Source organism: Python bivittatus, unplaced genomic scaffold, assembly GCF_059951505.1.
Source record: "Python bivittatus isolate LINGU-HERP-01145 unplaced genomic scaffold, Pbiv_v1 ctg000020_np1212, whole genome shotgun sequence".
In the NCBI taxonomy this organism is placed as follows: Eukaryota; Metazoa; Chordata; class Lepidosauria; order Squamata; family Pythonidae; genus Python; species Python bivittatus.
Genome location: NW_028277030.1, coordinates 23,247,020 through 23,391,198, shown reverse-complemented (window position 1 = coordinate 23,391,198; position 144,179 = coordinate 23,247,020). Strand labels below are relative to the sequence as shown.

At 38.8% G+C, this 144,179-nt stretch overlaps 1 protein-coding gene and 3 long non-coding RNA genes across 16 annotated transcripts in view; 2 read left to right on the top strand and 2 right to left on the bottom strand.

The window, feature by feature from the left end:
* LOC112541865 (uncharacterized) overlaps positions 1–15,537 on the top strand; it is a 25,860-nt gene extending 10,323 nt beyond the window's left edge. Inside the window, exons 2-4 of one of the 2 annotated variants that reach the window (XR_015797826.1) lie at positions 9,247–9,399; positions 12,365–12,582; positions 15,038–15,537. This is a non-coding gene — a long non-coding RNA (uncharacterized LOC112541865). Of the gene's footprint in view, positions 1–9,246; positions 9,530–12,364; positions 12,583–15,037 lie in introns of those variants that run through there. The other variant, XR_015797825.1, reaches the window with a different exon arrangement.
* Positions 15,538–18,757: 3,220 nt separating this feature from the next.
* On the bottom strand, positions 18,758–32,346 carry LOC148217006 (uncharacterized). Its single transcript, XR_015795249.1, has 3 exons — positions 32,023–32,346; positions 24,476–24,562; positions 18,758–19,938 (listed from the first exon to the last, which is right to left on the bottom strand). It is a non-coding gene; the product is annotated as an uncharacterized LOC148217006 (long non-coding RNA).
* Positions 29,471–35,259, top strand: LOC148217005 (uncharacterized). Its single transcript, XR_015795244.1, has 2 exons — positions 29,471–29,812; positions 34,296–35,259. It is a non-coding gene; the product is annotated as an uncharacterized LOC148217005 (long non-coding RNA).
* A 10,770-nt stretch (positions 35,260–46,029) lies between these two features.
* CYRIA (CYFIP related Rac1 interactor A) lies at positions 46,030–113,692 on the bottom strand. 12 transcript variants are annotated; one of them, XM_088135827.1, is made up of 14 exons: positions 113,558–113,692; positions 89,865–89,915; positions 87,929–87,964; positions 66,203–66,283; positions 65,952–66,031; positions 60,477–60,598; positions 59,268–59,373; positions 57,906–58,042; positions 57,737–57,814; positions 56,653–56,769; positions 56,476–56,555; positions 52,890–53,016; positions 51,211–51,281; positions 46,030–50,060 (listed from the first exon to the last, which is right to left on the bottom strand). In XM_088135827.1, the coding sequence occupies exons 5-14, from the start codon at positions 66,022–66,024 to the stop codon at positions 49,997–49,999; spliced, it is 975 nt and encodes a 324-aa protein (XP_087991953.1). In that variant the 5' UTR covers positions 66,025–66,031; positions 66,203–66,283; positions 87,929–87,964; positions 89,865–89,915; positions 113,558–113,692; the 3' UTR covers positions 46,030–49,996. The 12 variants fall into 12 exon arrangements, with proteins under 12 accessions (XP_087991953.1, XP_087991958.1, XP_007438192.1 ...); XM_088135832.1 differs by lacking the exon at positions 113,558–113,692 and adding an exon at positions 113,106–113,299; XM_007438130.4 differs by lacking the exon at positions 65,952–66,031.
* Positions 113,693–144,179: the final 30,487 nt, after the last annotated feature.

Sequence of the window (144,179 nt, the reverse complement as noted above, 5' to 3'; positions counted from 1 at the left end):
CTCTCTGTCATGACCTGTCCGTCTTGGGTGGCCCTGCACGGTATAGCTCATGGCTTCACTGAGTTACGCAAGCCCCTTCGCCATGACAAGGCAGTGATCCATGAAGGGGTGTGTGTATACTGTATGTATATGTATAATCCATGATCAGAAAACAGGAGCAATGCAATACTTTTCTATAAAATGTTTTCTATAAACATTTTATAGAAAAGTATGACAAAGAAATTGAAAAAATGGCTGAATATATTTTATTAGAAAAATCCTGTTTTGGGGCAGGGGGAGGGGAAGGGGAAGCAACACCTATTGGTTCCTAAGTCGACTTGCATAGCAGAACCTTTTGCTCATCCAGCAGCTGCAGCACCCTTCCAATGTGCTCCAACAAACCACCTAACCTTCTGGAGCAAGTTGGAAGCCATGGGGAAGTGGGTGGCAAGAGAAAAGGCATTTAGAGAGCATGTTGGGGACCGCAGAGGAAGGGGCCTAGTTCCCTCTTGCTTTGGAGGATAGAGGTTCCCATGGCATAATTCACTTCCCCCAGAAAAACTCTTCATTAGATCCTCATCTTTTTGTTGTAGATGAAACTGGAATGTCATAGCAAACATTAAAAATCACTGGCAAAACAAAAGTCATTCCTAAAGCTGTAAAATATTTCATTGTAATAACAATAGAAGAAAATGCTGGAGATTCAAAACTGATTTTAAAAGAGTGTGTATGTGTGTGCGTGTGTCAATTCTAAATTCCTCTTCTCTTGCCACCCACTTCCCCGTGACTTCCAGCTTGCTCCAGAAGGTTAGGTGGGTGAGGAAAACACACACACACACACACACACACACACACAAAGAGAGAGAGAGAGAGAGAGAATAAGAGTACATGTTTATGTGACCCCCAATACAATAGGCTTTTAGGGGGAAATACTGCAGAGATGAGATATAGTTTGAAGTCAGTGTGTTGCCATAACACTTATGATTGCTTAGAACAATGCAAGAGCTTCTTTTAAGACCAAACCCCAGACCCAACTGGCTAGCAAATTAAGTTTTCCTTCAACATGCTGCCCTGGAATCTCCTGGCCCTTTGCAATCTTTGGTCACTACTAAATGTGTACTCTGTCCTACTTTGAAACATTAGTAAGGCCTGTCCTGATCCAGATTTTTCCATTATGAATATCTCAGAGGAAATGCTTAGGCTTTGTTATCAGCTTTGCCATAAATTACTCTGTAGGTGCTATTTCAGTGCTCCAATTCCTTTCATGAAAAATAGGAATAATAAAGTGTGATTGTTGATGTGTCAAAAAACCTTGTCTTCCCCACACTGATTTCACCTGCTATTTTCATTTCTTCTCAGCTTTTCAAAAATAATTTGTACCTCCTATAAAGTTCTCAGGATGGTGCCGGGCCAGCATTCACTTGCAGGAGTGAGATTTCTGTTAAAAGAACAATACGGCGCCTCCTTACTCTGGCATTGTGTTGCATGACTGTCCAAACCTGAGCTTCAGCTGAAATTCTAATAAAGCAGAAAATGCAGTGGTGAGGCTGATATATGAAATTTCTGTTTCATGGTAAATTATAAAGGCCAAACAGATTGAATGCCACATGTCCCGAGGAACCACCAAAAAAGCTAAGATTTTTGTGGGCTTGATCAACAGAAGCAAGTCTGATTTAAGAAACATTTGCTTATTTATAAATAAACTCTAGGCAGCTTACAATCATAGCATTGCAAAAGCATAACAACAATAAGCATATTACAACGGTTGTGAAGGAATGGGACATCCCCATGGCTGAAATCAGAATCAGTTCATGAAACATTGCTACAAGTCAGCACTGAGGACGGTAGCTCTTAGAAGTGATCACGCTTGTCTCCTGCTTATTTAAATGTATTGTTCCCCACCCCTTGTCCCTCAAAATCTTTAGCTTGGTCACCAGCTTTCAGGATACAGCGTAGGAACATTGCTTCACAGGAGGAAGCACTAGCCAGAATCATTTATTTGGTCCCAAGCCTGGAAAAACCACTCAACAAAATATGACTAGGCTTCTCCTTCTTGACAGATGCTTTTGTAAATGCTAATCCCAGATGTAGCCTAGGCTACTGACAGATGTCCCCAATAATTCTATTGTTGCATCTTTACAATATGTAGCCTGATGCTGGCATATGGCAGTGTTGCTACAATACAGGGGCCCTGAGCCAATACTGTCATTCCTTGTTTTACAAAGCAATATGTTTGAGCGCCAGCATTGATTGGAATATTCTGATGAATGCCCTGCCCATTGCCCAATGCTTTCAAATGGGAGTCAAGACACATAAATGTTCAGATTAAGTGCTTCATTTTCATTAATCAATTAATTAATTGAAGACTGAATGAACAGCTGGCAAGATAGGGTTTGAAATGGATGTGATGAGTCAATTCCTTTTTCCTACTTGGGTGACAGCATTCATCATACACAATTTTCTTTTTTTTCCCCTTCCCTTCCCATCCCTTTCCCACTATTTAGCCACACCCTTATCAAACTCCAACTGTTCTTATGTAGGTTCATCGCTTCAGTCCCTGTTGCATCATGTTGACAGTTTGAAACTCAACTTTAACTTCTTACACCTAATAAGCCATAACAGATTCCATCTTTTGATTCATAAATCTCTAAATTTTCCAGATGTGATAAGTCTGCTAGACAAAGCTTTAAATCATTCTTCCTAGTAGAGATTACTGTATGGTGAATGATTTGCATCAGTGGTTTACTATCCAGATTATCCAGTAATGTACATGGTTGCCCTGTTGAAATGAATATTCAAAGCAGTTTTTGGCTTTTTCTAGAACGTGCTGTTCCATGTTGCTCCAGAGGTTGAATGTTGCTTTACCATCTCTGCTAGGCTTAAGAAAGGCTGTTGTCTTAAACTTTGCAAACTCACGGGCTGGTGTAAACTACACCAATAGTGTAACATTGGCAATGATTTTTCTTACATAACCATTGTGGGGACTTCTATCTATTTGAACAATAAGAAATGTTTTTTTGTCGGCGACATTAAGCTACAGCAGTCATTCTTATTTAAAATGGTCCTAAACTGTAGTGTTGAATACAGTCGAACGTATGCAACAATCCTTTGCAAATATTTCATTTGTGTATCTGGTGTCACTGCATTATATTCTGTCCCACTTCTACAGCTAAGTGTCAGGGATGCAAAGCAAGGGTGGAAAAATATTCTTTCCAGTAATAACATCTTGCAGTGTGTTTAATTTGCATTGTGTTTCACCTGCTGAAGAAAGGGGAAGAGATATAAATTAGCAGCAGTTCTGGAAGTTTCACAATGCCTGGTTAAACCTTGGTTTACCATTTAAAAATGAGGGCTCAGAAAATTACAGTTTCTTGTTATCCTGAACAAGAGGGAAACTGTCAGCAATGTCATAGGCTCTTAGTGAGTGCAACCATGAAGATGCCACAGGTAATATGAAGTTGATGTATCAACTTCCATCTGTATAAATAGATTCTGAATTAAAGATGATTCATTTAGTGGACAAACTTTGGCTCTCTAATCCTAAAATGCATTGTGGCAAGGCACGCAAGAGGATTTAATTTCATCAAGTGCCCACCTCAGTCCTTTTCAGACAACTCAATGAACTGAAAGCCATGTCAAGCCATCCTTGCAATGCCTAACCATAATAAAGCAAGAGAAAAGGTCGCAAAAAATCCCTTTCTCCAAGTAAATAGGAAAAGCAAAGAAAAGCAAATGTTGTCAGTTAAAGGCAACAGGCCAATATGTTGAGTGACCTACTTCATCATTGCTGAAGGAGCTCCCTTTAGACTACCATGGTATTGAAGTATGTTGTGTGGCAGAATAAGGAAGTCTTCTTGAGAGGTGTGGAGTCCAGGGGCTAGAAGCTCACAGGTTAAAAAAAAAAGTGGGGGGAGGTCTTTTTGCCAGAGAAGTCCATCAAATCTCAGATGTACAAGCTGAAATGTAACTTTGTAAGAGTTTCTCAGTATTTCAATTTCCCCTTTATCAGTAGTGAGGAATACTGAATGAAGTATACAGGCAGACCTCACATAATGACTGCCTGTTTAGGGACTGCTTGAAATTACAACAGCACTGAAAAAGTAACTTTACAAACAGTTCTTGCATTTATGACTGTCACAGCATCCCACAGTCACGTGATTGCCATTTATGTGCTTCACAGCTGGCTTCTGACAAGCAGAGTCAGTGGAGAAGCCAGCAGTAAAATTGCAAGTTGCGATCATGTGATGTCTCACTTAACGACCCTCAGTGATTCACTTAATGACTGTGGCAGAAGTGAGGTCATAAGCCTGTTGTGGTCATGTGATGTTTCAATTAGCAACCATGTTGCTTAGCGACAGAGTTGCCAGCCCCAATTGGTGGCACTAAGTGAGGACTACCTGTATAGGAGGAAAGCTTAAGCCTCTTAATAAAATGTGTGAGTCTGAAAAGATGCAACCAGTCTCCTTCTGATTTTTGAATAAACTCTATGATAAAAAGGTGTGTGTGTGTACCTCATTAGCCACTGCTCAGGTAAATGACTCCAGCATTATCAGCCTGGAAGGACAATAAGCTTCTATTAATCCCTCATCATCATCTTTGACTGTTGTAATTAGGTCATTCCTAACCTAATTACTTAAACGGTATTATTCTTTTTTCTGCCATTTGTAACAGGAAAGACAAGGAGATATTCTGGCCGCAAATGAAGCTTCCTCCCTCGCTGTCCTGGTTCTCAGAAACAGGCACCAGATACAGCTGCAGCTGTAGGTATGGCTTTGATGCGAGGGGCGTCAAGGCCAAGAGGGATCTTTTCCACACACAGAGGCAGACTTCCACCTGGGCAGAGAGAGGAGGCTTTCTCCGGTAGATGATGTGGGATATCATGAAAGGGTAGCAAATGCTGCCAGGGAGTGGCAGAGATGATCATGGTATTTTCTGCCACAGATCCCTGAATAATCTGACTGCCTTTGTTTATGCTAAATGTTGCCCTTTGTGATTGTGTTTGCATGTGTATATTAATAAAGCAATATTACAGTCCAGGGACATCTGAAAGGGAGGGTTGTCAGAAAAGTCAAGATGGCGGCTGCGGCCACGTGATTGAAGCCCCACCCCTTACACCCCTAAGTAAAAGTGCCATCTGTGACTGAGCTCCTCCTCTTCCTCCTCCTCCTTCCTGAGTTGCAACAGATTTGGATGTCTGGGTGTAGGAAGGGGTACACATAAAGGAGCCCAGCAATGATGGGCAGTCTTTCAGCTAGACCTGCCCCATTCTTGCTGTACCCCATGATTGGTGGATACTTTTTCACTGGCTGGTGATGAGCAGAAGAGGAAGGATAGCAAAGCTGGAGGAATCAACTCCTTATCCAGCGCTGCACAGGAACATCAGCCAGCACCATTCAGCGGGAAATAAGATCAGATGCAACAGAGGCTTGGCAGGGGGGCATCAGATTTGAAGCTGGTACAACTCAAGGTTGTTTTCTGTCAGCTCAAGGATGTGTGGAGGAGAGCGTTTTAAGTCAGACATGATTAACAGATATATTTCTTATTTTTTATATCAGGTTGATGGTCCAAATTGTGGGATACTGAAGATCCACAATGCATGAAATACTTTTACTTGGTTTTGTGCTAAGCCAAATCCCTATATATATATATATTTTGAGAGTAGTTTATATATCCCTATATGGATGTAGAAAGCAGAGAATTCCAAAACTTAGGTTTCAGTATGAAAACACTGGCTTTTTGTGCTTGGCACAGTTAGCTTTTCAATGCTTCCAAAGCTCCTAATCTGTGAAACATTCCAGGGTGTCCCCAACGTATGGGAAGGCCAGCGCAAGGACTTCGTCTGACTTTAATGACGTTTTGTTCGGGTCTTCATTGCATTTCAGTGGTAAAAATCTTTCTTCCTGAGAAGCACTTGAGAAAAATGGAACCAGGGGATGAAGGTCATACTTAGACAAAAGTATATATAAATATGCCAAGAGACTGTTTAGAATGCAAAGAATGGGGGGAGCATAACCATCTCTCACTGTAATCAGTTAGCATGCTCTATAGCAGTGTTTCTCAACCTTGGCAAGTGTAAGATGTGGGGACTTCAACTCCCAGAATTCCCCAGCCAGCATGGAGATGCTGGGGAGATGCTGATTAGGGAATTCTGGGAGTTGAAGTCCACACATCTTACACTTGCCAAGGTTGAGAAACACTGCTATAGAGCATGGGCAGGCTATCTTTTATTATTAAATGATGTAGATTGTAAATTTCAGATTATATAGAGGCAAAATCTTGAAAGTAATCTGATCCCAAGTATTTTAGGGGTTTAGGTACTATCCGCAACCTGGCTCAGCAGCAGAGCTTTTAGCGTAGATGCAATAGGCACGTGGTATGGTTCCTCAGCCCATGATCTAGCTTCCACCTTTGTCAAAACTCCCAAAGCAGTCACAGATGCCTGCAGAAAGGGCACTGCAGTAATCCACATCAGAGGTTACCAGTGCATAAACCAGTGTTGTCCAAACTTGGCCACTTGAAGATGAGTGGACTTCAACTCCCAGAATTTTCCAGCCAGCTGGCTGGGGAATTCTGGGAGTTGAAGTCCACTCATCTTAAAGTGGCCAAGTCTGGACAACACTGGCATAAACTGACGGGGGTTTTCTTTCTCTATGGCTCTTCCCCACTTCACCATTCCAGAAATGGTTCATGGTAGAGGGACTGGGCCGCCATGCCCCCAATACTGAAATATGCAGCCACTAGATGATGGTGACCCAATCATCATGTGTAGGTCAAACCCACTACCATTAGGATGAATAAGGATGCCTGTATGTGTGCCTTTTTCTTGGTGTGCCTGTGTGTGTGTGCCTGTGTGTGTTACAAAGGCATTACAGTAGAGATTTTTTTTTTGTAGTAAAGAATAATTGGTCCACCTGGGGGCAAGTGAAGAAAAAGAAGATATGGTTAGCTATAAAATATTCTATGAGAGGATATGATTTGTTGCAGATTTTGGACCTGACTAATTCGCTTTTTATGGGTTCAGGAGTTCAGTGCATGCCATAATGGCTTCCTCTTTCATTCAAACAGAAGACGCAGATTTATTTATTTGCTCATTATTGGAATGAATTGGGCAAATTGCCTACAGAAAAGATCCATGTGCTCCTTGAACTGACATGAATATTTCTTAGATTGATGTCCCCACTGAACTGATGGGAGTATGCTCAGCTCCATGTTACAGATGTTCCCAATTCAACGTTTATTAGGAAATTTCAGATCCTATTTTTCATGCCACCTTGTAGCTAAGCCTGGATTATGCTATTCCTGGTCTGACAGTCATGTTGCTTTAAACTCTTGCTTCCTCCAAGAAAGTGCGCTGAAAAGGGAGTAATTGCAACCGTTGTCCCAGACGGACCATTTGCACCCCACAGTGATTGGTCCGTGTGACACTGAATCAAAGTGAACGAAGAAAAAAATCCACTTTAAACAGAAGGCATTTTGATCAGTGAGCCTTTAGACCGAACAGAGGGAAGGGTGAATGCGGGAGTAGGTGATGGGATGCAAACTATGAAGATCAGCAATTTATCTAAAACACATTTCCTGCCTTCTAAAGATATTAATATTTAGCCTACACAAGTGACTCCACTGCCTATATACATAGCAGTTCAATTAGTCATTCCCAAGTGAAGCATGCTAATTGATTATTTTGCAGCATCCAGTGGTGATGAATTTAATGGATGTTTTTGTCAAGTAAATTGGCTTGCGGTCTTCATCCAACTTTCTGGCTATTTCTGCTTCCAAATAAGTAGCAGAGCATATTTCTATAAATAGACCAATGCTTGGGGAAAAGAAAAGAGGAAGAAAAAAGGGTCTGCAAGGTAGTACAATGGATTTTAGTTCCTTCTGGTCTCTCCTCAAGCTATCCCTACACACTGCAGGTTGTAAGAAACTGCAGGGGAATGAATAGCCCTTACAGAAATACCACCTCCTATAAAGAACCCAGATGAACATCAGTGATCTTTCATAAGGATGTGGAAATCCTCAAAAGGGTGCTTCGTTTCAACAAAGGCGTGTGAAAAACATGCTCTTAAATTGCTGTGCTTCACTTTGCTGAGGAAGTGGGGCTTCTGTGCATGTGTAGAAGGCCATCCCTGGCTCAGGGAAGCACCAGAAGTGATGTTTCACACTGTGAACACCATATCAAAGAGAAGTGTATTGCCCCTGTGCCTCAGTGTGGCACATTAGCTCTGCTTCATTCTGAGAATGCAAGGCTGTATTCACACAACAAGCCAGGTGAAATCCTAGAGGCTAAATTTGAAAAACATCTGGAGCTTACTAATGTTAGCCTGGGTTAGGGTTTTTTGGTGTCTTTCCAGGTGGCTTAGAGTCATACAAACCTAGGGCATTTATTTAGTGTATGAGTAAATATATTCATGAAGCCAGAAAATGTGATTCAGGATAGCAATACTGTAAAGATGATCTGCTTATGGTTTTTTCCCCATCAGCAAGGCCTTGATAAGGCTATGGGCTGCTGGCCAGAAATCCGTCTAAGAAGTAACAAGCAGCACCAGAATGCCAGAGAACAGTTGTTGTTTCCAACATCTGATGCCCCCGGGAATAATCTCCCCATTGCTCTGAATTGTCCAATTGCCTCCGCTGTATACAAACGGTGTGTGCATATGGGACCCTGCATGAGAAAACGTGCTTTTTCCCTTTTTGCTCACGGTTCAAATGATATGGCTTAAAAGGAATAACTCTAGTACTCAGTTCATTCCATGCCCAACCCCACCCACTTTTTAAATCTTTTTCTGTGACCTTGCTCCCTCTTGCAGTGTGGCCTCTACCCAGCCATTTAAAGGCTGGCACACTTCTTGGCCCAAGGAAAGTCATGTTGTAAGGGTGGGCCTGGGGCCCATCTTCAGTTCCTCTCTCTTCGCTCTGTCCACCTGTGACCAAAATAACATTAATTCTGACCAGCACTTCATCACTTGGACAGCCCTTTTGCTAACAGGCTAAGAGGACTGGCTTTAATAACTATTGCAAAGGAAATGGTCTCTTGTGGAATATTTGCTAATTCGGCAGTCGAGAAGAAGAACACCAGAGGTATTTGTAGAGTTTATGTTTGAGGGAACGGAATGAGCTCCTGGCTTCAGCTACCTGCAGATTATCACCTCTCTTTTTCTCCCCCCAGAACAAAATAGTATGCACTTGAAGAAGCTCCATACTTCCTTAGCTAAATTCAGACAGTGGAGAGAGGAATGGTAACTAATCTGAGGTAACTCTTTTGTTTAGGAAGTTCAGGTGAAGCTGCAGCATTGAGCAGGAAACCAAGCAGCGCACCAGATCGTCCAGAAGACGGATTGGCTCAGTCTAAAAACTGGAACAAACCAACAAAGCAGAATGATTTGCAGAGCAAGCTGGGTGCAAAGACCATTTTTCTATTAAGTGAGCAAAGAGTGGCTGATGTTTCAGTCACTTCTTTTTTTCCCTGTCTTCTTTGCTGAAAAGTTGAAAGCTCCCTTTTTGTTCATTCTTTCAGAAATGTAGAGTGGGTCTAATAAAAGTATTGAATTAATGTGATGTTCTTTTCCTTCTTGGGACCACACAGGTACCTTCATTTTTAATAAGTTACACCAGGATGAAGGACAGGAAGGCCTGGTGCAATATGGTTCATGAGGTCACGAAGAGTCGGACACGACTTAATGACTGAACAACAACAACAACAAAAAGAGTGAATGATAGCTGTTTTCCTATCCAGGGCCTCATTTTGTCAAAGAGAGTTTGTTGGGACCATCTTTTCTCTTCCTCTGACAACTCCCTTTAACTCCCTGTTCTATGTCTCTTTCCAAACAGCTCTCTAAAAGAAGCAAAGATGGTGCTTGGAAGCTCTCTCATGGGTAGGAGTTTTCCAAAAGGACCAAAGGCTCCATCATGTGCCTAAGGCTGCAGGTTGCCCCCTCCAGCATTACATAATCTCCCCTTCTTTTTGGTCCTGAAAATAATACCATGGCTTTAAAGGGGATACATTTATTCCTAGAATTACAAGGTTGGAGCAGTAGGTATTTAGTGCTCTGTTTGTTTTGCTTAATCTAGCTTTTAAAAAAATATCAACTTCTCTCCGAACTAGATTTAAAGCTGTTGAATATAAGAAATTAATCACTTCACTGAGTCGAGCTCTTTGGCTCAGACCCTCTCCCCCTCTCAGGTACATGGCCACTCTTACTGTGTATCATGCCATGATCAGGTGTGTTAAAAAAGTCAAGATAATTGCAATGGTGCGATCAAAGCTCTGCCTGTGCATCGGACATGCCCATGCACTACCCATAAAAAGCAGGCAAAGCTTTGATTGTGCTGCTGTGGTTGCCACCTTGACCTTTTGTACCATTGACTGCAGACACCCCTGGCCATGATGCATTTTCTCTTTATTTGCCTACAGGAAAAGATTTCAGGCATGGAAGCAAAAGGAAACAATGCAGGTTAAGAAAGAAATTAAAGCTTGATTGATTGATTGATTGATTGATTGATTGATTGATTGATTGATTAATGTACTCCTGGCATTGCCTGTCAGTTTACAATACAATGTTAAATATGTATTTATTCATCAAATTTGCATGCCACCGAATCCCAGTGATTCTTGGGAGCATTAAACATCAACAATTAACATCAGTTAATAACAGCATCATATCAAACAGTGAAGCAATAAATCATTGCAATTAAAACACACTAAACTCCCCAAGCCATCGCCCCTAAGTCAAAGAGATAAAGTGCAAAAATTAAAGAGGAAATGTTTGCTTATAGAAATGGGTGCTCAGGTTTCTCATCAAATTAGCCAGTGCTGGTGCCAGCCCTGAAAAGGCCCTGTCCCCTGAGTGGCTCTTGCAGGTAGTTCTTGTTCCTCATCCCTAGAGGAAGTTCAGCATATATGACAAATAACACACTGGAAGTGCTAGCATCAAGCTTCTTCTTTACTAAAGGAACTGCTACTTGGGCTTGCTTACTTCTTTTTTCCCCCTTACAAAAGATAACCCTAATGACCTCATGGAATCAGTGGCTCTAAGTCATTTGTGCACCTGGTCTAGGGAGGTATTGGTGGTTTCATCAGAAAAATAGAATTCAGCATTCTTGTGCACTGGCAAAGGCCTGTACGATCATAGGCCATCCCTTCCCAGTCACTAGTTCTTAATTTACTGTGGTGCCTATGGACCACAGAACACCCCGATGAGACTGCTTTGGGGGCCCAGCAGGCTCCAGTCCCCACCTGATTTTTAAATTTTTTTTTTTTTTTTAAATTAAAACTTATATTAAATTGGTCCCATGGAGTACCCAGAAGCATCCTTAGTAAATAATGTTGCTATCTCTGAATCCCAGGGATTTATTTGGAATTTTATTTGACCTTACCTGGCCAGAAAAATGTCAGAGGTGAGTAACCTAGAGGACTAGAGGAGGAGAAAGGAGGAACCAATCAGTTTGCATCCTGGTCTTCGCATTACTCATGACTAGTCCGCCTTTCCATAGTATCCATGTTGTGGGAGTGCTCATGACATATTCTCAGTGGTGCCCATAGGAGGAGCCAGGAGGATCAGAATGATAAAAGCAGCATCTTGATGCAAACTCCACCTCTTTTCTACATGCCTTATGATGTCATATGTATGCCCCAAAGGGGAAGAGCTTGTGACATGGCATCATTTTGACAAAATGCGATTCTGCAGATGTCACTATCTATTCACAAATATTCGCTGGCCCAAAAAGATTGAGAAGCCTTGGGTGAACATGTCCCTTTTTAACCAACTGATTAGACATTGGAATGCCCAGTGGGAGCAGAAGTCTGGCCTTATCCTGCCCCTTCACCCTGGACATCTATGGAGTTTGAGCCATACAGAAAGGGTAAGCAAATATGCAAAAGTGAGGAGATGGTGAGTCTGCTCTAAGAAATGCAGCAGTGAGGGAATATAATCCAAGAAAATTTAAATCATAGATAGTCCAGGACATTTTTCTGTCTAAGATGGCATCTCCTTCCATTCTGGGCACAAATCTATTGAGAGTGGGAAGTAAATCTTCATTTATGATATAGACAGTTCTTCCTTCTGATTCCAATGCATTGCTGTCACCTTCCCAAGTCTGCTGCCTGAGGTAACTGCCCCTCACTCTACTTTCTCTAATAGTAGCACAAGCCTGGTTTTGAACTCTTTGATGTAGGAGAGAAAAGTGTACTGCAGTGATTTCCATGTTATGTCCAGAGAAACTGCAGTTTTCCTGGTAGTGATGATTGAGATAGATAGATAGATAGATAGATAGATAGATAGATAGATAGATAGATAGATAGATAGATAATGTATAACAACACTCCATAAACACCACACTCAGAATTCTTCATGGAGCTTTCATCCTCTTTCTCTTTGTCAAACTACAGGGCGCGTCATTACTTTGAGGATGTGAACAAAAAGCATAACAGTTCCCTGATGCAACACATGCTATCTCTGATAGCAGAGAAGATGCTCAGAAATGTTGCCATTTCCTGTTATGTGCGCTGGTGGACCATTAGGATACAGTCTTACAGGGTTATCCTTCTTCAGGCTTGAGAAGACACACTGGTTCTTCATTCTAGAAGGCAATTAAGAAACTAAAAATGTAAGTCCCACAAAAGCAGACTTTATGAAATGTTAGGAATAACTTGCCAACATTGAGAGAACCTGGAACCATCAATTGCAGGGGCCATCTTGCCAAATGACCTCTTGCCATCAGTGGACTTATCAGAGGGTCTCCTCTTTTATAGCCACAATAGCTATATATTCATCTGGCAGGGAAATCACTATCTGGAGAAGAGCAAGCAGAGAGCGTGGAGGAAGAAATTAATTTACAGATAGAGTGAACAGTGCTTGCAGCTCGGCTGTGTCTGGATTCTTCAGGCAGCAGTCAGGTTGAAGGAGCAAGCCAGCAGAGAGGGTTGTAGATAGAACTGTCCAACATTCAGACATTCAGAGAGAGATCATGAAGCATCAAGCATGCACTTCAATTGCAAATAACTCTGAGAGGAACACTAAGTCTGATTAAATCTGGTGGGTTGTATGTCTGCTGCTTGATTAATTAGCCAGGGCACTCCTGTTCCTGCCAGCTCTTAGCTTTAGTCACTCACTGCATCTCACAGCCCCTGCAGTGTAAGTAATATTTGCTCTCTAGGACTGGATGGAGGGGAAGAGGTTCTAACCACTCTTAATCTCCATCCGTTTCTGCTTCTGCAAAGCCATTTCCTTTCAGTTTTTCTCAGACAGGTGACTAATTTTCCAGACTCCCAACAATACTCGCCTGAAGCAGTATCACCTTCTCCTCATTGGAAGACTTTTCTGAAGTGGTTTTGATAGAAGCCTATTTATACATTCCATTTAGACTTCTACATCACAGATATCTCAGATTTACCTAAAGCAACATCTGGTATCACTTCAGGGCCCTTCCTCTGGCTTTGCATCCACCCCCTGAGTTTCCATCAAATGATGAGTGTCCTAAGAAGGTCTCCATGACAAGGTGTATATACGTGCATGTATATTTACACAATCTAATCAGAGCCTCATCTATAGGAAGTGCTTCAGATAGCCTCCAATAGATATGGTAGGATCCCTGGAAGAATACTGGACAAAGATCGCACTAATACATCCAAATTAGTCTTGCTTCTATAATAGACACAGTGACCTGAAATTCTTCTTGGCACAAGAACAAAAGGACAAGATATAGAAAGGGTCAGATTCTAGCTTCAGCATGCCGATTGTGAAACTGACAACCATTCAAGACATGACCTTTGGAGACATACAATTGATTCTGTGGGCCTGTTTTCCCTCTCATCAGCACAATGACATCCAGCAAGACATATGCCCAAATGCACGTACTGGTGGAACTAAGTATTCATTACACCAATTAGCTGGAACCCATGAACTTTTCAGAGATTGCCATTCAGGAATCTGGTCAGAATATAGATAAGTATAGATGTCAGCCTGAGAGGCTGGGGAGCCCACCACCAGAATAGATCAGTATAAGGCTCATGGACTCATTATGACACAATAATTCCCGTCAGTGAACTAGAACTGAAGCTGGAAGAACAAGTCAAGAGACATCATATATTGGTGTGCATGGGCTATATCTCAACAACAGCCCATCCAAATTGCCAGGAGGTTCTAAATTTAGGTCACTTCAAAGAAGGCTGCTTGACTTATGCAGTGTATGCATGGTGCTTAGGATATACCCAAAGCACATACTAGAAAATGGTCAGACAGTCTGTTTGTGTCATACAAACCAGGTGTGATGGAATGTGAGGGTGGCCTCAGAAGATGTGGGGAAGAGATGCCACCTAGGGAATGATCAGATAAAAAAGAAAGGAATCCACAACAGGGTAATGGTCAAAGAAAGAAACTTAGGAAGGACCCGCCCTAACTACTCAGGTGGTAAATAGGGAGAGCGGAACTGTACTTTCAGTCTGTACTTTCAGACTTGCAAGATTCTGTTAATGTAGCCTTACAATAAAGTAGAATTAGTTCATCTAGTCTTGTTTACTGTCTGGTTTATCTGGGAGGGCTGACACCAGGAGACCAAGGCAAATAGGTATCTTATTTCACCATTAGCCAGTGGATGAAAGTGTGCATTGCACTGGCTAGTAACAAACAGTTTCCCAAGGGACAACCACAAATTCAGTGGAGTGGATTGTCACATCAGCAGCCCTAGGATCAGGAGTCCCACTGATAGACAACTATAATATAGTCACATGGGTTACCTCTTCCATGTTTGTCAGCCATTACAAGATAAGCAAGTGGGTCTCATCAGATGCAGGTTTGGGCTGCACAATCTTATGGTCAGATTTCATATCTGATGTGGCAATAAATAACCTCTCTCTAGAAACATGATCTCACTTTCAATAGCTAACTACAAAAGCTTCAGAGACATGATATGATCTAGATACATTATTATTATAGATACAAAAGAAGTAACATATGTGCAGAAGATCAGCCAACTGTAGAGCATAGGAATTCAGCCCTATATATGTATATGTCAGATCCAGGATTTATTTCCAAGCCCCTTTTTCATGTTTTTTTTTTTTCAGATTGATTGCTTGTTAGCTGTTCTTTTTCCTGCTCTGAAGCTTAATATCGACTCTGTGTTTACACAACATTTCTGTCCAGCTTTAATTCCTGCCTTGTTAATTTTAGCTCTTAAACTTGTAGAATCCTATAAAGAATATCTAGCCTCCCTCCTAATGAAATAAAGTTGACCAATCTTCTATTGACCAAGAATGGTAGCTGGACTTACCATGAAGTATCCTTCTCATCACTGAGTAGTGGATTCAACAGTCCCACCCAATGAAAGTATAAGAGCATGGAAAAGATATGGAAGACATAAGGAATGACCTTGAAGGACAGGAGGAAGAGCTGCTACCAAGGCAATGGTTAGATAAGTGGGGCTTGAGCCCAGGCCAAGAAACTGACAAGAGAAAATGTCTCAAACAGCTTCTCACTAGTTCACACAAAGATAAAGTGAGGGAGGAGGGAAGCACATTCAGATTTTCAAGATCCTGTTACTATAGCTGATACAATAAAAGCACTGTAGTCCTGACTTATATGTCATTTGTTTCTTAGTCTGGTCTACCTTGTAAGGATGATATCAGATCAGGAGAGACTTGGACTCATTCCTACCCATTCTAACTGGTTATTGGATCATCATGGACAGGTTTTCCTGTTCTATTTAATCCTTGTCTTCCTGAACTCTGGCCTGCTCCTATATCTCAAATTATTCTGTTCTGTCTTAAGTTTCCCTCAGTCTTGACCTCCTCTCTTGTTCTGACTAATGACTTCTTCTAAAGCTACTGGCTTTAGGCTTATTTCCAACTGCAGCTTATGGGGTTGCCCTGACAGAATTCTGGCTGATTAGTTTCCAAAGAACAGAGAACTTAGGGATGATGTGCTTTAGAATATAGAGCTAGAGAAGCATGAAGCTGTTTTTAAAAACCTTATTAGATCAAGTAAGTCAGTGAAAAAGTGAGCCACCCACCCAAGGACTGGGGAGACCAATGGCAAATCCGTATTCAGCCAAGTGGATCACTGGATGATTTGGGCCAGTCACCATCTCTCCGTTTTACCCCCAGGGTGGTTTCAAGGGTAATCCATACAATGGGACCTCAAGGTCCTGGAGAAAGATGGATATAAAACCAAAAATAAATAAATAGATAAACTATATTCTTCAAGCTGAAAGGTGCATTCTTGTATTATAAAATATTTCATTCAAGAAGAACATTTAAAAGGTATTAAGTCACCCTGGTTATACAACTACCTTGTTTCATGTGTTTTTGGAAATGTCCTCATGATCACAGTTAGCAAGATGAATTCAGAATTTCTGCTTAAAATAGATGGGGAAGGATCAGACTCACACAATTTCTTTCCTATAATTCCACCTTTGCAGAACACTAGGACACCAACACAGCAATTAAGAAATAATTTTTGCTAAAAGATGAAATTACTAAATTGGTTTAGCTGTTTAATCCCATGCAAATGTACACTTCAGACTATAAAGACAGGATTAAGGTAAGGCATAGAGAAGTACACAATTGAGTAGTTCAGATTACAGCTTTGTCCAGCATGTAATATCTGAATCTATTATAGTCAGGCATAATTTCATCTAGAAGCTATTAGTGACTCAGAATATAAATTAGATTTGTTATGCAGACAGTATTCATGAGGGCAGTGTTAGCCCCTTATTCTTAATTAAATTATGTTAGAAATTCTGTGATCATGAAATTATGACCTACAAATTCAGCTATTTGTAGAACAGCCCTGGGAAACCTCCAGCCCAGGACCTAATGTGGTTCTCCAGGTCAATCCATTTGATCCTTGGGCCTCAATACAAGTTCCTCCCACAATACACCATCTCTTTCTTCATCTGCAGCAAGTGCTTCTCACAGGTTTGCAAGAATAGCTCTTTTTGGCCACCCCAGAGCTTCCCCAGAGCGGGAAGATGCAGCACAGGCAAGATCTTCAAGAGCAGCGCCTGCAGGCAGCCCAGTTGCAATGTCTGCAAATAGAACTCTGCATTTCCCTATTGGGAAGTGAACAAGAACCACCCTTGTAGGCAGTTCTGCAGCAGCGACTGAATGGGTGATTTTGTTTGGGGCATGCTATTTTTTTCCATAGCTGGAGTACAAGTACAACCCTGTGCTCTGGCATCTTTCCTGCAAAAGGCGGTGAGGGGGCATCATTCCTCATCTCCTCTTGCATGAGAATACAAATAATACTTCCTTCCTGAATGCTCCAGTCCCTTTCCTTTGGGGAGCAGGTAGTAGCTGTGGCTAGGAGGACATTTGGATAGGTTCATCTTGTTCACCAACCACTCCTCTTCCTGGACTGGAAGGTCTTGCTCATGGTGACTCATGCCTTAGTCACCTCCTGTTTGGATTACTATAACACATTGTACATGGGGCTGCTCTTGAAGAGCATTCAGAAGCTGCAGCTGGTCCAGAATGCAGTGGCACGGGTAGTTTTGGGCGTTTCTCATTACGCCTGTATTGGCTCTGTGAGCTGCACTGGCTTCCGGTGGACTTCTAGGTGCGATTCCTACATGGCATAGGGCCAGACTATTTGCAGGACTGCCTGTCCCCCATTGTGTCTGCTCACCCCACTAAATCTAGGGCATGGAGCGCATGCTCCAGGGCTCTTCTATTAAACAATGTCACCTGATTGGATACAAGTTGTGTCTTCTCTAGGGCAGCACTTACCGTATGGAACAGCAGCCCTCCAGAAATTAGGATGGTCTCAGCCCTGTTAGACTTTTGTAAAGCACTAAAGATCTGGCTGTTCCCCAGGCATTTGGGGCCATGAAGTTAGATGAGCTCTGCTGGCTAATGTGGTTATTCTTTATGAGTTGAATTGTGTTATGGCCTTGGGCACTGGGTTTTTGTAAAATTTGTTGTGGTGGCTTTAACCCTTGTATACCATGCAAAGTCACTTTGGGGAGATGGGTGGCCCTAAAAATTATTCAAACAAACAAGCAAGCAAGCAAGCCTGTCAAGGAAATGGGGTTGAATCCAGCCCACAGACTAGATTCAATTCCCCATTGTTCTTACAGAACATTTGCTTTCCTGATTTTCCTGTTAAAAATCTTACTCTTTTTGAAACTCAAGGATGGCTATGATCAAGACCCTGAACAATCTGACTTAAATAATTGTTTGATCTCTGTTTGGCCAACTCTTTTTGTAATTTCTTGCAAACGTTATGGATGCTATTCAGCATCAGAGCTAAACTTGCATGTCTTTATTCCTGGATTTATTCTTGTTGCTCGGTGGGATAGCTTCATTTGGAACAGCTCCCTGCCACAAGTGATGCTGGGCAATATGACAATCCTCAGGAGAAATGAATACAACCTTGGAATGTACTTGTGACAGCATTATGGGTCATAAGAGAATTTTTAGGCCCTTTACCCTAGTCAGATGCTCACCGATAAAGTGTATAAAGTGGGCCAATTCCACATCAAGGTATACTTATCCAGGAAAAGCATGTGGATCATAATCAAGCAAATCCACAGGTAAAATAACTTGTGAGACAAAAAGGAGCACAAATATATTAAAGGAGTTTTTAAAAAAGCTTTTTAATTCCGAAATTTGTGTACACCCTCCATCCTAAGATGGCAAAAGCAAGATCTTTACAACAGCACTGCTTTTAGACATAATATGAACACTTTCTGGGTATGACAAAAAGATGTTTGAAATATTTCAGGTTGCAGATTAATGAAGAACCACCACCACCACCCACCCCCTCCCACCCCCCAAATTGTTTTCTTCTAGGAGGTAGTGCCAACGTATTCTATGCAGGTGCACTAGAACAGATGGAGGAAAGGTTGAAGACATGGGAAGAACCACGCCTGGACTTTTCATTTCTTCCATCACCTTCTTGTGCTGCTTGTACACACTCCCATTTACACATTTGAGTATATAAATAAGGAGTGCAGTGCTATCATTAGCCTTGGGAGGATCCTCTAGATCAGACTAGTTACCTGTTCTTTTTCCAAATGTCCAGGTCTCCTTTCTTAATAGTAAGAGTGAAGTATAATACCATTAGAAAGAAATATAAAGCTATCCTTCTGCATCCTCAATAACTTTTCTCTCTCACCCTTCCTATTTCCTCCCTAAGCCAGTGTAAGGCTTCCACTCAGAAACTGTTCACTCTCGCAGTTCAGGGAGTTATGGGAATATAAACCGTACACCAAGGAGATGTGCCAGGCTGTAACTAAGCAGGAAATACAATATGCCGACAGTGTTCAGTCAGACAGAAATGAATGTGAGTCCTGGTATGCACCCCCCCTCACCCCACTCCCATCTTATCAGCAGAATATAAACTCTCCCATTTTATAACAATAACAACAATGTCCTTTGTTGATGAAAGCAATGCAGACACCACCACCATCTGGCCATTGGAGGAATGGTAGATATATCTTGAAAAAGGTAGCCATATACACCACAGCTTCTTAAATAGACTGGTAGATTTTGAGAAGGTGACGAAATGCCCCCCAAGTAGGGGTATTCATGATGGGGAAAGACTTGTCATTGGAAGAAATGTTTAGAGTGTCAGAACCCACTGGTGCTTAAATAGCTACACCTGAATTTCCACATCGTGCCAAGCCTTTGTAAGTCACAAATGAGGTCACAGTTTTGTGTGTTGAGACACAATGGTAAAGCACAAGTCCTGATTTGGAAGCTACAGTAGCTGGGTTCACACAATGTCCTAACCCAAAATCAAACAAATCACATTATAGCTTAGTGTGAAGCAGGCCGTTGAATGATTAGCATGAGGAATGGATATACTGAAAGAGAAATTATTTTTAGATTCAGGAGCTTTTATTGGCTTGTAATGAATCTCTTCCTTTCATGGATAAGACAGACTTAAAAGCCCCCCTTTCCATTTTGGTACACTGGTCAGGATTTTTAAAAAGGTTTCCCTTCTTCCCAGATAATTCGAGCACCTGAAACATAAGATTGATTTTGAACATTCAACAAAAGGGAATCACAGCTGGATAGTTCAGCATTTTCTATAATAGTGTTTATTGTTTTTACTTTTCAGAACCTCTTCTCCAATTTTATGGTAGGGAAGTTGTGATCCTCCAGCTGTTACTGTGCTATGATTTCCAGAAACTCCAACTGAGAAGAATGGTGAGGGATTCTGGAAGTTGTAGTTCGGTACCAACTGGATGTTCTCCATCCCTGCCCAATTTATAGCTTTGTCCTTTGTGGCTCTCCTGGTGGGGCTTCTCTACCTGTAGGCTCGTAGCTGAAGTAGAAGCTGCAGCAAATGTGCATATGCCGCTTCCATCAAATCAAGGTGGCTAATTTGCAGAGGCAGAGGGTCTCACCTCAGGGAGGAGTTTTGTGGGGATGAAGCTGAGCAATGCATTTCCATGAAGCAAAGTGCCTTATTGAGGCAGATCGATTGCAATCTTCACAGAGTGGGGGTAAGGAGAGGCTTACAGTATATAGCCATGCCTCACTTTCAGCTCTGTTTTGCTTCAATGTCACAAGAAATGTGCTCCTCCACGCATGAACCTTTGGTTTGAGAAGGCATCTCGGAGAAGAATATTTCTTCCTTTCCTCATAATCAACTGCTTGTTGTTTATTAGATCCCCATCTGTTACCTGAGATTATGCTTCTGCTTGTTTTTAAATTACACATTAAATAAAGGCATCTATAAACAACAGAATGTACATTTAATATCTCATGATTTATGCTTTCCTTCACTGTATATCAGAATTATTTTTAAAAGTATCCATTTTTTAAATAATGCTTAAGTGTTAACTCTTCATACTAGGAAAAATTCCCTTAAGTAAAGCTCCTGGTGACTTCATGGCTATGGCCAAACTGAGTTTGGGGGCAACAACATGAAGGTGGTTTGCCATTTCTTGCTGGCTTCCTTCTAGTCCTCTGTTTCATTTGTAGGCCACTGCCAGATCCCTACTAATGACTTAAAAGCATCTTAACAGCATTACCCCAGCATCACTGGTGAGATATAAAACCTATTCTCTTTGCTATTAGAATAGGTACAACCATGGTTGGATGACTCCAAAAGATACTATAAGTCATTAATGGAGATCCTGTCATGGTGCTGTAAAGGCTACCATTCTTCTTGTTAAAAAACTCATTCATCAGAGAGCATCGTTTCCATATGATGAGATTGTACCAGAAACATTTGAGTTGAAGAGATGTAATCCTATGCAGTATCTATAGCTAGTTCACCCATGCATACAACAAATCACGGCTTCCTTTCTCCCCAGCTTTCCTTCTCTACTAACCTTATTCAAGATGAGCTACATCCATGTCATCAGAGTCTATTGCACTTCTATTACCTGCCCCACTCGGTCCAGCAGAAGGGGCAGGTTGCAGACCCCACCAGTCAAGGAATTTCAATTGGTGGGGTCTAGGCAGAGAGGCTTTTCTGCTGCAGCGCCCGCCCTATGGAACATCCTGCCTCCTGAGGTCCGGTGTGCCCCCTCCCTCATGGCCTTCAGGAAAGGGATCAAATCCTGGCTCTGCCAGAAGGCCTGGGGGCCAGAGGGGGGCCCGCACCTGTGGAGATGGCTGGTGGGGTGATGGGTTGTCTCCCCCCCCCAGCATCTTACAGGTTTTTTAGGGCTAAAATCATAGGAGGTTTTTAGGGCATTTTTAATATATGTTTTTTAATTATTTATAGATTGTATCCATGTTTGGAGAGACCTGTGTTTTTTCTTCTTTTTTATTATTGTGAGCCGCCCAGAGTCACCCATTGGGGGAGATGGGCGGCATACAAGTCTGAAAACAAACAAACAAACAAACAAACAAATAAATAAATATTGTCAGGCCCCAGGTAATTTCAGGCCTACATTTTGACCTTTCTGAGAACATAGGAAGTTTGAGGGGGAAAGGAATTGTTTGGATTATTCTGTGTGAAGGAACATCTCTTGGAGATAAAGGGGAAGGATGCCACAGATAGTATAGGCATGGCTGTGGCAGACTTGAATCAAGAGCAGATGGAGAGGAAGAAACAGTCATTGGGCTTGTAAATTTTCATTGACAGAGAAGCTAAATGATTAAGAAACTATTAAAAATGACAAAAATATAAATACCAGTGGCCTAGTGTGTTTAAGCCTACAACAAGTGGCAACACCTAGCCAACCTTGACTAATGTGGAAAAAAATAAGCAGAGTTGGATGTGGAGTAGAATTCAACAGGACTAAGTCAGGGTACATTTGTCCCCCTTGCACTCAGTCATGGCATAAACATGCCCAAGAATTTCTTTTTCATTGCCACGTCTTCGTGACATTGCTTTATTTCACCCCCAACAGCTTAAAATCGTTCTTAGTTGTTCTAGTGCGAAAGTAGTGTGGTCCTTATTAAGCAGGCATGGCAGTTTTGTCATTGCTATATTTTGAGGTACTTCGACCCGTCAGCTGTTTCTGCACTCACAGGTGGGATTATCCATCACCTACTGGCCACAATGGCCTGGTGGGGCCATGGCCCTCCCCTCCAGTCACTGGGCATTGTCATCCAAGGCCATTCTCCTTTGGGTACCAGGAAAACCCAGGCCTTAAAATCCTACTTTCTCCTGCTCTCACCTGGTGTCCAAGCTCAGAGGCCTGGATCAGCCTGAAAAGCAGTTGACTAAATTGACAGTGAGGGTGTAGGCTGTCTGATGAAGCAGGAAAGTCTCTCTCTCTCTCACCCCCCCTCCCTCTCCCTCTCTCTGCTGTTTCATGGTGCAATGCTCCCTGTGCCTGTCAGCTGTTCTTTGAGATGCCTTTGAATACAGATGTAGTGTTATTCCAGAGTAGTGCTATTCCCTTGGAATACTCTCATGCAAAACAGTTGAGTGTCATTAAAGCAAATGTTAACAAATGGCAGAAACTGTCACTGTAGCCATCTGCCACAATTCTTCTCCTTCCCAGCCCCATCCCATGTTAAGGAGCCTGATTGTGGTATGTTTTCCTTCCAGTTGGTGATACTTGATGAGAGAGGAGGATAACACAGCTAGGGGAACTTAATGCCCTGTACACATTAAGGAACATCATTTGCTGGCATTATGCCTTTAGCAGGTTAGGGTGAGTGATGTAAAATGAAGCAATGACGGCTGATGAAAAGATGGCCTTTCTTGATCCTTCTCTATCCTTCCTTAACAAATGTTTGACTGTTAACACAGGGATTGCAGCAGCCCTCTCATCTTCAGGAGAAAAGTCAGACCAGGATCCATGCAATTGACCTCTCCAGCATTCCTGAGATTGCTTTAGTCAAGCCTTTCAGCGGAAATCCCCAAACAGTCCATTTAGCTGACATGAAGAGAGCTGCACATGACACCTCAGGTTAAGATTCAGCTAGATTTTGCATACTGAGGTCATAAAACATTGTCTGAGCTTATTGTTCTTAAAAAGCCATGGGCAATGATTTTCATCTCTCTCCTGACCCAACGACACTGGGATTGAACAATGAAAGGGATGATCTAGCCTATTGCAAATATTTTCTACAGTCTTTTTACCTCCATAGTGTTTACCTGAACACCTTTAAACATCTCTTTATTTGTGCATAATAAATATAAGTCAGGGTTTGGATAGATCTTTGGCTAGGACTAGGCAATGGACCATGGTACCTGAGGCAGATAGTCCCATATGTCTTCTGACCCAGCTTCTCTTATGATGCTTCCAGTTGGGATTGGAATCACTGTATACTGGTTGGGGAGCTTTAAACTCTCCCTCTCAGCTGCTTCATTTTTTAATCTTCCCTCCCAGAAACCCACCAAAATTAATAAAAGAAAAAGAACCTCCCATAGGTATGTTTGGGGGGAGGGGTAGAATTCAGAAATGAAGCAGGTGGGACAGAATATTAAAGCCCTTGTACATACATACATAGTCATCCCAACTGAATCTAGGATTCTGTACACAGGTAGTTCTCATTTAGCAACCATAATTGGGACCGGCAACTCGATCGTTAAGCAAAGCCATCACTAAATAAAACCATGACTGTGCTTATGATGTTACTTCAGCTTTCCTTTGCTTAACAGACCTGCAAAGGTCATAAATGCAAGGACTGGCTGCAAAGTTACTGTTTGTCGTAACTGCGAACAGTCGCCAAATGAGGCAGTTGCTAAATGAGGACTACCTGTACTTCTATTAAAGATGAAAGGAACAGGGTCAGCTATATACTATGGACTTAATAACATGTACAGATTGATCCTAAGGCAGAACCCTTGCTTGAATTAAGGGCAGGATCGCTTCGTTAATAAACACAGCATACTTACTTACAAAGCATTATTTAGAGTATGACTGTCAAGAAGATAAGACATTTCTTTGAACAGGGTAGAAAAGTGAGATAGAAGGGATATAAATAAATAAAAATAAAAAGTAACCTAGATATGAAAGGAGAGTAGATTCAGTTTGGTTCGGCTCTGATGATTTGGAAAGCAATCTGATTCAACTCTGGTCACTTCAATGACCACCTTCTTTGATTTTGGTCCAAATCAGAAATCTGAAGCTTTATAATTACCTTTCATTGCCAGTAAACCAAACCACAGCCAGAGAAGGAGCACTTATCTTCAAACCAGAATTTTACATCTGTTGGAGCAGGTTCTTTCTATTGAAATAAAACAATATTTTCATCATGGACTCCATGCATACTAAGTCCAGAGTTCTTAATCTGAGAATTCCAAAATGGTCCATTACCCTCTGATTTACATATTTTTAAGTGAACGTGCCTGAAAATTGCATACACCATCATAGTGACTCTAAGGGAAAAAACTTGAAAAAAATCAGATCAGTTTGGGAAGGGTGTTCCTTAGATATCTCTAAAGGTGCTTAGGAAGAAGGAATTTCAAACTGCCTCTTCTTCTGATTTTTTTAGGAAATATGTACATATAAATAACAATATCCCCAATTAAGAAACTTATACAGCTCAGGAAAATGTCACGGTCAGGGGAATAAAATGAAAGAAATATCATTTTCGGCATGTAATTAATGTTGCTTCAATAATTGCTACTGAAAATGCAAACAAGACAACCAAAACTATTAGAGGACTTAAGCTATCCTTCTGTGAAGAAAGGCTACAGCAATTTTATGCTTAGAGCAAGAGTCAGTAATGGAAGGCATGACAGAGATATATAAAATTATGTATGGTATGGAAAATGTGGATAAAGTGCTTTTTTCTCTCTCACAGAGTTACAACTGTCTGTTGTGTCTCTGCATGACCCATTGATTGAGCCTATTGCTATTCAAATGAGATCTTCCCTTTGGATGTCTCAGACAGCAGTGACTGCAGGATTTTTCTGCTTTCCTCCAACTGGCAAATTGTTACGTGCAATATTGCAACGCTTGTAGAAAATGGTGTGGGAGGGGAGGGAGGTCTTGCATTGTAATGCTGCACTGTTGCTTTCGTCAGTCAGACCCCCTTGCCTCCTTCACTGCCGGCCCGATCTCTGTGTTGCTCTCTGTCCTCCAATTTGGGTGGGTGGGTGGCTAGACGGATGGATGGATTTATGCCTTCAAGTCAGTGTTGACTTCCGGCGACTTGGCAAGATATTCAGAAGTGGCTTGCTGTTGCCTTCTTCCCAGGGCTGAGAGAGAAGGACTGTCCCAAAGTCACCCCGCTGGCTTTGTGCCCAAGGCAGGACTAGAACTCCCGATCTCCTGGTTTCTAGCCTGGTGCCTTCACCACTACTGCTTTGCATTGCTTGGCAAACACCTAACTGCTGAGGCAGCTGCACTTCTATTAATCATAAACAACGTTATGAATGTTATGTTCCCCTGGCAAATAATCAAAGCAAGGGCCCATAACCTATGCACCCACCCGTCTGTTGCTTCCTCATGAGAGTGTTCATTGTTGCGAATACAAAATTCTGACCAATATAAAGTTTGACCAAAAGCAGCAACTAATTATCATTGTATTCAAATTCTGTATGTCTGGGGATGAGCTGCAGGGCAACAAGGAGGGGCTACATTAAAAAACGAACCATTTTAGATGTATTGCATGGTTGCTTTAGTGACAGGCAGGATTGAAGTGTTTCCTTTCATGTGATGGGAGTGACTAGCTGGACTTCTGTTACGCCACTGCAGAGATACTCTTCTGAGGTTAATGGGTAGCAACCCATTATTGTGTGGAAAATATTTCTGAACATTATTTTTCGTCAAAGAAATCTGTTCCCTCCCATTCCATGGACAAAGCATGCATTTTCTTGCCCTGGGCACAGAGGCTTCACCACCCACCCGAAGAGTCTCCAAGGAGAGTGCTGCTTTGCAAAATGTTGCACTCATCAAGCTACCTGAGACAGATGTATTTGCATCCTGTCTCAATCTGTAATCAATACATGGAGGAAATGGATAACCAGAGAGCAAGAAAAGGAAAAAAAAGATCCATTTTTCCTAGGAGACAACAGGATATTACTGTCACAAGTACTTTGCTCTAAAAATACAACAGGTTGCTAGGCAGAAATGTTAGTGACCAGAAAAGCTAGGATAATGAGGATGGGTTGGGACTTTGTTTTTTCTTTTAAACATGTTTCAGCAGAGTTGTAGTTCCTCCATAAAGGCACAGTTGCATCTTATTCTAAAGCTGCTCCTCTGCTAGGCTTGACTCTAAACTGATTTAAGAAAATCCTGTCCAGATTGATACCCATTAGTAGCACTTACAAAAATATTCCCTTCAGACTACAGGATACCAGGCCTTCCTACTGGATAATTTCCTTGTTGTGGTGCCCTCCCAACTTTGTGTTGCAGGAAAGCCAATTGATTCCCTTCCTGTGGGTGGGTCTTACTGGACATACATACATATATACCTTTGCATGTACACACGCCTATATATATAAAAAATCCCCTCTCACCCCTATGGGTGGTATGTGTCTTCCTCAATCTCGGGACCTCTACCAGAGGCCTGGGAGTTGGAGGGTTCTGCGCAGTATCTGAGCTGTTCCTAGCACTGCCCTCTTCTGGACAGAGAGCTCTGAGGTTGTTCCTGGGCTCTGTTGGAGCCACTCTCCCAGCTTAGGGGACTGGGACCACTTTGGCCTCTACTTTCCACATCCTCTCTAGTTCCTCTTTCAGGCCTGGTACTTCTCCAGATTCTCATACTCAAGAACTTGATGAGACAGGAGAACCTGGAGATAGATAGATAGGTAGATGATAGATAGGAATATATCTATACAAAATTAAGCTTATATATGCAAAATTGAAATAACAAAAATGCACATATATGCAGACACAAGAACCAGATTTAAAATAAAAAAAATCTTGTTTGCTTTATTTTGTTGAATAAAGTCTGTTGCAGAGCCCATTATATCAAGCTTTTTTTCACTAGCATAGTGGTTATAGCATTTATCTAATCTGTAGAATATCCCCAGCAGAAATATTGTTGTTTTTCTTCCAAAGCCACCTACTTTTCTGGTGGGCTATTTTGGCTTTTTATAAATAAGTTTACCGGTGTACCATTTCATCATTTTTACAGTAGACAGTGGACATATTTTTTTAAAGGGAAAAATAAAACAGCCCAGCAGAAAAGTTGGTAGCTCAGGGAAAGAAAAATAGTAATTTTTTTTTTTAAATCCTGCTGAGTTTTGAACAAAAGAAGTTCTCTGTGTTAGGCAAGTGTTCTAACCATTATGCTCATAGGAAAGATCTGCTGCAACAGCCCCAGTAGCAGATTTTATTGAGGAAAATTAGATGAGGGGGCTTTCCTGACTCTATAAAATAGTCAAACTGGAGTTGGCCGAGAAGAAAGCAAAGCACAGCAGACAAAATGAATAGCAGTGCTTGGGGCAACCGAAGCATGTAAACACTACTTTGAAAGTGGAGCAGGAAACACACCCAGAGGATGTGGGGCGGGGGGGGCAGCAATGCATGGGACAAAGTACAGAGCAATTTTCTAGCATCGTTTCTAGTGCATTCACTACGGAGGAATCTCCTTGAATTATTTGAAATTGCCGAGTTGCCATTTATGAGATGAACCACCGACATACATGCCTTCTATCTCTTGATGGTTTATATCTGTTCTCCCAATTCTTTCCCAGACTCCCCCCAATCTCTCACCCTAACCCAGATTTAGCTGTCTGTTCCTAACCACACCTTAATTCTGTGCATCCACCTGATACCCTCCAAATATATTCAGATTACAGCTCCTATCGAACTGTGCTGAAGAGGCAAGCTAGAAATTGTACTTGCAACAGATATGCAACTTATTAGGGTGTGGAGGGCTGTCCTTGACTACCTTGGAACTTCATTTGTTACTGAACTGGGAGAATGTTGTTTCCAATTGAAGATATGAACTCGTCAATCATTTTCTTTCATATTTCTACATTTGTCAACGACAGTGAATGGAAAGGGCGGGTTATGAATTTAGCTACCCAGAGAAGTAAGTTGCACTGATTTATATGTGACTTACTCCCAAGAAAACCAGTTTCGCCTTACAATTTTGTCATAAAACAGCAGGTACAGTAGTAGGCTGAGAGCCATTTTTAACATAAAACAAAATAAGATAAATGACTACTGCAAGGCATACAGGTTCTAGTGTGGACTGCATTGTTCCCTTGGGGCAAGGATGCTGCGTGTCAATTCCTGGTTCGGAAAAAAACTGGGTTAAAATAATATAGGTAAAAAGGGGAAAACTCTGTGGGTCAAAGAGCTAAACAGGCTTACGTTTCCAAGCTGTCTCAGTTCTGTACTTTTTGTAGCGGATCTTTGGCACTTCAGAGTGGTTCTCCCCCCACCCCCCATCTTGACTGCTCAGGAAGTGGTGTGAAGATTTTTCACAGTCCATAATTGCAACGATCCCACTGGGGATTCCTTGGTGTGAGAGGGGGACAGAGTACAAAGTGGCCCCACTGCCCTGCCGCTGATGGAGAAAAGATTAGGCCTGCTGGCCTCGCACACCAGCAGTGTGATCAGGAAGATAGCTCAGCGGAGAGTCTACCCCCAAAATGATTTCTCCCTCCTTGCCCCCCGCCCCCCACTCGCTCTCTTTCGTGTTACAAAATTGCAGCAGTTAAAAGGAATGTTTTGCTTGAAAGCCCCCCTACTAAACTGGGATTAACTTCAAGGCTCTGAAGTGGGAACTGCTCCAGAATGACCAGTAATCAAGACAATAGACAATGGTGCTTTCTTTAATCTCAGGCCTGTTGAAACAGCCCCTTGACAGGTGATGGATTAGCAGAAACTAACACAACTTCCTAATGTCTTCATAGAAACCCTGTACAGTTTATCTTCAGGCACACTGTGCCCATTCTTCTGCCTCTCGCAGGGCCTGCTTTCCTTAATCCAGCTCTTTTCCTCCCGCTGCCGAAGCCTTCTCCTCCGTTTATCCTTCCTTCTCCCGCCAAGGCCGCGAGAATCCCCTTAATCAGCATCTCGCCGGCTGCTGCCCCAGCAGGAAAATGGGCAGGATCTGCATTGCAGATGAATTGCTGGAGAGCAAGATTAGCGGCTGGGGCACAGCCTCCTTTGCACACGCGGCTGCTCTGGGCGCTTTCCTTTGTCTGGGTGGGGGTGCGGTTGGCGGCGTTCAGCCCTTGGTGCCAGCCAGTTACATTTCTGCTAACAGATGGCGCGCCCGCCTCCACCCCTCCCTGCAGCAGCCACCGAGCAGCCATTCTGGCTATCAGTAAAAGGGGACATTGTGGGCCTGGGATCAGCTGGCCGGCCGGACAAAGGGATGCAGGGCGGAGGAAGCCGTTCCCAAAGCACCGGGGGCGCGGACGAGGAGACCGACTGCTCCTCTCAGTCCTTCATCTAAAGCATGACTAAACACGGTGCCTGCTCTTTGGGGGCGATAGATGCATCCTCCTCCTGCCCCACCCCACAGCTCAGGACTCCTTCCATGTCATCTGTACAACAAGCTTGTGAGGTAGGTTACACCGAGCAAGCGAGACAAGGAGGGAGAGAGTGGCGGGGGCTGGCCTAGACTCACCAGGTGATCTTCATAATCCAGGGAGGGCCTGACGCTACTGGAAATATAATGGTACCATACACCACCGCCGGATCAGCAGCTGCTTATATAAATGCCACTGTCCTTTCATCGGTGTTTCTCAACTTCAGCAACTTTAAGACAGGTGGACTTCAACTCCCAGAATTCCCCAGCCAGCTGGCACTTCCTATGTTTGTAAAACGTCATTGCTACCTCAGAATAATGAAATAGTATTTTTAAATCATGTAAATATCTTTCTATTTATCAAGAGCGATGTGGATTTTAAAAAAATATATTTTTACAAAAGGCATTTAAATTAAAAAGAGAGAAAGAGGAAAACCTCCTGGAGAGGAAATTGATTTTTGCAAAGTGGGAAGTAAAGCGAATTGGGGTTGCATTAGTCTGACATCCCTAATTACGATCACCACAAGTACCCAATGTTGTATTTAGGTACATAATCCTGCCCGAATGCAGCACTAGCATTATATAGTGCATTTTACTGCTAGGGTTCCCTTAGTTCTGACCCGCCAACCAGAATTCACTCACACATGACTTTTAGGGCAACTAATCAGGGGCCTGATAAAGCCTTCTGGGTCCTCCACTGAATAGATAGATAGATAGATAGATAGATAGATAGATAGATAGATAGATAGATAGATAGATAGATAGATAGATAGAGTTTATTACAGTTTTAGACCAGTACAAGAAGTTTGTTCATGAGTGAGCTATGTTCACTTATAAAAGTAAGAAATCTTTAGATAACATTTAATACATATTTAGGATACATATATAAAGCAACCTGGCACAAAACCATAGGTAGAATTCAGACGAAGCAGTCTATGTCTAAGGTATAAGTAAGGTAGTATCTGAAATTTACCTAAAATATAATAACATCTAAAATTACAGTCCCCCACTGAATATGCAAAAGTGTTCCTGGGTGTGCATGGGTGTGAAACACCTAGCAAGCTACATTTGCCTTTATCTGTACTCACGACTTGCATTAACTGTTTTGCTGAACCTTAATCAGGAACTCTGCCAAGCTTCCTGTTATGCTGGGGCCCTAGAAGGATGCTCCAAATACACAGAACTAGGCAAACTGACTGTCACTGTTGGAAATATGTATAATGTCTTTTTATGTAATTTTGTTCTGTAAGATTACATAATTTTGTTATTTAAAATGCCCACTTGGTCTCCTGCAAACTGCTGGTGGAGTGAACTGTACCCAGTGGAAAGGGTACAGTTAAGTACCTGTTCTCATTGGAAACTTACTAATTTAAGAGCATCTGCTATAAGGTTTGGATGACATCATTTAATCAGTCAGATCTTCAAATTGATATTCTTTTCTTCATCTTTATATTCCACATAGTCAAAATACCCTTGTAAAAACTGTGGTCATAGGTGGTGATGGTCATCATCATCATCATCACCGTCCCTTCATAATATCATCCCATAATAGCACAAGGATTCTTGAGTGGTAAGGTTACTCATGCAGACCATTACTAGAGTTTTGATTAAATTACAGTAAAGTCAGTGCTGCAGAATCCCAAAAATAATGTTATTGTATTGCTCTGATTAATAATAGTGATTTGGAAGTTTTTGTGAATTTTCTTATTACAATTGAGATATGCGTTGCAGCTGACTGGAAAAGAAATCCCTGCTGGTCTGTCAGTTAATCTGGAATATAGATAAAATAGCAAAACTGACTGAACATAATGAAACATGTCATAAACACATTTATTTGTTGAAAAATAAACTGTATTTGAAATGTTTTGAAATAATACAGTTCAAGTTAACATTCAGCGTTCTTCTCTTTGCTGTAATGATTCTGTTTGTACAGTGTAACATTTATATTTATATATTAATAATACTTTAATATAGGAAAGTACAGAATTTGAGGCTCTTCACTTGCTCTAACCTCATGCTCTACAAATGTCTTGGCCATGCTACTTGGGTATTCTGGCATCTTAGTCCCAGCACATGTGGAATGATTAATTGGAGGTGGCTAACCTAACCCATAATTTAAATAAAATATGGGGGGGGGGGCAACCTGCAGTCTCAACCTAATTGCTTTTCTGCAGATGATCAGTTCAGATTTCTGGCAGTAGCGGTGTGTCAGATGGTCTCAGAAAGTGAGTGGTAGCCATACTCACCCACTCACCTTTTCTTCAGCTCCGCTCATCACTGGCATACAGTTTCCAACACATTACTCCAGTGAGAATGTGGCCCTTGATGAAAGCCTGCAGAGAGGGGCTTCTGGAATTCTTCCCAATCCTTAATAGCAATTCCACTCTGGGTCACGGGACCGGGAGGGAGGTGGCTTAGAAGGGAGCCTTCTGAGCCGCTGCCCAACTGTCTCTCTCATCAGGATACTTGTGGGAGTTTTCTGGATTCTTTTCCTCTCCAGTCCCCAGCTGGATGTGGCACACTTTCAATCTCAATATTTCTTTTACCAGCTTCTCCCACTAGACCACATTTAGTCTTGTTCCATTCAATTTTCAGAGAGTTGTCCTGCTGTTAGACAGATGGTGATCTGTGCCCCTTTACATAATTTATTTTCAACATTGTATTGGGTTGGAAAGAGCAAAAAGGTTGCCCATCTCTGGTTTAGAGGATTGGGTTCAGATATCATGTTCCTATGAGTAGGAGAGATTAATCCATTCAGTTGAGTAAGACTAAACTTAGATTAAAAAAGGGGTCTCAGAACTATCAAAGAAGATCTGTCTGGGAGATATATTCCTTGCTCTATATCTTCTTGGCCATCTCTGTCTGACTGAACTGAATGGATGTATCTTTTGATGTGTGTTGTCATCTGGAGCCACATCCCATTGCATGCAACTAAAGCAGGACTAGACTGACAATCTGACTATCATTTAAAAAGAAAGATCTTTGTAAGGGGGAGTCTATATGCTGTGGTCATTAAGCAAATCACCCACAGTAGTTAAGTGAGACATCACATGACCGCGACTTGCAATTTTACTGCTGGTTTCTCCATTGATCCTGCTTGTTGGAAGTCAGCTGTGAAGTGCACAAATGATCATGTGAACATGGGACACTGCAAATGTCATAAATGCTTGCCAGTTGTGAAGCACCTGAAACTCAATCACGTGACTATGGGGATGCTGAGATGGTTGTAAGTGCTAGGACTGGTCATAAAGTTACTTTTTCAGTGCTGTCGTAACTTTGAACAGTCACTAAACAGGACAGTTGTTAAGTGAGGACTACCTGTTTGTATACTGCAAAGAGACAGGAGACAGCCTTATCAGGTTGTTTATGTTTGTGTGTTTTAAAAGTTGGTATTTTTCTAAATATTACTTTCTCTGAAAATCCAATTAAAGCAGGCAGCTGCTTTTTCTACTATTTGCCATTGCGGTACATAATTTACAAAAAAAAGCCATCCATTCCCCTTCAGAATATTCAGAAACGGAGCCATTTGCACCTGTATCCAAACAATCAGAGGCATAACACTGTGACGGGAAAAGTACCAATAAATAACTCAGCCAGGCCCTTTGTTGACCTTGATGGATATGTCTTGAATTAAGTCACAACATTATTCACGAATCATTTCAAGATCAATACTAACCCTGGAAAGGCAGCAGAGAGAGGCCACGGGGGTTGGGGACGGGGGCAGCGAGACGTTGCCTTTTCCCCTTCCCGGCTGTGGCTTCTCTACTTCAAAGCAAATTCTCTGAGTTTCTTTCCCCTCGCCCCCTGGTATGCCAAACCTGGAATGTGTGCCTGTTTTGGCCACAGCATGAGAAACATCCATCTCCTGCACCAGCTTGATTCATATTTAACATTTCCCAGGCAAAAGTTGGGCTTAAAAAAAAAAAGAGGAGCAGGAGGCTGTGGGCAAGATGATTATCTTAGACAATGCCTCCCTCAGAAGTAGGGACTCTGAGAACAAGAGCAGAGCAGTACCTGCTCCTTCCTTCCTTCCTTCCTTCCTTCCTTCCTTCCTTCCTTCCTTCCTTCCTTCCTTCCTTCCTTCCTTCCTTCCTTCCTTCCTTCCTTCCTTCCTTCCTTCCTTCCTTCCTAACTGGAAACAATTACTTGGGGTTCTCCAGAGCACCCAGTTGCCTCAACATGTTGCCCCAAAGCAGAAAGATCCAATCTGGGACCCACAGTCTTCATGCATGTGGCCACCGCCTCAGATCTGACCCCTCAAAACTGGTACATTGGTGTTTTCCCATTTACCCTGCCTGCTTCACTCCTGCTTTTCTCCCAGCCTGCCTTGGTCATGGATCCCTCCCCATCTCCATTCTCTTGCTGGACCTTTGCGCTCACACCACTGGGCTGCAGCTACAACTCCTTTATAACCCTTCCTGATCTTCTCATCACGTCATCTTTATTTTCTCCTTTGCCTCACCCCTTGTGTTGTTTTATATCTGGGTCTGGTGATTTTTTTTTTTCTTCCCTCTGCAAGTTACAGGACACTTCCTCCCATCTGTGGCCATGGACCTGTCTCCTGTCCTTGAGTCAAGAGGAAAGTATGCTGATGTAGAAAGCCTGGCTCAAGGCCACCATTGCTGCAAGCCGGAAAAGTTTTCTGCCAGTTCAGTTCAAGATCGTTTCTGAGCAGCTATTAGTGGCTTCCCTGACAACTTTTCCCTTCCCGCCCAACATCTACCAGCAGGAAAACCAGCCACCAATTGCTCCCACTGTCATTTTCATTGCTTGCTTAACTTTGCCAGTAGACTATCCCTGCACTAGTGATAGCGCTTTTTTGAAACGTTATATGATTTCCAGCCCCTGGAAGAAGAGAAATGCTGAGGTAGGGGATAGGGGCTCCCATGTGGGACCTCCTAAGGGCTTCCCCAGTTATGAACGGTTCAGTGTTTCTCCTGCTTGTTGGGGTGCTGGCCAGATGAGAACTGAAGAGTGTCACTTTCCTCTCTTTCCTGCTGCAAGTGTTAGTGGAGATGAATGATCACTTCCCCAAATGGAATGAGAGTTTCACAGATCCAGAAAAGTGAGATTCTCTCCTTCAGGCATTCCTTCATCCATCTGGGGAGCCTCTGAGCACCTCTTCTTCTTGTGAATGGAAGAGGATTGCTGGGCCTCCCTGAACCGTGTGGCACTCCCTCTTTCCCAGTTGGAACAAGCCTTCTTGCTTACAAAACTGGCCTATTATAAGATTCTTTCCATCTGACATTCCCCACTACCACGCCCCATCCCCATTCTTAAGCTGCTGTGGCTGAAGGGAATGCTTGTACTGAATACACTGGACTCACTTCAGAATAAATATGCCCAGATTCTTTCTGCCTTTATATTGATGGGAAGAGAATCTTGAGGAATGCAGTGGCTAGAAGACTTGCCTCATTCTTCCTGGACACGGACAGGAAGAATGTTTCAGAAACCTTCTCTACCATAGTTTTTTTTTTTTGTTTCTCACTCTATCTCTCTCTCTTTCACACGAATTCGCACATATATATTCCTATAATGTGCATACATGCATACACCCACAGATGTGTAGACACTTTCATGTGCCCATATTCAGAATTGCTGCTCTTCTCCACTTGCTCCCTCTCTTCATCTGCCAATGGGAGAAAAAGGATGCTGGGTGAAATTATGCTTTCTTTATTTTTGCTTATTTATGGGAGTATCAACCTGTCAGCCTGTGGTTGGACTTCAGTAAGATCAGTATTCCCATGGCTGAACAACGAATGTTAGAAGAAACTGTAATGGACAGAAAGAACGACCTTGGGGGACAGGAAGAAGACAAGCATTGTCTGCTACCAAGACAGTGGTCAAAAGAAACTTTAGTGCAGGACAGAACTGTAATCTGAGTAAACATCTCAGACAAGACCCTCCCTATTTCTCCCACAGATAAAGGAAGGGGGGGGGGGAGTACATTCAGACTTGAAAGATTTTGTCACTGTAACCTTACAATATTGTATGTTATAATATTATGTATAATATTTTGTTACTATAACCTTATAGTATTGGCCTGCATGATTTTGGTTTCCTAATCTGGTCTACTTTGAAGAGCTGACATAAACAGACAGTGCTAGTGAGGTATCTGGCCCTCTGGTAGCCACAGTGAAAACAGCCATGGAGGTGCAGAGCCCAGTGGTGGGACAGAAGGTGGGGCAGTCCAGCAGAGGACCAATTGGAGACCAACAGATTGCTGACCTCTGAAGGCTCTGCTCCTATGAGACCTAGAATGTCCACATGGGATGTCTTCTTCTAGTGTAGCTTTATGCTGGAACACCTTAGCCAGACTTCAGTCTGCCTCAGCAATGGGTTGGCAAGGAGATGGAGGTTCCATTGTGAGGAAATGCTTGTGGTAAATTATAAGAGGGTCATTTTCACACTACAGCACCCAGGAGATGTGTATGAGCTCACAATTATATGTCTATTCTCTTTTCCAAATCAGGTCAGAATTTCTGACCGGTTGTTTTTGGATCCCAGAATCCCTATTCATGTTAAGGAATCCTGCTAGTTTCTCGGCTGCTGAAACAGTTGGTTCACTCTGTGTCATAAGCCTTTCTGAGGCTCTGGCATGGAGACATATAAGATCCTGATACCTATTTGCAATTTTCCTGAATCTTCTGGCCTCTATATCTATTCAGAAGTAAACTGATATGAGTTCACTGGGACTTACTAGTCCTACCTAAGCTGTTGCCAGGTCACAATCCAGAAAACCCTCTGGTCTAACGGTCCTACAATTCCAACTTGGTCCCAGCACCTGTCGTGGTCCTAGTCTGTACCCTTGAGATAAATAGCTGAGCCCCAGCTTTCCATGCAATATCCTATGTTTCAGCAGGGGAGAGGGGAAGCACCTTCGGCAGCAAGACTTGCCTAGACCCCCAGCCATAGTTACTGAAGAGTTCTTGCCTAACAACAGTCCCTAAGATTGGCTATGTTGGAATAATCCGATGACCAACCTCATAGAGGCATGCATATTTTTCCTTCCGTTGACAGCAATGAAAACACGACTCCTGCTGTTGGGAGAAAGCTATTGGGTGTACTGACCAACATGGTATATAGGCTAAAGCACCACAGGAGGTGCTTCCATTCAGCTCATTCTTAAAGGAAGTCATTGACAACTGGAGCTCATAAATAATTCCCTAAAGTGTTTTTCAGGTGAGGAATGTTAACACTTAAACTATGGCCAGAGTCCAAGTTGGGTAGCTGAATGACATGCTTGCTCAAGATGGAATAATCCCTCTGCTTTTAACTCACCAGCATCAAACCAAATCAGCAAGATCTTTGCTCAAGAGCGATGGCCATAACTCATAGCCCCCAATATATGAATGCAATATAAATTAAAGTCAGCATCTTCTGAGTAAGTTAACTTCAGGTTGATTTCCTCTTTCAAAACAGAGAGAGGTTTTGGGTGTCCGAAGAGCTGAGAAATGGCAGCTCTTCTTTCAAGCCAACTCTGGGGTGGGGACAGCTTCTCATCTTCACTGGGGTAGGCTTTTTCTTAGTAGGTTAAGACTGACTTTCTTAATCATAGCATGCTCCCTCTTTTCTGACTCCAAAGTCCAGTTTTATCATAATGATGGTGGGCACTTGATGTCTGATGAGTGGGCATCAGAGAAATGCCTTCTCTCTTATACTAGCCAAACTGACTTATGGCTTTCTTGTTTCCCATAGCAGGTGGTGAAAATTTTATTCCAATGTGCTTCTCCTCAAATAGTGCTCCTTTATCATCTGCCTTTCCCATTATGGCTCATTTTTAATACTTTAATGTTCACTTTTTAAGAACATAGCAAAACATTTTCTGCAGAAAGGTGGGAAATAAATTTAAGCAAATAAATGCAGTTAATCACCATGTCTGGAAAGCACATGCAGAGCTGCTCAGCCTGCCTGTTTGACTTGGCTAAAAGTGAGATGGACGTAAATTAATATAGCTGGGCAATTTAAGAGGACGGGATTTAAATCAAGGGCATATTTATCTTCCATATTTTATGCCAGTGATCCATCACTCTTATACATAAGATTAGTTAGACTCAAGAATGGATCATGGTAGAGGAGATGTTATAGAGTCCATCTTCTCCCACAAGGCTTTTTTTGTTGTGGTTCTTGTGCCATATAACAATAATAATATTCCCAAAGTTTTGTTGGAGCAATTTAAAATTCATTGATTGATTTCAGTAGGGAAGTTGAACTTCAAACTTCTCTCTTGCTGAGACCAGTGGGACTGAAAGTTATTTTACTTTGGCTGGATTGTGCCCTCACTGTGCTCATTAGCAAGAAAGAAAGAAGCGATGTTTCAGTCTGCATGCAGAAAGGAAAGAAAATCCGTCTTTTAATACATAACTGTAGAACGTAACACCTTGTATTTTTATCAGTCTCTTCCTAGAATTCTCACCAGAGGAATTAACCAGGGGAAAACTCAAAATGGAAGGCTGGTCTTACTATGTAGCCCGCTTAAAGTATTCAGAGTTTCAGATACTTCCTTAATGGTCTTAAGAGATAGTCCTTTATCATAAAAGAAAGTTCTAAACTTGAAGAAGTTCTTTTCATTCATAGAGATGGTCCTCAAGCTCTGCCCATTCCAGGCATCTGGGAAACAGCAATTTTGACTTTGTCTTGAAACATCCAACAGGACCTTGTGAGTCAGTTCCCAGACCCCCTCCACCCAACACAGGTGATTCAGGATAGGTATTAAAGCCAGTGGGCCCTAGTAGTTTTACTTATATACTGTAATAGCAATATTGCAAACAGGACACAGAAGCTGAGTGAATACTGGGTTGGCCAAGCTCCACTAGCAAGCTTATAGTGGAAATGAAATGTGAACTAGGGACTTCTCTATTACATTTACAGTAACTATATTCCATTGGTCCTAAACGTGTACCATTTATAGGCTAAGGCCTATCTGGTTAGCAAAGAAAGGAGATGAATCATTTAAAGATATTAATTGGAACTTCTGGGATGAGGGTTTTCCTACACAACCTTTCCTATGCAGACCCTGCAATGAGTGCGGGTCATGAGATTTTATCACTGCTTACAAACATTGACTGTTGTTGGAGAACAGACACTTCTATAGGGTGAGTTTCTTCCCCTTTGGCAGACAATATGTCTCTGTCTAGGCCAATGAAACAAGCCTCCCTTGGAAAAAAGGAAGCTCTGCCTATTACCCTTCTTGGCATTGCCCAATGTCAAGTATCTGGGTCAACATGGACATGTTATGAATGGTTTGGACAAAGACTGAATCATGTTAAATGTTAAGCAGGAGATGCCAGAAGCTGAAGCCAGTTAGCTCTCGCTTCCAGTCACATGCCGACAGCTGCAAAAACAGGTGAAGGGCATATCTGCCTTGCCAGCTAGCAGCTGATGGCCTTGGGCAGGAGCCAAGAGATTACACTGAATGTGCACCATCCACCCTCTTCCTGGGCTGGGCGTGCCTTTTCTATTCTAAGAGCAAGAGAGCTGACAGAGAGCTTTTCTTCTTGCCTCTATGAGTACCCACACATATTTCCAGCAGGCGGATGAGTCCCAACAGCTGGAAGAGCTAACCTTAAAGAATTGGAAGTTTCCCCCCTTTCCTTGGCTGAATATTTATCAAAGGGCTGACACCTGCCAGAGACAAATCCATTATTGTTAAATTCTTCTTTGGGACCTCTGACATGAAGTGCTATGAAATCCACAACTACCTAGGTGTCATTGGGCTAGAACAAATACCGTGGAATGCAGCTTGTGCCATTGATTTCTAGGCCCCAAAGTCAGATCGGTTCTCAAGGTCCTGCTGAAGCTGCTGCGTCGGTTTTCCCATTCATCAAAGTGGAGGCAGATGGTGTCCATGCTTATGAATTAAGCAGCCTCTTAAGCACAGCCAGTCATTAAGGTGGAATGTTTCCTGGACTATCAAGCTTGCTGTAAAATTGGCGGCCTTTTTGGCCCTATAAATATTAGCCAGGCTGCTTTGCTTTATGCTAAGAATGCTCAGTCTTGAGTGAAAGCATATTGCTATGAAGGCAATTAAGTTTACTCCACTATGCTTTGCTACTGAACAAAATCAAAACAGGCAAGACCTTTTTTGCCCACCACTAGTGTTCAAATCTCACGTCTGAAAAGTTTTTGCCCACCAGGGATGCAGTCGATTAGCATGATACCCTTGTAGTGATTACAAATTTGTAGAGGTAACCGTCAACCACTGATAGATAACCACAACCCATTTGGCAGAAAAAAAGGGCAAGACTGCCAAAATAAGCGGATGTAATTGTCTGGGGTGTGAACTCACTGGCGGACAAAAACTTTCTGGAGAGCAAAAACGGAAGAAGAGCCTAGGGAAATACTGGAAGGTAGCTAACATGAGATGGGCCCCCACTTTGTATGGTCCTGCTAAGAATTTTAAGTTCTGCTTGAAGATCAATCAGACAAATTCAGTGAGAAAAGCTCCACTGGTACTTATTCACCATGATAAAAATGCTGCAGCATACCGTAGCTCCTCCCCAACAGAAGTACTTCTCTTCAAGCAGGAAGAAGCATCATGGTCATTCTGCAAGCTACCCTAAGCTATTAGGTTTGAAAGGGGAATCTCCCTTCAAAAAATGGAAGTTGCTTTTGACCACTACCCTGATGGTCAGGGCCCAGTTATAGGTATCCTCATTGGCCGTGCTGGTTGGGGCTGATAGGAGTTAGCGCTCGCTCCTCCTCGAGTTACAGATTTCTGAATTCTAATACTAGAACCCACGCCATCTGTCCTGATGGTGATACATACGAAACAAAGGAGAACGGTGCCCTTATTTGTATAAGGGCAATACACTAAATGATTTTGTCAAGCTGGAATCACAGCAGTGTGCCAGACGTTTTCTGTGAATTCCATGAAAATAAAAATAAAATGTCTCCTTACTTTCCTTTCCTAGGCTGCTTGTATTCCCACCGCACAGCCTGATTTCACTTCATACAGGGCAGGGGAAGTTTACGGAGCAGAGACCTCAGAGTCTACTATATCAAATGGTGAGGTGACCTGAAAGAGAACCATATTCCTGAGGGGGTGGGGAGATAGGGGAAAACAAACCCTCAAGCCCCCAAACAGAAATATGGTCTCTTTGCAGGCCTTGGATGTTTTACCCACCCATATCTGCTTTGGTGCTAACATGTGTTTCATATGAAGCTATATTAAGATGAATTTTACCCTACAAATAACTAGATACAGCTATGCAGTAGGAGGGAATTCCTCCAGGATGATGTCAAGTTTCTTAAGCAGTCAAATTAAAAATAGCACATAAAACCTGACCAGTCATTTTGGCTCTGATTCCAACCAACACATTTGGGAAACATTATCAGGTTTATTGGGAGGAAACGTATCACAGTAAATCTGCTTCTGTTTATATATCATTTTATTATTCATTTTTGACATTTTCCTTTTTTCTTTAACCAGTTCTTCCTTTGCCCCCAGCAAATAAACATTACCCTGAGTTGAAATGCAAAACAACAGTGAGATTTTTCCCCTGTGCCACCCCAAAAATCACTTTGAAGCATATACAATGGGAAAACTTTGATTTTTAACATTTAGAAGTCTTGACTGCTGAGAAATGCATGATAAATTTTGTGGTAGGCTAAGCTATTGAATAAAAGTAAAATAAACGAAATAAAGCAAAATGGAACAATATGTCAGATGAGAAGAAATTGGATAAAACAAGAATAAGGTTTTGCAAGACACTTTGCATATAGCATGTCAGTAATGTTTGGGGATAATTTATTTACTATTATATTACATCTAATAACCAGAGTTCTTTGTGCGGTTTACAAAGTCTTTTAAAAGAATAAAATAGTGAAAAGGTTAAAAATACAGTAAATATATCAATAGCACAGGAAATAAAATTCTACAAAAGCATGTATTACATTATAATGCAGGTATTTAAAATAAAACTATCAAAATTTACATTCCTGGAAGAGTATGCCTCTATAAAGCTTCAAAGGGTTGATTCAACTCCTAAAATTCAAACTGATTTTCAAATCAAGTGCATTTTAATCACTTTGAAGAGATTCAAAGGCAATCCAGAGATCAGTGAATATCATGGTGCTTTCTAATTTTGCAAAATCTGAGTCATGATTGTAGCTTTCTTTCCATATTTAGCCAAAGGAGGGAGATGGGTTGAATGGCATAATAGGCTCTCTGATATTGATGAGGCACTAATTAATTTTTTCACCTCCATTAATTTACCTATCAGAGCACTTGAGACAGTGCTGCTTTGCTGCTTGTGTCTCTCAATGTTCCGTTAGGATTTGTTTAGGCAGGTTCACTTGGAGAAAGAGACACACCTGGATTCATTATTTTGCTTTTTAAAAATCTGGTTTGTTCTTTCTACATTTCTTCAATTCAATACTCTTTTATCCTTCTTGTTCCCTAGCTTTCTATTTATCAAATATGTGGTACAGATGCTATTAGGCTCTTTTCATCTATCTGCAATTAGCTTTCAGTACTGATATCACATACCAACTAGTCTTGAAATCTTGTACTCCGTTTTGGACTTGCTGTTTTTTGAATCTCCTTCAAAGTTAGTCTCACAGTATTTACCAGAGCACGTATAATGATTGTGGGTGGCAGATGGTATGTCTGCTTGAGCTGATAAAAGGCCCTCCTTATCACTGAAGCTATACGTGCTTCCAGTGGAATCAAGAGCACCCCAAATTGCAAACCTGATTTTTTTTCCCTATTGGAAGCTCAGCACTCTTCCAAAAGGTGAAACACAACTCATCTGGGCAACTGGACCACGCAATAGTACTTCCATATGGATTGAGCTTTAACTTAAGCCTTGTTAACTTATCCTGCTCAGGTGTCAATTCGGAACATCCACTGCCTCACCTCGTTAGGTGAAAAGATGAGGTAACCCTTGATATTATCTCCATATCGATGACAACCAGTTCTCTTCTAGAACTGGTTTCATAGAGCTAGTTAATAATATTATGCATGCATATGTGTGTATGGGTGGAGAAGGAATTGAGCAATAAGTAGGAATCTTACCCCAAGTAAGCTATTTCAGAAGGATACAATTCTTGATTATGTTAAAACTACTATCAGGGTTGATAGTGGAAACATCAACCCCGAGAAACATCAGGGTTGAATTCAACAATGAAGGCAGTTACTGCCCCAGAACTAGACATAGAACTGATCTGAAATGGATCTAGAACAATGTAATCTAAGTGCTGGAGTTGGTTTGCAACCACTTACTGGAACATCTAATCCAAGGAAAGGGTGTTAGCAACTGGCTTGAAGGCTTTTTTTTTTTTTCTGTGTTCGTTTTCTTCAGAAGAAGAAATAATAGTCCAATCTGGAGAATGTCTAGTTCAAGAAGGCTGCTATAGCACAAGAAAATTTATGCAGCAGACCGTATGCCTCTCCACTCCAGCAATACGTGCTAAGCATATGCATTCAATCTGCAGGTTTCAAAATCTGCAAATGGAAGAAAAGGTGCTTCTTTGGTGTATAAGTACACATATGAGAAGAGATAACAACATTCTGGAGCAAACAATCTTATCATCTCACTGCATCCTTTCAGGCTTGGCTACCTAGTTTGTCCATTTGTAGAATGAGTGTCTGAGATTGTGATTAGGTGCTTCTGCTACTATAGCCTAGATATCACACTGAAATAGGTATGTAACAATTTTGTGGGGGGGTTGTCTTTGTTTTGGGTAGTTGATTAAAAAATAAATTAAGTGTTCTACCAAGCCCCAGCTTTTTCTCCTGCCTGTTCACTCAAGGGTGTAGGCACTGCCAAAAAAAAAGTTAAAAGCAGAGTTTCCACTTGTCGTCTCCTCCTGGGTGAGGAGCAAGAGAACAGATCTAGGGGAAGGTTCTTGGCTTCAGAGCCTCTAGACTCTGGTGTCAAGTGTGCATACACCCAACCAAAGAGAACGTTACTCTATGAAGGAGGTGCTTGTCACTGCATTGCTCAAGCCTCTATGGCTATACAGAAAACTTCAGATCACCAGGAAGTTTAAAACATTTGCTTTGTCTATGCTGGGGTGGGAGATTTTTTATTTGATGCTTTAAACTTTTTATATGTTTTTTATAACTAGGAAAATGTGTTCAACCACTAGCACTAAGATTTCTTTTATGGTAACTAGGTAGCTCTAAATTCAGGTTTCTGTTGCAATATCAAGCCATGTCCTCCTTTTTAGACCTGGTGATTAAATAATGCATTGGGTCTGTAACAACAATCTTTGCCCGCTATATTCAGTAACTGATGCCTACTGATAATGCTGGAATTTTCAGTCCTTCATCAAAATATGTTTTTTCATATTTTGCTTAAAGCAGCAAGCCATAAGGAACTAGATCATGGAAAGAGTTCAACAAGTATTTGATTCATGTGTGAACACAGCAAGTAGAAAACATCAAGAGGACAATAGTCAATATTATTTCTGTCCAAATTAGCCCTGGTTTGAATTAAGACATTTGAGAGAAGACATGATTCAATATGAGTTTATGATCCAAGAGTCAAGGGCAACCAGATTCAATCTGAGACACTTCAAGGTTTGTTTGAAAGGAAGTCTGGTACATGACCTATAATGGGGAAACTTCAGAATACCTGCTGCTGCTTCATTTTGTGGCAGAATGTGATGAAAATAGCAGAGATGGTAGCCTTTTTTAGGACAAAGATAGCAGGGGTGAGAACAGTACATCAGCCTCAAAATTTTCCAGCAGAAACCCTAAACAGAAGTTGGTTGAACTCAATGCAGAAAGAATCCTCCCCCAATTTGAAAATGCACTTTGCGGTCTTAAATAAGAGGATCCTTTGGGATGTCAGGAGAGTTGGTGTATCTGTTTGGTAAGAACCCCTTCATTGCCAGTTTCAGTGCCAAACTCTGTAGGGTACATTGGCAAAGCAACTTTCTATGGAAGACTCCAGTGAAAGACCACTGACTTGCCCTTGTGGGATGGTATAATCTTGTTGCCTCTGATAACTGGGATTTTTGGAGTACAAGAGTTGGCATGGCTCATTTACTTATATATTTTCCACATTTCTACCTTGCCGCAATCCAGAAACTCTCAGTGGCTTACATAGAACTTAAAAACCCAGGAAATAAGCACCATGTAACAACTATAAAAACAATAAAACACCCCCCCCCAACAGAAAGCTACAAATAAAAACAGAAAATGAAAATGGCTCATTAGTAAACTTGGCCTCTTGCTTAAGGATTCTCTCATCACTGGCTTTAATGAAATGCCAGGCTGGACATAGCACACTGGCAAGTCTAGAATGTCTGGGTGCAATGAGGGTTGGCATTACAAATGGCAAGTTTGACCCCTCCTGGAAAATCCCCTCCCCACTTGGCAAGACTCAGCTATATCAGGGTCATGGCTGGCTTGCAATAATCTGTGTTAGCAGAAGCAGAACGGCCCAGCAAGATACAACGCCCCAGATATAGTCAAGCCATAAAGAAATAGGCAGGAATTTGTAGCCTTTTTACCCTGCGCCTATTTTAGAGCAATAAAAAAATTGGGCCAGTTGATAGTTGAGCACCCACTCGTCATGGTGAAGAGACTTAAACATACCCCAAGAGGCATAATTTAAAAGTTAGGGCAGCCTTCAGCATATATTGAGAATGCTAAAAGCTGAGCTGTGCTCTGAGTTGTGATGGCAGGACCAGCCTAGAAGTATAACATGGCACGGGTAGAAGAAAGAACACTGTTAGGGCTTATGGCCATTTTAAAGAAATTGAATGCTGAGAAAGTGAATGAAGCCCAATGTAATATTAGCCTTCCCATTGCAAAAGTGCCGTGGCAGACAGGTTAATGAGAGATGAAACTGAGTGACAGGCAACCTACATTAATGTCAGAGGGCCCATCACATTGTTCCTACCCTACTTCACCTCACCCTTTCACATTCTCCATACCTGGGACTGAGACTGCAGTATTGTCTACCTTGTGTAACAATCACAGAAGCAACCAGGAAGCCATCAGATATACAAAGTGCTTTGAAGTCTCCTGTTTCAAGTTGCTGAGTTTGACTAGCAAATCTACTTGAGTACGATGATTTGCCTGAAACTTTGTGGAAAAAGCACTCCTTCAAAGCAATGCAAAAATGATACTTATGATTTTATGCTTATTTTATATGCTTTAATTGAGCCTTTTATTGCTTTTTGCCTTCCTACTATGGTAAACCACTACAAAACAGCTGTCCAGGTTTTTAAGAACTGCATTTTTTCAAGTAGACCTCTGCAACAAGTCAATTCTAACAGGAACGAGTTGCAACAAGTAACACAATTGGTTTTTTAATTTTTTTATTATACAGAAGGCAAATAATTGTTCTTTTGGGTTTTTTTTTTTTAACAGAATTCCATTGTTAAAACATTAATTCTAATTACAGTAAAATCTGAATATTCCACTATGAATAAAAGTAATGAAGTGTATCACACTATTGCATGTGTATAGATCTGTATAGACTGTTGATTTTCCAATGGCAGGGAGAATATTACTCTGAAGCTAGTATAGGTGTTCCTCACTTGAGTAGTGAATCTGCTATGAATGGACCCTATGGGGTTTTTTTTAGGAGATACCATCTCCTCTTCTTGATCAAGCTCTGGGGGTAACCAGTTCCATGTGAATACAACAAAATAACTCTGAACACAAGAGAGATGATGCAATAGATGGTGTGATAGTGACCTCCTTTACCTATACATACAACACAAGGAAAATAGGAAAAGAGGGATTGTCTGTCTAAAATGGAGAAAGAGGCAAGAGATGAACAACTCAGTCTTTGATGCATTATGAAGTACACCAAGCATTTGCCTTAAGAAGCAAGGGTCACTTCATGGAGAATCATGCATTGCAACAGTGTACCCTCTCAGCGGTGTCTGGATTATCTCTATGTAAAAATAACCATCCGGAAGACTTGTCCTTCTAAACCAAAGGTGGTGAACCCTTGGCCCTCCACATGCTGCTGAAAGTTAATCCCCAGCATCTTTTACTGCCACAGAACAGAGAGATTGTTAGTGGGTTTTCATGTGCTGAAAGCAGCAGGCTCTTCTGTGAATAGTTGTTAAGAGACAGTTCTGCAGTGATCAGGCAAGAATTTTTTATTGCTATCAAACAAAAAGCCAGGACAGGTCATTTGCTAGTTGTTTCTAGCATAGGCAGAACTGGCTGAAAATGAATAAAAGCTCCCTGCATAGCACATGTGTGTGCATACACGTGTGTGTGTATGAACAGGAGGAGGAAGGGTGATGAGAAACAACGGTTTGATTTAATGCATCAAGCAATATTTCTAACTGAATTTATTTTAATCATACTGTTCTAGGTTGTTTTCTGTATGAATATACATATTTCAATATATTAGCTTGATTGCACAATAAGAGAAAATAATATTTCATCAAGCTATATTTTGTAATAAAATGTGCAATGTTTTCTAGAGTTCTGAAACCTAAATAAAATTACTTTGTGATAAAACTGTCAAATCCAAACAACCACAAAGAGAGAGGGGGGAAAACTGTATATGCTCAAGGACTCACTGCTACAAGTGTCTATTTTCCTCCTAAAAATAAGTAGATGGGAAATGGAGTACATTCAGAGCTAGAGTGGTGATGAGATAAAATCTCTTGATATTATTTTGGCCAAGCTGGCTGGACCTACTGCAAGATGTAGTTCAGCAACACTTGAAGCCAAAACTCTGGGATTCTTCATTTAAGAACTGCCTGCCTAGCATCATGAAGTGGCAATGGTGGTGATTTCAGATCCACACAACAAACTTCTATATCCAACAAGTGATATAAAAAGAGAGAGTTTCCACCTGTCTTAACTTCCAACAAGGCCTAAAAGTCTGGAATCCTAAATAGCATAACCTTATGAGGTCAAGCCAACATCACTGGGACTGCTCTTAAATACCCGATTTCTAAATTTGCAGCAAGAAAATGATGTTTCCAATATAGGCCCTTTTATCTCCTAACTTTTTGAGGGGCCCAAGTTTCTACAAACATACAAATATTTATTCTAGCTGATCTGCACAAACTCAAAGTTAGACACACATTTAAATCAGCAAATTTAAATATATGAATACCATATTCCATATACAAAGTTAGCATGTTTTCTCAGAAATCTTACAAGCTAAGCATCTCACAGCTGCACTCATCATTTAGAAGAGTCAAAAGAGGAACAGGCACAAAGTTCATTGTTCCTTAGCTAAGGACCCCAGTATGAATGAAAACAAATGCAGCTCCATGAAGATTCCAGCGTCGCATTAAAGATACTAACTAGCTGAAACTGATTAATATGGAAAAATCAAGACAATGCCATGCCAAGCGTTTTGAGTTACACAATCTGCACTATGTTTCTGAACTTAAGGAGATCTGTGAGTACCAAGAGCTGCATTCCCAAGTCAGTAGTGTTGGGTAACATAAAATCTTCTAAGAAAATGGGAAATTGGCAGCAACTGCAGTGTCTATAAAAACTACTGACTATTGTTTAGATAGCCTGACTTTGGGCCCACGGAGTGTAAACTCACATTTATTTTTCAGAAGTATTTCTTTCTATTATATATAGGTGGAATCTGTGAAAGGAGATAACCATAACAACCTCCAGCAATGTCAGCAAAGAGAGATCAGATATGGTTGTTGCTCAGAAAAGGCAGAAATGTTAATTTTACAAGTTGTATTCCTAGGAACAGGTATATTAAAGGTTAATCATGCCATGCAGTCAGCCAAACAAGGTTCCCATGAGAGAATCTCTTTCTACTTAAGTTCCCTTCCAATGCCCCAAATAAAATTACTTATTTTTTTATATAAAAAAACTTACAATGTGGCTCTGCTGAGCCACTCTTACATTCAGCATTAGAATGCACAACACAGTTAATAGAGACAGCTGAACTACAACTTCAAGTTGCTTGAGTTGTGAAACACCTATTAAATACATTTTTTAAAATGGTGTCAAAAATAAAAGCATCTTAGAGCCTTTCCCCCCCTAGTTTCCTAGTGAATTTAGTACAAAGGAAGAGCTAGGCATTAAGAAAGGCCTAAATAAAAAAATGGCACAAATATCAATTCCAAGATGCTGTGCATGATTAAGGAATAACTGTGGTAGGTCATGTTTCAATCTTTCAAGAGCAGAGAGAAGTATGAAGAAGAAAGCAAGAAAGTGCCTTATACCACAAAGCTACTCAGTGCTGTTGGTATGGTCATAAGCCTACAAATACAGGCGATACTATATATAACAGTATTGCCTCTCATTAGGTTTCTGCACAGTCTTACGTTCTGGCCTGGTCTGAATGTACCTATCTCTTGGGTTACGGAGTCAAGAGATGCATAAGCCTTGTGCTGCTTATATGTCCTTGCACTGCTCCTTCTCTCTAGTTGGAAGTCTGTTATAAGATTGGGGCTTGTTCTGATACCATGAATAAAATTTCCAGGTTTGGACATAGTAGGAAACCATGGCTAATTAATTCATGAAGCACTGATTATGGCTTACAAGGAAAGAAAGAGAAGATAGCATAATGAGAGAATGCAAGGGTACAAGTCTTACACAAATCCTATCTTGGCTTAATAAGCTGAAGTTGTACATCAAAACTGGGCTGGTATTGGTTTACATCCATAATTCATATCTCACTTAACTGCCCAAAGGCACAATGCAAGCGTTACGCATATAAATTTAAAAACTTAACAAAATTATTGTATATACACGTGCAGGCCTTGGTGCAAACCCTGCTAAATCTGTTAGAAAAGGAGCCTACCAGTCTCAGAAAGATCTGGCCAACTGGAACACCCTCCTTGTTTCACACTACACATGCACTTGGTGTTGCAAAAGTTAAGGGAACGTGGAGACCCCTGGAGGGTTTTGCACCAAGGTCTTCACAGGCACACAGTCAAGAGTTATGACTGTTTAGAGATTACCCCAAAGAGTTACTCTGCATACATCCACAAAAAACACCCCCCCAAAATGTAACCCCCTAACATAACAAAAAACAAAGGCACGTAGACACTTTCATTATTTATATATTCAAATTAAAAGGTACCTCTTAAACTTTTTGAATGGTAATACAAGCACATAAATGGATGTCGTGCATTACGAAGTCAGTCATGTTATTGATACAAATCCACACACTGCAGCAACAGGAAGAAATCAATTGTTATATCATGTAAATTATGCATATTTACTAACACCACCACAAACTATTAAATTATGTAAACAAACACCTTCTCTAAATAATTTAAAAGTCCATTTCTCAAAGGTGGGCATTACTGAAGCATAGCTCGAACTTGCTTTGAAGTGGATTCATCATTCAGGTGTTTTGTGGTGAACCTAGAAGTGACAAAGACACAATCAAAAGGCTGCCCTTAGAACAGGAACCGGAATTACTTCCATGGGGAAGTGCAATCCTACCCATTTCTTCAGAGAAGTACTACTGTGTTCAACAGAGCTGGCTCCCAGATACAATATGTATGGCTTTCAGCCTTAATTACAGTATATAATACATTCCTCCAAGATCATCTTGGGAGTAACCGATAACTGATACCAAATGCACTGAAAGGCACAGGATTAAAACTGGTCAATATAGAAACAAGAAGTATAGACTTACAAAATAAATAACAACATCACCCCACCATTATCCTCTCATTAGACTATCACATATGCAATACGAGCATGTAATGAGAAGTCGTATGAACTTCATGGACTGAAACGTGGCTTGCTGTTTTTACTATAAACTTACACTAGAAATGAACTTGTGGTATTGCTTCTCTAATGCAGATATTGTATACTGCAAGCACACCTACTTTCCCCATTTTTCTCCAGCCTTCTCCTTGTTTCCCTCCTTCCATGCTTCTCTCTGCAGACTCATTTCTTTGCAACCTTAGACCCACTGTCTTGACTGCAATATACCTAAATAGTCAACCACAGTTCTCCATAACTGATGTTTTAAAGCCTGAAGGTCCTGTGCAATGAGTAATTGTTCTGAGCCAGCATGCAGCTCATGCCTGTCCTTTACAGGGATGGAGAACTGAATGCACCTGGAATACGGAAGACAGGATTCTGCTTCAGCCAATTTACACCTTCCACAATGGAAGAAAGTGCAACATGGGTGAAATAAGGTCATAGCTGTATGGGAAACTCCTGACACTTTTGACCACAACAAGCTTTCCTCTAATGAAGCAAGTGCCAGTTTCTAAAATATTTTTACATGTGTCAAATTCAAGATGGGGAAGAAAAGTGGCCCCAGTGAGCTCTCTTCATTTTATCTTTCTCCTCCTCCTCCTCCTTCCTCCCCTCCCATTTAAAACGAGAAAGGGAATCTTTCCCAGCAGCCTCTTCAGGTGGTGAACATAACCCAATGTGAGGGCTGAACTCATTCCTGGGTGGGCTACAGTTTTGCAATTAGTATTAGTACATAGAAGGGAAGGGGAAAATCATGCATTATGTCTATAAAAATAAAAATGGTTGGTCCAGGAGATACCTGAGAGCATTCAAAAGCCCTTCAACAGTGTCTGGTGGCTGTTCTCTTAAAACCTTTATGCAACCTTTCATCTGTGAAAAAAGAAATGTGCAAGAACAAAACCTGAATTTGGATGCATGCAAAATACCCAAAGGTATGGAATGAAAAACACTGAATTCTGTCAGAATGGTGTGCTTTCCTTGAGTATTTTTCCAAAAGAACAAGACCTCCTCTGCCTGTCTTATGTGGCAGGAAAAGTTAGGAAATAATGTCTACCGTACACAGAGAGCCTTGCTGCCTTCAAATCAAGTCTTCCTGAAATAGGCCTCTCTCAGCAAATTATACTTTGATTATGCAAAGCATTTCACATATTTTCCAACAAGATAACAATTTTTATAAATACAATTACATTATCTCCTTGAATCCATGCCTCAAAGTCTTCACATAGTTTTGAATGCTATTTAGAGCTATTAATCAGAGCTGAAACTCCATAAATGATTCCACCCAAAGGAGCTATAAGTACTTTTATCTAAGGAACACCACCACCAGTATCTTCCAGACCTCTTGCCTTCAGCTTCTGCAATGGGGGGTTACCTACAGCTTAATCTCAATATTGCTTTGAGAGAAACAGATATCTGAATGGTGGAGACAGAGGCATGCATACACATTTGAAATGTTAGCAATATAGAAAGAAAAGTGGGACAAAGAAAATGTTGCACTGGGAGGTGCTCCTAATTTTACCCTCGTCCCCATATAGTAGAGATTTGATAAACCCTTTTTAAAATGCTGGCTGTAAATTCTGAACCTTACATTTATAGCACAGCCTTGGGCTCCAATAGCTGATGGCTCCTCTTATCAGCTGGGGTGGGATCTTCCACCATGAGGAGAGAAAAAGCAGCAGCCACAGTAGCAAGTGACAAACTATTATCTTCATTAGCTGCTGAAGTTACTAACAGAACTGGGGACTTGCCTCCCATCCCAAAGAGTACGTGAAGGCCAAATGCTCTACAAGGAAAAGCAACAGAACTATATGTTCTGAAGGTATCAACTGGGCCTTTTGGGCCAATCCACTTTATAAGTACCACAGAACATTGAAGTGCCTGAGTCAGCTAGTTTACCTTTTCCATCCCCATTTCTTTCTGTGCTGTAACATTTTAAATTGTAAATCTGAGAACAGCAACTGCCATTTGGGGGGACTGCACTGGTCCTGTAATCCTTTTAACTCAAGGCATTTAAACACGATTCTGATATAGCTTGGCTGGGTTTTATAGCTGCTAAATTTTATTGTTTGCTTTTATTGTAATATTATTGCACTGAGTTTTATATTCAGTAATTAATTATCTAAAATGTTAACATTTGGATAAGACACAGGTTGTCTTTAGGAAATTATTGAAAATTATTTTCCCATGGTAGGGGATACTAGCAATTTTCCAAGTTTCTACTACTTGTGTGTTAACACAACATTTCACCATGTTTTATTGAGTGCTGCAAACTGCTTTGAAATTCTTGCAATCCTGTATGTCAGCATAGAGATTTCAATTAAGTATTATTAAGAGTAAACACCCAAATAAAGATTTCCCTCCTACCATACAAATATGGTATGCATTAAACCACGACTGAAGACGGTTTAAGTGTCTACTTCCACAAGACCTATGACCTTTTGCTGAGGAAAAGAAGACCTTGCCAGTCATTATCCTTACATCTATCTTTGAAGCCTTTGAGAAAGCCCCCACAGGATGAACGTGGTCGTAGAGAATAATTACACCAACCATTACTCTCATGCAGAACATGAGGGTTTCTTCACTGGTGAATCTACTTCTATATTCTCTGAAACAAGATTTAAAAAAAAACAAACGGTATTAGCGTCAGTATTTTTAAAATCAGTATTGTTTTAATTTATTTCCATCTTTCAAATTAAAAATGATTTACTTTCAATGCCATGTAGAAAGCATTACTCATGACAGAATAATGCAGAAGACAATATCAATGACTGCAAAGATTAGCACCAGTAGTCACTGGCAAAATAGAAGGCTTTGTCAAAAAGGGTGAGGAGAAGAGCAAACAAGACAGAACACAGAATGAACACAAAGGTTTGAACATTTATTTCACATTGTTGATCCTGAGTGTACTGCTAAAAGGAATTCGGAGCATTTGGTTCAGTCATAAAATGACTGTAAAACACAAATCAATACAAGTGTGTCAGTACCCACAAGTGCACACCTTTGCACAAACACAAATTTCATTGCCCCTGATTTGGCTAAAATTACTTCACACAACATTGTCTTTTAGAATACTGTGCTGTATCCTTAAATCATAATATATTTAAAATGGAGAGTTGTGAAGGAGGATTAACCTCTCATTGTCACTTCGGTTTTGCACAATCACTGTAATATAACATGAATATGCTTTGATAAGTTGGGAATCTCTTCCAGCATTGGGAAAGTAACACCTTCACAGAAAACTGGTATCTTCAGCTGGTAGGAGGGTGTAGAGGAGCACAGTGAGCCAGATTTGTTTTTTGAAGTGAGGTAGGGATAGGAAAGAGATCGTGAACTGACCATTTGTTGCAATGTCTTTGGGGAATAACTGTTTTTTCTTGGGATCTGATGCAAGATTAAAAGCTATGCTACTGGCCTCCAGTATGGCTTGCATGTATCTTTTAACATTAAACAAATCTTTTAAAGTAATCTTGGGTATTCAGAACTTTCAGAGGAAATTAAAACCTGCCACAGGAAATTCATAAGTCGGGAAAGTGAAGGGAATATGTAACACTATGTAATTTTAATCCTGAATACCTTAGGTTACAGAATTGTTATTTTACAATGACTTTAAGAAACCTATGCATCAGCAATTTGAAAGTTACTGATCAATAAAAATGAAGTGTCTGTAAAAACAAATCCTTTTAACACTATTCCATTTAAAAATACTTTTGCTTTAAACACTATTCTATTTCTGAGAGCCATTTGAAAAGGGGGGGGGGGAGAACGGATGGATGAATAGGTAGGTAGGTAGGTAGGTAGGTAGATAGATAGATAGATAGATAGATAGATAGATAGATAGATAGATAGATAGATAGATAGATAGATAGACAGACAGACAGACAGACAGACAGACAGACAGACAGACAGACAGATAGATGATGAAGAAGAGTAACTGTTGGCATTTTCTATATATAGCCATTTCAGCATGGATGATGGGAGCAAGGTTCACTGAGTTTCCCTGACAGAGTGACCAATCTTCGAACATCAAAGCTTGTAAAAATACACAATTGGCTAAAAGGATAAGTCATGTGGAAAGTGACCTGTTTTAAAGATCTTTAACCTTTTCATCCTGCCATATCATTTTCCACTTTCCCCAACTAAATATTGAGACTTTAAAAAAATAAGGATAACAAGCCAGTGTAATTCACTTAACAATTAATTTATAATGCAGCATTGCCTGTTTCAATATTCAAAAGTAATTTTAAAATGCTTTAGCCTTTAAGAAAAAGCACACTCAGAAAAGTGACTTACTGAAGTAAAAATAAAAACCTGTCTATTAGAACTGACGCCAGTAGCAATATAACTTTGGATATCATTTGATTGGAAGCAAGGAGAAGAAAATACCATTCCTTTTGGTGAACTACTCATATATATCTTTAAAGTCACTGTGTGAACAGAAAGCAAGTTTCCACAGGCCTTTAATCTGTTTTCAGCAGGGCTCTCCTTATGTTATGATGGCCTAAGCAGGAGACAGTCCCTGTCTGATCTTGTTGGCACCTAGAACCTAACAGGGGACAGGCCCTCTTACTACTTGTATGAGAGACTGCCATGGCCATCTCAGAGGAAGGCAAAAGCAAGCCACTTCTACAAGGGGGCCCAGAAAACTATGCTGCTGTGTTCATGAAGCCACCAGAAGTTGAACTCAATTTTTTTTAAGATTTTTTTTTTATGCCGCCTTTATTATTTTTATAAATACTCAAGGTGGCAAGCATACCTACTCCTCCTTCCTCCTCTTATTTTCTCCACAACAACCACCCTGTGAGGTGAGTTGGGCTGAGAGAGAGGGACCAGCCCAAAGTCACCCAGCCAGCTTTCATGCCTGAAATTTGGAGGAGGGTTGATTCCATAACTAAAAGTAAGAAGTATACTGTATAGGTATAGGTTCCATGGACAAGAAATGCCCCAGAGTAGAACCAAAAGGGCTCTGACGTATCTTGTACTTTATCTAAATTTCTGAAGAGACCAAACTAGAACTAGACATTAGAAATGTCTCAAGTTACTACCAAACATGACATGCCGTATACAGATTATCTCTAGATACAAGCAATGTAATGATATTATTTTCTGCTTTCTGTTTAGTTCTGCCTTGAGGAACTCAAAGCAAGGCCATCTCTGCAAGAGGCATTATGCATAAGCTGCTTCTAAATGACGCAGCAAACCAGAATTCAGACATGTTGGGTCAGTAGTGAATGATCAGCATGTTGGCCTACATTACTTCAATGGCCCCTGCTTACTCTTCTGCCAGCAAACCATGGACAGCTCCCACTGTGATTTTTTAATGCAGGAAGGAGTAGGCAACCTGCAGCACCAGGGCCACATGCAGCCCCAAACTCCTCTTGTAAAGCCACCAGAGCCTCCTATGACCACAAGTGCTGAAAATCTTCAGCTCCTTTCCTTTTCAGATAGGAAATAGTCCTCTAGAAAATCACAGACCTACCTTTGTGTGTGATACAAGCCTACTCATTTTGCCTAGCTGCCCAAACAACTGTGGCTTTTAGCCTCTCAAAAATGATCAAACCAGCCCCAGGAAGCCTCACAAAAGTTTCCCACCCCTAGCTAGCATGTGATTGAACTTTGTCTTATTCACTATGGTTCAAATTGCTAAACTAATTACATACAGGCCAGTTTATGTTAGGGCTGTGGAGTGATTCATATTTGAAAGAGAAAAGATGATTCAAATCATCCATGTAGCACCTGCTGGCAACTCCTTAACAAGGCTGTGTCATTTCCCGGTTACAGTACGGACTCAGTAAAAGTTTTGTCTGATTTAAGGAAGTGTTGAAAGGCGTTCCATGTGCTTCCAATCGCCTTTCCCTTTTGAATCTGGATTGCTGTGCAGCTTTCATCAGTGACTTGCTTAATTGCTCCTGCTGGTGGAACAGCCAGTGGAAGCTACTGGAGCACTGCCACCAGCAAGCTGCTCATTCACTGCTAAGCCAGAATCTTGGCAAATTATAACTTGATTTCTTTGAATCATTTCCTATTATAGCAACATTGATACATAAGTCCATTGCTCATAACTTACGGTGTTTCCAGCATGACTTTACATACACTGGCCATCGTACTTAGACAATCTGTTGTATTCTCAATTGGCAAGGTTTTATTCTACAAAAGTTAAAACAAGCCAACAAGAGTTAGGTCAGTCTAGACTTCTCTCTGATATGACTTTCAATTTTCTGAAAGAATTAAAACTATCACTCACTTCTACAACAAAATGGGTGGTAGCATTACTCAGCGTTTTCAGGACTGGTGTAGCTTCTGCGTAGAACAGGGACATTCTGTTAGCCATCTCATTGTTCACTTCACTCTCAATGTCAAGCTGTTTAAAACATAAGAAAAGACTGGGGTGGGTTTTTTTTTGTTTTTTTAGAAGTTTAAATTTGTCCTACTGATGTACAGAAGCACATGAAAAGTTCCAGCCTTATCTAATGACCCTCATATTCAAAGGATAACGTGTTCCAAACCTTGTAACCAAGATCCAAACAAACTACACAACCACTGTGTCCTAAGGAAAGTTGGAATTCTGGTTTTTTAAACACCATTCCTCCTTTAGGGAAACAGCGTTTGAAGTGGACTTTCAAAAGCATTGTATGACACTATGAAAGTTGTTACATTTAAAGAAAAACTTACCAGTGCTATTTTTAATTATTATGAACATGTATGGTAACTATTAATATCTTTTATAATTTTTCTTACCATTAACATATGGCTTTTTCATACTAATCACATTATCTAGTTAGCAATCAGAAGACAACACCATCCCCGTTGCGTCAATACATAGAGGGATTGTGGATGTGTTTTGATTATTGCAAAAGAAGGCGTAGCAACACAATAGAAGTCTAAAGGCAGAATCTCAAAAAGTAAAAGTGACTAACATCATGTTCAGCAAATGTTTCATGATCTATAAAAAACGCACTGTATTTATAAAGTTATAAGCATGCCATTTAAAAACCTTGCCTCCCTCTGATATCAGCTGCATCTACAGCAGTGGATCCTTTAAAAAGAGTTCCATGCTACAACACTTTTAAGCAAAACGAGCAAAACCAAAATTCTTCAACTTAACCCACATAAATGTATATGAAATCTGCCTTTGGCATAACTACAAAAATTACACAGGAATGAATATGGCATAGGGAGGAAAGGTAGTATAGCCCAGTCAGTTTAGATAATACTGAGATAAATAGGCCAAGCTGATTCCCTAACTTAGTACGAAGTAGTTTCCTATGTTGCTACCTAGTTGTCTCATAAATGAAATCCCAAACTCTGGAAAGAAACATTTTACTTACATGCATGTTGTTTATTCTGTTGCGACTTAATGTCCTTCTATAGTAGCTAAAGTCATTTTGAATTGCCGGGTTTCTCATCTGAAAGAACAAAAGAAGACCAACTTCAGTGTTCTTAGAAAGACAACGAAAACTCTCTGTATTAGCTGAGTATTGCTTTCTCCTTACTAACCTTAAGTTCATCAAAGCGGAGAGTAAAATGCAGAATCTCTGCAAACTGCTTTGCTAGTGCTTGCTCTCGCTCTAAGTGCTGAGTTGGTGTATAGGGCGGACAAGTCAAGGATTCTAATAAGCTCTGTAATGCTTTTTCTGAAAAAAACAAAACAGAACAAAATCATTGAGGTTTGTTTCATTTTGTAAAGGAATCTTCCTGCTGCTTTAGAAAAACTACCTCTTAAACATTTCAAAAATGTACTGATTGCTGATTAAACATGTAAATACATTTACAATTGTATATTCAAATGAAGACCACTTGGAGGAAAAGAGCAAACTGTTTTAAATATGAAATAACTTGTAATTTACTAAAAAAAGTTACAAGATAGTTAGAGAAAGTACAACCTTTAATCCTTACTTTTCACTGTTTACCATTTACTATTCAGTAAGGACTATGGAGTCTTACAGCAGCACAGTAGTATGGCTTCAACAAGTGAAATCTTAGAGATTTGAAATCTGGAAGCTGATGCTTGTTGTGAACTCAACCAGTAACAGGGACTGGGGTGGGGGAAGGGAAAGAGGAAAAAAGACCATGTGTGGAATTACATGGGAGTGCAATTCAAACAGGTGGAAAAAGTAAATGTTAGCACTCTTCCTGCCTGAATTTGATAAAACTGATATAGATAACTATGGTCAGTCTGCAACTGATTCACCTGATGGAGTTGAATTTGTTCCACGAAAGCTAATGCTATAATATTTATTAGTCTTCAAGTGCCACAAGTTTCCTTCTCAGTTTTTGTTGCAGCAAATCAACATGTCTCTTCCTTTGCAAGTTTTATCTTGTTTTCAAATTTCTGTCTTACTACTTCTTTCTGGATTTCTAACAGGGATGAGTAATTGGCAGCCTGCCATTCACAAACTCTTCTTTTTGGAGCTTTCAGGGCCCCCAGAAGTTATGCTGCTAAAATTTGGTAACAACTGACAAATAATAACTTTGTGCCAGTTTTTTGGCAGTAAACAAAACCAAATAAGTTGTAAACCCTGGGAAAAGCTTAGCAGAACTAAAAATGAACATCCTTCTAAAACACATTAAGAACCACCATATTTCAAACTTGAAAAATTCAGACCACCTTGTGTTCTGCATTCTATGTTCTGCAGTTCTAGCAGTTGAAAAAAAATAACTAAGAAGCTTAACATGTGTCAACCCCCAAATTACCTGTCCCTGCTCTAACTACATTCTTCTAAGAATACACACACACAATGTTCAGATATGCATATATCTAAAGAAAAAAATGTAACAGGAGAGCAGAAAATATCTGATAATATTCACAAACATTCAGGAACTATCCAGTTCTTGACAGTATAAAAGACAGAACCTCACCTAGTCTGAGAGAAAATTCATAGAACCGCTTTAACCTCACAACCAGAGGGCATACTGAATTCCATGCTCTTTCCTGAAGCTGAATATCATTCGGGTTCTGTATTGCCTGGAAGACAGTAAAAACTTGAATAACTTCATTTATTTTATGTTAAGATGTCTATCCTGCCCTTCTCATGCACATAAATGATCATAAACAACAGTCAGAAAGAAAGTTAACTCTAATACAGTATGGAATCTGTCTTTACACTTGAAAATGATCTGCTTGAAGAATTTTTTGTGTCCCATTTTTTAATCCCAGAAGCTTTTACAAGAAATCTGTTCCAACTTTTGGCAAGAGCAATTTGCCCCTACTTTAGGAACTAACTGGATGGATGAGAGGAAATGTCTGTGTGTGGAGGGAGTGGATGTGTCAAGAAAAAAACCAATCTCTCTCTCTCTCTCTCTCTCTCTCCTGATTTATTAGGATGTACTTTACTGAAAGATCCAATTATTCCAGCAGATTTCTTACTTTTTCATACCCTTGCTCTTCTCTTTCTCCCCTCTCTTTACTTCTCTGTATAAATAAAATAAAAATTAAAAATATGCCTGTTTAGAGTGAAGGTGATAGAAGCCTGATTTTTTTATCCTCTTCCATACTGTATGTTATTCTATAAAGTGCCTTAAGTACTGATGGCACCTTATACTTTAGGAGAATATGATCATTCAAGGGAACTTGTAAAGAAAACAAAAACATACACAGATCAGCTACTGGTCTGGCGAGTATGCTAGAAACTTTTCAGCCAATATTCAATGCTCAGGTCCCATTATTATCCAGGTCAGTAAGAAATAATAACCTTAGGAACAAAATCTTGTCTGATCCAAATCTATGCATTCGTATGTACTCATGTGCCAGACCGTACTTCTAGTTTTTATTTCAGAATGGCAAAGCACGGCACTATAAGTTTAAGTAAGATTATCATTTTGATAATTTCATACGGTAATTGGCTGTAGTGATAATTTATCTATCTCCAAAAAGGAGATCTCTCAAAATGTCTCTGAAAATGTATAGTTCTTAGTTTTAAATTTTCAGTTTTGCAGATTATAATCCCAACACTAAAGAAAGAAATCCTGACTGTATTGTTTCAATGCTGAAAACTATGTAAATCACCCACTTGTGTTTAATTTCCTTCTTTAGAATATATTGTTTTCCTATAATATGATTTAACGCACATCTCTAATCTCTTGTCCAGCTCCTTTGTAAGACTGCAGGTCTGAAAGCATACTTTCTGAGTCCTGTAAAACAGCGTTGACTTGGTTCCATATCTCCCTTTCTCCATCAGTAGGCTGAGCATCTAGATAAAACATAAAAAGCAAGTATTGCAAAAAGCAATTGACTGTAACCAGAACAGTCATATGAAGCACAATTACTGTCAACTAAAATTTATTGGTTATTTGATCCATATTTTATTACTTTCATATCATTCAGGTGACACTTTATCCATTTTCAGATACATGCCTTGATATTATATTAAAGCAGAATCAGGGTTAAAATTACTGCTTCCTGACACTCATACACACAAATAGGAAGAACTCTTTACAATGTTTTTTTTTTTTTAATGTAACTGATTTACTTCATGTCAAAGACACCATGGACTAAATTCAGTCTAGGTAAGGAAGATGAACTTCTAAATTTTTTATGCAGCTTTATATTCACCCCCAGGAATGTGACAGATATTCTATAGTAAGAGTGAATACTACTCAAGAATTCTCCCTTTGTTTCCAGTCTAAATAACAGTCCAGTGTTAAACTGGTATCTTTCCCATGACTTACTCTTTTCATTTTTTCATCTTTAACATAAATATATTCAGTAGCAAAAGTTATTGCCCCATAACATCAGATTTAGAAAATATCCTCACAATTGATTAAAAGTATCTGTTGGACTAATCCATTTTTTAAAAAAAAAATAGAATTCAAAATTAGCAAGTCTTCTTGGGATCCAAAAGTCCACCCACAATGGTAACATCTTCAAGAGGTTGGCAATACCTAGAAGCCTCCTTGTCTCCCTCAAATATAATTTAAACCAGACATTTGCTTGATATGTGACATGCTATATATATCTTTTTTCTTTTCTGAAAATATCTTAGGAATGAGCCTAGTGGTGGGAAACCATCTTTATCAAGAATCAAGAAAAACTCCAGGACGATGTGAACCAAAAACATTTCTCTGTGCACATCGGAATCCTTATGACAAACTTGCTGCGTTGTTTGTCCATGCTATAATGAGACTAAATGAATGAAAGCTTTATTATGGTCTTAGACCAGAGTGCTACTAAAATACAATTGGAATAAGACAAAGATTAATAGGTACTGAGATGGTAAGAAACTGAAAGTGACAGAAAGGTACCATATTAAGGTCAGCTCAGTCAACAGAACTGAAGAGAGAGCAGCTGTAATCTCTACATGCAAAAAGAAGGAGTGTGGCTCTGTCTACCCTACTTGTAGCAAGTGACAGTAGCAGAGAGAAGCCTTCTCTATCCATAGAAAAACAGTGTTCTAAATCATGGGATGGAAGGAGAGCTTCCCAGTACACACTGATGTTATCCAAGTGTCAATTCCTCATAACTATAGTACTTGAAGTTCATCATTAGCTACATAAAACTGGATATGTGGGTCACTATTTTTAGAAACTGAATATTATATCACCAGAAGAAGATGGAGGTAAAAGCATAATGATCCATACCCAGGAAAGCCAATCTTCTGGATTGGTTCCACTGTCAAAAATACCTTTCCTGAATTCTGCAAAGGTAATCAGGAAAGAAAAAGAAGACACGAATCCTATCCTTCGTGTAATCTTCTAACAGAAGAGACCACACTGTCTGCATATGCCTGTTGACTCAGCATAATAACTAGTATCTGTTCACTCAGTGTTGCCCCAATAAAAAATAATGTGTATTTAAGATTCCAAATGTTCACATAAACAAGTCTTAGAGATCAACTCTGAGAACTGTAAAAAGTATTTCCCAAGAATCAATTTCCTCCTGCTTCATGTACATCAAATTAAAGTGCAGTTGTGAAATGTAACAGTACACATCTTATGAGAGAAATGCTTGCTGCAAAGTTTTAAATGTTCAAAATACAGTTTGCCAGTTATTAATTAGGCAGGAACAATGTCTAAAAATCTTTACCTTTAACAATGCTACAGTGAAATATACTTAAGGTGCAAAGGAAAAACCTTCATGAGAAAAAAAGAAGTCAAATCTTGTACTTGTTTGTCACCCAGAGTTCCTTTGGATAGATGGATGGCTATATGTTTAATAAATAAATCTGGAGGATCTAAACTAAGATTTTTCACTCATCACTTTAACATCTTCTACTCATCCCAGTGAGACAAATCAAGCAAGGAACTGGGGGGAATGGCTAGAATGGGTATAAAATCTTTCCAATGTCTCTGACAAGGTTTGATACAGCCACTACAGAAAGTGAGGTCCCCACCCCAATCTGATGCAGATCCAGAATTGTATTGTTATCAGCAATCCTCTTCTATCCATGAAACCTGACAAGCCTTTAATATGGCAAAATGTGCATTGATGCAAAGTTCAAATCCTTGTGCATCATAGTAAAATTCACATGCATCATATCTAAAATCTTAGAGAAATATATTCAGTATTTTCCAAACAATTTTCTACAGGCTGGGGGATTATGATGTGGAGAAGGCACTTTCATACAAGTAACATGAATTTCTTAATATTATACTATTTGGGGAAGTTTGTACTATGTTCTTGCATATTCTCTCATGCTACTTTGGATGTCAACTTCTGTCATAAAACATATGTACAGTTCTTTTTCTTCCTAATTTCATAGTGAAAACTCTATAGGGTCCAGCTAAACACAAGATGAACTGTGCTGTAATTTGCTAACTTCAAATGGAAACAGTAACATATAACAGTTTCTATTTGGCATTTCAGCAGTAATATCAATTTTGAAATGCTTTACAGCAGAAGACAATGTGAAGCCAACCATATGTTGGTTAATAGCTTCTATGTTCCCTGACTGCTGGGCTGATGGAAATAGGAATCCAACATCTGACAGTCACCAGTTTCCCATTTCTGAGTTACACTATTATATATGCATTGCAGGGAAAGTATCATGCTTTAGATAAATGTATCAGTGTAATCTCATTTAAATTCAAGATAATTATTAGAATATGACAAGTTTTATATTAGTTACACAGAAGTAGATTTTCTGTAATGATTTCAAGTTATATTTATTAACAAAGTTCTTCAGAAAAAAATGTTAATTTTAGCATTCCTCTTTCCATTTTTTTTAAGGAGATCATTACATATCACGTTCTATTCTGTGGTTCTGGTATGAGTAGCTTCTTTAATTATGTACCACTGTCTTGATAATATATTTCATGCAGCAGCAAATCTAAAAGTCTCATGTAGTACTGGTATTAATTTTGAATATGAGTCTAAATACCTAGAATCTCTGCATCCCATACAAGTACTCATGTAAATAATGTTCAGGAGTCTGAGAAAATCCAAATATAAAGAAATTATTGAATACATTGAAAAGGAAGTTCCAATAAGCCTGAAAGTGATACAGCCCTTAGAAGAACTTCCAATCAAATTCTTATTATGAAATATAACTGCTTGTATTGAAAAGCAACACACAGTTGTCTTACTGTTTTTAAAATAAGAAATTAAGTAGCACGCAGAGATAGAACACAACTTATTGGATGAAGGAAATTTAATACACTAGTTGATCACTTTTCAAAGAAAAGCTCAAGCTACATGCAAACTGCAAACTTAGTATACTGAATGATGTAGTAAAAAAGTTAATGTGTAAAAGTATATTATTTCACCCACTTTGATACAAAGCTACAGGAAATGCAGTCAAGGGCTCACTTCAATTGCTGTATTTTGTTTTGTTTATATGGATAATAGAGATTAATTCTCATATGGACTGCCCGTAGTCTACACGTGGTCCTCAGCTGATTTCCATGCAAACACTGGACCCCCCTCCTAATAGTAATCAACTAGGCAGCAGCGGGAGGAAATTCAAATAAGAGGAGACAGAAGTGAATTCACCACCATTATGTCAGCTGATTACTTCACTCTGAACAAGCCAAAAATAAATGTTTAAATCTCTGCAAGTACTAAAATTGGGAAGGAAAAGATGAATAAACAAGTTGTGGGTTTCTGTGTGTGAATGAGAGAGAAATGAAAAGAATGGGAATTCACTTGTCCAATGCTCAGTTGTCAGTTATTCAACAGTAGAAGAAAGCAAGATGAACACCACATGATTTTGTCACTTGCTCTTTGAGTGAGATGGGCGGTGACTAAATTTGAAATACAAATAAACAAACTGATTTAGGTATATCCATTAAAGGACAGGTATATTTTAAATTTTTCATCAAGAATTTTGTACTTTATCTAAAAGGAAGATTCCCCCCATGTAATAAGAGTTGTTGAGAGTCAGGCAGCATACAAGTTTAATAAATTATTGTTATTACTTGTGAATGGGGGAGGGGTTGTCTTACATTCACTGATAAGAACAGAAGGAGCTACTGAAAACAAAAGAATGAGTGAAAGGGTGGATGCTTTTGAAGATTAGCCTGATGTTTAGCTGTTGCCTGGGAGAGGCTGTTCGTAATGCTTAATAAGGCGTCTCTTTTCTCTCTCTATCCAGTTACTTCTTCACCTCTCTTTAGCTCCATTCAGTTTTGTCCTCTTTTCTTTTCTTCTCAGTGCAATTGTCCTTACTCTTACCCCATCTTCCCCTGTTTTTTTTTTCTTTTTTTTTTTCATTGCTGTTTCTGCTGGAAGGAGAAAGAGGGTGTGTGTGTGTACAGGCATATGCACAGGCAGACTTGTTTATATGTGTGTAAGAGAAAAGTTGTACATGCAGATGGGATCCATTAATTTTGTAAATGGATATCTTATTTTATAGGCAATTAATTAATTTTTATCAATTCAATTAATTTATTTTTTTGCTATCCTGGCCCTGCCCTCCCCCTTTTTTTTAGGTGGAGAAATAGAAGTGTGTCAAATACACACACTCCCTGAGTTGGAAACATTAGGTTGACAAGATAGAAGAGCATTAAACAGGATTTTTGTTCTTTTCATTTAATTATATTAGAACCTTTGAATTTGCCTGTTTCCCTTCATATACTATTTAAGTTTTGAAATAATATACCACAGAATTTTAGTAATGTGCTTTTAGACACACCAATAACGCAAGAGCCAAAATAATTTCCTTGCAAGTTTCTTTTGAATATAGCACAAGCCACTTATAATGATTGATTCTGTATAGCCTGTGGTGATTTCGAGGCCCAATTCTTCTTTTTGTAAAGATGCAACTCAGTGACAAAATTTGGATCTGTGAACTAAGAAGCACTAAATCCACTCTCTACAGGCTGTAGTCTTCACCGACGCTAAGAACACTTTTTAAAATGCAGGCTGCTGAAATAATCAGAATTTGTCACAAAGTGAGCCCATGAGCCAAGTTCTTTTAGCTAACGCTAATGATCACAAGCAATATTATTGGGATTTTGGATGAACTGAGTAGTGACTTTTCAGGATGAAACAGGAGAAGTCCAAGTGGCGTGTGCTATAGTACTTGCATGGTAGATTAATACATGCCTTTTATTATACTTAAAAAAAAAAAAACCTCCCCAAAGTAATGCAGGCCAAACTTTGCTCACTTTCAAAGTCTAGGAAAAAAATGGGCCCTTGATCAAAGTCTGTACAATTGAGAACTTTTAAAAGATTTCCCATTTGGTTTCTGAAAAACAGAAAAGGAACAGAAAAGGTATTCAGGAACAAACCTTGAAAGCACTGTTATCTCTTTTGTACTGCTTGAACATGTTTATCTGTCAAGGCAAATCAGGCTTAAACATTCCTTCTCAACTAGCTCCTAAGTCAGGGAAAACAATGTTCCAATCTTTGAACTTACTTTCAAAATCCAGGAAAAAATGTGGGTAGTTTTCAATTTCTCTGGTAAGGACTTTAAGAAGATTACCCATACCAGCAAAACCTAGTGAATGCAACAAAATCATAAAGAGTTATATATGCAAAAGTAGAAGCTGAAAAAGTAAGGGCTTGGCATGCACTGCTAGTTCAAACGGAAACAGGAACATTCAGACTGTTTACCAAAGTATTTAACAATAAATGTCACAGTAAACATATTGGGAGTATTGACCAAATATGAAAAGTATGTACAGTAACCATACTTCATTACTGAGAGAAACATGTAATAAAGGTAGCATTTCCAGTGGTTCTTTCCTTGTATTGCTGCTGTATTTGGACAAGCAGCATTTTGTAGGTTTTGACTACTTTAATGAAAGTGAACGTACAATATTATCTTTTAATGCATCTGATTCTTAAAGCTACTAGTTTAGTACAGGGTTCTGCAAAAGGATATCCTTTCCCCCTTTTCTTTTCTGTGTTTCATCCATTGCTCCAGAACAGATTTCAGGAGGCATGCTGGGGGTTTCACCAGGAAGCAAATCAATTTCTTTGGAAGATAGACACCACTGGAAGAAACTCAATATATTCAATATAAACATAAAAAAAAGTACCCCTGTTCTAGTGTATACATGCAAAACATAGCTGGACATAATTTAAATTATAGCATTTGTTTATTTCTTAATCATTTTTCTATTCAGCAAATCAAGTCTGACAGATTTTAAGAATTACTATTGCATATTATTTTGGGATGTAAATAACTATTATTTAATTATAATTAGATAAAGAGAGTGGGCCATTGTCAGGTCATAAGTGGCTTCCATTGTTGCACATAGTGTAGTAAAATTAGCCCTAAGCAACTTCTGTTGATTTATTTGACAGAATGATCTAATCTGGAATTGGTTTTACATGTTATTATTTTGTTTATGGAAACCCAATGAACCTGGTTTCAGTAATGAAAGAACAATGACTCAGAAGGGTTTACAGTACTACTTCTCACATCAGGTACAGGTGCTACTCTGATTCTGTATTTAAGATCTCTGAACAATACTGGGTAAGGACTCTGAACAATATCTGAACAAATCTACTGGTAAAATTGTTAATTTGTGATCCTGCTAAACAAATTTACTCCTTTCAATGAATTTCAAGCACAGTAAGGCTTAAAAATTTCTGGATGTATGCCACAGTCTTACTCTAAGAGTAACTATGTCAAAGCTTTTCCATTAGCAATATTTTGCATACAATATATTAACAAATACTAGAGAATGTATAACCAGGTAAGAAGGAAGCAAGGAAGGATGAAATGAAGTCTATTTTTCTCAGTGTTGGCCACATGGTGAAATACAATTTAAAAATACAATTATAACTGATTATGTAAAATTAACTCTGAACCCACCAACACTTTTATATACCATGCATAAATGCCACTGTACAAAACACAAGAATCATGCTTAAAATGGATTTTCAAATACAGTACAATACAATTAAAGACGACATGCTTCCAACCTTAATTTAAAGGCACAACTTACCTCATTAAAAAAATGAAGCCACAGTATAATCCCACTGTATTTTTGTCCTAAACCATGAGAGTTATTCTCAACAAACTCTTAATCTCAAGGCATCCGTATTAAAAGCAAACAAGCTATCAATAACTGCTAGTCATGTTGACTATATTGCCTCCAATATCAGAGGCAGTATGTCTCTGAATGCCAGTTGCTGAGAAGCATGAGCAAACATGGGCTCTCAAATGCTGTTTGGCTACCCTTGAAACAGAATGCTACACTAGGTAAACCTTTGATGTGATTTCCAGCAGATATTTTCTTAACTTCTTATAATGTTGTTGCTTCTGTTCTTATGACATTATCAAGGGCAGGGGAACCTGCAGCTCTCCAAAATGATGTTGAATGATATATTCCACTTATTCTGCCCAGGATGGCCCGGTGGTGATGGACTGTATGAGTTCTAGTTCAGCATCATCTAGTTCAGCAGCAGCACAGATTCCTCACCCATGGTATCACACAACTATGGCCACCACTGCCATGAACAGCCATTTGTTCTACCATAGCCGCAGTTTTCCCAGGAGAAAGAGGCCAGAACTAGATGGCCCTGCCCCATTCTGCAGATAAAATTCATATTGCCAGAATAAAATGTGGTTCCCTGGCAAGACAGCAACTGACACTACTTGATAAGTAATGTATAAAATGTCTCAGTACATTGGTCATGTCTGGTAAGTATTTAGATGGGACACCATCATGGGATACCTGGACTATATAGGAAATTTATCTATCTTTCTAGCTTACATTGATCACTGACCATAATAAAGTCCGTCTGTCCGTCCTTCCTTCCTTCCTTCCTTCCTTCCTTCCTTCCTTCCTTCCTTCCTTCCTATCATCTACCTATCTATCTATCTTGCACTGGTCATAATAAAATTTCCTCTGTTTTATTCTATCTGCCTATCTCCTGGTAAGGGCAAAAGGAAATTACTTCCATATTTTCCCGAGAAAACAGCACAATTGTGTCCATTTCCAGAAGTCTAGATCAATTTGAGGAAGTCATTACCATACCTTAATATATAAAATGATTCCTTAATTGTTTTGGAATGTACTATGGTTCCCTACATTCTTCCCTAATCATCAAAATAAGATGGCTATTTGCATTTTGAAGAAAAACTAATTGTATTAACATGATTGATACTTTTTGCTCTGAAATTTGCTACTACTTCAAGTAGCTTCTCCTCAAAACTGAATAAGAAAGATAATGTTATGTGCTTTCTGTACTTCTATGCAGAATCCTAGACTGTGCAACTCTGCACTTTCTATTCCCCTAAATAAAATGTTGCTAGGAAGATACTTTTCTGTTCTGGACTTGGAAAATCATTTTGTTTGATGTTCTATACAAATGGCATAAAATTATGGCTCCATTGTTCAAAGCTCACTTACTCTTTCACACATATCAAGTATATCTCTCTTTGTTATTACATCACTTAAATTCTCCCTTCTTCCCTATAAAACTGAGTTCACATATCATACTAAGTCATAATATTATATATTTAATTTTGGCAAATGCAATGTACAAATGCAGTCATCTATGACTTATTCAACAAACCATGTTTAAACAAATAAAGGCTCACCATAATTATGAACCACGTCTAATTAGATAAAGCGGATTGTTCTACAGCACAAATTCTGAGAATCTGGGAACTGTTATATCAATTCAAACAGTAATGTTGGAGTTCTATTCCAATAATTCTGGATGGTCATAATGTATATCTAATGCCTGATGACATAATTTTAAGATTTCAAGAAATTTATCCAAAACTTTACAAAAAAGATTAGGATCTCATGGAAAATGAATTAAGAGTCCCCCCTACTTCCCCTTTTCAAATGAACCTTCAATGTCTGGATGGCCAAGGAAAAAAGCTGTATTTCTGCCTATTTAAGCAAAATATAGAGAGAATTATACTACTGAAAACCTGAGAGATGGTTAAATGCCAAAGACTTCTGGTTTTCCAGAGAACAATATAAAGGGCAGATGCTGTATCTTCCATGGCATACAGGCTCAGAGAGAATAAATATTACTTCGTTTCAGTCAGAATGAATGTTCCCATGAGGGAGAGATGGCTCTCTGTCACATACGCTCCATACATAGCCACTCCCCCGCCTCCGCCCAACAGATATATTGCATATGAGAATTCCAGGCATTCCAGACTCAGGCACCCTACTACAGACTTTAGAAAATCTTATAGCTTTAAGAAACATTAAGGTGGATCCTGTTGTAATTATTTCATTAGATGCAGAAATGCTAAATCAAATTTTAAAAAATTTTAAAAAATTAATTTGGTAAAAAAAATCAAATTAAAAAAAAATCTTTCAGAATTTTCTTTTCTTTTCACCAGGAACTAAAACTGAAACACTTTAAATTTTCTCCAAAACTTAAGTGAAGATGAACAGGAAAATATTATATTCTCTTCTGGGGGAAGCATACTGTACAGTTGTCCTTGTTTTCCTTTCTTGTTTGATACGCATTTGAGGTGCATCATCAGAAAAAGTACTGAGGTTTATATATTCAGAGAAGGATTCTAAAGTTGTTCTCTTTACATTTCATCTGTTATTGATCTAATACCAAAATTATCAAGATTCATGGCTTTGGAGTCTTTTCTAGGTATCACATAAACTGATCTAAATCCGAACAGTGCCTTTGGAGGCTTAACACGTTACCAAAACTAGGCTTTTCTGGATAGTTTCATTGGGTAATTTTTCTTGGGCTGTGAGTACTTAGAGATTTAAATATACTGAATTTACTAAACACATTGAATTAACTATGCTGTTATTAGAAGAGCTACAGATCATACAGGCCTTGCTCAGTTTGAGACTCTGGCACAGTATTATGTCTTTTAAAAATGACGGGTTTGCCATGCTGTCCTGATTGCCTCCGTTGGCGCTTAGCCTGCAGGCGACTTAGACATGGATAATATAGCAGAGACAAATCCACATTACAACCCCTTAAATCATAAAATCTTCTGGTGTTTCACTATGCCTGGTTTCAACCTGACCCAAAGAGATCCTAGAGTACTCTCTCTATACCAGATATCCCGGGATCCTCTTTTGAGATGTGATTATCAGGATCAACAGCGTCGGCATCAACTGAAGCCCAAACTTCTTTTCACCTTGTTATTCTGTAACTTCTCATTTCATCATCTCACTTCATCTCCGAAACCAGCATTTGCCTGGAAACGAGAGGATTTTCATCTACATTTCCACTGCTCCTGTAACTGGAATGTCTTCAGCTTGAACTTAACATAAACAAGAAACTTATTCTGGACTATAAAAAACTGCTGGAAGGATACAAATTAATGCTGCCTGGGGAAATTCCGGAGTCCACATCTATAGCCTCATGAGATCAGAATACATTATAGAGGGAATTCTAAAACATTTTCAGAAATTTTATGCACTATTTTAAAGTTTTCTTTGTGGAAGTTCCCCCTTTCATTTTTAACTCAGGGAACATTAAATGATAGAGAAAGAGTTTTTAATTTTCCAAATAGAAGTTTACATCACAAAGCACATTTTCCCTCTTAGGTTAATGAATGGCAGCTTTTACTTATTGGAAACGTGGTCTCACAGCCACGTGGAACTGGCACGTTTGGAATCCCTTACAAACAGGAGGGTGTTAAGGTCTAACTACCTTGGATAGTTTAGATTTCCCCCTCTTACTACATTAGCCACTAGAGAGGAAACAGGCATGACATGACATGAAGTAGTTTGCTAACTCATTTGAGCTTTATAAACCCACTAAATGAATATTCCTATTTTAATCACCACTGTGCCTTTTTTTCTGATTGCGTTATCACTGTATTGATAATAATGCGGTTTTTATACTTCACTTAAAAAAATGAATATCCCTTTTCGCTACCATTAAGCCTGAGTTTTCTCTGAATATAAGTCCTGAATTCTTCCTGTAAAGCCATCGCTTTCTAGACTGAATTGAGGAAAATCCTGGTTATCCTCAACTACCGTTAACAGACAAAAACCATTCACAAGAATTTAACTCCAAAAGTCTAGCCTGTCTCCAAAAATGGTCAGTCATGATCCTCCAGAAAGCCCGTAAGTAGGAAATGAACACAAGGACATCCCCCCATTGTTCTACAACAATTGGTATTCGGAACTACATTCTTTGTATTTAACCTGTCTTCTTCTATACACACTCCCTAACAAGAAACACAGGGATGGAAATTAACACATGGCTATTGACTCAGAGATACTTTGAAGCATTTAAATTATTAATTAAGTAACAGAAAAAGATAAATTATTTTAAATTAAATTTTCTAGGCCTGCCACCTGGAGTTTCATCCCTACTGTAAGTAAAATGTGCATACTTAATTTTTCACAGAAGATACATTGAATAACAGGTATGATATTAAGCACTTAATGAGTCTATGCTAATTTTCCTAAGTTGAACTCTCATACTATAGAGGTTCCAAGAAAAATATTCTCCATCTCATTAAATATAAATAATTCCTAGTGAAGATCATTGAGACCTTTCAGATGACTCAGTACAATGAAAAATTATACTTAAGAATTAAGCACAGACAGTCCCCTACTTACGAACTTTTTTCGTAATTGAGGAACTGCGAACTATCACTAATACAGACAAGATGGACCTGGAAGTCAGAAGAAGGCGGGAAAGGGTTAGTTTCTGGTGTACTGCAAACTAACCCTTTCCTTCCTTCCGGAAGACTGGAGGCTTGGAGTTGGAGTTGGAGTTCCCGGAAAGAGTTAGTTTACCGGGTGAGGCAGAAGAGGCGGTGATGGTTCCCTGGGCAAAGGGACGAGCCAGTGGGGCCCGGCATGCTCTGTCACCAGGTGAGGCAGGAGGGGCGGCGGTGGCTCCCACACAGCTGCCCCCTTCACCCAGGAGCCACCGCCGCCTCTCCTGCCTCACCTGGCAACAGAGTGCACCGCACCCCACTGGCTCATCCCTTCACCCAGGGAGCCACCACTGCCTCTCTTGCCTCACCTGGTAAACTAACCCTTTCCAGGAACCCCAACACAAACCTCCAATCTCCTATATGCAGAGTGCCATAAACTAATCCTTTCCCGCCTTCTCCCACCTTCTGGGAGGTTGGAGGTTTGCGATAGAGTTTACAAGCACGCATTGGAGGCTGCAATTTTCAGCCTTCCTCCTGCAAGAGCCAGCAGTTTCCAACACAAGCTGCAGAGTGTGCATTGTGCCTGCACATGTCCCTCTGCTTCCTCCAGTTCCACTGCCACCCTGAACAACACCTCCTGCACAGCCACCCCCTTTGCCCAGGAAGCCCCTGCTGCCTCTCCTGTCTTGCCTGGCAAAAGCACCCCACACTCCACTGGCTCATCCCACTGACGTCTCCAGAGTCTGTGTGCTATCGCTCCTCATGTTGGCAGCAGAAGACAGAGCTCCTGTGCCCACATGGCTGCCCTGCCTCTTTTTTTTTTTACAGCACTTTTTACTTGGTTGGACTTATGAACAAAATGGATCTATGAACAGCCTCTTGGAACATAACCTGTTCATAAGTAGGGGACTGTCTGTAACAGGGAATAAATGAATGAAAAGTTTCAAATATTTTTCAGTGGCAACAGGAAATATCATGACTACAGGTAGTCCTTGCTATCCGATCACCATAGGTACTGGAATTTAGGTTGCTAAGCGATTTGGTTAAGTGAATTTCACATGACTGGAGCTGATTTTACGATCTTTTTTATGACAGCTGTTAAGCAAATCACATGGTCGTTAAATGAATCACATGGTTGTTAAGCAAATAACGTGGTTGTTAATTGAATCCAGCTTCCCCAATGGACATATTTGCCAGAATTCGCTTAATGACCACATGATTTGCTTAATGATGTAATTCACTTAAACAACCATGTGATTCACTTAATGACTGTGGTGATTTGCTTAACAACCATCATAAAAAAGGTCACAAATCGCAATCATGTGACCATGGGGGGGTGCGACAGTTTGCAATGGTTGTAAGTGTGAGTACAGGTCGTAAAGCACTTTTTCCAAGGCCATCTTAACTCCAAACCATCATTAAACGAACAGTTGTTAAGTGAGGACTACCTGTAACTCACTATAGGAACCTTACCTACATGAAAGGAAGGAAGGAATTGGGCTGCACAAATTATGAGGCACAATAGAATTCAGCCCTCCAACCCTTCCAAAAATTATAATTTTTAATGTTGCAAAAAGAGGAAAAATATATGTTTTACTTCAATGTAATCTTAAATTTAGATTGAATTTAATGTTTGTTCCTGCCCTATCCAAGTCTTTGTCTGCCCTGCCTGCCTAACTACTTCAGAGAATTAGGGCATTAGCCTATCATCTAAAGTCCATGTGTGGCCCTTAGATTGAAAGTTTTATATTAAGTTTTTTATTTCATGGAAAAATATTTGTTCTTTAACATATTAGTGAAAAAAATGACACCATTCTTTACTTCAGTCATCTCTATCCCTTCATTAGCTAAGGAAAAGCAGAATATAAATCTACTATTGTTGTTGTTCAGTCGTTAAGCCGTGTCCGACTCTTCATGACCCCATGAACCATATTGTGCCAGGCCTTCCTGTCCTTCACTGCCTCCCTGAGTTTGCTCAGTTTCATGCTCATTGCTTCAGTGATGCTATCTAACCATCTCATCCTCTGCCATTCCCTTCTCCTTTTGCCTTCAATCTTTCCCAGCATCAGGGTCTTTTCCAAAGAGTCCTCTCTTCGCATTAGGTGACCAAAGTATCTGAGCTTGAGTTTCATTATCAATCCTTCCAATGAGCAGTCAGGGTTGATTTCCTTCTACTATACCTGCTAATAAATTACCTCTAAAACAATTTAGCCTCTACTGTACAAATCAACTATTACTTAAGCATTTCTCCCACCCTACACATTGTTCCACATCCTATCTAATGAAAGTAATTCTCAGCTTCTTAAAACATAATTTACAAAATAAATTTTGAAAAACATTGGGAGATGTTTCACACATTCATTTAATATAATGAACCATATCTGTAGTCCAAAGAGAATATCAGAGAATGTGAGATAAAAGTCAATGCTTCTATCCCATTTTATGGCCTAATGCTGATAAAACACTTTCAAAGGGCTGTTTAGTTAAGACAAGAGGGGGCTCATCTTGACAATCAAGATTAACATTTTGACTGTATTTTATGTAGCACTGCTTGGGCTGGAACCATATTCTACTAGAAGATGTAAATGTGCAGACATATCCTGGGCCCAGACCTTTGCTTTTTCTATTTGCAGGAGGAATCCTCCAGGAGAAGTGTGATATTTTTCCCCTCTAAGGGCCCTCTGCTACAGTGTACTTTTGACCTGGTGTGATTAATCTTTGAAGAGCTTGTAGTTCTTGCAAGGCCAGATGAACTATAGGGACTGTAGGCAAGTGCAAGGCTGAAGGGGGAAAAAAAAAAGCAAGAACTATATCAATTATATGCAAAAAAGTGTTTGCTGCATAGATGAATGAAAAACATTATTATCTGTGAACTCCTAAGAGCCAAGAATCTAACCCAATTGCCCTACAAGCATGACACATTATGCAAATCTTACTTCAGAGTTACACTGTCATGCTCCATCTAGATGTCTGCCTGTGAGTGACAACAGAACAACCAACAGCCCTGATGTCTGATTATCAGAATACTATTTCTAGGAACAGGCCATGAAGTTTTGGAAATCACCTGAGATAGTGAGAGAGCCCATGGAATATGTGTCAAATAAACAGACAAGCAAAGGGAGTCCTGAGCAAGGAATGAACTGTATTGATGAACAAATCCACCACAGCTAAAATGTAGTCTATCCTTAGTATATCTGCAATGAAATCCAGAATGAAATTCAGTAGCTACTGGTTATGAACTGTGATTTTATTGGGGTCCTATAATTATAACAAATACAGAGTTCTCCATCCTTTTTTTCCCCCACCAGAAAACAAAAGCAATTCTTGTAAATAAAATGTCTTCATGCCATCAGTTCAGGCCCAGACAAGGAAGAAATCTGTCCTGGATTTTTCCCTCTGGGTTCAGGATTCTGGGTAATAATAAGGATGGTAAGGTAGCATACTGGTTTCTTAGTTTCCAAACACATCCTGAAACTCCTTAGATTTCTTTTATCAAGCATTTTGACTCCCTTGTCTGGTAATCAACATCTCCTTCTTGGGGCAGAAGAATTCCTGACAATGGGAAGACTTGAAAGGGACCTGACTGGCAGACCAAAAAATCTGCAGTCATGGAGTTTCAGCCAGACTATTCTTAGGATCACAGGTAAGTGAGGTGTTGTTGCCATATATCTCTTCCTGATGGCTCTTCCCAAAGTTCTAGCACCAGAAGAGTGATTTTCTGAACCATGATGCCAGAGACTTTGGTGGACAAACTTAATCTAAAGTTACTGGTAGCCTCTTAAGACTCTTGTTTATACAGAAGCCCTTCCAGATACAGGTAGTCCCTAGTTTAAGAACAAATTCTGTTCCCAAGGTCTGTCCTTAAGTCGAATTTGTACATAAGTCAGAATTGTTATTGCACAATAAGTAGTATTGTGTAATGAACTTGAACCATTGTGTATTTAACTAGAATCATTGTGTATTTAACTCAGATTTTGCTACAGTAGGCTCCATTCTTAACTATGGGTCATCTGTAATACAGCATTCTTAACCCGTGGACTACCCATACTCTAATGGTAACTGAGAATATTAGGAGATTAATCTTGCTTTATCCTATAATTTTGCTAATACTGCAATTTTCATCAAAGCTATAGGAAAAAGGCTTTTTAATGGGAATTCCATTATGCTGCAGAGCAATTTGGTCATGAACACCAAAAGCACACTCAGTGATCTAGGCCATTCAGAATTTATTTATAGACCCATACACTTGTTAGTATGCAAGCAAATGCACATTTGAATGTATTTTCAAATAGTTCAGAAAGAAATACGGCTTACAGAAATAATAGTTATTATTGCCTAAAGATTCATGGGTAATCATTTTAACTTACTTCCACCTGATCCCCATGAACAAAAGTATTCAACCTTTTATAATCTAACTACTATTTAAAATACTTCAGTCAGTTTATGAGTGTTGCTTTATTCAGGAGAAATGTCCCATTTTTCTGGCTTTACTGGACATAAATTCAAAAGCACACTGCAAAACAAAACATAACACTAAAGTATCTACTGGCACTAACTAATTTAAGCTTTTCATACTTTCTAAAAAGAAACCATATTCCTAGCATTAATTCCCAAAAATGTTTATCAAAATATAGATATGGCATGTTTAAACTTGGGGGTTCTTGGATGGACATTTGGACACTCCAGTATCCGGATTCCACAAGAGACTGAGACTTGTTTCCTAGCCTTGAACTAGAAAACTTCCCCATAGTATACGTGGAGACTGTTCTTAGGCTGCTGATCTGTTTCCTCTAGGATAAATCTGGCCCTTGAAATTGCATCAGTTCTTCTCAGGCAAGTAATCCAGAATGGGCTAGTTCCTTAGGGCAATGATGGCAGCTAGAAATCTCATGCCTCATCATCTGACAGGGTCTCATTCTTCATCCCTCCGCCCACTCATCAATATACAGGCCCATCTAAAATGGATCTTGCAAGATGAGAATGAGAGGACATTTTATCCCTGCCCATTCATCCCTCACTATAAGCACTTACCAGTTGAACTCACCAGAGATTTTTTTTTTAATTTTTACTTGAAGCAGCCTTCAAAGACCTCTGTAAATCAAGTGCAACTGACCACTGAAGCCCACAAACTCATTCAAGTTCTTTATCTGCCAGAGTAGATAAGAAATGATCCACTTAGAGGACATCAGGATGATAAAAATCCCACTTTAATTTGGTCATCTAGAAAAAATCTTACAGAGACATGTACAATCTGCATTCCACTAAAAATACAGGGAAACAACTAGGAGGGACCTCAAGTTTCTGAGGCCATCATTTGGGTGAACCAGGGTAAGGGTCAGGGCTGTGCCAGCTGCACAAATGTGAGGCATCTATAGCAACAGCTAACTGAGCCAGCTACATTTGTAAAAGTTTATTTCATTTTTTGAAAACCTCCTTGTAGCTAGTTGAGGTGTTTTACGGCTTCAATCTGTCCCATTTTATGGCCTAAAGTCAGCAATAAAACACTTTCAAGGAGCTGTTCAACTAAGAAGTAATAAGAATAGGAAGGCAGCCATTTTCAAAGTCAGAGGTTGAAAAGCCAGGAAAGCAAAACAAATGTATTTCACTAACTAAAACAGACCATATGAATGGTCTGAGATCTCCATAAAAGCCAGAAGCTGAAGCAGGAAAGCTCAAAGAATCTAGGAACCCAGGTTTATGGCAAGGCAGGGGGACTGAACAACAGAGCCAAGGCGTTGGTGGCCTATAGCATTATGAGCTGGAGACAGATCGATAAATAGATAAATATAAAAATAAATAAATTTCCATATCCTTTGAGTCAGCCTTGACTCCTGGTGACTACCTGGACAAGTCCATACACTGTTCTTGGCAACATTTTTTGGAGTGGCTTGCCACTGATTAGTTCCCTAGGGCTGAGACAGTGTGACTGGCCCAAGGTCACCAAGGCAGGACCACAACACATGGTCTCCCAGTTTCTAGCCTGATACCTTTAACCACTGCACCAAACTGGCTCTCAACCCCTCTATATACAAAACCTTAAAGCAACTCCCACACTGACACAGTTGTTAGCAGTATATGAACCTCTAGGAAAGCATCTGGCCTTGAGAAACCTCATCATCTCTGCCCTTGCCTTTTCAGGGATCTTCTTTCTTTAGGGCCTGGGAGGGAGAAAAGTTCATTCTCTTCATCAAGATGAACTGTTGTATTTTCTATAGTGCTGCTTGAGTCAGCACCCTGCTCCAATAGAAGGTATCTACAGACACCTCCTGGGCCTCTGTTTCTGTTTCCCTTTGTGGCAGGAATCCATCAGGAGAGCCATAACAGAAAATTACATGCTAGCAAGCTCATTAGGAAATTATTTACAAGGCTGACCCAGCATGTTCTCTAATAAACTAATTCATAAGGTTTTTATGAATTAACTTAGCACGAGAGAAAATGGAAGCAGTCCCCACACTCAACCAAAGGTTTAAATAAAACTAGAGAGTATAAAAGGGAAATAAGTGGAAACAAGTAGCCTTAACTTCTCATCCTTGTGCAGTTTGTGTCAGCTCCACTAGGTGAACCAGACCCAGAAATCAATTCCACAAGAAAGTTAAAACTATGTTTATTGAGACTGGCTATAATGACAGTATCTTGCAAGTCTGATTGTGCAGGGCCTCCTTCCCCTTTCTTATACTCCAGCGAATCAGGGCAGCACCTGCCTGAGCTACTGCTGAATGTTATCTCATTTCTCTGGACCTAAAGCATGTTCAGCCCCTTTGGCCTAGGTAATGGCTCTTGCATATTTCAATCAAGGTAATCTTCCTTACTCTCTCTAGTTTGCACCTTGTCACATTTACTCATCACTCCCAAGTTTAATGTGGCCTCCTCCCAAGTAAAGGTACACAGAACTTCAACTCTGAATTCCAAAATGGTATTTTTGAAAACAACGTCAACTAAATCAAAATTTAGTTGATTTACCACATGAATTTGTGTGTGTCAGTTTCTTCTTTTTAAAAATACTGACTTGTTTTTCAGAGATAGCCTAGAGGAGAGCAACAGATATCTACATAAAGCAGGAAAATCTGGAACTGTCCAATCTATGCACAGCTCTTTTTGTTATTAATAGCAAACAGATGATAGAACTTCTCAACATAAGTTAATAAGCAAAAACGTATTCTGGCTGAACCAATAGAAATTCCTGGGCAAGGCATAAATCAGGTTTATCTAAGGAAAGGCTTAAAATCAGTCAGTCCTGTTAATCAATTTACAGGACAAAATTTCTTATTGTAACTTGAAACAGGAATCAATTCTCTAAAAAGGCAAGTAATTGCTAGCTTAGCAATTAAACAAGCCAAACCAAACTCCAACAGCTGATTAAAAACACTGCCAAATACAAGCAAGGACATATTCCAACTTAAAAATTATACAGTGTGCAGAACAGTATTTTTAAAGTTGTTCTGTTTAATAGGAAGCAACTAGAAACTAAAGTTAGTTCAGCAGTAAAAGCTATATACTAACATCTTATTAAGACAATTAAGTTGTTCAAAGGTCCACTTATATATTCAAGATCAGATTTGTTCTAAAATGGTTAGTTTTAAGCCATGACAAATCTACATGATGATTAATCACACACAGACAACCTTTATAACAAATATCACTTGCTCCTTTCATAATATTAGAGAAGCACGTGGTTAAAGTGATCTATTATTCAAAGAAAACAGACATTGTTCAGTGATATGAGCAAAGTTAAACATATGCACAGAAGTGGACATTGTGCTGATGTTTGGACAACCCTGCAGTGCTACACAGTGGATTTCCTGTGAAGGAGACATTTAAAACTCACAGACCAGTCTATAGACATTTGCTCATTCAACATGGCTTCACATGAAGGAAGAATTTTAAAAAGGGAGTAACAGAAGCTCAGAATGGATTTTGTTAGTGACAGAGTGCCCTCTGCTGTTTGACTTTAAGGATAAAAGAAAAATGTCTTTTCTATCTTAACATTTTTAGTCCAATTAAATATTTAACTCTTCTGGTGTTATATAGACACTAGGGGGATAAATACAAGTTACACTTAAAATTAAATAACTTGAAAACAAAAAATATGGAAATAGAAGACTTCCAAGTAGCTTCTACAATGATATTCTTTGGGGATCTCATGAAAAAATAGATTAAGAGTACAGTTTTAATCAGATCATTAATAAAAAAGCAAAAAAAGAACAAGTTTTATCTACATTCTCTTTAGGAAAAAGGGATAAAGAACAAGCTAAAATAGAAGGAAGATGCGAACGAAGTGCTCATTTTAAAATATATTCAATTTAGTCAATTAGCCTTTATAACTAATAAAATTTGTCCTCCCTTGCCCACTAACTAGACACATAATTGTGCATTTAGACAGCAATGCTGATAAACAGCAGCATAATATGATACTATCTGAAATTATTAAGCTTTCTGGAAATTTCAGTTATTATATGTTATATAGAAATTAACATAAAAATATTAATGGAAACAAGCATTTTTAAACATCAGCCTATGTTCACATGTTATTGCATCATAGGCTGGATAATCTATCAACACAGTCCTATATGAATCTACTCAAAGGTAAATCCCAGTGACTACAATAGGATTTACTATTTATTATTTGTAGGAACCAAAATGGTTCCAACAAATGGTTTCTTTGGTCCTCACATATTTCTGACTCACACTTCATACTAAGTCATGGTTTGTTTAACCATAGCTTACTGAAAAGCACCTGTTGGCTAAGGTTCACCCAACAGACTAAACCAAAACCAGGTAGGTTAATTACAGTTTACACCCATTTTGTCTCATTTACCCTGTCCTTCAGTAAGTTTTAATACAAGAAGTATTTTACTGGGTTTCCATATGGCAAAATCTGAAGAGGAAGCAGAGTAGAAGTATTTTTTCTACGGTAAATTTTAATCACAGGGTATAGTACTGGTTGATCTTAAGAGATGCACTGGCACACAAGGAAACACGGAACCAAAATGTATGGCTTCTCTGATCAATGCCAGCCCTAAAAGCTAGAGAAATATAGCACTTGGAAAAAGTATTTCTAACAGGTTTTGCTGTTGAGGGAAGTAGAACCACTGATTTTACATGCAAACGTGCACAAGCTTTCCATGCTAAAAAGAATATAAAGTCTTGGCACCACAGGTCAGTTGGTAAATAGTTGGCCATTTTACATGGGAAGTAATTTCTGAGCTTTTATAAACTGACTTAAAGCTTCATAATTGGGATTGTCCTTATGTCACACATATACAACAATTTACTTCCCAGGTTGCAAAAGCATATTTGGCCAAGTCTATCTACTGATAGATTCTCAGTAGATATGTATACAGAACAATAGTACAACATACAGACTCTGTATCTCATACCCCTTCTTGCATAAAGGAGATAGATAACAGTTTTTTTCCCCAAATTCTTTACTTTTAAAAAATATAGTCTTATTCTTATTCTCATATTTATAAAAAGAGGTGTGTGTGTGTCTATGTGTGTGTGTGCAGATGTGATATATATTCTCACCCATCCTAGCAAAAAGTCCAAGCCATCTCCAGATTCTAAGAAAAATTCCTGTCTGAAACAATGTGAAATGATGGCAGTCAACATGGCCAACATGTTGTGATTGGGTATAATAAGTCTCTTGCATTCAGAAATTACATACTGAAATTAACTAAAGAGCATAAATAGCCTGATTAACAATATTTATTATTGGGATCTCACTGGAATCTGTCAATGGTTCTTTACAGAATGTTTGCCAAAAAAACCCCCAGAATAATGAATATACTACATACTATGAATAAGCTATGGCGTATCACATATTCTCTTCTCTCAGTATGTCAATAGAATAATAATTTCTAAATCGTGGAAAAGAATTGTTCTACTTGCTCTACACTCATCAAACCTAAGTACTGTATCCTGTTCAGGTCACATTTTGAGAAGGATTGCAATAAACTGGAAGAGATTTCAAAAATGACAAGAAGGACTATCAAAGTACTGAAAGTTAAGCTCCATACAAAATGAAGGAACTTGAAGGGAGGGGGAATATGACATCATTGCAAATTATTATCTTCCCATTTTCAATTTAGGATTGGTATGGATTCAAGTGACATAAGGCATCAATCTTTCCAAATCTTATCTCCAGATTAATAAACTGAGCTAACTATGAGTTTTATTTTTGTTAAGAACCACATGTGAACCAAGCCACTGTGGTTTACAATGATGGTTTATGTCTTAATGTTACAGGTAGATCAGGCTGCTATACCTTACTCAACAACGCAGTTAAAACAAATAATTGTTTAGTGCAACGAATGAACCTAGCCATCAATTTTATTGACAGAATAGTATTCAAGTATATTAAAACTTATTTTGCGCAAAGCCTATAAATACAGTGATATGTCCTTTTTTATTTGTGTAATTTAAGATGGAAAGCTGAGTGGGTACACATAATATTATCATTTGTGTTTCTCAGTAAGCTTGTAACAGTAATTAACTCTTTAAATTCTCCTCTGGAACTTTCTTAATCCCAGTCAATTTTTTGATCCAATTAGGAAGAGAAAAAGGCAAAAGATTGGGCAAGAAATCTCCACATATACTTTTGTCTTAAGAGAATATTTTATATTTTGGACTTACCATGGGAGGGATCAGGGTGACAAGGGTTCAAGAATCCACTTGATTATATAGTTGATTTTGAACTATTCAACATCTTTCTGTGTAACACTTCTTGAAGGACTCAAAGGTGTGGTGAGAATAAAATGAGAAAATGCCCTCAAGTGTGCTGCACTGAACTTCCATGATACAAGTGTGCTAATTAAGAAGCAATGTAAACATAATAATTATCCATTAAATGTGTATGTTACTGAATCTGTTCAGCTCACTATGGCTTACAACAAGAACAAAAATCTAATATTTATTTTTCAATTAGAATTTCATTATCATGTTATATAATTTATTAAAATGTAAAATATTTTATTACTGTTGCTGTAATTTATTTTTCATTCAATTATTTTAACTGAATAAAAATGATGGTAGAAGTGCAATCAGTAGCCATGCAGATCATTGTCCTGGTGCCTTTATCATATTTGTGGAGGAGTTTGATGTTATTTAACATTCCATTTATAGGCACTGGGATGAATTCTCACAAATGTAAACAAAATGCAGGCATTCATACTGGACACAAAGTGGATGTTATTGAAGAAACTTGACAATCAAGGCCAATTCCTTCAATATAAAACTAAACCAAAAGTCAAACCAATTTAAAAGCCTCATTGTTACCAGGAAAAGATTGTCATTAGAAGATCTGTCCACTAAGTGGCAATCTTAGCCTGCCAAAGTTAAAAACAACAAAAAAAAAAAACAACACAAAAATATTCTCCATCCACCCACCCACCCCAGCGCATTGCAGATACCTGATCTTAGAACAAAAATGTAGGTGGCATCTCGGACATTCAGTATCACAGACAACGATTAAAGGCTGCACCTATGATATGCTATAGTTTAAAATGAAACATCAGCAGGAATAGGAAAAAAAAATTAACACTGTCAATAAGAATAAGAGATGAAAAAACAAGGCAAGGAAATCCTGCTGAGCCTGACTGCAGGAATAATTTCCAACCCTTTGGAAATGGCTATAGGGATGTGCCTGTATTTTCTTCTGTGTAACAAAATAACATGGGGGGGGGGGAGGTATGTGTGCGCACGTGGACATTTTCTCCCAGGGACTAATCAGTGTGCGTGCATACTGTTGTATGTGTTTGTCTGAAACAGTATAATCAAGGTGAATTCCTAGGTGCTTTGTGTACACGTGTGGATATGTGTTTGTGTATCTGCCCTCCCCTCATATTGCATTGTCTTTGTGTATATGTGTCCTTAAAGCACAGGATCAGCTATCTGGGAATGAAGGCAAGGAGGTGCTCAGAATGGAACAGTCAGCAATATTCTGAGCCACTTCTTCACTGCCAATCTCTGGAGTAATTGTTCAGGGCGTATCTATTTTGTACCTGTGTTGGGTGGAGTTCTGAATCCATTTCTGGCAATATGTCTGGCAAGAATAAAGATCCAGATCTGTTCATACTGCACGGCAAAAACACTCTGGTGTTTGGCTTTTCTTTCTTCTTCTTAGCAGACTATGAACAAGATTTTGTTGTCCAAACTAGCCCTGAACTTTACTAATAAAATGTTTTTATGCATACGTAAATCATATACCCAAATCATTAAACTAAATAATTACTAGATATAGGTTGGATTCATACAACACACTGAATCATACTGTGGTTTGTTTCCTGACTTAATGTGATATGTAACAAACCACAGTTCATAAGCCATGGTTTAAGGGAGTATGCTGCAGCTTGAAACCAAGGCTTGTTGTTATTGGTTTATTATTATTACCAGCTTAATAGAACTGGTAACAAGGCAGGAACAGCTAAAAACATAGCAAGATAAATTAATTCCCAAGTACTTTACTAAAATATATCACTGTTCACAGTAATATATGGATACAGTAGAAATAGGAAGTCCTAGAACCACATGTAGTCCCAAAGCTTTGGGGGGGCATGGGACCCCCCTCCCCTTCAACTGTGAAAATGGGAGCAGTTTCCTGCCCTTCTTAGGTAGATACGCATGGAAACTGTAGCATAAATACTATCATAGGTTTAATAATCCCCCCCCCAAAAAACAGAAATCATTGCTGTTCCCACATAGAGTCCCACCCATTCTCATTCTTCCCAAAACTTATCCTGTGCTAAATCATAATCAGTACTGTTTATAAACACCAATGTTGGAATTAAAGCCAAAATCAAACCAACCACTAGAATTTAGCAGGACAGGACATTAAACCCAGCAACAAAATGTAAACGATAAGGACACTCTGGAGCAGTAATGGCCCTCACTATATTCTAGAAGTCTTGAGTTTTTGACTTAAAGGAATGGCATTCCAGAATAAAGACAATATTTTTTGTACATGAAAGGGGATGACAACATTATTATGATGGCTACTTGAATTCTGTACTGTAAATAAATTAATCCCTTTGGTATGGCTACAGTGATTCCAGAATAGAATAGGAAGATTTTAATAAAGTAATTCAGCTACATGGGTGGGATCTGAGGGCCAGCTACGATGCATTAATTGTGCAATTTCATTTCATGTGTTTATTTTGATTCCTTTAAATATACAGCCCTGTGAAAGGAGAACAAACAAAAGGACTATAAATGACAAAGAGGGGTTGAACTGCTATCCTGATAAAATGTCTTCTAAATTATTTCCCCCAGTAATGGGTTTATTGGGGAGGGGGGGAGAGGACTATTTGTTGGGGCAAATACAGGGAGAAGATAAACCTTCTCCCTATAAACCACTTCTGCAGTAGTTACTAACATACAAAAAGAAAGTGGATATTTTACACCTAAATATCAAAAACACCTAAGAAGGGCCATGTTGGTTCAGGCCAAATGCATATTTGCTCTAGTAAGAAATGGCCAAGATTCAGATGACTCAGGTAAATCCACATAGAGAAGACATGAATGTAATAGTGTCCTTCTGCCTGATTTCCCCAGTAACATATTAACAATGCCTTATGGGCAAAATATGGGATGTAAATAATAAAAATAAATAAGAGGCATATTTCTTCTGATACTAGAGAAAATACACGGTCATCATTTCTAGTAGTCGCTGATTAATTCATGAAATACAAACCTATCTTAAACCTTATTTAAAGCCACCCAAGTGGCTTTATATTTTAGGGTAAGTTGTGAAGACCCATCTTCTTTTATTTGTTCTGGAGCTTCCACCACTCATCTTTAATCAGTGACTCAGATTCTAGTATTATATAAGAGAGATTCACTTTCCCCACATTTTTTGCATCATGCACGAATTTAAATATTTCCATAAAAATGTATTTGCTGCAGTGCAGACTGTTGCAAAAACAAGAGAACATGCATAAATACATCATTCTACAAATAAGAAAAAAACTGAGTACATCAAGACATACACACTTCACATGACTTTATGTTTTAATGATAGTTCCATATATAGTGACCATTATTTTAGCAACATATTTGCATTAGTATTTTATTGTGCTTTATTGTATCCTGGCAATTTTGCAAGTGGATGGTTAAAAATGCTGGAAATAAATCAATAAATACAAACCTATCTTAAACCTTATTTAAAGGTTAAATAAAATATATAATCCAATGATTCAAAAAAATCTATCAGTCCCGCTTAAAATCTCAAATTCTGAATGTTCTTTTCCTGGCTTACAATATCATAACAATAATATGACCCCTTAATTAGGTACACTTTGTAGGATTTAGAACCTCTACCAGATGCTTCAGTAATAATAGTAGGATAAGCCACTTCCTTAAATTCACAGAACAGTAGGGTGTGAATTATTGTCTCCACTTCTCTCTATCCAAATGGACAGGCACACAAGTCCTCGCCTCTTCTTCTGGATTATCCTTCCAAAAGCGCACATGGAATATGTCACAGTGGGCCAGTTTAAAAATTTTCCTACGTTTAAAGACTATAAAGGAATCCAAATCACTCTCCACCCCCAACTCACTTGATTCTTGACTAAGCAGAAAAGTTACCATACTTCTTTAAGGGAAAATGGTTTGATCTCTAGGTCATCTGCCTTGCACTTATTTACAATATCCTTTTAATGTACTGTAACAATACAAGTATTCCAAGTTGGATCACACCATTGATTTATATAGAGGGATTATGAATAAATATAAATCTGTTCGTTGCTTTTTTTTTTTTCCCCTAGACATAAACAGACATTTATTGGGTGATGAGCATTACAACTCTAAGATTATCTTCCTGATTGGTGATAACACAGTATCTAAGATGCCTTGCTTCAACATTCATGATTTAATGTCTACACAGACCTGCACTTTAGTGCCTGTTTCCTATGCAGGAATTCTATCAAATCTGTGATAGAATTCTATCAATTCTATCAAAGCATCATTTACATAAATGAGATCTGAAACCTCATGATTACACTGGTTAGGAAGAGAGAACAGGATATTGACAGGCACCTGAAAGATTAATTACAGGACTGGGAAAGTACCAATGCTTCCCATTTTTCTGCTTCATTTTATATTTTTAACCTCACTTATAACCAATGCTAGAAACGAACATGTTTTATATTAGCTATGGAAGTTTTGACTGTCTCAGCAGTATTAGTAACATAAGCAGTTTCCTAATTTAAGAACACTGAAGTTACACATTTTGTTAAAATATACTCTTTCAATAGTTTAATTAGCTATTGATCCTAAATAAGCAGTTTTGGCATTATATGCTTTAGGAGGTATGTACCTGAAGTGCTAATAAGTTAATGAAATTTGAAGAGATCAGGGATTTCTCAATTAGTTCAGAGCTAAAGACATATTCAGTAATATGTATATATAAAGATACCGTTAACTACACAGAGAACCACAAAGGAACAGGACCTAAAAGTCTTGAATTGGGGGTGTACATTTATATATAAATAAGACAGACTAGATTCAGAAAACATAGCTAAAAACAATATGCAGTTTACACTGATATACTTGATACAATGACTATTTTCTTACCTGATAATGTATTTCTTTTGAATCAAGTTCACCAATCTGTAAAAACAGAAGTGTATAATCAATTACACCACATAAGGAATGGTTATGTGTATGGTGATAAACCATGCTCAAACATTTTCTTTGTCTTCATGCATTGTACAGATTCTTTTTGGGGTATTAAAAAACTTGCTTGCTATCAATATATATTTATTTCAACATTCATAATTTTTATAACATTGTAATGAATGGACGGATAAGAGGGAAAGAAGCATCTTATTTACTGCCAGACACAAAAAATTACATGGATGTGTGTCTATATTTAGAAGAAATATTCCCAGAAAAACTGAGATTAGGTTTGCTCATGGTAGCAAGTCATTTAATTAAGATATTGAATAACCCACAACTGGTTGGATACAAACAACACACTAAATCAAACAACTTGCTTACAAACAGAAGTCAGTAGAGTTCACCCAGTGCACTAAGCCCAAACAAACCAAACCACATTATGGCTAAGTGCGAGGAATGAGCCAGATCAGAGCATGTCACTAACATTCCATTGCCACAGCAAAGAGTTAAAAGAGACGATCGAGACAGAACACCACATGACTGTTAAGAAATAAGCCCACTGAGTTTAATAGGATGGATTCTAACACTAATGAATTCAAACCTCTGGCACTCCTGAAATCTGAGTGACTTAAAAAATGGTTTTAATTTTTTTTTAATTTTAATAATATTTAAATGCTAATGTTTGAAACGCTAACGTTGTTTCACTTGTGATTTTACCATTAGAAGCTGCCATCAGCACTGTGAGCTGGAAGGGCAGAGTGTAAATCTGAAATCAGATTATCTTTACCTATCTCACAGAACTCAAGAGAAACAATCCAAGCCTCTTTCATGGGGCAGAGCCCCAATCTGAAAGTCAAGCTTGAAACAATCTGATATCATGGTTTATGCTTCTTCCCACTTTCATTTCACAACTTTATTCTCAGCACAAAACAGACTACTAGAACTCTAGAGATACTGTAAAACCACCAACTGTGATACTCTTTTTTCCCATTTATTCCTAATACTTATAACATTTAATTAAAAGACATAAAATCAAAGGCACATGCTCTGTTTCAATCTTAATAAACAAGATGCAATCCAAACCTTTTGCAGGACACCCAGCCATTAAAACAACAACAAAACTACAAACAGGCACGTGGTGTGTGCTTCTACAATCTCAGAATTCTTCATCTTCAAGTCAATAAGAGTCATGAGTTTTTTCCACCAACATCACTATCACTTCCCAGAATTTAAATAGTTCCAAAAGAGGAAGGGCAAATTTCTATTTTGCTAGTACCCTAATTATATCCTGTCTGTCAGCATTTACTATAGAGGAAGTATACACATTCAGTAAAACTGGTTAGAGAATAGGGGAAATCTGGAAGTACATCAATGAGGAAATTGATGTAGGAAAAAAACTCCATGTTTTCAAATCATTATATGCATTTTGAAAATCAGGACAATTTCCAATAGGCAACTAATAACATTTAAATTTAAACTTATAAATGAAAAACCTGCTATATCCTAGCACCACAGTAAATCCGTCTACCCTGAATCAAAGTTTCTACAGACACATTATAACAAAGAAAGTTTCTCTATACTTATTAAAGGTGTGGTGTAAATGAAACAAATAAATAAACTTTATAATGCCTCCAGACTGATAATGCTGGGTAGTAGTATGTTTGGTTTCCTATATCCATTTTAAAATAAGACCATCTGTCATAAACATTTAATGTTTGGATACACTCATTACAGCAGCCATTTTGTGAGAGTGCTCATACGTTCTCAATAACGTCTCTTTAGATCAAAATAGTAATATAATTAACTATACCATTCTTTTTTTTTTTCAGGAAAAGCGATTTAAGAAAAGAAGTACCCCCCCCAAAGAATATATTCAACTTTGCAATCTTACCTGTTTAGAGATTCTCCAAATTCTCCTAGAGATCTAAGAAGAAAATGAAACCTGCAAATTTAAATTCAGAACGTTAATTTATCATAATTCATTAATTTAAGGAAATCCGCTATTAAAAAAAGGTAGAATAAGTAATCCATTTTATGTACACATGCTGAAAAATACTATCAAGTATTATTTGGCATTTGGAAGTTTTTCATCAAAGTATAGGCTGATTAACACACTGGGAATATCCCTTCCATACAAATTATCTCATTTAGTGTTCTGCAGTTTGGCATTACATTTAAAATATTCCTCCTGTGTCATTCTTAAACATTCTACTTCCTTCTCTCTTTTCCCCTATTAAATGCATACTTAGAAAATATTTTTGAAATACAGAACTAGGATTTACATGGGTTATTTCCAGTCAAGGGCCCAGCTTCTGAACTCAAACATGTTCCAATAACTTGGTCATCTCTTGCTCATCATCAGTGATTCAACTACAGTACTGCTGTCTGTTCTCAGAATCATACAGACAAGGTGGAACAGCCACATTCCTTTGCTGTCTTGCTGGGTTAAGCTTAACCATCATCAAGAAAAACAAGTGTCCTCCACACCATTATAAGAACAACAAGAGCACTTTCCTTAAACAGGTGATAAAACTGATATCCAATCTTTAAAAGACCCCAGCAGAGATAAATTAGCACCATATTCTCTGCCTCCTCCTCCTCCTCCTCATTCCACCCAACTCCCAATGGCTCTGGGTGATTCACAAGTAAACAACATTAAAAGGAATAAAACCATACAATAATAAACAAGAACAAAGAATACAAGATGACAAATCGGATAGGAGCAAAACCAAACCCACACAACTTAAAGGAGCTTTCAATTACCCTTGCCGAAGGCCTAGGCAAAGAGCTAAGTCTTCAAGGCTGTTCAAAACACCAGCAGGACGGGGACCATCTGGATCTCATTCCAGAGAGCAGGCACTGTGACAGAGAAGGACTGCTTCCAGGGCCCTGACAAATGACATTGTTTAAATGAAGGAACCTGGAGTGAGACAACCCATTAGACTGAATTGGCTGGGCAGATACTACGGGGGATAAACCTATGCTATGTAGGGCTTTATAGGTAACAACCAGTACCTTGAATTGCACCCAAAACAAACTGTCAACCAGTGCAGCTCATCAAGCAGGGGTTTCACATGGGCATAACAAGGTATGCCCATCACTACCCATCCTGCCACATTTTGTGGTCTTCAAGGGCAGCCCATATACAGCATGTTGCAGCAGTCAAACTATGATTTATTTATCTAGGAAGAATAATTTTGCCCCTTACCCAATAAGTATTTTTAAAATGCAAAGTTATCTTATATTCACTGAGAATATGACAGCTGAAACAGGCAAGTTTTATTTTTCTAATCTTCCTACAGGGATGGAGAAATGTCTCAGATTTGGGGTGAAGCTCCAATTAGGTCAATACATTATTATTGTGGGTTTCCCTCTTAAACCAAGAACATTTCAGTCATTTAAATGTCATAGCAATGTCCTTGTCCTTCTAGGTGACCCTGAGTTTTCATTTTATGCAATTTAATTTCTGACAGCATGAAAAGTGTTTGGTTCTCAGTTGTTCATAATAGTGACTATCAATTAGATAAAAGATATGCTGAGTCTCCAGCTTGTGGAGAAATAACATTTTGCTTGGTGTTCCTGGAACTATCTGTATCTGTACTGGTCAACTCCATGACCCTTCTTTGAGCTTTGAACAAATGTGGAGCTACTTCTCAACTGCCATCCATTAGATATCTACAAGGAGATATAATCTTGATATAATAACCTCTATGCACCAAATGTTCTATATTATGTAATTTGCCAGAACCACTACATCTGCTTATCCCAGTTAATATCTATAGTCACTACAATTTCTGATAAAATGGGCTAAAACTTTGGCTACATGCAGATCGAACAATGGGAAAATATGTGGCAGAAAGGACTGAAATTCACATTGTGTTATAACCATAGAGAGAACTTTTATAAAATGATATATTGTTGGGTTTTGTCACCAGAAAAATTATCTAAAATGTACAAAAGTTCTTCAAATGTATGTTGGCAATGTGAACATCAAAAAGGGACATTTTATCATCTCTGGTGGACTTGTAAAAAGCAAAAAAAAAAAAAAAATTGGAATCAGATACATATTTTAATATAGAAGATTTAAAAGATTAACATTCTATCAAAACCAGAGACCCTCCTTTTGGGCTTGATGGATAAACAGCTGGAAAAAAAACTTATGGAACTTTGTTTTTATATATGATAACAGCAGCAAGACTTTTATATGCACAGGGGTGGAAAGATACGATACTACCTACAATGGAAGAAAGGATGGTGAAGCTGATAGAGTTGGCTGAAATGGGGAAATTGATGGCTTTGATTCGAGACAAGACGTTGTGTAATTTTAATGCTAACTGGAAACTTTTGGACTTTTTTCAGGAAACAGAAAAAAATGAAATTATGTTGTATTGATTTGATTATTAGAAATAATATGGGTTAACAGAAATAATGGAAATTATGTTGTAAATTTAGAGCAAGAGTTTGATGTACATTGTTACTTGTATCTGTTGCAAGGAGGATTGGAAGTTAGTTCTTTTTTTCTTTTGCCTTTCTCATCTTTTCTTTTTTTCTGCACTCTTGATCTTTATTATCCTCTTTTTTTCTAATTTCTTTTTTTCTTCTCATTCTTTTTCTTCATATTAGTTGTTAGGTTTTACTTTTTTAAAAAATTAATAAAATTATTTTATATATATGTGTGTGTGTGTGTATTCACTACCATTCCTAACCCTTATACCATTCTTCAACTGTAGTTCTTTTTATTAAATGCTCATTTTCAACCAACAAAAGCCTTCAAAAAAGTCCCCCCCCCCCAGCCAAATATAAACTATTGGTATTGTTGTCCAAAGAATTACTTGAACTACTTTTAAAAACCTTTTTCTTCAAACAGTAATTCCTTGTGTTATATTACACACTGCTTTGCAAATTCCTAGTTGTTTCAGAAGCAGTTGGCAGTGTATGGTCAGTCATAAGGGAAGGAAGACACAAATGTGTAATTTGTTCAGGTACTTCAAAATTCAAGATGCATAGTTTTAAGTTCTTGGTCTACAAGAATGGTAAACTGTAACAGTGTAACACTTAAGTGACAGTGAACAAATCCATTTAACCGTATTTTCTAAATGGCCAATTCAAAACCTGTAGCACAGCAGTCAACTATGTGTTCTGAGAAAAAAGCTTAGTGTACATGCCAAGTTTGAGCAATCACACTGTACACTCAATTTAACTGAGGGCAATACACAACTGCTGCTTTGGAAGTTTCCTGCTGTGGAAGAAATAATGAAGGCCATATGATTAGACTTCCAGCATGCATTAAAAATGAAATCATTATCCCCCCAAAAGGGCGGGGGGGGGGGTTGTCCATGCAACAGCATAGTTAAAAACAACTTACACAATGACTAACAAGATAAAATATTCCAAAAAAAATTTCTAGGCCCCAAAAAGTCTCCTGTAAAATTTTGTTTGTCCTCAATTATTATTCTCTCTCCTGTTTTCAAAATGGCACATTAAACAGAAGCAAAAGAACATGTCCATCAGGAAACATGGGTTACCCAGCCTTTCTACCCTTCTCTTACTGATCTTGACTTGATATAGGAATATTATAACATTAACACCCGCTGTAAATGGATGGTTTCAAGGTGGAGCCAGTGTGCTTTAGCAATGATAATGCTGGCCTTCCATCTCTAGTTCATTCAACATCTGATGAAAGGTGAGACACAGAATTTTAAGCTTATCTTAATGTTCTCTTTACTCTGCAGGTGAGCAAACACTTCTTGTATATAGAAGCTAGCTTAAGATACAGTGTACTTAAGCTTTCTTCCTTATCCTTCCCATCTCCAGCTGCAAATGGAGTTACCTAAAAATAGACAATAAATATGTACCTTATATTATGTAAAGAGTTTTTTTTTTTTTTTTTTAACACTTGCTGATCTTTTCTGGCTCAGAAGCCAAGGATGATTGGGCCTGCTTAGTACTTGGGTGGAAGTCTTCCAAGAAATATTCAGCCTGTAGACTAGACAGGGAAGTTTAAAGCACCATCTTGGAAGAAAGCAATGGCAAGCCACTAGCATAAAGTCACAAGGAGTCATGTTTGACCTATGGGAGATTGAAAAATTACGTTTAGCTTTAGTTTATTGTCATGGAAGTCTTTCTCTAACCAAATAGCAGCTCCTATGGGATGGGTTACAGATATGTTAACACAGTAATTAGCAAGTTGTCTGCCCCACAATTTTAAAATGAGAATTGTTGAATTCCCAGCATTCTCACATGGAATCTCAGGAAGTTGTGGGTATCCTGGCAGCTGCATAAAAGATACAGTACTGTGCAAAAGTTTTAGGCAGGTGTGAAAAAATGCTGTAAAGAATGCTTTCAAAAATATATATTGTAATTGTTTATGTTTATCAATTTACAAAACGCAAAGTGAGCGAACAGAAGAGAAATCCAAATCAATATTTGGTGTGACCACCCTTTGCCTTTAAAACATCATCAATTCTTCTAGGTATGCTTGCACACAGTTTTTGAAGGAACTCAGCAGGTAGGTTGTTCCAAACATCTTGGAGAACTAACCACAGATCTCCTGTGCATGTAGGCTGCCTCAAATCCTTCTGTCTCTTCACGTAATCCCAGACAGACTCAATGATGTTGAGATCAGGGCTCTGTGGGGGCCAAACCATCACTTCCAGGACTCCTTGTTCTTCTTTATGCTGAAGATAGTTCTTAATGACATTGGCTGTATGTTTGGGGTCGTTGTCCTGCTGCAGAATCAATTTGGGGCCAATCACATGCCTCCCTGATGGTATGGCATGATGGATAAGTATCTGCCTGTATTTCTTAGCACTGAGGACACCACTGATCCTGAACAAATCCCCAACTCCATTTGCAGAAATGTAGCCCCAAATTTGTAAGGAACCTCCACCATGCTTCATTGTTGCCTACAGACACTCATTATTGTACCACTCTCCAGCCCTTCAGCGAACAGTCTCCTGCTACAGCCAAATATTTCAAAGTTTGACTCACCAGTCCAGAGCACCTGCTGCCTTTTTCTGCACCCTAGGTCCTGTTTTCATGCATTGTTGAGTCACTTAGCCTTGTTTCCACATTGGAGGTATGGCTTTTTGGCCACAATTCTTCCATGAAGACCACTTCTGGCCAGACTTCTCCAGACAGTAGATGGGTGTACCTGGGTCCCACTGGTTTCCACCAGTTCTCTGCTGATGGCACTGCTGGACATCTTCCAATGTCAAAGGGAAGTAAGCATGATGTGTCTTCCATCCACTGCATTAAGTTTCCTTGGCCAACCACTGCATCTATGGTCCTCAACATTGCCCATTTCTTTGTGCTTCTTCAAAAGAGCTTGAATAGCACATCTTGAAACCCCAGTCTGACTTGAAATTTTTGCCTGGGAGAGACCTTGCTGATACAATATAACTACCTTGGGTCTTGTTGCTGTGCTCACTATTGCCATGGTGTATGACCTGTGACATGAAACTGTCCTCCACAACCTCACCTTAGTAGCAGAGTTTGGCTGTTCCTCACCCAGTTTTAAGCTTCCTGCACAGCTGTTTCTGTTTCAGTTAATGACTGTTTCAACCTACATATGAAATTGATGATCATTAACACCTGCTTGGTATAATTGGTTAATCATACACCTGACTCTAATCGTACAAGACTCTGTGCAAGTGTACAAAGTGTGCAAGTGTAAGAATTGATGCTGGTTTGAAGCCAAAGGGTAGTCACACCAAATATTGATTTGATTTGGATTTCTCTTCTATTCACTCACTTTGCATTTTGTAAATTGATAAACATAAACAATTTCAATATATATTTTTGAAAGCATTCTTACTTTACAGCACTTTTTCACACTTGCCTAAAACTTCTGCACAGTACTGTATGTTAAAAACAATATTTCTTTGACACCCATGTTAATGTGAAGTGCAGAACAGATTCCATTCAAAGCCTTCAGCTGTGTACTTGCCACCAGCATGCAATTAAATATAAGAGTAACACAATAAAAAAACACACTAGTGATCAATATGATTGTGCTGCTGGGCCAAACAGCCTTAGCAGTCACCTTCTTTCTCAATTCAGTCAAAATTTCAGGAGAAAAATTTTCTAGATTTTTTTTTTTAAAAAAGAAGGATTCTAGTTTTTGTATATTCTTATATTTTTCTTCTTGTACTATACAGGTAGTCCCCAGGTTAAGAATGCCCGGTTTAAGGACGACCCATAGATAAGAACGGAGTCTACTGTAGCAAGATTCAAGTTAAATACACAATGGTTTGAGTTAATTACACAATACTACTTATACAGTATTATACAATAATACTGTTCTGGCTTACATACAAATTCAACTTAAGGACAGACCTTGGGAACGGAATTCATTCTTAAACTGGGGACCACCTGTACAATAACTCAAACAGAGCAACTAATAGAAAATTACATTTTGGATATATCTGATGTGTGACTGGAACTGACAGCCAAGCAGTTAATTTCTTGTCAGGATAAGTAATAACATTTCCTGGAAATTAACTCTCTAGTCTCAGAGAATCAGGACAGGTTGGCCCTGTGACTAAGATGCACATGCTGGCAGGCAAAGTAATCTTTGTAAGTCGTACATGCTTTCAAATACATGTAAGAATGAAATTAGATAATTTTTAGATTATGATACTTCATCATAGGGTTCCTCTTCTAAGAACTAAAGGCTGCACAGAATTGTTGATCAACTGTTGACTGATCATCAAATAAGCAGCATAAAATTGTTCTGAAGTTCAGCAAAATACTTGAACAAGCTAACTGAATGTTTATTGTTGTAAACAGCAGCCATTTAAAAAAAAACAAGAAGCCTAAGAGTGAAGAAATGCTGAAATAAAGATTATTTAGTTTTAGTTGCATTTATTCCGATCCTTCCTATTATATCCTATGGTGATTCCTATCACCATAATAAAATAGGAATCCAGAGCAGTGTGCATAATTCTCATATAAGCAGCATTATGCTGAAAACAGTCAAAAGTTAATACTGTAAAAGATTTCTTTAAAACCCTATAGATTACCATTAAAAAATGGAAGGCAAACCTCAGTGAAACACATTCTGTATTTTAGGAACTCCTAAAGTTAATTGTACAGAATTTAACTGGGACAACTCTGGTCAAAACCTCAATACCTCATCTTAAGTGGAAAAAAATCACAAGTCACATGGCAGTGCTTTTCTCCTTTTATGGACAAGAAGAAGGAAGACAATTCAGTTCAATAAACTGCTCATTTCAGGCACTCACTTAAAAAAAAAAAAAACCCTGCAAGTTGTAATGCATCTCTCCCTCCCCTTCCCTTGGTGAAAATGCAGACACCCTGAAATGTAAAAAACAAAACAAAACTTTATTATTGTCTTCTCAAATATTCAATGAGTTAGATCTTGTTCCTTAGTAACCTGGAATAGAAATACTTTAAAAATAAGTGGCACAAATACATTCTATATATTAGCATTCATAGTGTGCTCATAGCTTTATCATTAGTATTTGACTCTTCTTTTAAACAGATTAAGCTGAATAGAAGAGTAACAAAAATGCACATATGCATTATCTGCTATTTACAGTTTTTACAGATGTCCTACAATGTCTCCCTCAATCAACATGCTAAATATTGCCTTTGTTCAGAAAAAAGGTATCTTAACACAACTAGGAAAAAAAAAAAAGCTGAAAAACTAATTAAAAATCCATTATTAGTCAGCTTGCGCAAGCATTAGGAATATACAGAAGCAATTTCCCCAGGGGCTAGAAGCATCTCGTTATGTCCTGGTTTAGATGTCCTAATTTAGATCATATGCAATTGGATTTGACAGTATATGAAAGAGTGACATATCAGTATGTATGGTACCAGAGATTATTTTTTTCTGGTGAAAACAATATTTATGTATTTCTAATTACTTCACTTGATAAAAAAAAAAAAAAAAAAACAAATCCATCCACACCCCTTTCTAATGAGGTATAAATCAAACCTCAGAAACAGCCTGGATATCAGAGTCAAAAGGTCAGGGATAGGACAACAGGCCATCATCCAGCCACTTTAAGGAACAAGAACAAAAAAGCTTGATGACAAATAAAGAATGAACAACTGTGTACTGCAATTAATTATTATCTTTAGTCTCTAGTATCAAACCAATACTATTGTGGCTAGACCAGCTACTCCTGCACAGAACAGATAATGGGGAAGAAATTCAAATTTTTATGGAAGCTTTCCTCAATCCAGTATTGTCAGATATACCAAACAATAATAGAATTATAACATCCATCACCCTTCAACTGGCTAAGGCAATAACGAAAAGTAGAGTCCAACACTTCTGAAGGACAATAGGTTGGGAATGACTTCTATGTGAAGGCTCAGCTAAAAAGAAGGAATGCAGATTTTTCATACAACGTTGTCTGTAGCTAAGATATCTACAGATTGTTGAATTGTATTCTTTACTTCTAAGCAGGTCAAAGAAGAAATAATTGTATTCTAGCTGCTTATGAGGGAGACAGTGACACAATTAAGGTCCTCTAGTCCAGGGCTGGCAACTTCTGAGGAATCATAACCTTCTAAATGGCTACAGAAAGCAATTCAGTGATACTATGGTCAAAAACTGTCCCCCTTCTGGCAATTTTAACCATGTATATGGGAGTGGGAGGCCTCTCAAGAGTGAAGTGTTCTCACCTCACTCTTAAATTCCAAATTTCCCCCCACCAGAAATTAAGCCATTTTGCTGCTGAATTTTGGCACAATTTCAGAGTGCTTATGGGCAACAAATAAGGTAGTTGGGGAGATCACATATGATTCATGAGTTGCCCTCTGGTCAGTTTCACAGCCAGCAGAGATTGAAATGAGGGTTTCTAAAGCCAAGCTCAACACTCCAGTTCTCCAGTTTGCTTTGGAAACTGATGAGACAGAAAAGGCAAAAATATGTGGCTCTTGAGATGTGGTCAACTTAGTGGGTCACAAATATGTAAACCTAGTTCAGGTGTTATAACATACTATCACCAACTAGACAACGCATTGTTGTACGTTTAGATTGAAATTATAAACAAATGCATGTTTGCATCAATAAAACTATTTACTTTAAAAAAATATTACCTTTAAGTGAACCAACTAATTAACAGTGGCTATTTTAAGGATTTTGAAAAGTTCAGTTTTAAATATAACTTGCATAAATACATCTACTTGGCAGTATGTACAAATAAAACGTGTACTGATAAAACAATGTGTCTCCAGTGCTTTAGCAGCTTCAGGTTAATATTGAATACACACACACAGGTACATACATACACAGAATAAGGAACTGAAATGTCCAAGTTTGGAACATCAATAGACCAAAATTTTAAGAAAAATGTAAAATATACTTATGACTAACGACTAAAGTTAATTCATCAGAAAATCTTGTTCTATCTATACTGAACTCCTCAAAAATGGTTTTAAAAGGATGGATATCAGAATGTTTGTGTTGGCATTGTAATCTGAGGGTTCTCTGACTCATATGATTTGGTCATGTTTTTTTATGACTTTTTTGTTTTCAAGTGATTACATCTGTTAATATAACTTTGGGGAAAACCACAGCAGTTAGAGATGTAAATGAGATGCTGAATTATACTCCAAAAATATGGAATTTTATGAAGAATTGGCTCTACTGAGTCTGAGAGTTGGCAAAGAGAATTATCCCACCTAAGTGGAAATGACATGTTAAAGAGTGGATTCACATACATGTTCCCCCTTGAACTTTAAAATGTCTTTATGTTATAATAATGAGAAGATAAGCAACATGTTTCTGTATGGCCTAGATTTAATAAAATGATAACAGGATTAAGCTAGTTCTATATTAATATTATGAGAGCCAGTTTGATGTAGTTGTTAAGGCACCAGACTAGAGATGGTGAGTTTTAGTCTTGTCTTAGGCGCAAAGCCAGCTGGGTGATTTTGAGCCACTCACTCTCTCTCAGCCCTGGGAAGAAGGCAACAGCAAACCACTTCCAAAATCTTGCCCAAAAAACTACAGAGACTCATCCAGGCAGTTGCCAGGAGTCAAAATTGACTTGAAGGCATGAGAGACAGAGATACAGATATATAAAATATGGAACTTTTAAAAAGTTTTAGTTCATTTTAATAACTATCAGGTATAATTTTTCCTCTGATTATATTACCACTATTATATTGTTTTTATCTTTGTGGAATTTCATTATGATAATATATTTCAGTGCATAACATGAATAGCTATAACTAAGTGTATAAGCACAGAATGTAAGTTTGTTTGATTCAGTTAGCCGTAAGGCAGTTTCCAAACAACCATCATTTTCACTCCCCAAATACTCAGAGCAATTTGGTGGTGGTCTTTGATTGCCTTCACTTTGCTGCCTTGAAATGCTAAGAACAAAGAGCAAAGGGGGAAGAAGCTCAGGAACCAGGAGGAAGGGTAAGGCAAGGCTTTCCTTGTGTGGAGAAACATCTCCAAAAATAACACGAATAAATAAACCAAAACATCACCCCTCAACGACAAAAATGCTAGCTTCACACAAACTCCATCAAAGCTGATTTTTTTTCTTCTTCCCTCTTTAAAAGTTTTAGTTCATTTTTATCACTACTATATATACATTTTTCTTTTTGTCTACATCACTGTTGTACTGTTTTTATTTTTGCTTGCTAAATTCACCAATACGATAAAATAAAAAACAAAAAGGGATGCAGGAATCATATAGGATATGATAAAGTCATTTTTAAATCAAGAAAATAACAAAAATAATACAAAGGTTAATGGCATTTTATCATTTCAGTAATTCTTACATTGTAAAATGTAAAAAAAGAGAAAGCCACCAGCAACATGTAACAAAATCACAGAACTAATACATTAATTAAAATCATTCTGAAATAAAAGCATAAGACAACAATGATAGAGAGCACTACATACGCTTCAAGACAGAATATTTCGTATAGAATCACACAAAGACGACTTCATCTCTTGCATTTGTTAGCCTACTGAAGTTTTCCTGGAAGCTGGACAGTGAAGAGGAAACTAATCCAGTCCACATGCTAGATAAATAGATAGTAGAGAAATAACACAAAACACCCAAACAGAAGGCACTCTCAAGGGCAGGACTGGCAACTAGTTATAACAGATTCCTAGTCAATATGCCCAAAGCTCAGTTACTGTACCCTTTAAAGACTTTCTATACAACATGGACAAGGAGGTCCACCATGCCTACTTCCCTCCTAAACTATGTTCCTTATATTTATAAAAATATAATTACTTTTGCATAGGTTTACTAGTTAACTCATGTAAGATCACTTTGCTATAACAAAAGCAAAAACATGTACTTCATGTCTGCCAATTCAAGACATCTATTACTAACCCTAAACTAGCTATATCTCTGCTTGTGGCTAGCCAAGTCGCCTGCCAATACGGTCAAAGTTTAAATCCCACAAACAGCCTTCCCCACGAGTTTCATTTCTTCCACTCCTTTCATATAACCATGAATGCTGCAAAGTATCCTTTCTTGCAGCAAAAACCACAACTGTAATGCCAAAAGGGATACACTCCAAAGAATTATAGGAAAATGAATGCACTTGGAAGTTAAGACAACACAATTTAGTCCAATTTTACTATTGGGGATTATGGGGAGCAAAGGAAGAATCTGAGAGAGTCTCTAACAGGATTCAAGAATGAGACAAAATGCAAGTGTTCACAAAAGAACTTTCAAGATAAAAGACCAAATATATTATGTCAGAAGAGGAAGCAGCTCCCTGGCTCTTTCAGCAAGAACATAATGATCTACAAAAGATTTACATTGTAAGATGAAGCAGGATTCGGATTTACAATACAGGATGAAGACAGTTTTAGAGGATACCAAAATAGTTAGCAGTCTGAACAAAAAAGATTATTGAAGAAAACCAGGGAGTCATTCAACAGACCTATGTCAATAAAGGTTCCCATTCTTATGTATATTTACATTCTAAGAAAATACTGTTTTTGGAGTTAAATAGATTAAATAGCATCAGTGTCCCTGCTTATGTCACTGGTGCTGCACTGTGTGGTGCTCTGCTACAACCTCTCTATTGCAGGAGTGGAAATAGTAATGGTTGATTCCTCTGCTTTGCTTTCAAGAATCAAGCAATCACCTCTATCTATAAATGATAACAGCTGTAAAACACATTTTTAAAACATACAAAACTGAAATAAGCCCTTGGTAGTAAGCTACTAAATGACTGTTGAAAAAACAAACAGAGCAATCCCACACAAATCTATTCAAAAATATCCTTAATTCCTTACAGGTAGTCCTTGCTTAACAACCATTCATTCAGTGATCATTCAAAGTTATGACGGTGCTGAATGAATTGTAGTTACAACCAGTCCTTGAAGTTATGGCCATTGCACACTCCTGCAATCATGTGATCAAAATTCAGGTGCTTGACAGCCCAACCGCATTTATGACCACAGCATGCGCTTCAACTCTCCCCACCCGCCTAGTTCCCCCCCCCCATTTCTACCTTTTTGGCTGCCCTGCACTGCACTGCACTGCCTACCCATTTCCTCCACTGTCCCCATCTGACCCTTGCTAACTTCTTTCTCCCCCTGCTGATGAGGCACAAAGGCCTCATGAAGGGGCAGCAGCTACCTTAGCCAAGCGTGTCTTGTCAGCAGCGGGAGAAAGAAGATGGTGAAGGTCAGCTGGGGGAGGTGGAGCGGCAGGGGTAGGTGGTGGAGTGCAGGGCAGCCGAAAGGGCAGAGATGGGAGGGAGACAGGTAGGTGGGGGGAGGTGAAGCAGAGGCAAGTATGGCAGGGCAGGAGAAGCATGAGATCCTCAAACAACTGGGACTGGGACTACTGGAATTGCTGTTGCTAAGTGGTGTGATCATGTGATGTTTCACCTAACAACCACTTCACTTAGTGACAGAAATTCTGGTCCCAATAAGGGTCATTAAGTGAGGACTACCTGTATTTGAAAATAATTTGAAGTCACAATACTGGATCAACAGCTTCATCGTGCACCATATAGTATAATCATGTCAAACTCCATTAACTATAGCTGTAATACAAGCTTAAATGTTTAAACATACTAAATAGCATAATAAAATTGTACCCTAATCTGAGGACACACTAGATGTATCGACTTCAACTGCCAGAATTTTCAGGGATGACCATGCTGACTGGGAAATTAAGGTCATACATCTGGAGGGAGAAAATATTGAGGAAAGCTGTTGGAGATAATTAAATCCATGTTATTGCTTTAATCATTTACTATTTCAAGGAGGGTACAGAATTTTTCTAAACTAAAATTATAAAAACATGAATAAAATGCCTTAAAATCTGTTTTACCATGGAAATATTCTTTCTGCTTGCATCAAGGATAGGCAAGCTGATGCTCTCCAAATGTTCTGGATGTCAACTCTAATCAAGTCCAACCAGCCAGTCCCACACAAAGGATTATGGAAACAGTAGTCTATAACATCTAGAATGCACCAACTTGCATATCCTTGCTTATTGTTAATTTATAATAGGGCAGTACAAATCCTTCAAAAGAGTGTGTGTACAAAGCACCTCTCTTTGAATCAATAAAGGACCTATAAGTTTTTCCGGGCTTGCATGGTGATGTCAACAACTCTTTCTAGCTGTCTTTGCATGAATGTGCACGCACAGCCACTTTGCTTCACATGCAGGTGCATGGAGAGTCAGCTGGGAACAGCTTACAAAAATAGCTGTGCTGGCATGGAAAAAGACATGACTGTTTCATTTATTCAAAGAGAGGGGCTTCAAACATGCTCCTGCATGTTGCAGAGCATCAATTTCAAAGGATTTGCACAGTCCTATTTTATAAAATGGCTTTTAAAAAAACCACAACAAAAACAAATAAAACTTGTCTTTTCTTATGGGTATTCCAAGCACTTGATAATTTTTAAAGCCATTTTCTGCTCATTTTCCAGCTTGTCAATGTAATTTTCACACTATACTGTATCACAAATGTGATTGCATATTAGATCACTGTAAGAATGTTGGAATTCTGTTCATTGCATATTCAGTCCTAATACATCAATTGGGAATTTGCCATTTTCACCATCATAACATACTTATCTTCTATTTTTATTAAGCTCATTCCAGAACCCCAAACAGTGAATGTTACTAATACAGCCTCAGAGAGCCAGGCTCCTATATGGATCCTGACTGAGTCAGTGGCTGGGTGTACATATTATACTAAGCCATGTTATTTGTTTGGGGCTTATACGATGTGTGAACTCACGACTACAGTTTTAATAGTATGTACAAACCAGGCCATTATGGCTTGTCTAGCAAACCATGTAGAAAAAGTGGTTTACCATTGTGTGATCCAAACTGAGGAGTGAAATGAAACAGATACTTCTCCAAATCTGAAGCAGCTATTCTAAACACACAAATCTAGAAATAAACAAGATTGTATTCAAGAGGATTTATTTTTGAGTAGACAAACAACATTATGCAATCAGTTTCTTAGTTACTATGCTACATCAGATTAGGTATTTTCTAGAAATGCTGAGTTTGAATAAGTTAATAGTTGCAAATATTGCAATTTTCACCACAATTTTCATGCGCTGTGAGATAGCCACTCATTCCTCCCACTTTAGAACGTCTGTTCTGCTTCATGTAGAACATCAGAAAAACCTGGCTGAATCTCACCAAAAGTTAATGTAGCCCAACACTCTGTTCCCACTGTGGCCAAAGAGGACATAAATACTACATAATACCCCATTCATGCTCTACTACAACAAGTGTTAAGAGTGGTAGTGCCTTTATTATTAGAAGGCCTTCTTTTCATCTGTCTTGAACCTTCCATAAGCTTCATTAAAAGAAAGCTTCATATTCTTGAATTAAAAGCTGTGTTTCATCTCTCGTTTTTCTTACCTGTGCTCATTTTTTTTCTATCTGGCAGTCAAAATTTATACTGTGCAGATCCCATACTGACATCTTGTTGTAGACTTAGGAAATGAAAAGCATCCAACAAATAAAGATAATGAATCACGTACTTTCTTCTGGAAGAGACCTCCCATATGAAAATGCTTTCATCTGAATTCATGATAGCTAACGCTATTCAAATACTCCTAACTTTACTACGTGCAGATAAAATTGTCCCTTGTAACTCCATTCCTAAAATAATATGAAAGGAACAGTGCTATTTAAGAATATATTCGTCTCTCTCAATAAATCAACTGTAGCTACTATCAATGGTTCAGCTGTTGCATCCACACAGAATTCCATGATAGTTGTCACAGGGCATTTGCTAAACCATGGCTCTACAAGAAATATTGTAATAGGCTGCTCTTCTGGAATGCCTTCTTTGGAAACTAGCCATCTCAGTGCTAAAGGTGAAAAACTGTAATAATAGATAAGTTTAAGAAAGAACAAAGGAAGCTGAAGGAATCCTAAATTATATCCTGTTTTAAATATGTCAAAGATAGAAGGAACATTTCACTGTATACATCATTACCATTATAGTTTAAGTTAAATGAATTAATTAATATTATTAATACCATCAAGGATACCATGGAAATAACTTTAGTATTGAGCCACACTTCTTGGAAACTCACAACCATAAAATATTTTAGATGTGATAAAGCATGAGAAGATGTGATAAAAGAATGACAACTTTCAATGAAAGAAAATGTGATGCAAATATGATAGCTAAATAATTTAAAAATTTGAATATAGTAACCCCAAATTTGTCCTATCCTAAACATGCGCCAAAAGAAAACATTATGCCTCACTAATAATACTATGATTAGGGAAGCATATAAATCCTGTGAAATAAATAATACATTTTAACTACAAAAGACGGCTTTAGAGTACAGCATAAAAAAAAAACATTCAGTACATAAAGAAAAACAGGGAAATTTTTTCATGGTACTAGAAACGTTGTCAGTGATATCACCAGCAATCTTCCACAATATAAACTTTAATAACTGAAGTATAGTTAAATTCTGTATTTCCAGAGCAAACTAGAAATGGCAATATTATCATAAACTATGAAGATGCTACTGTTGCTGTTCTATTTACATTACACTCAGTAATTTTTCAGTGGAAGGCCTAGCATGCACTGTCTCCATTTGTGTAAGTGCTGTATCTGCTTAATTAGACTGTCATAGCTTGATGGTCTATAGAACTACGTAACTATTATAGCGAGCGCATAAAAAAGAAAGCAATAACTATTAGGGGTAACTTCATACATTATATATACCTACCAGGAGAATTAGCGACACATAGGTGAATTTAATCATACTGCGAATAGCCACTGCTATATATAATACTCACAACAGTGGAAGCATTTCTAGTACTGGATTAATTTCTAAGCTGCTTGCAATTCATATATTTTGTCTGATGTTAGCTGCCACTCCAATTCTTTCTCCAAAACTCTCACTTCATGATAATTCCAATAAATATAAGGTTATGCAAGAATAAAAAATCTACAATTCAAAGATACAACAAGAACCTTTAAGACTCATCCAAAATTGTCCTTCCTTGAGTTCAAAAGAGCTCTACATTTACTTAAATTCTAAAGAAGTGAACTGTTTTTTTCAAAAAGATGTATAATTTGGATAAAGTGGATAAACTGATGTGGTCACACTGATATGGAAGACAGTGGATCCCACTGCCACTGACTTTGAACTGTGTAACTATGTCTCAAACTGGTAAGGCTTTGAAGCATCATTTCCATCAGCGTTTTAAATATATTGATGGAGTGTACGCATGCTAGTTCAGAGAAAGGTTTTTATACTGAAAAAAAATCACACAAACACATATATAAATTAATAGTTAGTTAAACCTTTGAATCAGTGGGCACTAATACAGTACTGGTGAATCTTACTCTTACAAGTACTTCATCTTGCAATAGCTACTTCATTTGTGTGTGCAACAGAAATGCTGTATGTTGATTGCCTGTTTCATCACACACACACAAAAAACATATTTAATAAGATGAGCATTTTGCATCTGTAGAACATAAATCTGCTGAATATTAAAATCTTCCTGTCTGGTACAGCAACAACTTATATACTTGCTACAGTAAAATAGGAAGTTAGATCCTTTTTCATAGAGAAATCAAAATGGCTGCAGCTTTTAAATTTGCAGCCTGTTGAAGCAAAAATAAAGACATGCACAGCTTCCAAACTACATTTAAGTAAAAAAACAAACCAAATTCTTTCTCAACCAGTTGCCCATCCAAAACTCTTGATTACCAGGTGATTGGGCGTTCAATAAACTTTTGTTATGGAATTTCTATTCAGCTCCTCCAAAACATCACTGCGAAATCAGTGTGGGAACCACTGAGTTACAATTAGACTAATATCCTAATTCAAATATGATAATGAATTATAACAAAAGCATTTTAAATGTTTTCTATATCTTCTGTTCATCAACATGAAACACAGAAGATAGTATAAAGAACACAGTTTTAAACCACCAGCATCTCATATATTTAAAACACCTGGGCAAAATTGAGAGAAATGTTTTGTTAATTAAACATTTTAGTCAATATTTATTTAATTGCTTGTAGCAATCTAACTCTCTGAGATTTGAAAATCAGAACTGCAGTCATAATAAAGAACAAGTTCAAATACACTTCACTGATTACTGGAATTTGATTATGTGCCATCAAGTCATTTTCAACTCCTAGCGACCACATAGATTTTCTCCATGAATTTGAAATTAGGATATTACAATATTCAATAGTATATCCAGTATGAGTAATAAAATAACTCAAAATTTACTAGAGGGAAGAAAATGCATGAATGAAATTGGGTCAAATTAAAGGAGACACGATCAATTTTAAACTGGATCAATAGGATGATAAGTAAGCAAATATCTGAAAGACAGAAACCAAGGAAATATATAAAACACTGAAATAGAAAAATAACTAATTAACAGCAAGCTTATAACCAAAATTTGGCTATTTTGTGTTACTGTTTCCATAGCAAACCTGTATTTCCTGTGTACACTGTATAGTAAGTCTGGTATTTGACAAGAATTGAAGCTGGGACCGATAGTATCGCTATTTTAAGATTAGTTCATTCATACAAAAAGGCATTGGGTGAAGTCACTTGATATGTTTTGTAACAATTATCTCTGGCTAATAAAAATGTGATTCTGGAAGCATGCATATTTGCAAAGAACTCATATATTCCCTAGATTTGGAGTAAAGAAAATTATATATAAACCCTGCTTGATTTTGGAACGTACTGCCATTATGGGAGAGATGGGCAAGATATGGTCAACCAATATTGTTCAACTCCAGTTCCCATCAGCACTAGTCTGAATACCCAATGATTAAGGATGATGGATGTTTCAGTCCAATATATCTGGAGGACTAGACATTGCTCAATACTGCATATGGCAAACCAACTAGTTTTCCTCCAATGAACTTCCAATTTTAATTATAGCATGCAATTATATATTCCAAAAGTTAACTAATGTGAGACAGATGTGGAGAATTGAGTTTTACAAAGTCAGAAGAAAAAAATACTCAAGTAGACTGGCTACAGACAATCCTAAAATTATACCTAAGTAATAAAAGTATACTGTGGTGTAGTGGAGCTTATAATAGAATAACTTTCATGTTTATGCAGCTAGGATAAGAAGTACCAGTTGAGCAAGTGTGAATTACTATCACTGCAAACCAAAATGCAGTCCCAAAATATTAAAGATGTCATACTAAAATATAAACACTAGAATCTAGTAAAACACCAGCAGTGCTCCCAGAATTTTCTGATAGTTGCTTGTAAGTACATTTGGGTTCAGGAATCTTTACTTTCTTACATGCAACAAATATGCTCCAGTGCCACCCACCATTCTCTGAAATAGAAATAAGAAACAGGATAATTCCAATGTTATCACACTGGTATAGTTAGTATGTGCAGCAGTAGTATAGGAAATGAAAAAAATATAATCCCCAGATTTATTGATAAAGCAGTGAACTCAGGAAATTCTTCAGTAATTCAAGTTTAAAATATAACAAATCAGAACATCAGTCATATTAGCACCACTCTCTCACCCCATCACTTGACACCACATCCTTGGGAGCAATAATTAACACTGCATTCCTTCTCCATAGGCTCTCCAAAAAAGTAGGTCTGCACTGCCTTTCAGAATACTAACAGGGGCAGGGCTGATTCCAGACTGCCACAGAAAGGTGTGCCCTTGGGATCGTGGTATCAACTTTCCCTTGGAGTATGCGTAGCAAGTTCTTCAACGAATGGGCAGTTTCCATGTGAAGTAGGTGGTCTCAAAAATATCCACATCTTAAGCCACAGAGGGCTTTATAGATAACAACAAGCACCTTGAATTGCACCCAGAAGCCTACTGGTAACCAGCACAGCTCGTGAAATAGAGGTGTTACGTGGGCAAAACAAAGTGAACCCATTACTACCTAGGCTGCTACATTCCGGATCAGCTTTCAAATGATCTTCAAGGATATAACCAACTACAGTGAAATGTAGTAAACCTGGTGTGAGATGATAAGGACATGAGTGAATGTCCTTATAACTTCCCATTTCGGAAACAGTAACAACTGGGTTGTTCACGGGCCCTCCCGGCTACCACCTCCACCTATTTCTGAGCACAAGCTGAAGTCCAAGGGGAGCCTCAGACTAAGGATCTGCCCACGCAGGGCGCAGCACGCAGAGTGTTATTCTTAATAAGCAGCTCTTAATACAGAATATACACTGCAATATATACTCTGAACAGAGATCATAAATGCAAAAAGGACCAAATTATAGAATGGGAGAAATACCAAATATACTTGTTTTTTTAGGATTTTAGGTTCCAAAACACACTCAAAAAAATTGGGCTCAGCTTATCCATGGATGGGCTTAAGTGCAAGAATATACAGTAATACTTTTTTATATACTTGCATATAAGCCAGCCCTCACATTACCATGACAAATGTGCCACCTGTGGATAAGCCAATTGTGAAAATTAAAACATACAAAAATTTTGAGGGTCAGCTTATCCAAAGGTGGCGCATTTTTTAAAAGTTTAAGCTTATCTGATGGGCTTATACGCAATTACATACAGTAACAGAAATTTCATTTTGACTTTCTTGCCATTCACAAAGTAAACATGAACCAAATTTATGTACTAATACAGAAACCTGAATGGCACCAACTTAGGGAAAGCTGCACTAACACAACAAAGGAGAAAAGTAAGCTTTCCCTTGCGTTTGAAAGATGCTGCTTGCTTCAAGATCTCTCTCTCTCTCTCTCTCTCATATCATCCCCCCCCCCCCATTTATTTCTGAACAAAGATAGGAGAGTGAGAAGAGGTGGCTGGGGAGGGGGATGTGTGAAGTGGAGACAGAATACTAAGAATAAAAGAACATGAAAATAGAAAGTACTTTTTAAAAAGTTCCCCATACAGTTGTCATTTTATATACATACAGTTATTCCTGTATATCATAAAGTTGAATACAGTGATGATAGGAGAGCAGTATCCTAAACAACACACAACTAAATTTGGGAAAGAGAAATAATTAAAAACAAACCCAAAGTCAACTCCCCAAGAAATGTATTAATGCACGAACAGAAAAAAGGGATTGCATTCAAAACACAGTTGCTATTACAAAGAAGCTTTTGTGAGGTATCTTTGCCTCCCATACATACAATGCAAAATTGTGTTATTTTAGACAAGGAAAGAATCTAGTTGTGTCCAACCACTTTTAATAACCAGCAAAAGGTAAATAGGCTGAAAAGGGGATTAAGATATAGCTCCATTTTAGGAGTAAAATGGATACCAATCAATGCCAGATTTTTGCATTTCAAGTTGGAAAATGCCTTTTTCAGTATAACAGCTCTTTTTATATAAAGGTGGAGTAAAAATCTAATAAATAAACATATGAAATGCATTAATATGAATATATAAAGAAAAATAAATACTTGCTCAGGATTGGGCTCCCTTTGCTCATTGCAGATATAGAAAAGAGAAAATTCAAATGCTGAAGCAGAAAATGGTTCACCTAAAAAAATAATACTAATTGAACAGCATTTGCTTGCTTTCCTCATCAAAAATCTTCACTCTACCATTTTTTGCTGGCCTTGTGCCTCTAGAATGGCCTGGCACAAGACAGCAAACTGTCTGGGAAGTGGATTTTTCCATCTCTTGGCTAATGTATTAATGACAAAGCGGGAACACAGAAACCCTTGTTGGCACTACAACGCATCACTATGACCCAAATAAGTCATAACCACTAGAAAGGATCTTAGCCACATTATCAACTCATGATACCTCCCAAAAGAAAACTTTTATTGTATTTGTAAGTTTCTTAAAGGTCTTAATCCTGAAGCCAAACTCTGTTTTAAGAACTAAGAAGATTTTAACATTCATGACTAAGAGTGGAATGCAAGTTATATGGAGGCAGAACAAACTCTGCCAAGTCCTGTTTTTTCAAAAACATTTCAAATCAAAGGAGCCAAAGTAAAACGATAACTTAAAATAATTCTTAATGAATAGCTATTTGCTCAATGCAAAGAGCAAAACGAGTGACAGATTTGGCATTCATGTAATTATTGAGAGATGCTGCTAAAGAACTGATGCTGTACCAATAATATTCCTGTTTCAACAATGATTTTAATTCCATGAGATAAAAGAAGGGTGCTAGGCAGAGGCTCACACATATATTAACTGGTGTGATAATTTCACAACACTATATTGAAATTTCAGGTCCAAAATGTCCTAATTAGCAAGACCACCTAAGATACAATGAAGGGGTAAACTGTACTGTAATGGTCAGCTGTCTTTCAATACACATGGGAAAATGTGTACGGTGTAAACAACAACAACCAAGCAACAGAAGCAGACTAGATTATAGCTATAACTAGTAACCTGACATTTTTGCTCTTAAAAACATATGGAATTTAACTGAGATGGGCAAAACAACATTTAAGAGTTACTTCCCTTGGTCAAAATCCCACCTCCACCAAAAGCTTTCTGGGGTGGAGGAGAAGGAGGTAGCAAACACCAGTTCTTGACACAGAACATCTGGACTGAGGAAACAAAACAAAAACAGCAACATTTTGACCTTCTCTCTCCCACACTACCACTTCAATCAAATTTGGAGTCTGCAACAAAAACAGAAAGACCAGGAAATCCATCCACAAAATTTCCTTATAAAAAAGGTGGAACAATAACTTCATGCTATTAATTTACAGTACATGCTAACAAAGACATTTATTTATGTCAGTTTAATCCTTAATACATTTAAAATATACTCCTTTAGACATGGTCTAACCCTATCGCAGGCTTGTAAAACATCAGAATGCATATGGGATACTTTCTGGGGGACAGCCTTCTGAATCCCTTCTGGACATCTGAAATGACTTTTTGCTAACTTGGACCGTGTGCAAGTGCCATGAATTTTGCCATAACACAAAAATCCATTTTCCATGATGGCCCCCTTCCCCCAAAGGCATCAATGGCCTCATTATAGTTAGGCATTCAAAACAAAGTCCACCCAGCTGCCATATCCCAATGTTAAAAATGTGGCGTGGAGCTCCTGCCACGCAGCAGCAAGAGCCTTTGACAGCCGCAGTCCTCCCTTGCAATCATTTTAAGTCAGCTGTACCTATAGCATGAATACATATGAATCTCCTACAACATCTCTCTCAAGCTCTGCCAGCCCACACGATGGATGAACTGGATGCAGTCAGTTTAACCCACACCATCAAGCAAATCCCTGTATTTGGCCTTAGGTCTACCTGAATTCATGAAGAAAAAGCTCACACAAACACGAAAAATTAACACCACTGCCATTGAGAGGTTTCCGGTGCTGCACATGACAGGAGGAAGCAAGAGCAAACCCAAACTGATTTTAAACGCAAAATACGTCATTCATTCCACCTGCAAACAGGGTGGATGAAGAGAACAGAGAAGGCTTCTTCCAAGGCCTATAACTAACATAACCGGGGATCCTCTCTCTCTCACACACACACACGCAGGGACATGAACAACTTCGTTACGAAGGGGGTGGAGGGAGGCACAAAAGGAGCCGCAACCTCCACAATCCTTTCCCTCCAAATCACAGTTGAACCAGAGGTCACAGCCGGGAGGAAGGGAAAGCAGCAAAATCAGCAACAGGTGTCTTCTCCTCCCCCGCCCAACTCTCAACCCGTTCACGGTTATCAGGAAACAACCTTCGGGGGAGGGTCGGGGGGTTGCATCCCCCAAGTAAAACACGCGACGGGACAGGGTTGCCCTGGCCGAGAGAGGGTGGCCAAGGTACACCCGAAGCACTCCCCGGGGAAGGTGGGGTCTCATTAAAGATGGTGATCAGGAGGGCAATCCGCAGCTTCCCACGAAGAAAAGCAACCCTGGGTTAGATGCTGAGCGGTACGGTGCCCAGCGCAAGCCGCGAGGTCTGGAACCGCTCCCGCGCAGCTGCGTCCGTTCCCAGTCCGCCGGGGAGCGCTCTTCTCCCACCCGCCAGCTTGCAGCGAGGTCTCCACACCAGGCTGCTCACCGCAGGCCGGGCCCCTTCCTTCCCTCCCTCCCTGCCGCTCCCGCCTTCCTCACCCCGGCGAAGAGCCGCGTCTGCCGCCTCCTCGCACTCTACCCCTGCTCTGGCACCCGCGCCCGCTGCCCCTACCTGCTCGCCTTGCCTCGGCCCCGCAGCAGACCAGGGAATGCTGAGCCATGCCCAGCCGACGCTCGCCAGAGTGACCCGACTTAGCTCTGCAAACGCGGGGGAAGGGAGGTGATGAGGAGGGAGGAGGCGCGGGCAAGCGGGCGGGACACTCCCCGAGAGCAGCAGCTTCTTTCCCTTCCCTCTGTATTTGGCGTCTGGGGGGAGGCGCTCCGTGCCGCTGTCAGTCAGGGCGCGCGCGGCCCTCTTTCCTCCCCGAGCGGGGACCGCCACAGACGCCGCCTCCCTCCCTTGCCAAGGGGGCACGAACGCAGCCCCCTCTGGAGCCGAGGCGCGCGCGTGCACCGGCGCTCACGGGTGGATTGTCGCGGCTCAGCCCTGCGTGCCACGTGAAACATGTCATGCAAGAAACCAGAACGGATTCTGGCCACGCACTCCAATAAAAGTTGTGAGTGGGCTCGGTCGTAACGTTGGGGGAAAAAATGGATATGGAAAAATAAATGCTGCAATCTAGTGCCAACCTAGCTATGACAGGATATTAGTGCAACGGGTTCCCTGCCAGTGTGTGCGCACGAGAGAGAGAAAGCATATTTGTGTGCTATGTCTGCATGCTTAATGTATTAATGGCGGAATAGCACAGGGGATGTGAAACCTTCCCTCCGCTCAAATCTTTTGGTTCCTTCCCCTCTTGGTATTTTGATACCTATCAACATGGTATCTCCTATGTCACTTCTAGATAAACAATGTGTAGAAATTTAAGGCCATCCCTATAAAATATCTTTCCGCTTTAAGAGTGGTTCAAAATATCCTAAAGCAATTTTTTAAAAGTACAACTTACCACCAGTTCCTATTAAATATAAGGCCATATACCCTACGGCCACATAGCCAGGTAACCCTAAACAGCTGACATTTATTACAGAAAGGGTTTTGAGGCCCGGAAATCTGTAACTATAGAGGGAAAAGTGTACAACAAAGGTTAGAAACCTTTGAGGGGCTGTGTGAAATGTTAAGAATGTGTGAAGGTTCCCTGTGGCTGTCACTATGGAGTTTTCCATCTACTAAATGCCCGCCATGGTAGCTGTGTAGAATCACAAAATACCAATTTATCAAATAAAATAAAGTGATGAGATCGTTCCTTGCTACCTTCTAGCATCTTTGGACATGAGCATCCACGGAAGGCAACAGGGGAGGGGGCAAGTGATAAAACATTCCCCCCCCTTATGTATTGGCATGACCCTGTGCCTCAGGTTGCTCCCTAACATAGCTGCTCCATGACCTTTCCCAGATTGTCTGCGTATCTGCTGGATAAACAGCATTTCCCCTTGGACTGCCAGCAAAACAAAACAGCTGTGCATACCTATGGTGATAACCACCTTGAAAATCCTCAAAGCAGCCTCACAGAGTTTGCCCCAACAGATTAAGGAGGGATTTCATTTCATTTCTTTCCAACAAGCTTCTTGTCGTTTTTGAAGCAAACTGCCATAGCAGCCATCCACCTTGTTTTTTCTTTTCATTAAGCATGCCTATGTGGTTCCTATGATTCAAGAGGAACTATAACCATCCCCAAACATGGACTGAAGCATATATTACACTTATACCAAAGGAGGACGCTGACCCACAACAGGTTAAAAATTATAGACCTATATCCTTATTGAATTCAGATTATAAAATTTTTGCTTCAATATTGGCAGAAAGACTAAAAAGATATTTGAATAACTTTATCCATGTTGATCAAAACGGATTTTTGCCAAAGAGACAAATTAAAGACAACATGAGAGTAATTCTCGACACATTGGAATACTATGAGGCACATCCTGAAAAGCAAATGGCCTTGATATTTTTAGATGCACAAAAAGCCTTTGACAACGTGAATTGGCGATTTATGCTACTGCAATTGGAACAAATGGGCTTTGGTAGAAAATTTACCCAAGCCATTGAAACAATATATCACAAGCAGACTGCAAAAATTATGATAAATGGAGATTTAACAGAACAGATAGTCATAACAAAAGGGACGAGACAAGGTTGTCCACTATCGCCCTTGTTGTTTGTCTTAACATTAGAAGTGTTGAACAGGAATATAAGAGAAGAGAAAGAAATAAAAGGAATGAAGATCAAAAAGGAAGAGTACAAATTGCAAGCCTTCGCAGATGACCTAGTATTTATACTAGAGGACCCACTGGAAACAGCACCTAAATTAATTGAAAAGATAGAAGAATATGGAAAAGTAGCAGGATTAAAAATAAACAAAGATAAAACAAAGATATTAACAAAGAATATGTTAGCAAGGCAAAAGAAAGAATTGGAAGAAGTCTTGGAAATACAGGTCACAAACAGGGTTAAATACCTAGGGATATATATTACACCAAGATGTAGTACATTGAAGGAGGATAATTATGTTAAACTTAAACAACAGATTGCAATAGATCTGACAAAATGGGAGAATTTACAATTATCAATGATTGGGAGAATATCCACTATTAAGATGAATATATTGCCTAGGATCTTATATCTATTCCAGACAATTCCAATTCGTTTAGGGAAAGAGTTTTTTGATGATTTAAATAAAATTGTATTGAAATACATCTGGCAGGGTAAAAAGGCAAGAATAAAGCTTAAATTACTACAAGATGCAAGAGTAAGAGGTGGGTTTGCCTTGCCTAACTGGGAATTATACTATCAGGCGACAAATCTGATGTGGGTAAAGGACTGGATAACTTTAAGAAATAATAGACTATTGACCTTAGAGGGACATGACCTGTTGTTGGGCTGGCATGCTTTCTTATGGTATAAGGGAACGAAAACACAGGGCTACTTTAGAAGGCATTATATTCGAGAGGCATTGTTTTTAAACTGGGAGAAGACAAGAAGACAATATTATTTAAAAGTTCCACGATGGATATCCACTATTGAAGCCTTTTCTTATTCAATAACATATAAAAAGGAACAAACAGTTAGATATACTGAGATATTGAATGAAAAGGGTGAACTTAAAACTATGCAAGTGTTGGAAGAACAAGGTATAAAAATGAACTGGTTCTCATATTTGCAAATACAATCTAGATTCGATAAAGATTTTAAAGCAGAAGGTATTTATGATGAGCTGACTGTTTTAGACAAAATTTTGATGGGTACTGATGAAAAGGTGATTAAAAAACTTTATGGACATTTACTAGAATTTAAGATGGAGGAAGAACAGGTTAAAGATACAATGATCGCATGGGGGAAAAATTTTGGATACGGAATTGATTTAGAGAAGTGGCAAAAATTATGGTCTCAAAACTATAAAATGACAATGTCAACTGCATATAAAGAAAATCTGTATAAGATGTTTTATAGGTGGCATTTACCTCCAGCAAGGATTGCGAGAATGTACAAGAACAAGTCTGATAAATGTTGGAAGTGTCATCAGAAGCCCGGTACATATTACCATATGTGGTGGACATGCCCAGAAGCTAAAAGATATTGGATTAAAATCCACACATGGTTGGAAAAAATGATAAAACAACATATAGACTTTAAACCAGAGATATTCCTATTAGGAATTATACCTGAAACATATAGTAAAGAACTGAAATATTTGATTGTAAATGTTCTGACAGCGGCTAGAATTGTATTTGCTAAAAATTGGAAAAATGAAAAAGTACCTATGCAGGAGGAAGTCATTAAGAAAATTATGGAATGTGCAGAGATGAGTAAATTAACATTTGAAATTAGAGAGCAAGAAGATAAACAATTCTATATGATATGGGATTTGTTTTATCAATGGTTGGATGAAAAGATATAGTAATGTAATAGATCAGCAAATTATATAATAGAAACTTGACAAACTGATATAAATTACTATATATATATATATATATATATATATATATATATATATATAATCAATGGATAAAAATGATATAAATCCTATTATGAAAGCTGGTGTTATAGACTAGTAACAAATGAATAATAATTGATAATTGATAAATATATAAATATGTGTTAGATAGATGACATGAGATTTTATATAAATGATGAGTGAAGATTATGAAAGGATGGCACAAATGATTGGTAACTGGCTGACACACGGTTTAAAATGGAAGATGGTTTTTTTTATGCTTTTTATGTTATTGTTTGTTTGTGTTTGTTGTAAAAAATAAAAAATTTATTAAAAAAAAAAAAAAAAGAGGAACTATAACCATAATGTCACACCATGCAGCAAGACTTTTTGGAAAACCCAGACACTACCAACAATACAAGAATGGTTGCTAAAACTGATAGAAATGGCAGAAAATGATAAACTGACTTGTTTATTAAAAGAAAAATCAAATAACTATTACCTTAAGGAATGGAAACCATTGATGGACTATTTGCAAAATGCAGGCGAGGCGAAGCTTACATGGGGATTTGAAGATTAGATTATAAATGTAATGGGATATGTTTTGACAAAGAATTATTCCTATTTAATGCATTAAAAACTAGCACCTATGACACTCTTACTACTCTCAAGACTAGAGATAGATTGGAAGCTATCTATTTTTCATGCCTTTCTTCTTTTCCTTTACTTTATCTCACGTTTTCTTTTCCTTTTTTCTATAATTTGTATTTTTCATTTTCTTTTTCATTTCTGACTTTTAACCTTGTAATTTTAAAATTTCAATAAAATATTATATATATATAAAAAAACCATAATGTCACACCAGATTGAAAACCTGGAGGTGTTCCTTCCGCATACTTTAGGTCGTATAGTCTTTTTTCCCTGAAATACCATTGCTACAGCCCAAGCATGTTGTGACTGTTCATTTGTGGTCTCCATTCATATTAAGGAGGGGTCCCACTAGCATTCTTTGAGGCCCCTGAACACCCTCAACTATATTCCTATCCCTTAAGAGACAGTTATATTCAGTCCTGACTAAGAAATGTGAGAAACTCTTTCTGTGTGTCTATACACTCTTATATATGATTTTTTAAAGTTTTCTGGCTCCCTGCCTTTAGCCCATCATTCCATATTTTCCAAAACTTTATTCCTTGTTGATTGACTTTGTTTTCAGAACCTTTGTTCACTTTTTTCTCCAGCTTCCCTGAAGAACTCTTATTGTTTGGTGGGTTACTTGCCCCCCCACCCCACAAATCATAGTTATAGTGCTACACCCATTCCTGAGTGCCTCCTGGCCTACAAAATAACCTAGTACAGATACTGTGGCTATCCAATTATAGACAGCAATTCAGAAATGGAAACCCGTTGGAGACTGATGGTTTCCTTTGCAAGATGTCAGCTCAATCTTTAAAAAAAACAAAACTATTTTTTTTTAAGTTAAGGTGGGACATGAATTATCACAAACACTAAGGAAGGGTTCACACTGCCTAACCTTTATCTACAAAAAATGAAAAAGAATAACCACAGCATGCAAGAGAATATATTTCCTTTGCAATTAAGCCACAATACATTTGGGATTTATTGAATATGACTTCTGAACACATATTTTGTCTTCTGAACATACACTTCGCATTTTGAAAACATGGACAAAGATCATATACACTCATAATTGACCATTACTAAATGAGCTAAGAATCTATCTTTTATTTGGAAGTAGGCCCAACTGAATTCAGTAATTCTTTCTTCCAATTAAGCATGTATCATGCACAGCAGCTCAATGTAGGCATGCCAAATTCAGCATAAGATATCTTTCCAATAACCACTTTAACATAATGGGAGGATGGGATCTAAAAGGCCTACAGTGAACAAAGAAAAAGGAAGAGAGCTAAAATGGCTGAAAACAGTTTGCCCAACTCCAGCTCTGGTGTTATCCAGAGCTGATATATGGTTCACATTAAATCTTCTCAGATGAACACAGCCATGACATAGTTATTTTAAATCACTATTGCCTAAAGGAAAGCTTGGTAATAAGTTCTATAACATCATTATATAGAAGAAAAAAGAATTGCAGTCCTGTATTTTAGTATTGCCTTTTTCACCTATGACAATAGCATGCACACAAAGACACATCCATGGTTGTAACACCTATATTTATAGGAAATATGGAAATTTACATACTTATAAACATACTATATGCTTATAAAATTAACATACTTTGCCAACATAACTCATATGACATTTATTCAAAAACTGTCATCATAAACTTTTGTAATGTTAAATTTCAGTTTAAAGTCTAGCCATTTATTTCTTTTCTCTATGTTAGAGATATGATTTTGAACTGTTGAGCTATCTGAATTATTAAATTATTAGTTTCTGCATTCAAATGCAGTTATATATTGCAAACAAAAATATTAATGAAGAAAAATGCACTTCTCTATCCCCATCAGGAATTATGTCTCTGGTTCTAGCATAAAGGATGACTCTCTCACTCCTAATTAGTCATCATACAGTGTTGCTAAATTCTATAGGACTGCTGTTCCTATAAAGCTAAGGGAGAGAAAAATATTTATTTTTTATATTTCTAACCTATCTTTCCACATACGTTCTAAGCCAGCTTCTAATCTGAACATTTAAAAACAGATCATTATGATAATAAGTATACAAACAAAACAAAGTTCAAATCATTTAAGATATATTGTGATTTCATAAACCCCAATGTACAGTTCACTATACCTAGCCTAAGAACCGCTTAGGGGGGACAGGTTGGTTTGTTAATTAAAAGATTTCTCAGAATCGCAAGCCTGTTACAAACTTTATTTCTTATATTTAAGACAGATTTGTTCTAGAATATGGCTATTAGGTCTTGATATTAAAATCCGATTGAACATAACCCTTTCTGTCTGCAAGAACAGTGATGCTGTAAATCACCAGTGAGCATTTCCTGTTTGCCCGAGAGCACCGGGGTTATAAAGGGTAAGGACCAAAAGAACCTGCTCTGGAGAGAAGGAATCAATATTTCCAAAGACAGGCCAAATTTTGGTTGCACCTATTCTGGGGGCATCTGTTTCCAAGGGCTGCAAAAGGGATGTTGGAAGGTCATACCTTTCATAGTCTTGCTCTAAACAAAAAGGTTCCTGAATAAGGATCCCCAGGAGTCAATATCTCAGTGAAAATCTCCGAACACAGGTAACCCATGAAAAGATATTCATTGTCAATATAGGCAGGCTTAGATTTTGTTACAGTTCTAGCTATACAACTACCGAAGCAAGAATGACAGGTGATTATCAATCTCAGTGGAAATAATTAGGTCTACGCCAGCTTGTATGTTTGGTACAAGGAAGACAACTGGGCTGATTACACAGCTCGGCTATTCACTGTCATCTCCACATGGCCTAAATCAGAAGAAGCTGGCATCGAAGTGTCAGGAGCAACACTACTTAGAGAGAATCGGGTGGAAATGTGTGTCCAGCAACAGCAACAATGGACAATCAGCACCCAAGCATAAGCAACCAGGAGTCTAAGGGAAGGCAAAGCAAGTGGAAGGTAATTTCCTGCTCTTGGAAACTGCACTAACCACAGTGAAAGGATGTTCTTACTTTGTCATACATGTCTGCCCAATTTTTGCATCTGCCCTCTTCCCAAACTTGAGTTTCCCCAGGTTTCCCCGATCTGCCATTTTATAGACACATACTGCTTCCCCTTCTATGCTTTGCTAGTCTTACTTCTCCTTAACACTGCAGAATCCTCATGCAAGTTCATCCGGATAAAGAGCCTACGTTGTCTATGAGCTAATCAACTAGTAAGCTGTCATCAGCCTAAAAGTTGCATATGCTGAATGTTGTGAGAGTTGCATTCTAACTCAGGGTTGCCAGTTTAAAGAAAGCTGCTCAGCTGCAGACTCGTCGACAGCATAGTCAAAAATAGCACTCTGCTGTTGGCAACAGCGTCTTTTCCAAAAACAAGTCATCTCCTACACACAGAACTATTAGTGTGCCCCGTGCAGACGCAGAAGGTATTAAATCACTGCAAATCTATTTGCAAAAATTTAATCTCAAACTCCACAGTTGCAATGGAACAATACAAAACAAAATGTGTATGCACGCAGACATTCTGCAAAAGATTTATATAGTTGCCCTCCCGCAGTAATAACGTTTGAGGAAATTAAGCAATGATTAATCATTAAAGATGCGTGAACCTTCCATTGGATAAGAAAAATGCATGCAAAATATAGAGTGTGATGGCTGTACCATAGCAACAGCTGATCTGGCCAGAATATAAATAGCATAAATTATATTCTGTTACGGATAAAGAAATTTTTTTGAATTGGCTAATAAATTAAAGATTATTGTTAATAATATCACCAGATATTGTTCAATAGAACTATCATATTTACTTAAATCATATTAATATTACCATGTTACCAAACTGATTTCATTTACTTTGGAAAAGCACATTTTCAGCTGCATTTAGAAAATGTAACCTTGGCAACAGCATTACATTTTTGGATCTTTGACTATATTCTGTTTATTGTATGCAACTGACTGCAAAATGCTAGTTCAGGGCCCTCAAAATCAAAGCTTTAAGCACACAGCAAAAAAAAAACACCTTACATCCAATATAGTGCTATTCATTTTTCTTAATACGTTTGATCCATTAAAAATTGAAATCAGATTGATAGATTTTTCAGTTGTGCAGCAACAAATGCAAACATGTATTGTTTATCCACACTTTTTCCAAAAATTGGATAATAAAGCAACATATATTTTAGATTTTGTTCTGACGGAACCTAAATATGTGGAAAAAAAGAACACTTTAACACTCTCTACAGCATGAAAGTAAAATGCCATCCTTGCTTATCATCTCAATGAAATTCCCAGTAGACCTTGTGGCTTAGCAGCCAATGGTGCACAGTCCTGACTAGATTGCATAGTTACTGCCTTGGGCTAGGGGTACAACAGTGTTCATCCAGACATTCCGATGCTACACTCTCTGTCCCAGAAAATGTGTTCCCTTTCTGTACAATAAAATAATGTCAGGATGAAAAGCAATATTTTCTGAAAAATCCCATTAAAAATAGCTGTCAAAAATGATTTGATTCTTTTTAAAATTAATAGCTGTACAGTGTAGACTAAAAAACAAAGTTAAAATACAAAATATCCAATGCTGAAGCCCATTCAAAATAGATCTAAGTAATAAGAGTCCATGAAATCAAATGGGTCTGTCTATGATTTGTTAGATTCTTGCTACTTTTCGAATACAAATAAGTTATGCAAGTTTTATGTGTATTTTTTAAAAATATATCACCTTCTGATTTTATTTTGTAGTTTTTAAAAAAAAACATGATGATGTTTTCAATTCCAGGGTAAAAGGTTAAAAATGTTTTGGAGAAGATATTCTGCTTTTCAGAAATCTGCAGCAATGTGTGAAAAGTTAATCCATGCAGAGTTGTGAACCCAATCAGCAAATATATTCTTGAAGCAAAAGACATTTTCTGTTGCTAGAGGGAACAGATGATACCATTCCAGCCTTGGAGCCTGATGAAATAGCCACATTTTAATGGACTTCCTAAAAACCAGGGGAGAGGGGGCTATTTGGATACCCAGAGGAATGCTGTTCCCCAAAAGGGGGACAGCAACTAAGGATCACAATTTTGTGGTTATTAGCAAATAAAGAAAAACTATAAAAAGAATGAGTTACTTATTATTTTACTGATAAACCTGATACTTGTCTGTAGTGACACTGAGGAGGAATGATGAGGAAGTTTAATAGTATGGACTTCTTCGCCCTTGGTGCATATAGGATTTTTGTAGATTTCTCTGTACACAAAGAATACACTGTAGGTTTTGTAGGTTTCACTGGTAACCTGGTAATCATCTTCATTCTTCGTGTTCATGTTTGCAATGTATGCACAACCTAGAACTGTGCAAGGCAGAGATGATGTTTAATGAAAACATACTCCTGAGATGTACCTTAAGGATGATCCCCTTGGGGAAGAGGGATATAAACTAAGGACAGTATCTCTGCTTGAAATGCCCTTGGCTGCTGCTCAAGAGATAAGGACATGTGGATCTTGAACATACATTGATATGAAACTACACCATCAGATCTTCACCAGGTGTAATTAATGAGCATTTAAAAGTATATGTTAGTAGGGCACTCTGATACTAATGAATCTCAGTGTAGACACGGATCCTGGGAAGATGCTACACACGTGCTAGCTAAGAGGTTCATCTGCCATCATCTTTGGTGTTCCTGACAAGCAGAAGGGACGTAACATGACATTTGCTGTGTATACGATTGTTACTCTGTTTCTGTTAATATAATCTCTTCCCCATTGGTGTGCTCAAATCCCAGAACCTATTAATGGCAAAACACAGCCTCCATGGAAAAACATCCTCTAGTAAAAGAAATTCACAGGTATAAGTTTCTGCTCATGCATCTGATGCAGACATTATCTATAACTGCATTTTAAAATATATTCAAAGTAACTGGCTGAATATGCCTTTTGATGCAAATTAGGCTGCATTTGTACATTGTAGTGCTTGATTTAAATTGAATTAGACTAGAATTTCCATATAGATTGTAAGCCTACCTCTTAAAATCATTGCAGATCCTCACATTGCTATGCCTGAATTCATTTCTCTGCCGTGTATCTTGCTGAAGAGCTTGGAAAAAAAGCTGTATAGAGATGATTACTGTACAAAATGACAATGTCCATTATGACAAAACGGCATATAAACAACTCAAAAGGTAGTTTCTTTTCCTATCTAAAATCATCTGTCTCTGAAACACTTTGGTGGGATCAGAGAACTAATGCAGATGATGACCACAAAGCCTACGCATGTTCTGGGTGGAGAGTTTTAACTACAGTTTAGTTCAGTGCCTGTAAACATACATAGATGCAAAACAGGAAAGAAAGAATAAACTTCCACTCCCAGGGACTGCTATTTTTTTTTTAATCTGCTGTACTTTCCTTCCGGTTGTTTCAGATTAAAATGATCAGAAATAGGATAGTGGTATGTCAAGCACCACAGGTTTTATAATTATCACTTAGGTATGGTGCATTTGTAGTGCTGATTTGCATTTGCAGATTGATGTATGAGCAGACCTCTGAGTAAACCGTATAACTCTGCAAGAGCACAGTCACTTTTTAAAGTCTTTGCATTCTCAGTAATTGCAAAAAGTTGCTTGGTGCAGAGTTCTTCATAATACAAAATCTACTCAAAATCCATGAAATATCACCAATACCTCTCCAGAAAATTGTCACTAGCACTGGCTTTGGAATAGTTAGTAGGCAATATAGAACCAGAAATGTTTCACTGGAAAAAATCTGCAATCTCTAGAATTCTTTTAAAAGCACTGACTTTGAGTCACCAATGCATTCTCTTGTAAATTTTGCACTTTTTCATTTTTGTAACAATGTATATTAGCTTTGCACAACTCTGCATCCTCCAGATAGGCTGGGATACCATCTCCCAGTAGTTTAGCAACTGGTCCTACTAATAGGAATTCTAGGAGTGGTAATCTCAACTATATATCAAAAATAATTCTGCCATAGAAACTGCAGAGAGCAAATTTGGGTCTCCCCTCCCAATGGCTTAACGACAAGACAAATGCAACATCTAGCTAGCATTAATTTTTCCTCGGGGGAAAAAATTTACAATTAAGGAGGCTGTACTTGTTTTCTAAAACGAATGTGGAGCTTCTTCCATCTTCATTTAATTTCTACTATAGAAATTACTACTCAAGCACCCTTTATAGTAGTACATGGCTATTTGCAGAGGACCAGCTTCATCCCCAGAGCTTCATGACTGACTATATGCCAATTGAATTTACTGTAAATTACACTGGGCAAAAGCTTTTGGAAAGGGGACTGATTAAATCAAACAAACAGAACCAAATAGTACCTATCTGTCTATCTGTAAAGTCAGAATCCATGTGAGGGGATCTGGCTAGAGTAGTGCTGATTAAAATGCACACTAGACTGGTGCAGATTAGAAGAGGGATTCTGCAAAGAGTACAAACCTTTGTACTCAGTTGTGTTCTAAGGTCACCAATGTTATCAGTGTGGTATGCACAGTTCCCTTAAGCTCTCAGAGAAGAGAGACGCAGGTGTTACATTATGCCATGCCCCCATGGATGGGGTACACCATTCTGATAATGCTTCTAGATATCCCTTCCTGCAACTGTTGAGTGCCAGGACCTGGATAGCTTCTAAAGGTAATGCACTGCTTATAGTCATCTAAAATGTGAAAGTCCCCAAGTTCAATTCCCAGTAGAAGGTTGGAACCATAGAATAACAACTGGCTACCTACATCTGAAGAGTCCCAATAAGGACAAAACCTGTCACATAGTGCCTGCCTCATGGTGGTCAGTGTGACAAAGGTTACCAAAGAATATTGCTGTTGGCCAACAGCAGTAGACAAGTGCCAATGTTAATTCTTAGACCAAAGGTGAAGATAGGAGAGGATACAGTCCTCAGTCAGCTCCAATCCTCAAGTTAGTCACCTGAGCTCAACTGGATATCTGAGGAAGTCTGCTTCTGGGTTTTGACTCATCCATACCGTCCTTCAACATTCCACCTCCTTGCTATCTATTTATTCATAAGGCTATTCATTCATTTATTATGCTTACTTGATTTATATCCTGCCTTTCCTCCAAGAGCTGAAGGCATCATACATAATACTTCCTCCTTCAAGGTAGGCTGGGCTGAACATTAGTGACTACTCTTCCATGGTGATGGTTGACTTGCATTTGAATCTCCCTTACTACTCCACTAGACAGCAACAAAAACTTAGACATTTGACTCAAATGACCTAACTTATATACTTGCATCAGGGGTCCTGATGACATTACATAACTGTGCTACTTGTACAACATGAGGCATGTGCTGTCATTGTAGCTTACTATGGATGCTTATGAAATCAACCATACTTCTAAACATGTAGATCAAAACTAAAGCTAGACTACATTTATCAGGTGACTAGATCTACAAACTTTATTAAAAAGTCTTGTTTCATTTTTTTCCTGCAAAAAATAAAAGGAAAAAAATACTTTTCCTCCCTGAAATAACTGAAATTTTCAATCTCCAAAGTGCTAAAGCCAAGGACAGGTTGCCATATTTCCTACCTGAGAGTTTTAGTGGGAAATTTGGCAGAGTTTGTCCCTTCTAGCTTCAGCAGTAAAGAACTGATCAGTGTCCTGATCAATTCATTTCTGAAGCCCAGCAGCCTGAAGAGGGCTATTTTTCCTTTCTTCTGAGGCCACTAGCAAAAGGACAGAGCAGTTCTGCTCCCTTTTCCTGCTTTTGTCACTGAGTCAAGTGAACAAAAAAATAACTTGGAGATGGAGGTAGATCTAGGTGGCAAAGAGGTGAGTAGGGGTAGAGAAGGACAGAATCCAGAGGGAGAAAAAGCTGAGTCAGAAAAAGGGCAAATCAGGACAAAGAGAAGATGACTATCAGGAGAAGAAGAGGAAGAAAAGACCAGTTGTTTTTTTTTAAGTGTTTTTCATGCCTACCTCATAATTCTTTTCATATGCACACTTGTTTTTGGACATATTTTAAAAATCATGGTTAATGTTTTTTTAAAAAATGTTTATATTTTGTGTTGTACTTTGCCAAGAAGCTGTTGCTTTGCAAGGAGCATACTTACAAAGACATTATTATTATTGTTGGTCACAAAGTCAGCCAGATGTTTAGACTGAATTTGGCATTCTTATCCATCTATCAAGTCCTTCTCAAGGACCTGGGATAGGCAGATGTTCTTGGTTGATGGTGTTAAAGGTATCGTCACAGGATGTAAGGTGTTAAAAGTAAAGCTGCCTTCTGCAATTGACTAATGGTGATTTTGTCAATGCCGATGGTCTTCAAGTGGTGCTCCAGATGTTTGGGGATTGCACCTAAGGCACCTATTACTATTGGTACTATCTTTGCTTTCTTTTGCCATAGTCATTCCATTTCTATTTGCAGGTCTTTGAATTTTGTGATTTTCTCCAGTTCTTTCTCTTATCTTCTCTGTCTCCAGGTATTTCAATATCCAATATCCAGATTTTTTTTGTCTTTCTTATCAACAATTGTTAAGTCTGGGGCATTATGTGGCAGGCACTTGTCTGAATTCTAAAGTCCCAGAGCATTCTAGCTTCTTCGTTTTCTATTATTTATCTGTTTTGTGCTCCCACCAGTTCTTGCTTGCAGGCAAAGGGTATTTCTTGCAGATATTCCAAAGCACCATAGTTGCTACTTTGTCATGCCTTTGTTTATAGTCAGTCTGTGCGATCTTCTTTCAGCAGCTAACTAGGTAGTCCACTGTTTCTTCAGCTTCTTTGCAGAGGTGGCATTTGCTGTCTGTTGCTGTCTTCTCAATTCTGGCTTTGTATGCATTTGTTCTTGAGGCTTGGTCTTATGCAGCCAGAATTAGCCCCTCTGTCTCATTCTTCAACTATCCTGCTCTTAGCCATTGTCAGGTCTTCTTGTTATCTGCTTTGCCTACTAGTTTTTTTGTGTACTGGCCATGTAATACTTTGCCTTGCTATCTCTCTTTTCTGTTCTTCATTTGGTCTTTCTTATAAACCAGTTTGGTCTCTCCAGTATTCAGTAAGCCTTCATGGTATACTAGCTTCAGTGCATCTTCTTCACTGTCCTTCAAATATTCTTCTAATGTCCTTTTTTTTTCTTCAATTGTCTGATGTACTTGCAACATTCCACACCCACCTGTGCTTCTTGGTAAGTAGAGTCTGTCAATGTCCCTGCATGGATGAAGGGCATGATTCATTGTGATTATTTTTCTGGTCTTCCTATCCAGGGCTTCTAGTTTTGCTTGAATCCAATCCACTATTCCAGCTGTGTATCTAATGACTGGAATTGCCCAGGTGTTAATTGCCTTGATGGTATTTCCTCCACTGAGTTTGGACTTTAAGATCTTCTTCAGTCTCATGATGTATTCACTACTAACCTTCTTCGTGACATCAATGTCCTTGATGCTGTCAGCTTGAAGGATGCCTAAGTATTTGTAGTGATCGTCTTCATCCAGACTCTTGATGTTATTCCAATTGGGCATCTTGATTCCTTCAGTTTTCACTATTTTTCCCTTGTTGATGGTCAGGGTGGCACATTTGTCCAGTCCAAACTCCATTGTAATATCTTGGCTGTATATTCGGACGGTGTTGAGCAGCAGTTCTATTTCAGATGGTGTTTTTCCATACAGCTTCAAATCGTCCATGTAAAGGAGGTGGGATAGCCTGGCAGATGGTTTTGAGGTTTGATAGCCATGGCCTGACCTGTTCAGTATTGTTGACAGAGGAATCAGTGCAATGACAAACAGTAGTGGTGATAGTGAGTCTCCTTGAAAGATTCCTCTCTCGATATTAACCTCTCCCAGTCTATCTCCATTGACCAGCAAGTGTGTCTTCCATTGTGTCATTGATCTTTGCACAAAGTTTCTGATGTTTCTACTACTCCTGTTATTTCTAGGCACTTGATTATCCAGTCATGTGGCAGAGAGTCAAACACCTTCTTGTAATCATTCCAAGCTACATTCAAGTTGGTCTTCCTTCTCTTTCAGTTTTCCAAAATCACCCTGTCAATTAGGAGCTGATCTTTTGTCCCTCTGCTGTTTGGGCGATTTCCTTTCTGCTCAGATGGAAAGAGCTTGTTTTCAACTAGATGCTGTTGGACTCCATCAACTACCACACCAGTTAGCAATTTGAAAGTTGTTGGTAAGCAGGTAAAATTGGCCTATAGTTGCCTGGTGCTGCCCCTTCTGCTGGTTCTTTCATTATCAGGTAGGTTTTGCCAGATGTTAACCAATCTTCAATTTTACCTCCTTGCAGTATGTTGTTAAACTGCTTGGCAATGCATGTTGTTATTATTAAAATTTATTATACCTGCCCACTCCAAAAGAGGTTAATGGGTACATCCTCCCTCACCCACCTGTGCTTTATTTTTATTTGCTATGGAAGACCATATTAGTCTGACCCGCTACAGACTAATTTGGTTGCTATTTATACAATAATTAATTTTTCTTTCTTTCTTTCTTTCTTTCTTTCTTTCTTTCTTTCTTTCTTTCTTTCTTTCTTTCTTTCTTTCTTTTCTCTCTTTCTCTCTTTCTCTCTTCCTTCCTTCCTTTTTCTTCCTTTCTTCCTTTCTTCCTTTCGTGTGTGTCTTCAAATCAGACAACTGCCCAGGCAAGTCTATGAAGGTTTTTTTGCAACATTTTTGGAAGTGATTTTCCTTTGCTTTCTTCCTAAGGCTGAAAAAGAATCACAGCCCCAAAGTCATCAAACAGGTTCTGTGCCTAAGGCAGGGCTAGAACTCATGGTCTCCTGGTTTTTAGATTGATGTCTTTAACCACAACACCAAATTGGTATTCCCAATAATTTAATAAATTATCCCAAATAAAGACAAAATGCTTTAAAAAATAATGTGAAGCAATACAGTTTTCCCTAGTATCTTAGCATAACCAACCTGACCTCTCTCTAATGTTCCGTCATCAGGTTAGCCTTCTGAAACAGTATGTCCTGGTTCATGTATTGGAAGCTCTTCCAACCTAGATCCTCATGGTGGTAGGATATCTTACAGGTCCCTCTGCTGAAGACTAGGAAGTCTTATACGGAGGAGGTGCTATTTAAGATGTCCTGGGCTGAAATAATTAATCATCTTTTCTGCCTTTGTGAGCATTCAGAGTACCAGTGGAGGGCTGCAAAGATCCAGATGAGCATTAGATGGCAGCAAAGAGATATGGGGAGTTCTTATACTTTGCTGGCATCTAGCAGTCATGTGGACCTTAGCAGGCCAGTTCTGATAGCTCTAGAGCAGTGTTGTCCAAACTTGGCCACTTTAAGATGAGTGGACTTCAACTCCCAGAATTCCCCAGCCAGCCAGACTTCAGCCGGGAGTTGAAGTCCACTCATCTTAAAGTGGCCAAGTTTGGACAACACTGCTCTAGAGTAATGTCTTACTGAAGACATTAACACTGAACACATTGTGTTAAGATATGACTTGTTTAAAATTATGGTTTATTCAATAAATGAACCATAACTGGCTGAGTTCAAGCAACATGCTGAGCCATAAACTCTTGTATTAGTCGCTGTGTCTAAGTTCCTTAATGTAAACCAAACAAACCAGATTATTATTTAACATGTTTTGTAAATCCAGAGTATGAATGTAAGATGCTTCCAGATAGAGGGGTACTAGTCAAATATTATGGTTCAGCAATTCAATTTATTCTTCAGTAATCTTTTTTTTTTCCTATAGAAGGTAAATAGCTAAAAGTGATGGCAAAATATCAGAGGTTTATGTGAGGTAAACACTTCTTTGGACTCCCCGCCCCACCCCCCCAATTAAAATTCTGTGAATGAGACAGGGCAAATGCATGATGTTTTTTTTTTCCTGAAACCATAACTTTCACTCCCCAAAAATTGCTTTTTGGACTACTTCAAAGGCAATCTAGTCACTGCTGTTCCCCCCACCCCACACACACTTTCTGAAACATTTTGCTTCCTGTGTATAATTCCTGTATTACTGGGTTAATTGCAGTAACTCCCCAGAATAGAGTGACTCTACCAAATTATATTAAATTATATTATATAATGCATTTGCCACACTAACATTCTGTGTCCTAGATTTATGAACTTCGCTTCAGAGAGGAAACAGATGCACATGTGGTTTTATGAGTAAAGAACAAGAACCTGCAGGAAATAATAATAATAAAATAATGCAGAAAAATTGGAAAGAAGCAGTAGTCACAGCTAAGGTTCGCCCTACTTGGAGCTTTCTATACTGTATATCATGAAAACGAGAGAGGAGGACCCTGTGGCTGTCTTGACACTGCCGCGCTAGGACTTCCATCAGAACTAGATCCAACAATAGGAACTCTAATTTGATAGCATATTATTCTGATTCACACAATAAGCTAAACCCTAATGTGGTTTGATTTTGGTTTAAGCCATTTGAATTTGTAAAACAAGGTGGCTGGGAACCACACAAAAAATACGGAGGGGGCAGATAAAGGACACAATAAGCATAAGAATGCTGCCAAGTGGGTAGGGATTACATACACAGATGGGGATGGGATTTTCAGTGTTTTCCCCCTGAGTTTTTGGAGCAGATGGAGGAACTGTACTCATTTTTTCAAACAATGCTAAGCCTGGGCTAGTTGTCTATTCCTGGTTTGCCACTTAACATTTTGTATGAAATTAATCCAATGTTTCTCAACCTTAGCAACTTTAAGATGTGTGGACTTCAAATCCCAGAATTCCCCAGTCAGCTGGAGTCAGGAATAATTTCAAATATTAAAAAAAAAAAAAAATCAGTTCCAAAAGTGATACACGATAGAACCAATTTATGTGCCTAAATCTGATCTTATCATTCTGAGCAAGCACTGTGCTTTATAACCTAAAAATAACTTTATAAGCATTACGTTTATCTAACTACTCCATCATATTCCAAATCTGATTTTTCAACCCTCAGTGTTGTAAAAGGTCTCAAAGTATTATTGACCAAAACTCAGTCTGTCTCCAAAACACAATAATAAAATCGCTCCTTCACACCTTTTGGACTTTAAACCAGCAGTGCGGTCAGGACCACAGTTGTCGATACTGTATATCTCTTTTACAATTGCATGCAAAAGTTCAGGCACTCCAGATCACCTTGTATGCTTCAATGAGTCCCAAAGTTGAACAAAAGCTGACACAACCCCATTGAATATTGATTGATCAAGTCGTTTTCAACTCCTAGCGACCACATAGATAGATTTTTCTCCATGATGTGACACATTCTCTACATAACACAAAGTTAAATATGATGTTTTTTTGCAAATTTGAATGCATGCTTACTATTTATGGCACAGTTGCTTCCTGATTCAGCATAAAAAAATAGTGATTTTGGCAGGTGCAAACGTTTGGATGCTCTTTTTGGTCAGTGCTTTGTAACACTTTCTTTGGCAAAAAATAAAAGCTTCCAAATGCTTCCTGAGCCAGCTAAGGGTTTTTTATTCTTTCTTTCAGAATTTTTACCCACTTTTTCTGGAAGATGTCTTCTAACTCTGAAATATCCGTAGGTCTTCCTGCGTTCACTGCAGGCATGAGATTTTTCCCAGGGATATTTAAGAATGCTTAAGGACTGTGAAACTGTTCCAGAGTTTCCCATAAGTACTTCATGGCTCATTTCATAGTTACGTTTCTGATCATTGTCTTGCTGAAATATTCCACCTCTTTTAGGTTTCCATTTCTTCACTGACTCTGGGACATGAGCTTCTAGAAGAAGTTGATATTTAATCAATCTATTCTTTCCACCTGTATAATGTTTCCTGTTCCATTGGCTGCCACACAACCCCAGAAGAATCACTCCATGCCTAATAATTGGCAAGGTGTTCTTTTCTTCAAATGTTTCGCTCTTTTTTCTCCATGTATCTAGTGTGGCTGTGCTATCAAGATGAATTTTTGTTTCATCAGTCCACAGCACTTTATTCCAAATCATTTCAGGCTTATCAAGGTTCCCTTCTGCATACTTCTTTTGTGATGAAGTCAGACAACTCTCCCATGCAGATCATATTTGCATAAGCAATGCTCAACTGCACTGTAGCATTGAAGATAATTGTAGACACAGTGTATACTACTCCAGAGTCAGCTATGTTTTTTAGCAGGTCATTTGTAGTGATCTGTGGGTTCTGTTCTGCAGACCTGACCAGTTTTCAAGTAACTCTAGCAGAGATTTTTCTCAGTCTTCCAGATCGTTGCTATAGTGCCCACTAAAAAGGAGAAGTTGCTATGGTTCAGAAGTAAAACATGACTTGCTGTAATTGAGGTCTGCCATGCCAGGAGAACTCTGACTTTGAACCAAAAGGCACCCCCATTGTTCACAGATACCTACCCTCCAATACTATGGGCAGCCAATAATGGCTGTTTTGCAATTGCCAGGCTGCTTTCCAAGGAACGAGTTTTTCAGATGCATTTCACCTGTCTGTAGCCTCTCTACTGGAGAGGTTGACTTCCCACCACATCCCCTGCTTCCCAGTGACCTCAAGAAAGTGGTTTGAAAATGACTTTGGATGAGATTGACACAGGCTGTGTTAACCGTCCATTATAAGGGCTTGCAACAGTTTAAGATCCAATAGAGGATAGTGTGGGAGGACTCACTATTTCTGACACTGTTAACACTCACTGGCTTATTTCAGCTCTGCTAAGTACAAGAGTTATTAATATGCAGTCACTGAAGTCAAAGCTCTCTTTAAGCTGTTCCAAAGTAGTGCCAAAACCAGGACAAAGTACGTTGTTGTAGTAGGATGGTAGCACTGTCGCTTGGGGCAGCTGCTGGAGTAACCTTCGGTCCCTCTGATAAGGCTATTTCTGAGTCAAAGTTTCTATGTCACCCTTGCTGACTCTCTTGTTAGAAAGAAGACTTCAAATGTATCACTAGGAAACTGGCTATTACATGAGCTTGTTGTGCTAGCATGAGGAATTGGCAGCTTTCTGGCAACTCTGGTGTGTAAGTTAACACATGGAAGAACTTGCTTAGCGTAGTTAGAAGTTAATACTGGTGGTAGTGATAGCACTATGAAGGAAGACTTTCTTGTTAAGAAAATTCTACAGGAAAGGATGGTTCCAGAACCACTTATGCTAGGATAATTTCAGTGCAGCTTCAGACCATTTTATCTCCTAAGTAAGCTCGTAATGACTATTTTTACTAATCACAACAACGCTTTCCTGAGATCTCTAGCAATCCAAAAGAACTGATTTAATTGTCTTTGGGAGATTCTTGTGATAGTGGCCATTCTTTTGATAAAGACCTTGTACTTACCAGTTTATTTGCACAGTGGAGATTATTCTGTCCTAAAGCCCACACTGGAACCTATAGGATGCCTGCAGTAAACCCTGTTCCCTTCATCATGGAATTCTAATTCTGAAATGTAGAGGCAAATTTACCTACCAGTTGTGCAAAAGAAGCCACAGCATATTTTTTTTCTCCACCATGCTATATAAACATTCCACTTCCTGCCTCCTACAAGAACATTAACATTTTGGCAATCCTAATTTAGAAATATAGGTTTTGTTCTTCAAAAATTGTAAGATTGCTGTCCTCTGAGATTGGAGGTTTATTATAGAAGAGGAAAGAACAGTTAAGATGAGTTATGTTTGTAATTATTGGAAAATTCAAATGATTCTCCTCCACCATTGTAAATAGATGGAGAAAATTTTAAGGAAAAAATTATCATGAGCAGCCATGGCTAGCATAAGCATCCTTGATGTCTTTGCTGGCATAACTGTTAGATTTGGAGATATTTTTTATGGATGGTGGGAGTCTAACATCCCTCCCTCCCTTCCTTCTGTAACTTTTAGTTCTGGGTAGGAAAAATGGGGAAAATGCATTAGGAGAGAATATCTGCAGTTAGGGTTGGATCCTTGAAGTCTATACAACAAATTAGCATGATGGTTAGATTAGAGATGATGTATGTATGTATGTATGTATGTGTGTATGTATGTATTTAGGATACAGGGATACATCCTCATTTTTTGTAACTTTTAGCCCTGGGGAAAAATTTAAGGAAAAAAAGTACATTATGTCAAAAAAACTTCAGTTGCAGGTAGAGTTAAATTTCTTTGAAGTCTAAGACCAAAAAAAGATTCATATGACATATCATATATAGTGGAAATCTTCTATTTCCATTTTTGGTGTATTTTAGTCCTAGGGAAAAACTTAGGGGAAAATGTATTATGACACAAGATCCACACTTAGAGTTAGGGTTCAGCTTCCTTGAAGTCTAGCCTCAAAACAAACATGACAAATTGGGGTGACATTTTTATGGATAGTGGGCCTCTTTCATTTTGCTTTTCTGGGGAAAAACTATTGGAAAAGCAGTTTGGGAGACAAAATCTGCAGTGAGGGTCAGGGTTAGGGTTCCTTCAAAGCTAGCCTCAAAATCAGCATGATTCAGGTTGCCTTTTTAAGAAAAGCAGGCCTCTTTTACATTTTGGCTTAGCTTACCTCTGGGAGAAAAGCTACTAAAAAAAAAAACCGGGGGGGGGGGAATCTGCTGTCAGCGTTAGGGCTAGGCTTCCTTGGAATGAAGGTTCAAAATGAGTGTGACCATGAGATTCCAGCTGATTTTGTGCCTGTTTGTTTTGGCTCAGTTTTCCTCCTCAAGAAAAGCTACGGGAAACACCCGTCGGGAGGGAAAATCTGTAGTTCAGGTTTCTGCGTTGACGTCTAGGCTCAAAGCAAGCATGACGCTGAGATTCAGGATGACCTATTACAGATTACGTTTTACATTTCTATCTTGGTGTAACTTTCCTCCTTGGGAAAAGTGATGGGAAAAATCTATTGGGGGGACCATGTACGGTTAGGGCCTCGCTGAAGTCTAGGCTCAAAACAACCATTACAAGTAGATTCGGGGTATCTTTCTGTGGATAGTGCACCTCTTGCATTTCTGATCTGGAGCACCTTTCCTCCTGGGGAATAGCTACAAGAAAAACTCATTGGAAGGGATAATCTACAGTTAGGGTTAGTGTTGGGCCATCTACTGCCACCACTTTTGTTCCTTCAGGGAACAATCCCAAGAGGACAGGGTGAAAGGCTGCACAAGAACCTTCCAACTCTGCCCAAAACTGCTTCTGGCTGCACTTGCTGAAATCTGATATAGGGACCTCAGTCAAGGGAAGATGGGCAACAGCAACCCACAGAGCTGAATTGGCAGCAAGGAAGGAACTGCTGTATCACTTCCAAGCAAGTTCAGAAGGACCTCAAATGGAATAGATAACTGGCACTTCCAATCATTTCTAATACCTCCCTATCAAGAAATGAATTCATCAGACTCTACCCCCCTATTCTCCATAAACTTGCTGGACTATGTCCCCAGACCCATCCCTTCATTCTAGAACATATATTTTTCTGCCAATCTTTCCTTCTCACATGCAGATCCCTCCATGTGATATGAGGGAAATGGTCCCACTGGAAATTTTCAGAGCCTTCCCCCCAAAGATGCTACCCAGATCTGAAAACATCCCCCTTAAAGCCTTGGACTCCAAAGTGGATCCTGGGCCAGACAATGACAGGGCAGGAGAATGGAAATCTTGTTCCAGTCAGAAAGACCCATACTTCTCAGGTTCTGTCGCGCTTAGCTAAAAGATGAACTACAATGCCTGGTCCTGGGATTGCATAGCAACAAGGTTCCCACTTTTTAGAAACCGCCTCAGACACTACAAATCCCATGGTATCCACTGGCATACTAACTAACAACTTTACCACCTGTGCCCCTTGTTCTCACTCTTGCCCCCAATCCCATTTTCCACTAAAAGGTTGTAATCCTCCCTCACAATGGGGAGGAGGCCTATACTCTTGGTTAATATTACTATTCTGAGTTACCAGCTCCTTTCCAGTAGCTGCAGGGGTTCTTGAAAACTTACAGCTTCCTCTTGCAAAAATGGTAGGTCAGCCTGCTATTTCTCTGCCATTGAAACCAATGGAGAAACCAGAAAAACATGGCTTACTGCCTCTAAAACATGAAAAACCTCTTCAGTTCCTGAGGTCCCTTACCTCCACCTTCAGATGGCCAGACCCACTCCAGTTCCAGGGTCCCAGAACCTTCCTAAGCGTGCAAAAGAGCCTCTGAAAACCCTGAAGCTCTACTTACATGTTCTAAAGAGTTAAGTGGAAAACCAGGGAAAACAATATAAACTCCCCAAATACAAGGGAAAAAAACAACCCTCCCACATCTTCCCATTCTCCCTAAAGTCTCCAACCCTTTCTCCCATCCTCTTCAACCAAAGTTTCCCAGCTCTTTCTCCAAAAGCCTGTGGTTTTAAGGACAGAACAGTGCTATGCCATATCCTTCTCCTTTGCTGCCCTGTTGGGGGTTAGGGTTATGGGAAGGGCTTCGGTAAGATTAGGGTTAGATTTATGGGTAGGTTCATGGGTAGCTACATTAATGGTTAATGAATAAGAAATGACAATTTTTAAATTAAAAAATATAACCCTGCTACAAATGCAACACCTGCTCCCTAAAATCTGAGATGGGTGAGCCAAACCCCTACAATATCCCACGTAAGTACCCTAACCCTCCCCTTATCCCCACCTCCTGGTTCCCCAACACCCATATGTCCAGATGACAAAGCCGTCACAACCAAAGCAAAGCGAATTAGGAATGAAAAGGCAACCTAGTCCATGTTCTCCAGTAGCAGATCCACTACATTATGGGAGCGTCCAATCCCTGCACCTCCCAAGGCCACAAACAGTGCAATTTGGCAAAGTTCAAACAGTCACACTCACCTCAGCACAGTTTGCAAAAGTGGGTGATGATGCCATTGGCTGTCTCTCCCAGTGAGCCTGCTCAACTGCCAGATCAAAGGCCTCCACTGATACAGACTGTCACTTCTGCTCCCATTGAAGGGTCACCAGAGCCTGGAGGATGAGAAGGAGCAACAGCCATTCGTGGCAGCAGTTGTGGCTGACACTGGGGTTGCCGCTGTGACTGGCTTCGCTGCTGCCACTACCCTCGACTCTGTGAATAAGTCTGAACATTAATGGTTAGGGTTAGGGTTGAGGTTAGGGTTAGACCTTACATTTCCATTTTTGGTAAATTTTACTGTTAGAGTTAGGGAAACTTAGGGAAAATATTATGAATGAAAATCTGCATTAAGGATTAGGGTTAAAATTTCTTTTCCATTCTTTGAATTCGATGTTCAAAACTAGTGTGGTGGTAAGAGAAGGATCAAATTTTTATGGATAGTTAGGGTAAGGAATAGATTAATGATTAGGGTTAGAGCTAGGTTTAGCTTAGAGTTAGATCTGTGGTTAGGATTAGCTTTAAATTAGAGTTGGGGATATGGCTAATATTGTCCTTAGCTTTAGGTTTAGGGATATGGATCAGATTTAGACAAGGTTTGGGTTAAGGTTAAAGTTAAAATTTGAGTTAGTTTTACATTTCCATTTTTTTCTAAGTTTTACTCCTGGGGAAAAACTTAGTTTAAAATGTATTATGAGCAAAAATCTGCAGTTTGGGTTAGGGTTTGTCAGCCTTATCAGGAAGATCAGACAGGAAACACGACTAGATGAGCTAATTCTACTTTATTGTAAGGCTACATTAACAGAATCTTGCAAGTCTGAAAGTACAGTACATTTCCTTTATACCCCAAGAAATTAGGGGAGGTCTCTTCTGAGCTTTTGCCCTTCCCATCATCCAGCTGTGGGCTATACAGTCTCTTATCTGACTGTTCCCTTGACAGAGTCTCTGGGCCCAGTCTCCCAAGGTCATTCCCACACACCATTGCAGGGTTAAACTTCCTTGATGTCTATATTCAAAGCTAGCATGACAATTGGATTCAGGCGGATTTTTCACTGATAGGCTATACGAATGCCTCTTTTAAAAATCTTGTTAACATTTTTCTGATGCAAATAAATTAAGTGTGCATCTTAAAATAGCACTCAAATGTTCTTAGTGCTTAAAGTGTCATCGGGACTCATATCCCTCAGTGTGCTGGCCAACTTTATATTAAAAAACGAGGTGGGAGAAAAAGAGAAGGAGGAAGGAGAGACTGTCAGTGTCTGACTTGTTCCCTGTCATAAGTGGGAAGTTAGAAAAAAATAAAGTATTGCCCTGATGGCTTTGTATGTGAGACTCTCCTTCAAGTCAAGCATTATTCCTAGCGATTACAAGAGCACATCCATGTAGCCTTTTGGCAGGCACACATAAATGATTTTTTACCATTGCCTTCCTTTTGAATGCTTTCTGGTTTCTCAGTTAGTGACGGTCAACCTTCTGATGATCTCACATCCAATTACTAACCAGATCCAACTCTGTGTAGCTTTTTGAGATCAGCCATGGTCTTTGTTGCCAGAAATAGGACTGTTCAGTGGCTGCACCTAAACTCCGGAATTCTTTCCAAGGGAAGCCTGTCTCACCTGGCAAAGCCCTTCATTTTAAACAAGGCATTCAAATAGGTAATGTGACTTTGCTATTTTTACTGCTCCCTGTTTTTATAATCATTCCATTATTTTAAAATCTGTATTAGGATAATATGTTTACGGGACGGGCTCAGGCATCTCTCACAAAAACCTGCAAGTTTGTGAGATCTGCAGATCGCTTAAGCCAGCAAAATCATTTCGAAAGCAGTAGGGTAAGGGAGGAGAGAAAGAAGGTAAAACTGGCTAGATCTGAAGTCCTGAGCTCTGCACAGTCCAAACCCCAAGCCGGAACATGGGAGGAGATCCGTAGACATTCCAACTGAGGTCACCTGGTCTGGCCAGGATTTCATGTTGCGGCCAAAAATGCCCCAAGGATTCCAGCTTTGTGTTTTGTGTGTCTTGTTGTGTTGTAAATTGAAAGGGTGCATTCCCCCCCCCCCCCCATTTTTACATGACTGGTTTTGCAATGAGCAACTAAGATCTCTCGGGGGTATACATGGTTTTTAAAACCAACAAATGTCTTGGACGCATCTGGTCTCAGCTTAACCCCCCAGGATTTAAAGTTCTCATATTTCAGAAAGCTACTCTGGGAAGAACTGCTGTCTGAGAGATGTTGCTGACAATAGTTTAGGCAGAGTTTCAGTATGAAGCTCCTTCAACATACAAATTGCAAATCTGAACGCATTGTAAAAGCTCATCCCAACTCTAAAATAGTATCATGCGTCTTCCCTAATAGCTGTTGGACGGTCTGGTCTCTTTTTCATTTAATTTAGCCTCTTACCGTTGCTGTGTTCTCATTCCCATATATGGGTAAATTGTTCATATTATCTACCAAAGAACAGGAAATAATGTAGTACTTTTTTTAGATCTAAAATTAGGATTCAGTATAGATGATTGGAAAATTGTGCCATCTAGTGGAAAGTATGAGATTGGTAAATAGCTTTGCCTCATTTCAAGATGTTTCATTGACAAAAGAATTCCTTCCACATTTTCAGATTCAAAAAAATCAAATAAAAGGCATAACAACAACAACAACATGAAGGCTTACTGAATACTGAAGATGCCAAACTCTTCAGAATAGAATAGAAAAGAGACTTGGGAAGGCAAATTATTACATGGCCAGCACACACACACACACACACACACAACTAGCATGCAAAGCAGATAACAAGAAGACCTGGCAGTGGCTAAGAGCAGGAAAGTTGAAGAAAGAGACAGAGGGGCTAGTTCTGGCTGCACAAGACCAAGCCTCAAGAACAAATGCATACAAAGCCAGAATTGAGAAGACAGCAACAGACAGCAAATGCCGCCTCTGCAAAGAAGCTGAAGAAACAGTGGACCACCTAGTCACCTGCTGCAAGAAGACCACAAACAACAGCATGACAAAGTAGCAACAATGGTGCATTGGAATATCTGCAAGAAATACCATTTGCCTGCAAGCAAGAACTGGTGGGACCACAAAACAGACAAAGCAGAAGAAAATGAAGAAGCTCAAGTGCTCTGGGACTTTAGAATTCAAACAGACAAGCACCTGCCACACAACACCCCAGACTTAACAATTGTTGATGAGAAAGACAAAAAAGTCTGGATAGTGGACACTGCAATACCTGGAGACAGCAGAAGAGAAAGAACTGGAGAAAGTCACCAAATACAAAGACCTGCAAATAGAAGTAGGACGACTATGGCAAAAGAAAGCAAAGATAGTACCAATAGTAATAGGTGCCTTGCGTGCAATCCCAAAACATCTGGAGCACCACTTGAACACCATCAGCATTGACTAAATCACCATCAGTCAGTTGCAAAAGGCAGCTTTACTTGGAACAGCTTACATCCTGCGACGATACCTTTAACACCATCAAACAACAAGTTCTACCTATTCCAGGTCCTTGGGAAGGACTTGATAGGTGGATAAAAATGCCAAATCCAGTCTAAACATCTGGCTGACTGTGCGACCAATAATAATAATTTATTAAACTTGCATGCTGCCCAATTCTGAACAACTCTGGGTGGCTCACAACAATCAAACAAAGAAATTTCAATAAAATCAATAAAACATAAAAGATAAAAGATAAAAATAAAAGATGGCAAGTGTGATGAATAAATAAATAGTAAGCTATTTAAATCTGGGATCGGGGGTGGGAGGGAGAAAATGTCTTGTCAGAACTTAACTCCTTGTCATACAGACCCTGAGAATAATTTTAGTTTGTATTCTTGATTTTAAAGTGTGACTTACTTCAGATTAGCATCGAATGTGTATGCATGCATGCATGCATGCATTTAAATAATTAGTTCTAAAATCATTTCCTTGGAAATTTTATATAAATTAATGCAGCTTCATTTCCAATAAAGTGGTTATGATCAGGATGACTATCTGACTTTCTAATTATATATTGCATAATTATAATTTATAACTACAATTCTTTATTGTACATTAATCTGTTTGTTGCTGTTACTCTGAATTGTGATTAAGGGGGGGGAGGGGGGTAAGTTCTGAAGAATCATGGGAAAGCACACACTTCAAAGGCATGAACATTAAGTGAAATACACGCTTGGCTCTTAGGCAGAGCCAGTCTTCAAAATGTCATTATTCGAAGCAAAAACAGAATCTATTCTTTATCTAAAAGGCAAACCAATGAGAAACAGAACTAATGATGGGACAGAGTTCTGCCCTGCCCTGAAGACAGAGGCAGAAGAGAGGTTATTATGCAACAAAAGCAGGGTAGTGCCATTGCACTGCAAGTTCTACCCCTTGTGTACATGCGTGCACATCATGCTGCAGGTACAGAAGGGATGGGGCTTGCATCACAGCAGCAAGATGCTGCTTTCATCATTCCTCCTGTATTTTGCAATATACAACACTGTTATCTTGCTAGACTCTAATGTGTCCCCTCTCTGTTTTGCTGTCCAACAAAACTGCAAAAACAAAGGAAATCTGTTAAGAGTGAATTCCATTAACTGCCAAGTATAAAACTCGAGCCCTATTTACACTAAAATCAAAGTTACATTATTGTGCCTCTTTCTCCTGCCTACCTGATATAACTCATGCCTTTAGTGGAGGAATAGTTGTTGTTGCAGCTGACTAGATTGGTTTCAGTCTGTTCGCTTCTGATCTTGCGAGAACAATCTTCACATATAATAAAGCACAGAATTAGGTCATTTATTTATACCTATTTAAATAAATGAGCTATAATTCCAGATATATCTACAAGGGTGTAAGCCACAGTGGTCATATTGTAAATTACATTTGAATAAACATTCATAATATTGTATAGTAACAACCCAAGTATTATATACAAAAGTAAATCTCATTAAATTGAGTGAAACATATTCTCCAAACGTTCAACCTCAATTTATTCTGGATTACATTTAAGCTATATTTTTATCTAACACCTTTCTATTTCTTTTCCCCCCTTCTATCATGGGAAATTCAAGATGGGGTTCCCAAATATTAACCTGATCCAGATCTGGTTAGTTTTGGCAGAATGTCTAAATCATGAATCCATGGCTTATACCTTAGAACTAGGGGGACATCTGAATTATCATGAACATGAATGCTATTGATTTCAATAGAATTTGCACACGGGTCCCTGAAACCATTAGTTCCAGTTCAGGGAAGATAGCTCCAGGTGAGGTTATCCTTTATTCTTAAGATAATTTCCATAGTAATGTTGACTCCATGAATGTATTATTCTCTCCCTGATCAATGCATAGTTATATTATAATTTTCAAATCTGTTGGAATGGTATATTTGGTCCATCTTCCTTTCAGCTCTCAGAGTAGACAGTATATATTATGTAACAAAAATCTGTTATTTAGAAAAGTATATATTGTGTAAAAATGTGTACATGGGGACAAGATATAATGTAACATCCATATCCCTCTACTTTGAGAGCTTAAGGGAAGGTAGACTGTATGTACTATTCTGATAGATTCTACACTATATAATTCTTCCTGCCACACCACTGAGCACCAGAACCTGGATAGCTCCTAAAGCTAAACATTGTATATAGTCATCTCAAGTGCAATGGTCCATGAGTAGAGGGTCTGAACCCCAGGGAACAGATCTGGTTATGTACATCTGCTGAGTCCTAATAAGGATGAAACTGATCATATGCCACCTCCATATAACTATAATTTTCAAAGTAATATTGTAAGATTTATTCCAGTACATTTGAGTTGTTTTCATTTAAAGTATTTCCACAGATTCCTGGAACATCTAATTGTTCAAAAGTTTATCAAGAGTATATGTCGTATCTACACACTTCATAATAGCTGTGGTCTAGGAAGATTCTGACACTGGAGGATGGCAGAGAAGAATCCTACATTAGCTGCAAATTGCATCGAAATCATTTTGTGCTTTTTGTGATAGTTGTTGAAAAGATCATGATTGCATGGGTGAACCTCATTCTACCTTTTTCCAGGGTAAGTTAATTTTTAGGGCTGGGTCATCCACTTGTTGGTTTTATGTATACAAAACAATCTCAACAGTTGGTAAAAAAATAAAAAAAAGAGAAAGCTAATCCTATGCAGTCTGTTATTTAAATAAGCAAAGAGCTTCATTAATACTGGCCAGAGGAAACCTCCCATTGGAGAGGAAATTAGGGACATGAGAGAATGCACAGTAGTTTCAAAATTATCTTTTACTGAACCACTATGAAAAAAAAAAAGTGGTCAGAGTATTTATCAAGAAAAAGAACAGGATTTGGATGTAGGGGTTAAACTGGGGTTTCTTGGTATTTATTATGAAACCTTAAAATAACCATCTGTCTGCTGCTAGCTTCATGAAAAGAAAACATAAATAAAGAATCTCTGTAAATCCCCTTGAAGCACAATAAATGATTTCAAGCACGCATGCTCTACTTAACCTG

Excerpts from the sequence above, each read along its gene's own strand:
- CYRIA (XM_088135827.1), bottom strand. The coding sequence starts at position 66,024 with ATGGGAAATCTTTTAAAAGTTCTCAATTGTACAGACTTTGATCAAGGG. Across the intron at positions 59,374-60,476 it reads CTGGACAAGAGATTAGAGAT|GCAATACAGAACCCGAATGA; the intron begins GTGCGTTAAATC and ends ACTGTCTTCCAG. Across the intron at positions 57,815-57,905 it reads TCCGCTTTGATGAACTTAAG|ATGAGAAACCCGGCAATTCA; the intron begins GTTAGTAAGGAG and ends TTGTTCTTTCAG.